Below are 144,179 nucleotides of genomic sequence, written 5' to 3' on the forward strand. Positions count from 1 at the left end.
AAAATAAATGGTGGAGTACTCATTTCACTTAGCTGAAATATCATTTATACAGGGTTAAGTGTTTTAAGGATAAAATACATTGTAGGGTGTTACGGTAATTTAATCCCTTTACAGTGTAAATCATCTATATAGAGGATCATTGATCAAATTAGGATTACAACAATGGATAACTAATGACGTATCTATATCGTGGAACATATAGAGCGTTCTATATGACTGAGAGTGCAATTCCAAGTTCTAAGAGTGGATTCAATAAGGAATTAATAAGTTAGGGAATTTACTTGGTAAATTCGGTTCAACTTATTGGAAGCTCGGTTATATAGACCCGTAGTCCCCATACTAGTTGAGATCATACTGCTTGTAAGACTCAGTTAATTGATTTTGATTAATTAATTATAATTCTAAAGTTAGACTATGTCTACTTTATGAATTTTCACTAAGCAAGGGTGAAATTGTAAAGAAAAGAGATTCTAGGTTTATTTATTAATTAAGATACTTTATATGTCTAAATTAATAAATATATTAAATGACAATATTATTTAATAATTATTTTTAAGTTATTAAATAATTAGAATTGGCATTTAAAAGGTTAAATTGGAAAATTGGCATTTTTAAGAAAATGGGAATGAGAAATAACAAAATGGGAAAGTTGCAAAGTGAGGCCCAATTTCCTTATATGGGCCGCCCACTATGCATAGGCTTTTACCATTTTATTTTTCCATTATTTTAATGCCACACAATTCTAACCTAAACCTAGAGGGCATTCTATAAATAGAAAGTAATGGCTTCAGGAAACTACACACAATTGCATCTCATTCTTTTCAGAGTGAATTCCTAAGCCACCACTTTCCTCTCTCTTTTCTTCTCTTCAATATTTCGAAATCCTTGAGTGAATGAGTAGTGCCCACACACATCAAGTGGTACCTCAATCATAGTATGTAAGACTATGGAAAATCAACATCAAAGAAGGAGAGAAGGAGATCCAGATTCAGATCTTGATTATGCTCTGCTACAGAAAGGAATCAAATGCTAGAGATCTGAATGGAAGGAGTCATTATATTCCGCTGCACCCAATGTAAGATTTTCTTAAACTCTTATGTGTTTTATTTCATTGTTTTAGAATTCATATTAGGATGTTAATCAAACATACTTGGTAGTAAATCTAGATCCTGGTAAAATAATTTCTAACATCATCACCATCTTCGCATGAACCCACTTGTATCAGTCCCAACCCGCCTCGTTCATCATCATTGTAAAGTCTTTTTTTTTTACAATTTAAATGCCAAAATATTTTTTATTTATGGTGAGATTTCCTTGTGTTAATAAACCGATTTCCTCACCTTAATAGTATGTTTTTAATGCTCTTTTCTATCATAAGAAAGAATCTTATTTCAACTGTCCATTTTCTAAGTTTGGAAACTTCTTGAAAGAGAAGAAATTCTTTTATAAAAAATTGGCTTTATATGGAAACTTTGACCGTAGTTATTTCTCTTTAATGTGCTCGATTGTATCTTGATAAAATCAGATCAAGCACACTGTTTTTGGCAGGTATCAAGTCCATATACATGATCGGACACGATTTTGGCAAGTTTCTTTTTCTGGTCTGGTTTGCTACTATAGTGCTTGTCTCTACTGGTGGAAATAGGATTTTCTTTTAGGAAAGTTTGTACAGCTATGGAATCGACTTTGTGGCTGTCTCTAGGGTTCCTATGTTCTATAAATAGATCCTAGAGAGCAGGCAGTCGATTCAACTCTTCTAGCTTTCATTTTTTTGCATATTCTCATTTGTGAAGAGAGAGTTCTTTTTGTGAGAACCTAGTTGTTCATCTAGGTTTTAGTGTTTATATATCTGTTCCTATACTGGTCTTAGGGTTGGTTAGAACATCTTCATTGAACAAGAGAAAGGTTTTCGGGAGAAGAATTGTTCAAGCCTTACTTCGAGAGGAAGTAAGCACTCACACCTCAAAGACGAAGGGAGTTCGTGTTGGGTTTTGTGCCCTAAATAAAATTCATTTCAATATAATCAGATTTACTTATTAATAAAGATCAGAAATAACATTTTATGTTGCATGGTTCACATGATTTATTTCATGATTATATGTATATAATGTATGAATTCTTTTTAAGTCCAGAACATATGAATTTGTTAAAGATTATAGTGTTGTCAGCACAGTGGAATATAATCTTAATTATATGTTCAAAAGTTTATTCCCTGATTTGTCAGAACACTGGATTTAGACTGACATGGTATAATCAGGGATAGGTATTCTTACACCTTGGAAAAGTGTTATGTCCTTTCCAGGACATTGGCAAAGTTTACCAGTATCGGATGTATGGAGTATACATCGGAAGGGACCGATATTGAACTTTGATTAGATATATTAAAACTTACCGTAATATTTATTCAATTCAATATCACCTGTTAATCCTAGATCAAATGACCTTAATCCTGATATGGTTAGGTTCGATCTCAAGAGTACTATACATGTTCTTTGATTTGTTAGTTAAGCCTACTTTTGGGTCAGGGTGATACGTACATTTTGGGAACATGATAGTATAATTGAGTGGGAGCGCTACCATAAATATGGAATCTATAACTTCTATAGGAACTTAGAAGTGAAACGATGATATCCTTCGAGCTTGGCTAAACAGAGATAAATGGTGGAGATCTCATTTCACTTTATTGAAATATCATTTATACGGAGCTAAGTGTTTTAAGGATAAAATACATTGAAGGTGTAACGGTAACTTAGTGCCTTTTCAATGTAGATCATCTATTAGAGGGTCATTGATCACATTAGGGTTATAACAATGGATAACTAATGACGTGTCTATATCATGGAACATATAGAGCGTTTTATATGACTGAGAGTGCAATTCCAAGTTCTAAGTGTGGATTCAACAAGGAATTAATAAGTTAGGGAATTTACTTGGTAAATTCGGTTCAACTTATTGGAAGCTCGGTTATATAGACTCATGGTCCCCATACTAGTTGAGACCATACTGCTTGTAAGACTCAGTTAATTGATTTTAATTAATCAGTTATAATTCTAAAGTTAGACTATGTCTACTTTATGAATTTTCACTAAGCAAGGGCGAAATTGTAAAGAAAAGAGATTCTAGGTTTATTTATTAATTTAGAGATTTTACATGTCTAAATTAATAAATATATTAAATGGCAATATTATTTAATAATTATTTTCAAGTTATTAAATAATTAGAATTGGCATTTAAAAGGTTAAATTGGAAAATTGACATTTTTGAGAAAATGGGAATGGAAAATAACAAAATGGGAAAGTTGCAAAGTGAGGCCCAATTCTCTTTGTATGGCTGGCCACATGCACAAGAAATACCATATCTAGTTTCCATTATTTTAATGCCATACAATTCTAACCTAAACCTAGAGGGTATTCTATAAATAGAAAGTGTTGGCTTCAAAAAACAAACAACTTTGAACATTGGTTTCTCTCAGAAAAGCTACACGCCTCTCTCTCTCTCTCTCTCTCTCTCTCTCTCTCTCTCTCTCTCTCTCTCTCTCTCTCTCTCTCTCTCTCTCTCTCTCTCTCTCTCTCTTTTCTTCTCTCTAAATTTTAAAACACTTGAGTGAATGAGTAGTGCCCACACACATCAAGTGGTACCTCAATCATAGTATGTAAGACTATGGAAAATCTGCATCAAAGAAGGAGAAAAGAAGATCCAGATTCAGATCTTGATTATGCTCTGCTACAGAAAGGAATCAAGGGCTAGAGATCTGAATGGAAGGAGTCATAATATTCCGCTGCACCCACTGTAAGGTTTTCTAAGCTTTATATGTGTTTATTTTCATTGTTTTAGAATTCATATTAGGATGTTAATAAAACATACTTGGTAGTAAATCTAGATCCTGGTAAAATATTTCCAACAGTTCGCTGTTTGAAGGTGGTTTTGAAATTAGATTTATGAAGTGCATTACAAAGGATTGTGGCAAAGATTTAGAGGGGATCTAAACTTGTTTAAGTCATTTGTCTTTGTAATTGTTGATACTTTATTAATTGATTTTTTTTCTCTAGGCGTGACCCCATGGACTAGGAGTGTTCGAAAGAATACTAATACCACGTACAAATCTCTTGTGTCAAGTGATTTTATTTTCTGCAATTATTTTTATTTTCTGCTGGTTCTGGTTTGTTTCTACAAAACTGTTTTCTGCAGTAACAGAATTACATTCTACTGGTGCAGACTATTACAGTTAAATATTTATTACTGTTAAAAGGATACTGTTAACTCTATTGTCATTCTAATATAATTGTATTTTGGTTTGGTGTTGCATTGTTTTTTCAGTTTCGCTAGCTCTGGAGACAATTATTAATAATGGGAATGCATTTTCTCAATGTGATGTGGTGCTGTTCTGAAGACATAGCTTGATTGTCTAAATTTTCGGGGGCAGTTTTGTCCCATGTGGCTCGAGATAAGAATTCTGCAGTACATGGTTTGGCAAAGCATGCCCTTCGGTTAGACGATGAGCTATCCTGGTTCGAGCAGGTGTTTCCGCCGATTGTGGATTGCTGCTTTGTTTAATCATGTGTGATTTTGATCACCGCGTCAAAAAAAAAAAGATACTATTTCAACATTAAATTTTTTTTTTCTAATTCTAACCACAACACTAAAAATTACACTAAAAAAATATATTCTATATTATTATATTATTTTATTAAATTATCTCACACTATAATATGGATATAAATATAAAAATTTAATCATAAACATATTATTTTATTGTTAAAAAAGAAAAATAAAATTTGGTGTAATTTATAGTGTCCCACTAAAAATAATAGAATACTATAGACTTCCACATACATAGGATAACATTTAGTGTTCATTGGAGCAATTTTATGTCCAAACTCTACTATTTTTAGGATTTTAGTGTTCTATTTGAGAAATCTTAAGAGCTCCTATTGTCATTTACACAAATTATGTGTACATGTTGATAGGATTGGAGCAATTTTCACTTTGAAATTAGCATAAACCAAATTCTGTTCTTTAACTCGCATGTGGACTGCCTATTACATTCTCTCTTAGATTATATTCTTAGTTATCTAAGCCACTAAGGCTAGCTTAGTAGTGAGGGAGGGATGAGAAAAAGGGAGAGGTCATGGGTTCGAACCCAGGACCTTTAAACTATTAAGCTAATATATGATTGTAAAATACCATTACGCTACACTCAAAAAAAAAAAAAATATTCTTAGTTATCTAATTTTTTTGAGACATATCAAGTTATGTTTGTTATATGCATGAATTAGAGCACTCACAATAGATAATGAACTAATATAAATGGATGAAATCTCAACTTTTTTATATGATGATATGTATTACACAAATTATTTTGAATGTGTTTATCGTTAAAAAAAGAAAAAGAGACCCCTTTATTTATTTATTTATTTTTATTTTTTTTCCTATGATGATTTCTCTTTTATTTTTATTTTTTTTGGTTTCATAAGAAAGCCCCAAATTGGAACCGATTTTTGCACCACCACCTTCACAAGCTATAGCCCGGCCCCCAACCACTGACCCGAGCCCACAGATCCGACCCAAGAGCCAAACCTCTGAAACTGAAATAAGCACTAAATCCCATCCTGTTCCGGCTGCACCACCACCCCTTACCCGAGCGAGACTTAGCCAGGACTATCGGCGACGTCCACCGAGACCCCTCCGCCGTTAACCACCAAACCAGAGCAACTCAGAATAGAAATCGGAAAGTCAGAATAATGTAAGTAATTTATTCATTGGGTTCTTCTTCTGTGATGCATATTATGTGTTTGTAAAAATGCCTCAATGGACTAATGTTGCTAAATTAGCTTGGGACTTTGTGTTATTCTTCTATGGGCTGCTCTACCGTGTGTCCCTGCTTGTTCTCTGATAACAATATTCTGTCTTGTTTGGGTGCTTTGTGATCAATTCATGGGTGATTTCATTGTTGCTGAATTTAATAAAAAATATCTATTATTTTTCCTACGTTCATTTCTCATTGCATTGTTTGCTCATGAAGTATTTAGGCATTTTAGTTGAAAAGTATACTTTGAGTTTATTCTTTTTCCATTGTTGTAAATTTAATTTAGTTCACATTTCCTTATCTGTTACTAAACATCGTTTTACAACCTTCTTTTACCAAAAAGCTATAAAAGTGTGAACAATGGGCAAATTAGAAAAAGTGTCGACGTTTATATGGAGAAAATACGCAGACTACGTATATACCAAGTGGGAAAGATTTCTCCTATGGAACATGGTTGAGCCCTATACAAGACCCAAGTCATTCACACCTGTGGTTACTGTCTATGTTGCTGCTTTTTACACTGGGGTTGTTGGGGCTGCCATTACTGAGCAACTCTACAAGGTACCTCTTTTCTCTGCCTTCACTTTTGTTTCAGCTAACATTGACGAGTTATTGCATTCTAAACACTGGTTTGTACCTTTGTTTCCCGGGTTATAATTTATGATGTTTGGGAGTGATTGAAACTTAGTGGCTAACAAGAATGTTTAATAAAGTTAGTTGGGTTTTGGCTTCTATGTAAAGACCAACTCAAGTCATTTGAAGATGGGAAAAAATGAGATGAACCAAGCCATGTGAGTTATTCAGTACTTAATTTCTTTCCATGATAATAGTGTTTCTCTATGGGTGTTGAGAGTTGAGTGTTTCTCTTAGGGAGTTGAGAGTTTCTTCCATCGAGTTTAGTGTTTCTCCATAAGAGTTTAAAGTTTCTTCATGAGAGTTGAGAGGTTTTTTATGAGAACTGAGTTTTTAAGTACCCTATATGTGATCTTGTTTCTTCTAACTCCATTTTTTAAGGCAATAAAGAAATAGGCCTAGTGCTTGTTCTTCCATGGATGTAGGCTCAAGCAGTTGAGTTCAAACTATGTAAACTCTAGTTGCATCTTTGCTTCATTTCTTAGTTTATTCCAGATTCTATTAGTTTCATCTTTGTTCATTTCAGCATCAAGTTTAGTTTTGAATCTTGAATTTGGTTCAAAATATTGATTCATTCTCTGTTTAGATTGATGTTCTTGTTTAGTGTAAACTGTCTTAAATCACAACATATGATATGATCACACTTGTAGCATTTAGAATTGATGGCTTCTTAAGGTTTTTTAAGTTTTATAATATCTTTTGACATTCAGCTAATTTACTCAGCAGAGATTCTTGTTAGTGTTGTAACTTATCTAGTTGGTTTGGATTTTCTTGTTGATTACTGCTTTAGGGGATTGGTTGTGAAACATAAGTTTTGACAGTGTAACAGTAAGGAAAAATAGAAAAACCAAAGGTGCCAGAAATGGGTGATATCCTTTGAATTTGGACCCATTTTCTAACAAAATTTTGTAGGTAATATTAATTTCTAACCTTGGTTCTTATTATGAGAGACAATTATGTTTTGCTTATGCTGTGTGCTTTTGATTGATCTACAATTGTTCCCATGGAGTGTTGATTTATGGAAATTATTTTGGTGCATTCCCTTTGTTGCGACAGTTGTAGTTGTTTCTGTGCATGACTTGAAGTAGAATTTTACTTGGTTAGGTTAATATAGTAAATTCAAAACTACTGAGCACTGTAGTTCACCTCAGCTTGTGTATGCTTTCTGGCATTGGTGTCTTTTTAAGAGATGCTGATACAGCCTGATCTTTCAAACTCAGTCCATGATAGTTTGGGAAGAAAAATATTGCTATTTTCCTTCGATTAATTTGGTAATGAATTTATGCTGTCCTTTCTACTTTCAGCTTCTCAAAGTAGAACAGTCTGATATCAAATATTTAGGGGATGCAATTCCCATTATTGAAGTCATGGTAGTTTTCCTGATAATTTATCATATCGACAACGACAACAAATGTGGTACTTTATGTTGTTTTGAGTTGAGTCATGAAGGAGAACGACTCACGTAACGAAATTCAAACCTTCTGTATCTTGCATGTTTTCTTGTTTGTGTGAAATTTTGTTATGTGGTTTATTTATATGTATTTTTGACTCGGTTCTTGTTTATTTAAGTATCTTTGTTTGGTTACAGGAGAAATATTGGGAAGACCATCCTGGAGAGGTTGTGCCTATAATGAAGCCAAAGTTCTATTCTGGACCTTGGAAGGTAGCCATGGGGGAAGTCCCTGCCCATCTGAAAAGAAAGCCTGATCAAAGTGAACATTGAATATGCTATGCTATCATTTGTAAAAATTATAGAGGGAAGAAAAAAAATGTTATCAATAAAGTTTCATAGTTTTCTTGATTGACATATATAATGCATCTGATTTTGCTCTCAGCAAGTTTTGCTTTTATCGTTCTCTACTGAACGAACAATTGGTCATGTATTATCAGTATTATGGAGCTTATCAATGGTTGAATTTATAGTGCATCTTATAAAGGAAAAAATGCTGGTTTTTTTTTCTATTAGTATTTTTTTAAGAGATGTGCATTTCTCTATTAATCATCAGTATTGTTAAAATGTGCAGCGGATTTTCTCAGGAGATTGAGGAAGCTTATAATATTTTTTAAGATTTATCTGTAAACTTGTGTTTGGTTATCATGGTAATATTTAATAAGATTACTAATTAAATAATTAAATTATAGTGTTTGGCACAAAAATCTTATATACTATTTTAAATAGTGAAATAAAATAAAATAATAATAATTATTATATCTCTTTTAAGTTAATTATAAATGAAATAAAATTATTATTAAAATTTTTACACCAAAAATACAAAATACTAACTTTATTACATATATATTACCACACGGTTAGTTCAACATTTGTACACTTTTCTTTAAGTTTATTACATTTTTATCACATGCACACACAATTCAACCTTTTTGACACATCAGATCACTCTATACATCATTTTTCTCCTTTTTCTCTTCTTTTTCCTTTTATTTTCCATTTCTTTTTCAGTTTTTTTTTTTTTAAAATAAAATAGTGATCTCCATAGCTGGACACTTCCCTCTCCACGATCCCAACTCCATTTTCCCTCTTCTTTTTGTTCTTTAAATATTTTTTCAACTCCCATTAACCGAATCCCATAACCATTTTCCCTCTTTTTATTTTTCTCTTAATCCATATATAAATATAGCTATAACTTGTTCTTCATCAACTTCTTTCCATGTTCAATAAAAAAGTTTTAAAATGGGATTGAAATCTTTAGCTAATAGAAACAAGAGTAAACGACCTATTGTTGAGGAGGATGACTCTGATTTTGCTTCTCCATTGTCGAAACGTGGACGAGCTTCTCCAAAGAAAAAATCAAAAGTGGTTGCCCATGAAAAAATACCTCAAGATGATGCTAAAAAAATGATCAAGATAGAGTTGGTCTTCGGTATAAGGTTTGATTTTAGTTTCTTTTTGGTTTCGCCCCTATTTGAAATTTGTTTGTATTTGCCATTTGTGTGTCTTGTGTTTTTCGATTTTACTATTCTAGGTTTTTCATTTTAACATTTCGTTTGGTTTTGTTTGGTTTTTTAAGGATTCTATTTTCTTAGTTTAATTTATTTGTTCTTTTTATGGGTTTTTCATTTTCGTTTGTTTAGTCTTGATTCTGTTTCATTTTGTTGTTGTTGTTTTTTTTTTTATTATTTTTTTCTTTTGTTTTTCCATATGTTTTATTGTTTTTTATTTCAGTTTCTTCATTTGATCTATTCTCAGTTTGTATTAGTTTTTTCATGGTTTTTTAATAGTGTAAACACGTTTTGTATGTATGTTTTTTTTGGAATATATTTTTGTCTAGTTGTTTCCTGTCCATTTTTATATCATCAATGTGTAACAATTTGATTTATCATGGATGTTGATGTTCAAAGAGTTTTTTCTGTATTTTAGTTTGTTTGCAGTTGTTTTGTAGTTTTATTATGGTTTTGCTACTTGCATAATATATAAACTATCATAAAACGATAATGCAACTATAAGGCAACCAAAACAAAAAATAAACAGACTTATACGCAACTTGTTGTCCCTTAATTCGAATTTGCTCTTCTTATTGTGTTTTTAAAAAAAATATATTCCACATTGGAAACCAGTAATCAACCAAAATGCAACTGTATATAACGTAGATCTATTATTCATGAGGTTTTCATAATTTTTTTACATCATACCTGGTTTTGGATTCGGGGGGAGCTCTAGATCTGTTTGTTACAGATCTACATTTCATGAATTTGGATTTTGATATTAGGAAGAGTTGTTTTGATCGAATAAAATCGAAAATAATTGTGTAATTTCAGTTTCTTCCTAGTTTTTTTGGTTTTTTTTCGTAAATTTCTGTTTAGATCATTGGAGGTCTTCTTTTCCAATTGATTTTGCCGAAATTAATGGTTATATTTCCATCGTTTTGGTTTCATTTTGGTTGTTTTGATGATTTGAAACGATCGAGGTATGTTCATCTTTATTGTTCGTTCCGTGCGGCTGAAGGTTTAGAGCATGTGGTATTTTTGTAAATATTTATATGTGGGCTGTATAAATGTTTAATGGGCCAGCCCATAGTATTTTTGTAATTTTTTTTTTATATTTTTTTGTTTTTTTCCCATTATTATTTGTAAGAAAATATATTTATTAATTAATAAATTTAATTTCATTATATATGTGATTAACTAAAATGAATAATGGTTCACATATATTTTTTTTTATACAATATTTTTTATATTTATTTATATAAAATTATTATGGTGTGAATAAGCGTAAATAAATGTTATATGATTTTTTAGGGTAAATACTATTTAGGACCCCGAGTTTTACAAAAATTACCAATTGGACTTTTTTTTTGATAAATGACATAATGGACCCTGTATTTTTTAAAATGGTAAAAAAATGACCTTGAGTTTAATTTTTTTTTTTTATAACTAACTTGAAGACAATTCCTAACACGAACAGATATAAAAAATGTAAATATTTTGTCATAACACCTTTAGATCGGATTATTATTAAATTTTATTTTGACGAAAAATTATTTCAAGGTCCTATTTGTACTATTTTAGAAAATATAGTATTCCTTTTATCATTTAACAAAACAGAAAGAAAATGTATTTACTCATTTTTTTTATAAACGTCATATTTTTCTTTTTAAAATAAATAATCTTAATATTTTGTTTTATTTAAATTTCTTATTTGAAATTTTATTTAATAAAAATTCTCATCAAATGTTTAAATAACTGATGTAATGTTTGAATTTTACATTTTTTTAAGGGGTTAACATTACACCTTTTTAAGGTAGTTGAAATACTAGGGTAAAAAAATTAAATGACTTAAAAAATCTAAAATTTCTCAATAAACACTGTAATCATTGAAATTATCTTTTCTCCCTTCACATTAATCAACTTCAACAGCCGCTAAGAGAATTTGTAAATCAAGCCAAAAAAAAAAACAAAAAAAATAAATAAATAACATCAACATCAACATGTTATAATAGAAGAGAAATTTGAAAAACTATACTTTAAAAACCCTAATATTTTATTCTTAAACCAATACATTTCAAACTAAAATATATATGTCACTTTTATCAAAAACTCAAAAATAACCCTCACAGAACTCAATCCCATTTTTCCCAACATGCATCGGACCCCCCCCCCCCCCATCGGACCCGTCAGACCCCCCATCGGACCCCCCCCCCCCCGCCCCCATCGGACCCGTCGGACCCCTAGCTTGCAAGTATCGGACCCCCCTCCCCCCCCTTTGGGTCCCCATCAGACCCGTCAGACCCCCCATCGGACCCCCCCATCAGACCCATCAGACCCCTGGTTTTTTTTTTTTTTGGTTTTCGATTGAGGCTCAGGGGTTGAGAGAGAGGAAGAGAGAGGGGGGCTGGGTCTGAGAGAGGGGGGCTGGGTCCTTCGTCGGAGGTGGTGGGTGGTCCTCGGTGGTCGTCGGAGGTGGTGGAGGTGAGCCGTGCGTTTGGGTGGTCCTCACGGGTTGAGAGAGAGGAAGAGAGAGGGGGGCTGGATGGTCGTGGTGGTCGTCGGAGGTCGTGGAGGTCGTCGGAGCCGTGCTCTTTGGTTGAGCCGTGGAGGTTGTGGGACGGTTTGGGTGGGGCGGCGAAGAGATGCTGAGATAGAGAGAGAAAGAGAGATGCAGAGAGAGTTTGAGGGAAGGAGAGAGAAAGGGTTTGAGTTTTTGAGAAGGGTATTTTTGGGGTTTTGAAAAAGTAGTCATATATTTTCAATGTAGAAAGTATTAGTTTAGGGAAAAAATTATCCTCTAATGCATGCATAGAAATTCAAATTTCCCTAATAGAAATACAAGAAATTAAAAAAATTATCAAACTTTAAAGGCCACAATGATAATAAAAAGAACACTAAGAGACTCTCTAAACTTTTAAAATAAATCATTAAAATTTCATTTTATCAACTTATTTAGCACAACTATGGTAGTGATTGTTTTTAATCTTTTGGTTCTAATATTAATCTTTTGGTTTTAATATTTACCCTTATGTAACTTTGATTTTTCTTTTTTTTTTTTTTTTTTATTTTTTTTATATATATATATATATATATATGATGATATATAATATAATTATAATTTAAAAAAGATTTTCCCAAAAATCATTAGCATATTCAAAATAATTTAAGATATTGAGATTATTATTTTTTTAGGAAAAATTTTAAGTTTTTCATTTAACAAAGAATGAAAGACAAAGTTCATTACAAAACTCAACAATAAACAAAAGTAAATCAATACCAATAAGGGCGAGTAAATGATAATAAGGCCAATAGACCAATAAATTGAGGCACAAAAGTCCATCGTAATCATAATCATTTTTCGTAGACAGAACGACTATTGAAATTACATTCAAATAGTCTATAAATATCAAAACAAACACTTGTGCGAGTTATTTAAATATGATATTTTTAATATTTTTTTAACTATTTTAAATCATAATTTCTATTTTAAATAAGGACTTCGATATATTTCTAATATTAATGGAAGGTGCATAACCATTGATTAATTTCTACCACTCATTTTATTTGTCCAAAGCCTATATAAACTCACATAGGTTTTTTCTTTTTTTTTTTTTTTTTTTTTTTTTTTTTTTTTTTTAAGTATTTACTCACATAGATTTCATTTATATATATCCCAAAACAAAAAGAAGAATAGCTTAAGCTAGAAGCTTAGAGAGAGAAAAGTTTTTGAGAGAATTTTTGTGAGTTTAAATTCTTGAGTATAATTAGGGTGTGGGTTGTGAAAAGTGTTGTAAAACACTTTATATTTTTGTTTTTCAGTTTCAGTAAAAGATTTGTAGCAGATTTAGAGATATACCAAAATTTGTTATCAAATTTGTGAGTGTGTGTGTTATTTCTGTTGTTATTTTATTTTCACTTATTTATTTTATAAGAAAAAATTGCGCAATTTTCTCAACAGAATGTTCGGTTCTTCGGGACAGCATGAGCTCAGTTGTATTGGTTGTTAGACAATATTTTGAATTAATATATTTTGATCATTTCGTAAAATGAATTGGGATCTCAAAGTTTGTGAACTTTTCTAGAATATAATTGATAAAGTTTGTATTTATTAATAATTTTTTTTATTAAACACGTCTTTTAGTAAACTCTTTGATTAACAAAGGTTAGCACAATAATTTAGAACTCATTGTATTTTGCTTAAACAAGTAGGGCATTACACTTGCAGCCCATCTCTTTGTGTGGTTCCAGTCCGTTACTTCGGTTTGGCCCATGATTGGGCTTCAATTTATTATCTTTGACTTGAATATACCACGTGCTCCCTTTCCGAAAACAGAGATAACAAAAGTAACTAAAGAATTTTTATGAGTATGAATGTTTTTACAGATTTTTTAATTACATTATTTAATAAAATCTCTCGAAAGTACATAAAAATAACGTGCAAATAATATAATTAATATTTTTGTAAAAGGTAAATTGCGGCATAAATACTTAATGTTTTAGATTTTATACACTTAAATACTTAATATTTATTTTTGGAGGCAAAAATACCTAATATTACATTTTTCTTACACCGTTACTACCACTTCCGTTAACTCATAAATATGGACATGTGGAGGGTTCAGGTACATTACATTTATTTTTATTTTATTTTAAAATTTTATATTTTTAATATCAGAAACTAAATGCTACTTGTTTCAGAAAAAAAAAACTTGTTCTCATAACAATTTTTACATGATATTGGCACTTCAATTCGATAATCATGTTCCATATATACTACACTGGTTCACTCAGCTATGGTAATTTAGTATTGCCTTTCTCTTTTTATTTTTTTTTAAAAAAAAACAAGTAGTATTTAGTTTTTGATATTAAGAATATTAAATTTTAAAACAAAATAAATAAATGTAATGCATTTTGGCCCTCCACGTGTCCATATTTATGAGTTGATAACGGAATTGGTAGTAACGGTGTAAGAGAATTGTAACATTCAGTATTTTTGCTTCTAAAAATAAACATTAAGTATTTAAGTGTATAAAATCTGAAACATCAGGTATTTATGCCGCAATTTACCCTTTTGTAAAAAACAACAGTCTATATTCTTTTTGTCCGTAAAAGTATTTAAAAAACTATAAATTCTTAATTTTGTAATGTTGTAATCATTACCTTAAATACTATCTTTAATGGTAATTTTTTAATCACAACATAAATTTTTGTAACTAAATATCACTTTTAGTCACAACAAAAATTACTTATTACTAAATAATATTTAAATACGAGTTATCACTAATTTAATTTTAATCACAAGTGTTACAGTTAAAAACACATTTAGTAACATTAAATTATAATTTTTGTGACTAATACTTTTAGACAAACACAATGATAAAGTACAAATAAAATTTATCGTTAGTCATAATTTTTTTTAATTAAAATTAAGATTTTTCTTTTAAAAAAAATATTTTTTCACAAAATCTTATATTGACTGGTTTGATGGAGCAATAAATAACAGCCACCATGTCACAATAATAGATACAAAACTACACTAGAACAAATTGACAAAATCCTCCATAAATTCACTTACCAAAAAAAAAACCTCCATAAATTCAAAGAGCTAACTAAATGAAATGCTAGTTGTTGTTCATTTTCACTCTTTCTAATATGATTTTCACTCATTCAATTTATCAAACACATGGTGTGCACCAAAAGAATTGTTGTTTTCCATAACCCAAAAATTAATAAAATGTCCTGATAATTAATAAGTGAGGCTAAGAAGGAATCACCCGATGCATCAAATTCTTCAAATGTGAAATTTTCACCCATATTATACTTTGGGAAGTGTTTGAGCAACTATGGAAGCAATTCATCTGGCAGTCAAAATGAAGGAGATCGAGTTCAAGGATATGATGGTTGCTTTTAAATTAGCCTTAAATACTTTCTAAATTAATTAGCCAAGCCAAGCCAAGTGTTTAGAAAAAAAAAAATATTAATATAGGAAATGTTATTTGAACAATGTTTTATGCTGTTTTGTATTGTTATTTTATATCCAAGACATATGTTGTTCAACTTACTCTACAGTATTTTGGATAATAAGTATATATATCTTTTAGAAGTACTCAATTGGAAAAAAAATGTTCTTGTATGTTCCTCAATGGCTACATACTATATCCTAGAGATCTAGATATGTGGACCCCAAGCAATACTTCTCAATAATTTCTCTCAAGTACAATCTTGCTAGAACTAGAAGATTAGGTTCTTAAATTTTCTACCGAAAAGTCCAAATATACTTTTTGTCTTATGTATCTGCTGTTTCATGATGCGGATGACTATCGCCGCGTCCACAATGCATCTCAACACGTACTCCGCTCCACTGAACACTGATCCCACTCGTTGACAACTCGCATACATCTCCCATTTTTTTCACTATTACACAGATTCTACATTCACTCATACAACGACAAAAATTCCAAATACGACAAACACATACACGCACACCCCTATTTTGTCTCTGTATACTACGCCACGTGAAGTGTTTGGTGATGCGGTGACTGGTTTTTGCTTCGGCTAGACACGTTAATCTTGAGCATGCCATGCAAGACACTGGTCAGCTTGCATGTTAAACCATAGCCAAATGTACTTTAGCATTAGCAATATTCTTGAACCTTCGTACTTGTATAAATATACACACTCATCAATCCAATTCCTCATCAGCACCGAAGAGAAAAACAAAAATATAAACATTTCAATCATGGTGGTGAATATGAAAGCTTTGTTACTCTCGTCTCTGTTACTTGCTACTATCACCTCTTTAGCTTTTGCATACGAAAGCGAAGGGAGAGGACAAGATAGGGAGCTGAAACGTGAGCTGGAGCAATGTCAGCAGCATTGTCAAACTGAACACAGAGGACAAAGGCAGCAGCAACAGTGCCAAAGAGGTTGTGAGACTCGTTATGAGGAACGACAACAACAACAACAAGAGGAACAACGACAACAGAGAGAGCGTCGTGGTGAGAGGGACGAGGAAGAGTTTAATCCACAAGAGCCTCAACAACAACTCCAGAGATGTCGACAGACTTGTTCTCAAAGGTACCAAGGTGCTGGCCAGGAGAAACAGCTTTGTGATAGAAGGTGCCAACAGGTCTATGAACAACAACGAAAACAACAAGGAGATGATGAGGAGTTCAATCCACAAGAACCTGAGAAACGCCTTCAGAGGTGTCAACAAACCTGTTCTCAGAGCCATCAAGGTGTTCAAGAGCAGCAGCGTTGCCAAAGAATGTGCCAAGAGAGGTACGAACAAGAGCAAAGAGGGGGTCGTCGTGGAGGGAGGGACGATGAAGAAGAGGATCTTAATCCAGAAGAGCCCAGACAAAGACTCCAGAGGTGTCAACAAACCTGTTCTCAGAGCCAGCAAGGTGGTCAAGAGCAGGAACGTTGCCAGAGAATGTGCCAAGAGAGATACGAACAAGAGCAAAGACAGAGACAAAGAGATGGTCGTCGTGGAGGGAGAGACGAGGACATAGATGAGGTTAATCCAGAAGAGCCCAGAGAAAGACTCCAGAGGTGTCGACAAACCTGTTCCCAAAGCCACCAAGGTGGTGAGGAGCAGCAGCGTTGCCAGAGAATGTGCCAAAAGAGATACGAACAAGAGCAAAGAGAGAGCCGTCGTGATGAGGTGAATGACCATCATCGCGAGGACCCTCAGCGACGATTACAGAGGTGCCGAGAGGATTGTGGTGCCAAGTCAAGAGACCAAAGACAGGTTCAACAATGTCAACTACGTTGCCAGCAACAATACGAAGAGGAGAGGCAGAGACAGCAAGAGAGGGACGGCGTTTATGATGTTGAGATGGATAGAGAGCGTGAGCAGAGAGAGAGTAGAAACAACCCTTATCACTTCCAGTCACAGAGGCTTCAATCTCGTTTTAGAACTGATGAAGGTCAGGTCAAGGTTCTAGAGAAGTTTTCACAGAGGTCTGAGCTTCTTAGAGGACTTGAGAACTATCGGTTGGCTGTTCTAGAGGCTCAACCCAGCACTTTTGTTGCTCCACACCATTGTGATGCTGATTCTGTCTTGGTTGTTACTAAGGGTAAGCCTCTACTCTAATGTTCATTTTTGAAATCATGATTATACAAAATTACAAAGGAAATTTTGTGATTTAATAACTTGGTTTGATCATATATACAGGTAAGGGAACTATCAATGTAGTGAGGCAAAACAACAAAGAGTCCCACAGCATTGAACGAGCTGATGTAATTGTTGTACCTGCTGGCTCTACTGTTTACATGACCAACCAAGACAACAAAGAGAGTTTACAAATAGTAAAGCTCATCACTTCCATCAACATCCCTGGCCAGTTTGAGGTAACTAAAATATTTTTCTACTTATTATCAAATAAACTTTCATCAATAACAATCTATTAAATTAACATAACATATTAAACTTGGCTTACTTTTGTGTTCAGGAATTATTTCCAGGTGGCTCAAGCGAAAATCCTCAATCATATTTCAGCGCATTCAGTAACAACATTCTTAGGCCATCACTGAGTGTATGTTTCTCTTTTATCATATCCTTTAATTTGTCATTTGGTTAAGTGATTTTAATTTTAACTCTTGATTATTAAATTTGGGTTTTGATTTGTCTATCCATACTTTTAGGCCACTGAAGAACAGATAGAGAAGCTCACTGGAGAACAAAGGCAGGGACAGAGACAAGGCCAAAGGGAGGGGTTCATCAAAAGAGCATCACAAGAACAACTCAAGGCCTTGAGCCAACATGCTACTTCACCGAGAAGAAGAGGCCATGAGTCTAGTGGCCCTGTCATCAGTCTACAAAATCAATCTCCTCGATACAGCAATACACATGGAAAATTCTACGAGGTTACTCCTGAGCAGAACAAGCAACTAAAGGATATGGATGTGTTAGTCAGCTGGTGTGAGCTCAATCAAGTAATGAAACCTTTATCCATCAACATGAAATAGTCATCTTTAATGGGACATTTTAAGTCTATGTTAATAATAGTATTGGATGAAATTGTCTTTTTTGTAGGGAACTATAATGGTGCCTCATTACAACTCCAAGACAACAGTTCTTGTCATGGTTGTAGAAGGAACTGGACGCATGGAAATGGCTTGTCCTCACCTCTCAAGGCAAAGTCAAAGGAGAGGAGAACAAGAAGAAGAATCTCAGAGTGGAAAAATCGAGAGGGTCACTGCTCAGCTCTCACCTGGGGATGTTTTCATCATCCCAGCAGGTCATCCTGTTGCCGTGGTGGCCAACAGCAACCAGAAGCTCCGCACGGTCGGATTCGGTGTCAATGCCAGGAACAATGAGAGGAACTTCATTGCTGGTAACTTAACTTGACTAAACCTCTTGGCTAAAGATAATAGAAAAACTCACTTTATGTTAACCTGATTTAATATTTGGGCATGTAGGGAAAGACAACATTATCAAGCAACTTGAGAAAGAAGCACAGGAGCTTGCCTTTAACATGCAAGGAAGTGAAGTTGAGCAGATATTCAACCAACCAAAGCTGTCTTATTTTGTACCTCAGCAACAACAAGAAGAGGGACGTGGCCAAAGCCACCCTCTGTCATCAATTTTGAACTTGGCAGGATTCGCTTAAGGAAACAAAGTTTGTAACATGTGATATAAGCATGTAAAGGAGACTTAGTTTTGACTTTTTTTTTTTTCCTTTTTCTTTTTTGTTGTGTACTTAACGTTTTGGCTAGCTATAGTTCACCTTTAGTGTGAGCCTAGCTTATGTGTTTACCGATAAAAAAACAGAAGAGAGCTGTAGCTTTCTGCTTCATATATAAATAAAATAATGTTTTCTTCTCAAGCTAGTTTTTCAACTCTTCACATGTTAACTTGGATATTAATGATTATAATAAATCTTTCCCATCTAGTCTAACAAACGAATAACCTCATACATACCAAAAAATCACTAGTTCCACATTTTATACAAACCTTATATACTAATATGCGAATTATTATTAAGAACCTTTCACTTGCTTTTACTTATTTCTCTAATATATAAGTGTGTGTGTGTGTGTCAGCAAAATGAGGTGAACGGTAGATTAATATGAACTGTTATTATGCAAGCTAATCTTACTTTCAGAAGGGAAAAAAAACCATAAATTATTTGTTTGCATATATGCAACTTCTATACACAGAGATCACACTTAAAATAAAAATTTAATTAAGGAGTTGTCAGTTTTGTAGCTGGTTATTGCCGAATTAAAATATCTATCAAAGCTATAGAAGTTAAAACCATATACTCGAAAGAATTAATTGACAATTTCATATCAATCTGGACTTTAATTTATTTTTTGCTTTTGTTTTCTTGGCTGGACTAAAACAAGGGAGTAGACTTTATATGGTAATAAATTAAAGCAAATTAATATATAGATGACTGTTAGAAAACAAAAAAAGATGAAATAACATAGACTTTCTTTATAGATATCCAAAATTTATGATATATAGATATCTAGTATTTATGACAGTATCTTTAAAGTAGTCAAATTAGATAAGTATTAAAAGATGATTCCTGAACAAAAAAAAAAAAAGTATTACTGCCTTTGTTCGAAGGAGAAAAAAGGATTACTGTCATTAATATCACATCCAAAGTCACAATTCAATTTTAATCTATCTATTATAAAACCCCCTTAAATAGTCGCAGTCTACCAACCTAAACTAAACCCTCCTATATCCCTTTTTATATGCTAAAATTGTAAGAACTAAAAATGGCCAATTCCTCTGTTTCCTCTTCCTTACTCCTAGCTCTCCTTGTATGCATTGCAGGTTAGTACTAATTCTTATTCAAACAACTTTGTTTCTTCTTCTGGTGAATGGCGATCTTTGTTTAAACAATTTTTTCTCATATTTAACTGAAAAAATTATGTATGTAACTTATTCAAAAACTCATTAATCTTGATCGATTGATTGATTGTTATTGTGTGAAGTGAAAAGTAGCTTATTACCTATCGTGGAAGGATGCTACGTGGCGGTGGTGGGAGGTGGTTGTCCCAATGCGGAAGCATGCCGAATGACTTGTGCTCCTTGCTACCGTGGAATTGGATATATCAGCGCCTTCTGTCGTGCCGCCGGCGGAGGAATGCCCTACGAATCGTGCGTGTGCACGTTTTCACGAGGCGCACCATGTCCACCGCCTGGTCCACCTCGTTGCCCGGGTGGCAGTGCTGCCTTTATTATGATTAATGAAACTCACCATGAGTAGCTTATCACAGCTATAAGAAATTAACATGTATTAGAATAATATTGAAGCTTATGTATACAAAGTTTTAAATTTTACTGATTATATCTTTATATATTAAAAGTGTCTATCTAACGGCATGGTTTAACAGAATATACTTAAAAATAAAAGAATATTATGTTAAACTTAACGATTAGGTTTGATCTCCCGTTAAAAAATAAACTCAATAATTAAACCAAAAAATTAAACAATCTTTTAAATATTAATAATCTCTTTTTAAATTAAAAAAATCATCTTAGTCACATATCTCTCTAACAAACCTATCTTGGGAGAATATTAATAATTTTTTTATTTATTTTTTAAAAAAGAAAAATATAGATAAAATATCTAGAAAATATAATATAAAAGAAGATTGATTGTGTTGGCTTAGAGATTTTTGGGCTTGGGCTTAAAAAAATAATAAAAAAAAAGATGAAATGGGCTGTAATTAGTATTTACCTTATATGATTGTGCTTATTTTTAGTTTTATTTTTAATTTTACCACCAAGAGGAGAAGGTTGAAAAATATTAGAATATGAAAATATTATTGGTGCTTATTAGTAATTTGCAAAGAATGTGAAAGTCTATAAATATATAATTGTGTAGCTATTATTAAATATGAAATGAGATAATAGAACTTTTTTCAATTAGAAGATTAATGTACATTTTACTATTAATAACATACATTATTATAACACAACTATGTTTTACTTACTAAATATACTGACACATATTTTATTTTTATAAAACAAATCGTTCAAATAATTATACTATTTTAATTATTAATTAAAATAAAAAACTAAAATATTAAATAAAACTAACACTACGTGGCTTGGCACGTAACAATCACCTAGTATACTTTATAAGCTTCAACCCATTTTAATTTCATTTAATTCTTATTTAATTTTGTTTTTTACCTTATAGATTTGAATAATTAACATTTTTACCCTTTGAATTTTCAATACTACCTGATCTTGCCCCTTAAAATTTACGTCTTGTTAAAAATTATCCCTAAAATATAACAGTTATATAATTATGTCCCTTTTGTAGCTTTCGTTACTTTAACCGTTAAAATTAACATTTATACCCATGAACTTTGATCAATACTAAATTTTGTCTTCTTATATAAAAAACAATTAATTTAAAAAATTATAATTTTCTATTAATTCTCAAAAATTATAATCATAGACATGACACAAGTACACATCTTCCTCTACCGAGAAGAAGAACCGCAAATGGAAGATATTTTTGAAGAAAATGCTATTTAGAAAATATGTTGAAGAGATGTGATCAAATTGAATGAGAAGTGTGAGATTACATAGGGAAGGAAAATACACTGCAACGGTTTAGATCGTGGTCAAATAATTTTAGCGGGTAAGATTAAACCATGAGATTTAATGTTAGATTCAAAAGATAAAGATATAATGTGATAACACACTGCAACGGTTGAGATCGTGGTCAAATAATTTCAACAACCAAGATTAAACTATGAGATTTCTTATCTTCTAATTTTGGATTCAAAAGATAAGGATGTGATGTGACAACACACTGCAACGGTTAAGATCGTGGTTAAATAATTTCAGCGGCTAAGATTAAATTGCAAGATTTCTTATCTTTTAATTTTGAATTCAGAATATAAGGATGTGATGTGACAACACACTGCAACGGTTGAGATCATGGTTAAATAATTTCAGCGGCCAAGATTAAACTACAAGATTTCTTATCTTTTAATTTTGAATTCAAAATATAAGGATGTGATGTGACAACACACTGCAATCGTTGAGATCCTTATCAAATAATTTCAACGGCCAAGATTCAACCGTGAGATTTCTTATCTTCTAATTTTTTATTCAAAAGATAAGGATGTAATGTGACAACACACTGCAACAATTGAGATCGTGGTCAAATAATATCCGCGGCCAAGATTAAACCGCAAGATTTCTTATCTTCTAATTTTGGATTCAAAAGATAAGGATGTGATGTGACAACATAGTGCAACGGTTGAGATCGTGATTAAATAATTTCAGCGGCCAAGATTAACTGCGAGATTTCTTATCTTCTAATTTTGAGTTCAGAAGATAAGGATGTGATGTGATAACACACTGTAATGGTTGAGATCGTGGTCAAATAATTTCAACGGCCAAGATTAAACCATGAGATTTCTTATCTTCTAATTTTAGATTCAGAAGATAAGGGTGTGATGTAACAACACACTACAACAGTTGAGATTGTGGTAAAATAATTTCAGCGACCAAGATTAAACTGCGAGATTTTGTATCTTCTAATTTTGGATTCAAAAGATAAGGATGTGATGTGACAACACATCATGTTCAAATTATTTCGACAGGCAAGATTAAACTGCGAGATTTCTTATCTTCTAATTTTGGATTCAAAAGATAAGAATGTTTACACTGTAAAACATGAATATGATACATGATATGAGGTACACCAAAAATATATATAGTTTAACTTTGAAAAAATATGAATTCTTATCCTGGTAGTTCATCTTATTTATCATCATCTTTTTCAGATGATGAATAGTATGATGATATAGAATTGCAAGCGGTAGGTCAAATCTTACTGCTAACAATAATTTTTGTATCGCTCAACACCAAAAATACCAAGGCTCACATCGAGGCTCGACTCCTAGTCATATAATCATTAACCGTGATCGAGAAAATGCTGATCATAATCTTTTCAACGACTATTTTACAGAGAATTCTTAATTTACCAATTTGATGTTTCATTGAAGATTTCGAATGGGTCATCCTTTATTCATTTGCATTTTGGATGATATACAAAGACATGATAATTACTTCTTCCAGTGAAGGGATAGAATGAGAAAACTAAGGTTATCAGACTTGCAAAAAGTAATAGTTATATTTTGAATGCTAGTATACGATGTGCCGGTAGATGTTACCGATGAATACATCAAAATATGAGAATCTACAACTTTAGAAAGCTTGAAGCGATTTTTTCGTGCTGTTGTTGAGGTGTTTGGAGCCCATTATCTCTGATCACCCAACACTCATGATGTTGCAAGACTTTTCCACATTGGTGAACGTCGAGGTTTTCCAGGAATGTTGGGAAATTTAGATTGTGTGCATTGGAAATGGAAAAATTGCCCCACTACTTGGAGAGGATAATATGTCGATCATAGTGGGTGCCCGACTATTATTCTTGAAGCAGTAGTTGACTATGATCTCTGGATATGGCATGCATATTTTGGCTTACTAGGATCTAATAATGGCATTAATGTATTAGAGGCATGTCATATTTTCGCTAATCTTGCTCAAGGTGTTGCTCTACCCGCTAATTATGTTATTAAAGGAAAATAGTTCAATATAGGCTATTATTTAGCTGATGGTATATATCTAAAATAGTCTACTCTTGTTCAAACTATCCATGATCCATGTGGTCCAAAAAAAATTATTTGTAATGAAACAAGAAGCATGTAGAAAAAATATTGAACGTCCATTTGGAGTATTGCAGTCTAGATTTGTAATTATTGCTGGACCAACACGTTTTTAGAATAAAATGATTTTACATGATATAATGACTTCATGTATTATTATGCATAATATGAAAATAGAAGACGAACATGATCTAAATGTACCAATTGAAAAGCGAGTTGAAGTGCCAAGTCCAGAAGTTGAGATGGTAGAAGATGATACACTCAGTTTCAAGAATTTCTTGCCAAACATAAAAAAATCAAGGATAAGGAAGCCCACATTGAGTTTTGAAATGCATTAGTCAAATACTTGTGAGACGAATATGTAACTCACAAAATTAATATAATTTAATTAATTTCAAGTGTGTGTTCTAGGTTTGATTTAATTTAATATAATTTCTTTCGTGCATGAATGTAATGTTTGTTCTCTAGTATATAATGTAATATTTATGTTATTGTAATATGATATTTTAATTTATCGAGTTTCATCGATTTTATAGTATTATTATCTTTAATCTAATTAGTAAGTTTATTTAAATTATTAGTTAAATATAACAATTATGGTGATATTTATTAGTTAATATGATATTAATTTTTTATTTATTTTATTAAAAATTAATATAATAATAAGAATTATTTTTTTTGTGTAATTTTTAGTGTTGTGATTGGAGTAGAAATATTTTTTGACGCTAAATTTGGTAATAGTATAACACCAAATTTGGTGTATCCTTAGAGATGCTCTAAAAAGGTTAATCGAATTTTCACTTTTCTCGAGGAAATTTGATAGTTGATCAAGAGGTAATTTTTCTATCTATCTATTTAGGTTTTTGATTCCTTGCGGCTATACAGTGATACAATAATAATCTTAATAAAATAATTTTCTCGCATATGATTTGTTATAAAGACTCAAGTCTTTTGATTCGATTCATTTGTACTCCAAAATTTTATAAAGACATTCCCATTTTATTATTTTTATTTTGTATTAAATATATTTTTAATATTGAACTCACCTTTCTTTTTTTTTTAAAAAAAAAAACTTAATTTTTTACATTCTAAAAAAAATACATATTTATCATAAAAATTAAATTTATTTTAAATATTAAAATTAAAATTAAAATAAGAAAATACATGAAAACTTATTATTATATTAATAAAAAAAATGTACTTGATTTTTTTTTTTTTGAGAAATTTCCACTATTATTATAGATTGAAAGTTGTTTACAAGAATAGAGGAAATAGGATGTAGAATTTCTTCCATCCAAGAGACATGTTCATCCAACTCTAGGTCGTACTTTGCTAAGCCGTGAACAACTTGATTAGCATGCCTACGAACATGAGTGACAATAACTCTAAGAAAAAAAGACAAAAGACAACAAATATTATCAATTAGATCTGAAAAATAAGATAAGCCTGTATGTGAAGAGATCAAAGCAGAATATACTCTTAAAGTATCGGTTTCAACGTATGCTATCAAGATTTGTTGTTAATTAGTCCAATTAAGACTATGAAAAAGTACCTTTGCTTCCATTTCATCACTTCTAAAATAACCTTGGACTGGTTTGGATAATGCAGCAACAACTTCCCCTTTGTAGTTTTGAATCACTGCTCCAATTCTCAATACCTTATCGTTAGGGTTAACAACCGCATCTACATTCATTTTAAGACAATTGATGTCCGATGACTTCCACTCATTGGCCTTATATTGTAACCAGTAGTAGCATGTTGTGGTAAGCCTTGTTCAATTGACACAGGTGGGTGAACTTACTGATCCAACACTTATCCTAATGGGTGATGCTGGTGTAATGTTGCAGGGGCTACCTTAACTTACTAGTGTGGTGAGCCTTGTTCAATTGACACAGCATGTCGTGGGTGATCTTGCCGGTGCATCACATGTCGTGACGATTGCTGCTAGTGCAATGTTGCAAGTGCTGCGTGTGCGTTGCTGGTGTGACAAATGAGGATTGTGGTTCTTCTTGCATCTTTAATTTACTGATCGATATTTATCCAAATAACTTATAGCTTGTGTTGCAAGAGCAGAGGCAACACGTTTTGTTCCACCATGAAACACTTTATTTTTGTCATTCTAAATGCTCTACATAAGGCAAATTAGGAGTTTAACATAAGCCTTATCTATAGTTGTTGCAAGAAGTACAATGGAAATCAATGAAAAAGTGTGTTTGCTTCCAAACTGATTTAAAATAAATTATAGAAATTAACTTAAAATAATGTAAGAAAATAAAAAAAGTACGGAGAGTAAATTTTAAAAATTACTCACAAAAGAATCTTTAATCCAGGTAAGGAAAAACGAAAAAAGAAAGAATAATTAGTAATTTTCTCCCCTGAACTTTTGATAATATTTTTTGGCTCCTAAAATATATGGATTGTTAAGAATCCCCTAAACTATTACATTTACATAAATTTAGTCCTTCTGTTAGGTTCTATCCTATTATTCTGTTTAAATGATGATGTGTCTTTATCAATTAGCAATTTTGCCCCCTAAACTTTGACAACTATCGAATTGTACCCCTTCAAAATAAATATGAGAAAGATATAATATTTTTTTTAGTAAATTTTAAAAAATTAATTTAGATCTTAAGAAAAATCATTTTGAATAATTAAAAAAAATTATAAAATAAATTAAAATTTTAAAACTAATTACGCGATATAAAAAATTATTTATTTTTTTATTAATTAGAAAATTCATTTAAATATTAAAAAATATATTAAAATTTAATTTGTAAAAATATATCAAAAACTAAATTTTACAGAAACAAACTTGAATATATTTCATTTTTATCAAAAAATGTAGATTTGTTTAAGTAAACATAATATTTTCTTAGTTTAATTTATAACTTTTTTTTTTAAAATAATTTTATATTTTTATTGAATTTTTAATTATTTTTCTTTATTTGGTATGAGTTTATAAATATAAATAAGTTTATTTTTTCTTCAAAAAATCTTAGTTCATTTAAATTATTTATTAGATTCATAATAATTTTAGTTTGTTTTTTTAAGATAAGTGTTGATAAATAAAATAAAGTTTTTTTTAATAAACAAATAAAATAAAGTTTGAAAATATTTTTGTAAGTAAAATTAATATTTTTTAATTAATTTTATATTTTTATCCAATTTTTTATTAATTTTTATTATTTTTTTAAATTAATAGAATATTATAATTGCTTCAAAAAAGATAAAATATTATAATTTTTAAAATCAATTTTTTTTAATAAAAGAGGGCAAAATTTTATATTAGTCAAAGTTCAGGGGGTAAAAATACTAATTTTTAACGGTAAAAGAAATGGAACCTAACAGAAGGGGCATAATTATGTTACTGTTATATTTTAGGGAGAATTTTTAACAAGTAGCATATTTTAAAGGCAAAATCAAGTAGTGCCAAAAATTTAGAAGGTAAAAATACTAATTATTATCTTACTCCGAATCCGAATTATCTACAAAAATGATTTAATTTAAAATTCTTATGTTTATACCTACCAAAAAAAACAACTCTAATGTTAATAATCCAAAAGAAATTGATGAAAAGTTTTAGAGTAATTTACGGCATAAATATTTAAGTTTAACTTCCAGTTGTAAATATATACCTAAGTTTAATTTTTGGCGGTAATAATACATAAGTTATATTTTTAGAACTCTGTAGGTATGATTGTTAAATATTAATTAAATTGATACGTGAGAATCCTTAATTGGTCAAAGTCATGAATTTTTAATTTTTTTTAAATAATTTATATGTACCAATAAGAAAATGACACGTAGATAATGATTTGACATTTAGGGGCTGTTTGGAATAGGTTAATGCTAGTAAGGAAATGGTAATGTGAAACATTACCTTGTTTGTTTGGAGGGTTTAGCCTTGGAATGTTATTCCCCTAGTAATATAACTACCCTTGGTAATGTTCATACCTTAACAAAGGGTATGATTGAATTATTACCTTCCATTATATTAATTTGAATAATATTTTTGAATTAATAAATAAATTTAAATACCAATAATATTATCATTTATTATAAATAAAATATTACGTTATATATTATAAATATTAATAATTATGTGGATGTCCAAATCTTTTATTTATTGTCATTAATTGTAATCAACATTCCTCTTTTTCTTAGTTTCCTTTTTTCTTAGTTTCTTAATATTTTACTCTTGTATTTGTATAAATAGGGGTTCACCCGCATTGAAATAAACAATTAAGAAATTCTCATTCACTTTCTCTTTCTCTCTTCATCATCATCATCTTCTTCTTACTTATTTTATATTATTCTATATTATTTTATAACACGTTATCGGCACGAGTCTCTGCCCAAGCTTCAAGCATGAGTCTCTGCCCAAGTCCCAATGTAAGTATCTTGTTAAAGTTCTTGAATTGTTTCAAAGTCAAAATACACTAAATTTATATTTATATATATATTCATCTGATTGAAACAAGTTCAAGAATCATTTGATTTCATTTTTCTTTTTATCTATATATCTATTTATTATATATGTATGTATATATTTTTATATATTTATTATTGATTTCATATATATATTATGTTCATATCATTCATAATATTTACAATATATGTGTGCCTATGATATGATAGAGAAAATCTATATAAATTATACATATATCCAGAAGATTATGTATCCTCGATAAAATATTGCATACATCCTGAAGATTATGCATCCTCGATAAAATATTGCATATATCCTGAAGATTATGCATCTTCAATAAAATCTTGCATATATCCTGAAGATTATGCAAACGTAATATTCATTATATAGTTGATGGATATATAATGAAAGAGATGAATACATATTTATATATATGTTCTTGTATTCTTTGAGGACAATGAAAAGTAATCTAATATCGATATAGATTTTGACAAACATTTCCTGAAGTAAATGTTTTATATTTGTCGAAAAAAAATGATTGTATTTATGTGAATACAACTCAAGAATCATTAAAAATGATTATTATTGATGCAATTTTATAGTGGATTTTGAATACCCAAAAAGAATGTTAAGAAAATTGCATTGAAACATCAAAGTATAAGAATAACAATGAGCATGACTAATGTTATTTTAATACATGAGACATGTATTTATTGTTCATCATTCCCTGCAAAGAATGATACGAATTGAAATCAATTAATTTTAAAGATTGTTCGTATTAGTCATGTTATTATACATTGTTATTACTTGCAATGTTAGAAATTATTGAATCTGACATATATTAAAGATTAAATTTTGCATACATCTTGGAGACTATGCACAAATTGCATTTATATATTATTTTAAATATCGTAAAAGAAATTGCTGAATAATTTCTTAAATGAACAAGTAATAAATTTTTAAGAAATTTATAATAATGTTCTACTTGTTCAACGTCATTCCTCGAAGTGAATGTAATGATTTTAAATAATTGATGACATTATTTACTACTCAAATATTTCCAGAAGAAAGTGGAAACAACCAAAAGATGAGATACCACACACAATCAAAGTGCGTAAAATCTATATATCATGTGTGGAATTGAATAATAGTAGTCGCGTACCTGTAGCACGGACACACTTATAATCAAGATAAAAGTATATTTGATTATTGAATAGAATGTAAATTGTACAAATTTATTGTACATTTAGAATATTTAAATATCATTCCCTGAAGAGAATGAATAGACATGAAATTCTATTTCAAAGAATATAGATTTTACATATATTGATAATGTCAGAAGAAAATTAATATATACATATTTTATTATTTCTTGAAATCAATAGTTTCAAACTATTGTTGGTACAAGATATGTATATATGCAGTTACTATTTAATTCAGTCTGCATATTCCCAGAAGTGAATATATAACTTACTAATATTTGTTAGTGATCTAATATAATCAAAGTGATAAAGAATCACAAAATGATTATTTGTAAAGCTTCCTGAAGAAGTCTTACATACAATTGTTACTTGGAGTAGTAAAATATATTTGTATGTACCTAGATGTATAACTTTTATCTAGTTATGAAAGTAGTAAGAAATAACTTATATATGTACTGGTTGTACATTTAAATATATAATATCTCAAGTCATGATAATTAGACTAATGAATAGTCTATTAATAAATTAGACGACTTGTTAAAAAGATACCAGGAAAAATGAATGATATATTATGGTTATATCTATTTGACCATTACAATAACATGATGAAGTTGTCATGTGTATCTTTTAAATTATACACATCATTAAATTGATGATAGTGATTCCTGAAGAAATATAAAGTTTGATAAACATAATAGTGACTCCTGAAGAGTGTATATGTTTTGGAGAATGATATAATTATATTATTTGTGTATATAAAAATGAAAATTGTAATGATTATGTTGTAGTGATTTTACATTACCTTATGAAAGTTTCATTGAAATACAAATTATAGTGAACCTGAAGTTCATGAATTGAGTTATTTTGACATGATCAATCATATGCCAAAGGATTTGACTAAATTTTGTTGAAGAACTAGAAGATTCTTCTCATTGTTAATTTATAAGGCTCAAAAGAAGAATGTGCATATATTTGCACATAGAAAATATTTAAATTATATTTCTTTAACAATCTTGAGCCATTGTTAGATTTTTATTGCATAGATTCTTATCGATGTGATAAGATTATATGATCATACATTTACAAAATGTGTAAATTTATGTATTTCAAATTATACACGTATGACTCATTCTTACAAATGAATTAAGTTCACAAGGATTGAACTTGAAACTGAAGTTTATTGAACCTGAAGTTCAATGTCATATAGTATATATGAATTTAAATAAATATTGATTCATTGTGATATATTGAAATCCCTACAGGTATATTTGTTGGAAATATATTTTACTAGGAACTTAGATCTACTCACAAGTATGTTGATTTAACAACCTAAATATGAACTTCTATAACGATGAACTAAACACATAAAAGTTAAGAATAACTTACAGTGATGGCAGCGGAATTAAGTGTCTCCTTCCACTCAGATTTCTAACCCTTGATTCCTGTTTGTAGCAGAGTATAATCAAGATCTGAGTCCGATTCTCCTTCAGTTGGATGTGATCCTTCACAGTCTTCCAAACTATGATTGAGGTACTGAGTGATGTGTGTGGGCACTTCTCTTTCACAAGGATTTTCGAAATTCTCTCTTATTTTCTCTCTTATTTTCGTGTATAGTGATTGCACACAAAGACTTGCATCAAGAGAAGAGAGGGGCGGCTATAAATAGGAAAAGGGAAGAGCACAACTTTCCTAATAAGCAGTTTCCTCTTTTACTGTGTAATTGATTAACTGCCTTATTTATTGTGATCCACAACTTTCCTATTTTTGCTAGGCTTTGATTAGCAATTACATGACAATTAAAATTGAAAATAATAATTGGGAAACAAGCAAACATATGGCCGGCCATGGTGTGTATGGGCCTCACATGGATTTTACAGTTTCCTCAATTTTATTTCTATTTATCCAAAAATGTCATTTTTCCAATTCTAATCATTTAAATGCCAAAACTAATCATTTAATAACTAAAATAGATTATTAAACAATATTGTCATTTAAAATAATTATTAATTAGACCTGCAAAGTCTCTCAATTAATAATTAAACCTAGAAACCCTTTTATTTACAATTTCATCCTTAAATTGTGAGAATTCACAAATTAGACATAGTCTAACTTTTAGAATTATAATTGATTAATCATAAATCAATTATAGAGTCTTACAAACAGTATAGTCTCAACTAGAATGGGGACCATGGATCTATATGCTGAGCTTCCAATAAGTTGAATCGATTTACCAAGTAAATCCCTAACTTATTAATTCCTTGTTGAATCCACTCTTAGAACTTGGAATTGCACTCTCAGACTTATATAGAGCATATTCTATGTTTCACGATATCAATATGCTATCTCATTTAACCATTGTTATAATCTTAATGTGATCAAGAGATCCTCTATATAGATGATTTACATCGAAATGGGACCAATTTACCGTTTACGCCCCTCAATGTATTTTGCCCCTTAAAACACTTAGTTACATGTAAATGATGTTTTAGTGATCTAATATGTAGTCACTGAAACAAGAGCTCATCCATTTACTTCTATTTAACTAAGCTTGAAGGGAATCATCACTTAACTTCTATACACCAGTAGAAGCTATAGATTTCCATATTTATGTTCAGCACTCCCACTCAGCTATGCTATCATGTTCCCAAAATATACGTATCACCCTGACACAAAAGTAAGCTTAACTAATAAATCAAAGAACATGAATAACACTCCTGAGATTGAGCCTAAGCATATCAGGATTTAGATTCTCTTAATCTAAGATCAACTTCTGATATTGACTTGGAAAGATACAACGGTAAGTTTACAATATCTTTGACCAAGTTCAATATCGGTCTAGTCCAATGTATACTCCATACATTCGAAACTAGTATACTTTGCCAATGTTCTGGAAAGAACATAACACTTACTCCAAGTGTAAGTATACTTCATCGCTGATTATCACATCAGTGTAAATCCAAAATACTGATGAACAGGGACCAAATCTTTTGAATCATATAATCACAATCACATTCCACTGCATTGACAATACTGTAATTGTGAATAACTATATATTCTGGATTTAACTTATTTTGTGTATATATCAAGTATATATATATATATTAAACCATAAACATGTAACATACATGTAATCATAAATCACTTCAATATTCTAAATTTGATAACTAATCAGATTGTAATGGGTTTTATTTAGTGCACAAAACCCAACAAACTCCCACTTGCACTAACATAAAACAAGTTGTGCATTACAATCAATCTTTTGCCTCGATCCTCTGATCAAGTGTAGTATATTTGAATCCACCCATATTCCTGGAACCAGGTTCATAAAACTTATGAAACATCCTTAACTATATGCTTTACTCATCAAGGGATACTGAAATCCTTACTGCCCATTAAGTACATCTGAACAAACAGAAGACATATCTCTCAAATTTTAAAATTTGGAATTGAGATAATGCAGTGTAGAATTTTCTTCAGTAAAATAACTTTCTAGTAATTTCGAATTTACAAAGTTATATCTTCTCTGATGAAGCTTGAATTATTATAGATTGGTTTTTACACTCTTCTACAATGATTCCTCCACCCCCAGAGTAACCACCATCTCAAAATTCTTTATGAGTCGATGTGGATATTGGGATCACTAATGCATATCTCCTTAATATCTAACATACAGGTCACTTTCATAAATCTTTCTTGATTGTCCCCTAATGTTCCCTATTTGATTACATCTCAGATGGCTCCCACTCAATAGCAGATGTCTGGTTAGAAACTTTTAACCTTTTACTATTGTTTCTGGGAACATCTCATTGTGACTTATTATCTTAGTCTGAAACTGTAAGTTTCTCTAAGACTAGGTCAACAACATAGCAGTCTAGTATTTGAAGTGTAAAATACTTGTCAGAGATTAAGCAATCAAATCAAGATACCATAAAATGTTATGAGGATTAGAAAACTTGACTCAAGTCATTCGAATAGACTATGCAAGAATTATTCTATCTTATTCTCATAATTCTGATAAGTTATTTCTATCCATGTGAATGGTTAGATTTGATTTATCAGAGGTGCTCTTAAGTTCCTATCACAAATGTCAACCAAACGAAGATGGGTAAAGAATTTTAATATTCTCCCTCTCAACTAAGGTAATGTGATACATTATCAAAGAACTTAATGGTATCATTAACTATTACAACAATAAATCTAAACTGGAACATATAATCAAGATCAAGGATTTATTCTGATAATAGCTAATTTATTATATTATTTCCATGCTTAAGTTATGTGTCACAAGGGGTACTGTGGAATAAAGTCCACTCCCAAGTTTATAGAGATTATGATCCACCCCTAGAGGTTGTAAATCCCTAAGTGTGATAGAGAGTCTGTGGTGTTGAATATAATCCAGAGTTCATTAGATATAAAAGATCGATGAACTGCATATTATTCTTAACTTTTCTCCACCCCTATCAGATCTAAAGATCTTTTTATTAAACAAATTCTCAATAATTGTTTTAGAATTAACAATTATTCATAAACATAGAAATAATTTCTAGTGTTTATGTAGTAATAACTCTGTAAGGAGTTTAAATACCTATAGAATTTGTATGAATAATAAAAACACATACACATACAAACATAATAAATATAACAATTGGTAATTGATAAGATAAAGTACTGAAGCTCAACTCATAAATTGCAATTTATTTGTAAAAAAAATTTATTATAAACCAAAATTGTTTGCAATATTATGAGAACCAAACAGGGAATAAAATCCCAAAACTTGAAATCCAAATTGTTTGAAAAACTAAACAATTAATTCAAAAAAAAAATAATAATTAATGAGCTTCTTCTTTATCATAGACGACTTCCATCCACTATCAAGCTTTCAGATCCAACTCGCTAAGACAGCATCCGAGTTTAAGAAGCTTGAGCTATAAGAAGAATAATAAACAAGGTTAGTAGTCCAGAATTAATAATCCAAATGGATAATAATTCACTAAAACACATCAGTTTATATAGAAATACCTTGTTTCTTTGCAAGAAGCTTAGGACATTGGGATTTCCAATGGCCTTTCTCATTGCAGTAGAAACACTTTCCTTTTGGTGTATCACCAGAAGCTCCAGCCTTTTTGTTCTTAGCTGCTTTCGCAGCTTAAGCTCACTTCTTGGCATTTTTTCACTTCTTCTTATTATTGGATTTGGAAGTAGAAGCAACGTGTGCCTCAGGATTACACGTCTTATTACCATTTCCAGAATTCTGAGGTTTATTCCCTCTTTTCTTAGGACCTCCAATCAAATTTTCATATGTCTGAAGGTCATTGACTAAAGTATGAAAGTCTTGTTCCTTCTTATTCATGACATAATTTGATGTATAGGGCAGAAAATCTGGAGTCAGACTATTCAAGATGAGACTCACTTGAGTAGTCTGATCCATTTCAGCACCATGATTCTGGGCTTCCTGGAAATAACTAGCCATCTGGAGAAGGTGATCACGCACATTCTGATGGGGTTCCATTCGTGCGTTGATGAATTTTTTAGTCGCGTCAAAGCGAGACTGGATAGATGCCATACCGAATAGCTCAGTTAACTGCGTCATGATTTACGCGGTGACAGTGTTAGCAAACCTTGTTTTCAAGGTGTCAACCATGCTGGAAAGCATGAAGTAACGAGCTTTATTGTTAGCATTCTGCCAACGCTCGAACTTCTCTTTCACAGTTTTGGTTGCATTGTCACCTGGCTGCTCAGGGGACGGCTCAGTCAACACAAACGAGGCACTTTCACCTATGAGAGCAATGTTAATGTTCTCTCTCCACTTTGGGAAGTTAGATCCATTTAGCTTATTTTCAGTTAACAGTGACAACATGGGATTCGACATTGCAATTCAGGATACTACAAGATAATAAATAGATATCAATTATGGTTTAACACAAAATCTTGTTCAGAAATTATTAGCACATAGCAAGTAGGAATGACTAGAGAAAATACAAAAAAAAAATCAATCCTAAATAATTTCCAAGGTTTTCAACAAACTGATATCAGTGTCCCGTTTAGGCGAGAGTCAAAGCTATCATCCATTGAATAAAGTTGTCAGCTCATCTAAAATGATAAACATTCTAGCAACCTTTTATTCGATCAAAAAGAGAATCCGACGTTGTCCCGTTTAGGCGAGAGTCAAGGTCATTCCTATTTCATGAGCTTCCACCATTGTTTCATACGTTTGTAAGTCTTATACAGTAGCCACCATTAGGGTGATCAATACTAATATAAATAACTTACAAATATACTTATCTTTCGAGATTAAACGGCGCTAACTTGCTAATGAACGTTCCTCCATTAGGGAGGATTACTCACTAAAACAATAGTTATGTAAAACTAACAATGGAGATCGAATATCTTAATAATAAAGCTCATTATTTAAAATGTATTTTCTTCTATTATTTAATTATTTTAAATCTATATATATTTATTAAATTTTAAATTTAGAATAAAATTCTAAGTAAAATTTAATTTAATATTTGTAAAATTAAACTTAGATGGTTAAAAAAAATAAAATGAATTATTTCTATCTTAGTACAGTAGAACCTCTATTCAAGAATACACTTGGGACCAAATAAATTATATTCTAATTGAGAGGTTATAACTAAATAGAGTTACACTAGAAAAAAAAATTAAAAAACCAAAAAATATCAATGTAACAATAATAAAAATAAATAATCATTAATACTATATCATAATAGAAATATTTTAGAGTAAATATAATATTCATACATGTATTATAATTTAAAATAAAATTATTAATTTTACATAAATAAATTTACAAAATACATATATATATTTTATTAAGATGTAATTATTCTTATATAGAGGTATACTTTGGTAATACGGGACTTAAAAAATGTATAACTAATTACAATTTAGAGGTTATTCTTATTTATAACTGGCTTAAATTGGGACTTGATTTTTTTATAACAAATTAGAGGTTATTCTTTAATAGAGTATTCTTAAATAGAGGTTCTACTGTATTAATTTCCCAATAAATATTAAAAAAATTACTTAATTTAAGTTGTATTAATTTAAATTAATTTGCAACTCAAATTATAATTTTCTACCAATATATATATTGTATTTTCAAAAATATACAATTTTCGAAACACATTAAAATAAATCAAACTTTATTAGAAAAAATACTTTAAGCAAGAATACTATCTATCTAGATTTTCTTGACTAATTAATTCAATTTCTAATAATATATTTTAGATCCTCTATTTTAAATTAATCATTAAATGAAAAATCATTGATTTAAGTTGATTCAAAATTAATTAAAATAATTAATTTACAACTTTAATCTATCTTTCAAGATAAATTCAAAATCATCTTGCATAATTAAATGCAATTTTGAAAAATGATTAATAAAATAAATAAAATATATTTTGAAAATTATTCAAATTTAAGTTGTTATGAAAATACCCAACTTAAAATAATTTTCTATTTAATTAAATATCATGAAAATAACAATATCTAAGTATCATTGTGAAAATCAACTTAGATATTTAATTTTCAATTTAATTAAATGTATTAAATTCAGGAAATAAATAACTAAGTGTAGAGAAAGCTTAATTATTAATTTCCAGTTTAATACTAAAAAAATATCCTTAATTGAATTGTACTAGAATTAATTATAAATAATTAATTTCACAATGAATAATATTTTTTTATATTAGAAATAATAATTAGTTTAGAAATAACTATCTAGAAAATATCTCAATTCAACTAAGTATCTTTTCAAGATTTGGAAAATATTTGATTTAAGTTATTATAGAAAGAATCTATAACTTACAACTTAAAATTTTCCAAACAAAATTTAATTAAATATCAAAATTAGGTGGTAACTACCTAATTTAAAGATATTCCCTTTTGAGTTTAAAACCAACTTAAAAAATATCTTTTAAGAATCTTCAATAACTAATTCCTAGAATTCCTCAACTTAATATTAAATTCAAAAGACATTCAAATTTAAGTTAAAAGGGAAAAATAGTAATAACTAATTCATAACTCAAATAGGAATATTTAATGAAATAATAAAAGTAAGTTTCAGAAAGAATCTAGTTAGTTAAAATTCTTTATTTAATTAAATACAAGAAAAATACAAATAGTTTATCTAGAAATAAAATTCATTAAACTATGTTTTTCTTAAATTAATTTTGAAGAAATTAATTATGTTGCTATTCAATTTTATTAGGTTAAACTAGTTTAATTAACCTAGCACAGTTATCCAAATCAGGCAAATGGACCTTCACAATTGGGGTTGTTCATGTGAGGGGGGCTGGGTTCAGTATGTCGTACCTACTTCTATGGCTCCCAACTCTCACACAAGGCCCAAAAGAGAGGAATTTAACCTTAAAATGAACAGCTGTTATTAATTGAATAGGCCCATTAACTAAATCAGCCTAAATAAAATCTATCAAGTTATGATATTTTATTTAGCAACAACAACCTATATGTGTCTATAACTAAATTAAACATATAGGCTCACACAGGCACACAGATTTGGATGAATCCTATCATGTTACTAGGTCATACACAGATGAAAGAAGAATGTAAAATTATACCTGTTACAAATTATTCACTTGATCTATCATCAATTGAACCATGGGTTAAAATCAGATCATTGGATCTGTCAACAAGTTAACTCTGGCAATTTAGATCAAGCAATAATAGGTTTTAGAAAACTTACAAACAATCTAAAACACATACTCCTACAACAAGTCAGATTTGGATAGTTGGAAGTAGGATTTATTTAATTTTGAACGTTAAACTTTATTTCGAAATTTAATTAAAAAATAAACTTCGGTTGATAAAAAAATATTTAAAATTAAACCTACAATTTTGAAAAATTATGTTTTGAGTAACCTAAATATCATTTCAAAATAAATTTGCTAACTTTCCTTTTAAATTTTGTAAAGTCCTTTTTTGGCAAGTTAGGTGACAAAATAATTTTTCCTTTTTATGGTAAGATTGCTATGCATTCATTTTCGAAATCTTACCTCTTTTATTCGGTTATTAGTTGCCATTTTCCTTGTTTGGAAAGTTACACTTTCAGCTGAACTTTCTTTTGTTGAAAACTTCTCAAAAGAGAAGGAATTCTCTTTTGGAAAGTTATCTTTTTTAGGGAAACTTTGTTTATTGCCTTTTCCTTATTGATTTCGATTGTATCTTGATACAATCAGAATATCTAATCTGTTTTTGGCAGGAATCAAGCATTGAAAGAAGATCGGACCCGATTTTAGTAAGTTTCCCGTTTCTCGCGAATCCGCTTCGTCGGCATCCGAATCCGATGTAGCGGATCGTGTTTCTTTTGGAAAGTTTTTATGCAACCGCTATTCGAACTTGTGGTTGCCTCTTTGGTTTCTATGATCTATAAATAGAGCCTAGAGAGCAACCATTCGAATTACCTCTTCCATTATTCATTTTCTACATTTATCTTTTGAGAGAAGAGAGTGTTTCTTTGTTTTGTGAGAGCCTAGTTGTTCACCTAGGTTCTAGTTGTTCTATTTCTGTTCTTACTCTATCCTAGAGGTCAGTGAAGAACTACTTGACTGAACAAGAGATTGGTCTTCGGGAGAAGACTTGATAAAGCCTTACTTCGGGAGGAAGTAAGCACTTGGTCTTCGGGAGAAGACTTGTTAAAGCCTTACTTCGGGAGGAAGTAAGCACTCACACTTCAAAGACGAAGGGAGTTCGGGCTTGAAGGTGTTTCGAAGAAGTCGGATTCATAAAGTGGATTACAAAGGATTGCGGCAATACTTTGGGAGAGTCTAAACTTGTTTAAGTCAATTGTCTTTGTAATTTTGATACTTTATTAATTGATTTCATTCTCTGGGCGTGGCCCCGTGGACTAGGAGTGTTCGGGAGAACACTGATACCACGTACAAATCTCTTGTGTCAAGTTATTTATTTTTCTCGCAAATATTTTATATTCTCGCTCGTTCGCTTTGTCGAGAATTACTTTCTGCTCGCAAACGCTTACGATTTTTATATTTTCGTATATACAAGCTGACATTTGCAAAAACACTCGGTTTTTCAATTGGTATCGAGCAGGACACTAAACTCTTAGTGTGGTCCTATAACGTTATTGTTAGAATGTCATTTTTTGCGGGAAGGAAGTTCTATTTCTAGACCCATACCGTTGCTTAATGACTCTAACTATCCTTATTGGAAAGTAAGAATGAGGCCTTCATCAAATCTCAAGATGAGAAGGCGTGAGAATGGTTCTATCGGGTTGGTCTCCTCCGGTTAGACATGCATTCTTCAGTAATACTATTATAAAATCCGAACTCGAATGGTCTAATGAAGATGATAAACTATCGCCTACAATAGCAAAGCTTTGCATGCTATCTTTAATGGTGTAGGTGAGGGTTACATTAAACTTATATCATCTTGTGTTTCTGCTAAGGAAGCTTGGGAGATTCTTCAAACTCAGTTTGAAGGAACTTCTGATGTGAAAAGATCTAGATTCATCATGCTTCAAACTAAATTTGATGAGCTTAGAATGTTTGATAATGAAACTTTAACTGAATTCTATGAAAAATTATCTGACATTGCTAATGAATATTTTGCTCTTGGAGAAAAGCTTGATGATTCTGTTCTTGTGAGAAAAATTGTTAGAGTTCTTCCGCAGGTTTGATACTAAACTTTTGGCAATGGAGGAAGCTAAAGATTTTAGCACTATGAAAGTGGAAGAATTGATGGGTTCCTTACGTACTTTTGAATTAAATCAACAGATTAAACAAAAGGACAAACCCAAGTCCATTGCTGATAAAGGTAAAAGTATTGCTTTGAAAGTTGCTGATAATGAAAATTCTGATAGTGAATGCGATGATGAGATTGCTTTATTAACTAAGAATTTTCAGAAATATATGAAAAAGATGGGAAATAAAAAGAATATTTCAAAAGGTTCAAAAGGTAATACTTTCATTAAACCATCTCTCTCTAACAAAAAGGGAATTCAGTGCAGGGAATGTGAAGGTTTTGGGCATATTCAAGCTGAGTGTGCAAACACTTTGAAAAAGAATAAGAAAAGTTTCAATGTCACTTGGAGTGATGATGAAACCGAAAGTGATGAAGATATTCTTGAAAATGTTGCCCTAACTCGTTATGACTAATGTGTTGTGTGATTCACGAGATGGAAGATAGATTGGTATGTACGGAATAATACCACCAAACAAGAGGAATCGATTCGGATGAGTCGAAATCCGTGAAGAATCTCTTCCGAATCATACAAAGTCATGTATGAAAAATGGATTCGGGTTGCTTCGAAAATAGAGAGTTGAATAAATTGAATAAAAAATTGTCTCATCGAGATTGAAATGTGTAATTTGAAAATAAAAGAATATGAGACAAGTTTTTGTGATAAAAATGAAAAAAATCTCTATTAAAGAAGGAACTTGAAAACTTTAAGAAAAATGTTCAAATGCTTAATCACGGATCTTCTATTTTTGAAAAAGCTCGAGAATGCAGTCGAGAGAGGTTTCACGGAGTCTTGGTTCTAATGGAATGGAAAGTTACGAGTCACGAAGTTTGTAAAATCTAGTGTTCCAACGAAGCACTTGAGGCTACAAACTCTGTAGTAACGGTTTCTGGCTGTCGTGGCGACGAACGACTTCGATGCCGCAAAATCTCCGGGATTTTCGAAAAGGGTAAGATCTCGAGTAAAAAGATTTGTTCCCATTTGTCATTTTTGTGGTAGAAAAGGACACATCGTACCTTTAAATGTTTCACGTTGAACAATCGTTTAAAACTAATTATTTTGATAATTTGAAAAATCTCGAAAAGAAACATAAAGGTTTGAAACAAATATGGGTGAAAAAGAAGTGTCTAAATGGGTTTTCGATAAAGCCGCATCTCAAATGTGGTATTTTGACTGATGGTTGCTCTAGACATATGACGGGCGACAAGGATTTTTTGACTAACATTCGGCCTATGCTATGTGGAGAAGTCACTTTTGGTAATGGCCTATATGGAAAAGTTGTTGGTATGGGAACTCTAAATTTTGAAGGGTTACCTAGACTGAAGAATGTGATGTTAGTTGAAGGACTGAGGGCTAATTTACTTAGCATCACCAAATACGTGATCAAGGGTTTACCGTTTCTTTTGATAGTGATCATTGTTATGTTGAATGATGACAATGAATGTATCTTGCAAGGATTTCGATCCAATGATAACCGTTACACTCAACCCCTGTGTTTACTTGTCACGCCTATCAACAACACCACGATTCGTGGCATGCCAAGCTTGGGCATATTAATTTTAAGAACTCGAAAAAATTGTCAACTGTAGGTATGGTTCGAGGTCTTCCCAAGCTTGGTAAGGAAAGTGAAGGTAAGTGTGAACCGTGTCAACTTGGGAAGCAATTAAAAATCACTCACAAGCCTGTGTCTGATATCAATACCTCAAAGGTATTGGAATTACTTCACATGGATCTTATGGGTCCTATCCAAGTTGAAAGTCTGAATGGTAAACGATATATCTTTGTGTGTGTTGATGATTTCTCTCGTTTTACTTGGGTAGATTTCTTAAGAGAAAAATCTGACACTTTTGATGCCTTTAAAACTCTTTGTCCGAGATTAAGAGTTGAGAAAGGTTGTAATATTGGGAAAATTGTTCGAATTCGAAGTGATCATGGTAAGGAGTTTGAAAATGTCCGTGTATGATGATTTCGCAAGTCTACAGGTATAACTCATGAATTTTCGGCTCCAAAACTCCTCGACAAAATGGAGTTGTTGAGAGGAAGAATCGAACATTGCGGGAAATGGCAAGAGTAATGTTAAATAGCAAGAAGTTGACAAAGCGCTTATGGGCTGAAGCTATTAACACGACTTGCTACATAATAAACGAGTGTTTATTCGTCCGAATTACCTCAAAAACATCTTATGAAATCTGGAAAGGTAAGCGCCCCAATGTAAGTCATTTTCATGTTTTTGGATGTGTGTGCTATGTCTATAGAGATCGTGAGCATATTGGTAAATTTGATGCTAAAAGTGATGTTGGTGTGTTTATTGGATATTCCTTAAACAGTAGAGCTTATCGTGTTTATAACATGAGAACTCAAACTGTTTTGGAATCAGCTAATGTGGTTGTTGATGATTTTAGAGATTTTTCGAGTTTTCCACGAAGCCAAGATAGATAGTCTCATGGATACTCCTCAGAAGTTGCAACAAGAATCACGATGCGATGCGAACCCATTGTTGATGCCGCAAATGACGAATCCGCCGTCGCAACCGAAACCGAACCGAACCGTCTATCTTGACTCATCCAAACATCATCATTGACTCTATTCAGAAAGAACCAAGCACCAGAGTCAAACTGAATCATCCAAAAGATCTCATCCTTAGAAATCATGATGAAAGCATGGTAACTCGCAGAAGGTATATTAACTTAATCAGCTTTCTTTGCTTTGTTTCTCAATATGAACCGAAAAATGTGAAGGAAGCCATGACCTTTGAGGAATGTCTCAATGCAATGCAAGAGGAACTCAACCAATTTGTTCGCAACAAGGTATGGATTTTGGTCCGAAGACCAAAAGGTATAAATGTTATTGGAACAAAGTGGTTGTTTAAAAATAAAAGTTATGAGTTCGGTACAATTGTGAGAAACAAGGCTCGTTTGGTGGCACAAGGGTACACACAGGTAGAATGTATTGATTTTGATGAAACTTTTGCTCCTGTTGCAAGATTAGAATCAATTCGTTTACTTTTGTGTATTGCTTGTATTCTGAATATTAAATTGTTTCAAATGGATGTGAAATCTGCCTTCCTAAATGGTATTTTGAATGAGGAAGTTTATGTTGAGCAACCAAAAGGATTCGAAGATCCTCAATTTCCAGACCATGTATACAAACTTGAAAAAGCTTTGTATGGTCTGAAACAAGCTCCTCGAGCTTGGTATGAAAGGTTGACTCAATTTTTACTTTCTCGTGGCTATCACAGAGGTAGTGTGGATAAAACTCTTTTCATCAAACATATAAAATCTGATTTTATCATTGCTCAAATTTATGTTGATGATATAGTTTTTGGTTCTACATCTAACCATGAAGTGCAGGTATTTGTTGATCAAATGAAAAGTGAATTTGAAATGAGCATGGTTGGTGAGCTTAATTTCTTTCTGGGTCTTCAAGTGAGACAAATGGAAGGAGGTACATTTGTATCTCAAAGCAAGTATGCTAAGAACCTTGTCAAGAAATTTGGCCTTGAATCGGCTAAGCAGGTAAGTACTCCTATGAGCACCACACTGAAATTAACAAAAGATGAGAATGGAGTAAAGGTAGACACTACACTCTATCGTAGCATGATTGGAAGTCTTTTGTATTTAACTGCTAGTCGTCCTGATATACCGTTACGGTGTGGGAGTGTGTGCTAGATATCAAAGTAATCCTATGGAATCTCATGTATCGACGTAAAAAGGATTATTAGATATGTTAATAGCACTCCCGATTATGGAATTTGGTACTCGAAAGATACCAATTCAAATCTTGCTTGTTTTAGTGATGCGGACGGGAAATGCCGATGATTGAAAGAGCACAAGTGGAGGGTGTTTCTTTCTTGGAAATAATCTAGTATCTTGGCATAGCAAGAAACGAATTCCATCTCCTTATCCACGCCGAAGCCGAGTACATAGTCTATTTGCCGCGCTTGTACTCAACTATTGTGGTTGAAACAAATGTTGATTGATTATGGGTTTGAATTGGGTATTTTGACTATTTTTTGTGACAATACTAGTGCCATAAATATTTCCAAAAATCTTGTTCAACATTCTATAACAAAGCACATTAACATAAGACACCACTTTATCAGGGAACTTGTTGAAAATAAATCATTGCAATTAGAATATGTTGATACTGAAAAACAATTAGCTGATATTTTCACAAAGGCCCTAGATGCAAGTCGCTTTGACTCCCTCAGAAAGTCTTTGGGAGTTTGCATTGTTTAATTTTATCTGATCATAATTCTTGTACAATAGTGTTATGTGATTCATCTCTAGCTCTTAATCGTCTATCATTGTATTTTGACAAATCATGTTTATGCTTTTGGATTATAATTAGTTGGGATCTCAGTCTGATCATACTTTGTGATGTTGTGCTAAAAGGTTCATGTTACTCTTTATGTGTGTCTAGGATTAAATAATGTTCTTATACAGAGTTGAGCAATTTTGTTTCGATCTTGTCGGGCCCCTTCTTTGGAATAGAGCTACCCATACCGAGGTGTGAAAGCCATCGATGAGTAGCCGGAACATTGTAATTAGCAACTATGATGAGGATGCACTACCATAGAAAAGGGCTACCTTCAGTATGGTGTGAAAGCATCCAGTTGCGGGATCAAATTGAAAAAGGCGAAAATGAAAAATCTTGCCAAGGACAATGATCCTATTTTCACTGCACACACTTATGTCTGACAAGTGTGTTCAAATCTGTAAGTCTCCTCTATTAAAATTAAATTGATAATCCTGGTTCACAATTTTCAGTAACATGCATATCTTTTTCCTCAACATCAATTAAGTATGATTATTTTATGAGATACTAATTAGTTATTTTCCTTAAAAGCATAACATGTAATTAATTTTGTCAATTGTCAATGATATTTGATTTCTTTTGCTTGGTTCGAATCACATATATTTATTGTACACATTATATTTTATTTTCGGTTTTAAGAAAATCTTGTGCATAAATGGTAAGTATCAACATTCATTCTTTGATTTATTATGATATTTTTCCAAGTAAAGATTAATCTTTATATGGTAATGTGCCTTTATTCTTGAAAGATTGATTTATTTTTGGAAAAATTTGTTGGCATTTCTAGTTTCCTTTTATTTTTTTTTTTTTAAAAAAAAAAGGAAAGGAGTTGAGAAGTGGGCGGTTTCCTCTTTTGGTTCATGGGCTGGCGGTTACCATTTGAATTTTCAAAATTGGTTTCCTTTTTCTTGTTTTGATTCCAAGGTTATATAAACCAAATTTTGACACTTATTTCACCACCTACCCGAACCTTCTTTCTTGTTCTTTATGTCATCACTATTCATCTTCTCCTTCGGTTCAAAATGGTGAGAACCAAGAATCTAGGGCACACTAAAATTAGAAGAAACCGTTCTAACTCCTTCTAGTGCACCCCCGTTTGCCTCGGTTCCTCCTCCCGCCGTTGCAAAGCACCGGAGATTCATCGCTTCCCGAGCGTGAATCTCAAGCCGTGAAGCCAAAACGTCCACCCAAGCAAGTTGCTCGCAAACCCAGAAGGCCCTATCGCACCTGGACTTCCTCATCTGAATCCTCTAAGGAATCTCCTCCTCCATTGGTTGTTCCTCCTCCTGCTGCATCAATGGCTGGCACCACTCCAACAGGCCCTTCCACTCGAACTCGAGCCCAGCAAGCCTCGGCTGAGAAAGAAATTCAAGCCTCTCAATCTCGAGAGAAGGCATTCCTCCGGCCCAAGAAGAAACTCAAGACTAATCCTCCCTCGGCTTCCTCGAGTTCCGGTTAGGAAGAAGAGGATCCAATGGAAGTCTCTTCGGACAAATCGGTATCTACGCATGCGAGAAGGACGGTGAAGACACGAAGTCGAGCCGAGCCTCCTCGTTCATAAACCGCTTCGCAAGAAGGCCTCCCCGCCGTGCCAAAGGCAAGCAGCCCATGGAAGATCCTACATCTGGTAATATCCCTTCCGTTCTTTCTGGCTGACCTACTTTTTATTATCGAGACAATGAGTGTGACTGGAATCTTTATGCAACCCGTAAGTTTGAAAGTGAGAGGAATTATGATTTGCATGCCCATCGTGTTTATGGTATTGTAAAATACATTCAATTTCATCAATGGGAAAAGACTCTTACTGGTTTCATTGGATTCATTGCAAACATTATTAAGGAGTTTTATGCTAATCTTACTGATGATTTCCTTGATGAGAACTCTAGACTGTATAGGAGAGTTTATGATAGGGGTCACTGGTTCTTGTTTTCTGAAAAGGACATTGCTCAGCTGCCGCAATTGCACGAGAATGTATCCAATCTTTGTGATGTCCATGGATCGTGAGTTGATGCATTACGAACTCACCGGGTGCTCGTTCAGAATTGAAACCAGGGGAGAGTCTTCGAATCACTCACCTAACTTTTGCTCATGCTTCCCTTATGCGGTTTGCACTAAGCAATTGGGTTCCAAATTCTAACAAGACCGTGGTGTCTCAAGAAGTGGCTACACTCCTATACCGCATCACTTCTGGAACTTCCATTGATCTAGCCTCTCATATTCTCAACTAGATTGTCTCCTTCCGAAGAGGTAAAAAGCCTACCTTCAAACTTGTATTTCCAAATCTAATCTATAAGGTTTTATCTTCTCAGAAGAATGTGGCCCAAGCACATGAAACTCTTGAGCCTCCCATCACTGGACCTACATTCCAACCCTCTGAATACTTTTATGGTGTGTTTCAAAAACGGCCAAAGGCCGTCTTCTTCTCGCCGTGGTGCGGGAAGTTCAGCTCTGCTGCGACGAACTCCTGGAAGTCAAGTCTGAACTTCAGAATGTGTACACTCGTCTTGAAGCAATGGCAGATGTCCAGCATAGCATGTCCAGGAAACTGTCCACTTTGGTTAAACTCTACAAAGATTAAAGTGCTTTTCGTTTGTCTCTTTTTAATTAACCTTTGGTCTATTTTTTTGCTCTTTGTTTACTTTGGCCCTCCGATAAACAAAAAGGGGGAGAGATATTTATTTTTTGGTTTGTTGCCCAACTCTGGACCCTTTTTCCAGGGGGAGTTGTGGTTTGTTAGTACTTGTGAACTTAATGTTTAAAGTTAGCATGTTTTTGTTTTTATTGTGATATTCGATTGTGTTACTCAGGGGGAGTAGTATCTTTTGCTCTTGCTAACTTTGCTTTGCAGGTACTTTATGGTAAAAATTATTTTGTTCATCTAAAGTGCCAAAGGGGGAGATTGTAAAGTCCTTTTTTGGCAAGTTAGGTGACAAAATAATTTTTCCTTTTTATGGTAAGATTGCTATGCATTCATTTTCGAAATCTTACCTCTTTTATTCGGTTATTAGTTGCCATTTTCCTTGTTTGGAAAGTTGCACTTTCAGCTGAACTTTCCTTTGTTGAAAACTTCTCAAAAGAGAAGGAATTCTCTTTTGGAAAGTTATCTTTTTTAGGGAAACTTTGTTTATTGCCTTTTCCTTATTGATTTCGATTGTATCTTGATACAATCAGAATATCTAACTGCATTTTTGGCGGGAATCAAGCATTGAAAGAAGATCGGACCGATTTTAGTAAGTTTCCGTTTAAGGCGTATCTGCTTCGTCGGCATCCGAATACCGATGTAGCGGATCGTGTTTCTTTGGAAAGTTTTTGTACGAGTTTGCTAATTCGAACTTGTGGTTGCCTCTTTGGTTTCTATGATCTATAAATAGAGCCTAGAGAGCAACCATTCGAATTACCTCTTCCATTATTCATTTTCTACATTTATCTTTTGAGAGAAGAGAGTGTTTCTTTGTTTTGTGAGAGCCTAGTTGTTCACCTAGGTTCTAGTTGTTCTATTTCTGTTCTTACTCTATCCTAGAGGTTGTGAAGAACTACTTGACTGAACAAGAGATTGGTCTTCGGGAGAAGACTTGATAAAGCCTTACTTCGGGAGGAAGTAAGCACTTGGTCTTCGGGAGAAGACTTGTTAAAGCCTTACTTCGGGAGGAAGTAAGCACTCACACTTCAAAGACGAAGGGAGTTCGGGCTTGAAGGTGTTTCAAGAAGTCAGATTCATAAAGTGGATTACAAAGGATTGCGGCAATACTTTAGAGGGAGTCTAAACTTGTTTAAGTCAATTGTCTTTGTAATTTTGATACTTTATTAATTGATTTCATTCTCTGGGCGTGGCCCCGTGGACTAGGAGTGTTCGGGAGAACACTGATACCACGTACAAATCTCTTGTGTCAAGTTATTTATTTTTCTGCAAATATTTTATATTACGCACGTTCGTTCTTTATGCCGAATTACTTTCTGCTGCTGCAAACGCTTACAGTTTTTATATTTTCGTATATACAACTGACATTTGCAAAAACACGGTTTTTCAAATTTCATGTTATTTAATAAATTAAATATTCAATAAAATAGAAATTAGTAAATACATACCCTTTTCTGATTTTACAATCTAATTTAAGTAAAAATAACAAAATTTAAAAAGTTAACAAAAATATCTTATTTCCCCTTTTAAAATACCATGATTATAGTAATCTTATTCTAAATAAGGTCAAATTACAAAAAGAATATTTTTAATAAAAAATTAATTTCTGACCTTTTATTCAAAAATAAGATAAAATAATCAAAATTTAAAAGAAATAAGAAAAGAGGTAAGCAATACTTGATTTTATCCTATTTTCAAATTCAAATTATACTAATATCTAAAATTAATTTTAAAATAAAATTAATTTATTTCTGATAATTAGATTTGAAAATTAAAAAACAAAAATCAAAATACAAAACTACAGTAAAAATCGGAAGTTAATTCCATGAAAAAGCATGAAAAATCGAAAAAAAACGAAAAAAAAATGGCAGGTGGTACGGACAGCATGCAAAGCATGCTGTCTTTGCATGCTGTCCGCGCACGTATTGAAGGGTGACAGCCGAGAAACCTCGGCGCTGGGATGCTGCCAGCAGCCCTTCCGCGCGCGTGGGAAGGTTGATCACCACCCCGATTTTTCCCGGTTTTCAAAAATTCATAACTAATTCAAATAAAATCGAAATCGAGTTCTGTAAAGAAGTAAATTGCTTAGAATTTTTCAAACTATCCAATAAAAATAATTTCAGATACAGATAATCAATTATTTTTCCCAGAATTCACAAACATCAATCAAACATCAATATGACACACCATGAAACCATCCAAATCACAAACAAATCGTTTTAAGTCCAAATTTCTTGCAAGCAAATCAATTACCATGGCTCTGATATCAGTTGTTGGAAATATATTTTACCAGGAACTTAGATCTACTCACAAGTATGTTGATTTAACAACCTAAATATGAACTTCTAAAACGATGAACTAAACACATAAAAGTTAAGAATAACTTACAGTGATGGCAGCGGAATTAAGTGTCTCCTTCCACTCAGATCTCTAACCCTTGATTCCTGTCTGTAGCAGAGTATAATCAAGATCTGAGTCTGATTCTCCTTCAGTTGGATGTGATCCTTCACAGTCTTCCAAACTATGATTGAGGTACTGAGTGATGTGTGTGGGCACTTCTCTCTCACAAGGATTTTCGAAATTCTCTCTTATTTTCTCTCTTATTTTCGTGTATAGTGATTGCACACAAAGACTTGCATCAAGAGAAGAGAGGGGCGGCTATAAATAGGAAAAGGGAAGAGCATAACTTTCCTAATAAGCAGTTTCCTCTTTTACTGTGTAATTGATTAACTGCCTTATTTAGTGTGATCCACCACTTTCCTATTTTTGCTAGGATTTGATTACAATTACATGACAATTAAAATTGAAAATAATAATTGGGAAACAAGCAAACATATGGCCGACCATGGTGTGTATGGGCCTCACATGGATTTTGCAGTTTCCTCAGTTTTATTTCTATTTATCCAAAAATGTCATTTTTCCAATTCTAATCATTTAAATGCCAAAACTAATCATTTAATAACTAAAATAGATTATTAAACAATATTGTCATTTAAAATAATATTAATTAGACCTGCAAAGTCTCTCAATTAATAATTAAACCTAGAAACCCTTTTATTTACAATTTCATCCTTAAACTGTGAGAATTCACAAATTAGACATAGTCTAACTTTTAGAATTATAATTGATTAATCATAAATCAATTATAGAGTCTTACAAACAGTATAGTCTCAACTAGAATGGGGACCATGGATCTATATGCTGAGCTTCCAATAAGTTGAACCGATTTACCAAGTAAATCCCTAACTTATTAATTCCTTGTTGAATCCACTCTTAGAACTTAGAATTTCACTCTCAGACTTATATAGAGCATATTATATGTTTCACGATATCAATATGCCATCTCATTTAACCATTGTTATAATCTTAATGTGATCAAGAGATCCTCTATATAGATGATTTACATCGAGATGGGACCAATTTACCGTTTACACCTCTCAATGTATTTTGCCCCTTAAAACACTTAGTTACCTGTAAATGATGTTTTAGTGATCTAATATATAGTCACTGAAACAAGAGCTCATCCATTTACTTCTATTTAACTAAGCTTGAAGGGAATCATCACTTAACTTCTATACACCAGTAGAAGCTATAGATTTCTATATTTATGTTCAGCACTCCCACTCAGTTATGCTATCATGTTCCCAAAATATACGTATCACCCTGACCCAAAAGTAGGCTTAACTAATAAATCAAAGAACATGAATAGCACTCCTGAGATTGAGCCTAAGCATATCAGGATTTAGATTCTCTTAATCTAAGATCAACTTCTGATATTGACTTGGAAAGATACAACGGTAAGTTTACAATATCTTTGACCAAGTTCAATATCGGTCTAGTCCAATGTATACTCCATACATTCGAAACTAGTATACTTTGCCAATATTCTGGAAAGAACATAACACTTACTCCAAGTGTAAGTATACTTCATCGCTGATTATCACATCAGTGTAAATCCAAAATACTGATGAACAAGGACCAAATCTTTTGAATCATATAATCACAATCACATTCTACTGCATTGACAATACTGTAATTGTGAATAACTATATGTTCTGGATTTAACTGATTTTGTGCATATATCAAGTATATATATATATTAAACCATAAACATGTAACATACATGTAATCATAAATCACTTCAATATTCGAAATTTGATAACTAATCAGATTGTAATGGATTTTATTTAGGGCACAAAACCCAACAATATTAATATTATTAGATATCACAATTTTTAAAAATTCTCTCGATCGGGGGGAGAGAAACAGTTGGAATCGATGATAATTTTTTAAAAATGATCCTTGCACAAAGTATATAAGAACAATATAGTTCAAAATGATATATACCAACTGCAAATCAATATTATTCAAAGTTGAGTTAGAATGAGTTGAAAATGCCTGAAGCGTAAATGAACAATATAGAAATTATTAATAAATGTTCATTTGATTTATCCTGAAGTTGTTAAATCTAGAGGTACTCATGGAGATACCTTAATGTTATAAAGTATTGATGATTAAAATGATAACCGTGATGAAAACGGTACTTGAAGAGACTCCCAAGAGAAGTTAGACATAACACTATTTGATCATAATTGAATTCCTGAAGTGATTCTATATAGGTACATATAAATGATAAACATATTTGAAAAATATGTAATTTAAAGAGATCTCTATAAGTTATGTCAATATGGGAGGAAATTATCATTTATTGAAATTTTTGTCGACAATAAATATTGAATGTGTGCATATGCAATAAACTAACATGAAATAGCAAGGATCATGGTATTAGATTTGTCGAGAATCATCGACATACATTTTTGTTTTTGGCCAAAATATTATGACGTAGTCCAGGCAAGTTTACTCGCATAAAGTGAAGTAAGACCTGTAGGGTGTGCAAATAAATATTTCTAATGAGAAATTTGCATATATGTATTTGTACATAATGAATTGTTGTACAAAGTTTGCATAGACATGAGATTGATTGAAGTAAGGCTTAAATATTGAGAAAATATAATCATGATTTGATTATAGTCTGGAATATATTTTATGAGGATTTATAAGCGTCACATAAATGTTGCAACAAAAGTTATTTATTTGGAGCTCCTAATATAGTGAGAATTTGAAATAAGCCTTATCTAAAAATTCTAGAAGAATTTAATACATGTCTTAAGTAATATAAATTCAAAGTCGCGCGCACTATATGACAAAGATCTTTGTATGAAATAAAGACATGTAAGTAAATTATACGTTGTGATAGACTCTTGAAGAGTTTTTTATTATATTATAAGTGATTGAAGAACAAACTTTTATTTCTTTCTGTATATTGAGAAATATTAAATGTATAAAGTTTGTTCATTAGTATTGAAGTCCTGAAGTACTTCATATGTATCAAGAATTATAGATATATGATCATTTGATATGGAAATTAAGATCATACAACAAGATGGAACAAATATATGGTCTTAGAGTACCATCATTGTCACAAATGAAAATTTATAGTACCATTAATGTGTTATGTTCATATCTACTTGAAATTTTAAATTTTAGTATGAACAAAGTTGTATACACACATGAATTATACAATTAGTTGGTTAAAGACTAATGTTCCACGAACCCCTCATCTATAATTTAGAAGTTCATACATATTCTGGAAGAGTTATAGAAAATATATGATCAAAGATTGTATATGGTGATATTTTAAAAGTAATAACAATAATCTTACGAGATCTATTATCACCAAAAGAATTATGGATCATATGTGCATGAGGGGGAGACATATTTATGTTGCACTCTTTTTCTCTTAGTTCAGGTTTTGTCCCACTGAGTTTTCCTGGCAAGGTTTTTAACGAGGCAACTTACAAATAATTATGAATATGAAATATACATTGTACTCTTTTTCCCTAGCTCAGATTTTGTCCCACTGAGTTTTTCTGGCAATAGGTTTTTAACGAGGCAACTATAAATCATGTTAACATACTTGCATTTTATGAAGCAAGTAGAGAATGTATGTGAGTGAGATCATTGACATAGCATACTCGGGAAACATATGGATTGCACTTAATAAAGAAGTATCAACCCAAGCAATTCTCTATGGATAATACTGCTTGCATCGCTCAACTAAAAGGATGGTACATTGAAGGAGATAGAGTTAGAACACATTTCACCAAATTCTTCTTTATACGCTTCAAGAAAATGTATATTGGTGTTCAACATATTCAATCAAGTGTCGATCTTGCAAGCTTATTCACAAAGTTATTACCAACATCAACATTTGAGAAGACGACAGACAAGATCAAAATTCATCGATTAGAAGGTCTCCACGAATGCCTAAATGAGGGGGAGTTAGTTTACACTATACTCTTTTTCTTTTTGATCAAGTTTTTTAGCAAGATTTTTAATGAGGCAGTTATTATGGACATTCAAGGGGGAGTGTTATAAATATTAATAATTATGTGGATGTCCAAATCTTTTATTTATTGTCATTAATTGTAATCAACATTCCTTTTTTTCTTAGTTTCTTAATATCTCACTCTTATATTTGTATAAATAGGGGTTCATGTTAGAATTATTATTGTGGACTAATATAATCATGAGCTTAATACCATAAACACAATCATTAACTATGTGCCTAATATTTACTCACTACCATAATGGGATGGTTAATAATTAATAAATGTATTAGAGGCACATGAGAGCACCCTAAAACTATAATTAACCCATTAAATTATAGTCCACCACTAATTATACTCATTAGCCCAATAAGCCTAATAAAGCCCCTTAGGGTTAGGTGTTGGATATATATAAGGGATTAATATGTGTTAGTATGTGAAGAGAGTGTGTGGTGATGAGAATAAGGGTTTTGCTTTCATAGGCTCCTCTTCTACCATCTTGGGATACATTGAAGAATTTGGTGTTATAGCAACAATGATAAATGCAAATATGGGAGGTATGTTTTTCATATTGTTTGTGATGCTCTAAATAAAGTATTGATCTTGGTATATAATCTGTAGTAGATTAACAGTTCACCCCATTGGAATAAATAACTGAGATGATTCTGAGCCAGCCAGTTACTAAGAAGCAGTGAATAGTCCTAAATCTGCATTGTGGGTGGATGCAATGAAAGAAGAATTGAGTTCTATGTCACAAAATGAAGTTTGGGAGTTGGTTGAACTACCTAAAAGTTGTAGACCCATTGGGTGCAAATGGGTGTATAAGATCAAACGTGACTCAAATGGCCAAAAAGAGAGGTGCAAGGCTCGACTTATGGCTAAAGGCTATAGTCAGAGAGAGGGCATTGATTTCAAAGAAACTTTTTCGCCTGTCTCCACCAAAGATTCGTTGCGAATCATTGTGGCTATAGTTGCCCATTTTAATCTAGAACTCAAACAAATGGATGTAATGACTGCCTTCTTGAATGGTGACCTATCTGAGGATGTGTACATGGCTCAACCTGTGACAGTCAGTAGTCCCGTGATCCGTAAGGGGAAATACCGGGTAAGCTGTGCAATCCCACACCGCCTGGGGAAGGTCAAGTGGGATGATGCTGAGACTGTGTAGGTATGGGACTACACAGTTGAAGAGGGCTTAAATGGATTGATTGGTACTACCTATGTCAACAAGGTGCATCTTGTTTTTCGGTAGCCCATCACGAAAGAACTCCACAGTTAAGCGTGCTTGGCCTGGAGCAATTTCAGGATGGGTGACCTCCTGGGAAGTTTTCCCAGGAAGCGTGCGAGTGAGGACAAAGCATGCTGGAAACACTCGTGTTGGTCTGTAGGGTCAGTCATCAGTCCATGAAGCAGCCAGAGTGACGTACTCGTGTATAAGAGCCATTCATGAGTCCGTGGGTGTAAGGGCCTAATGGAGGCTTGAAGCGAGGACGTTACACAACCTGTAGGTTTTGAGAAGTCTGGCGAAGAACACATGGTTTGCAAACTCAAGAAGTAGATATATGGGCTTAAACAAGCATCAAGGCAGTGGTATCTCAAGTTTGATATGATTGTCAGTGGGAGAATATGGTGGATCAATGTATATACATGAAGGTCAGTGGGAGTAGTTTCATTTTCTTAGTACTGTGTGTTGATGACATCCTTCCTGCATCTAATAATTCTGACCTGTTGGCTGAGACAAAACAACTCTTGTTTGACCTTTTTTGACATGAAAGACCTTGGCAATGCTTCTTATGTGCTTGGGATTCAAATCCTTCAAGTTAGGGCCAATGGTATTCTTCGTTTGTCTCAGAAAACTTACATTGATCGGATCTTGAAAAGATTCAACATACATTCATGTTGTTTTGGGAAGGCACCGATAGTGAAGGGTGACAAGTTCTCAAAGGGCCAATGTCCACAAAATGATAAAAGAGAGAGATGAAATGAAAGTTGTTCCTTATGCGTCACTAGTTGGTAGCCTTATGTATGCTCGAGTATGCACACGCCCTGATATTGTTGTTGTTGTTGGCGTGTTGGGTAGGTACTTGAGTGATCCCGGACTTAGCCATTGGAAAGTGGCTAAGAAGGTCATGTAGTATCTTCAGGGTACAAAGGATCATATGTTGACCTATCGGCGAGCTGACACTCTGGATATAGTTGGGTTCAGTGACGCCGATTGTGCGGGATGCGTGGACGATAATAAGGTCCACTTCAGGCTACATTCATATGATGGCTGAAGGAGCTGTATCGTGAAAAAGTGTCAAGCAGACACTCACAGCTTCATCCACGATAGAGGCAGAGTATATGGCGTGTTATGAGGCTACTTTTCAAGCAATATGGCTAGCTGTGGAATTTCATTACAGCACTAGATGTTGTAGCCTTTATCACGAGGCCCCTGAAATTATATTGTGATAATTCTGCAGCAGTAGATTTCTCTAAGAACACTAGAAGTACTTCTCGCTCAAAGCATATTGACATAAAGTACTATTTTGTTAAAGAGAAAGTTACAGAGTCTCTTATTTCCATTGAATGCACGCCTAGCACTGGCATGTTAGCAGACCCACTAACGAAAGGCTTACCCATATGTGTATTTTTGGAGCATGTTGCCCGAATGGGATTGTTGGAAGCCTAGCTTGTTAAGCTCAGTGGGAGTTTGTTATTTATGTATTGAACATGCTAGTATTTTGTACGGATTGCTTATGGCTTGTATTTTGTTAAGAACATGCATTATGATACTGAAGTCACTTCTTTATTTTTGTTACATATGTATGTTTATACATATATGTTGTTGTTCAAGGAAGTGACAGGTACAAAACGAGATGAATGCGCATAATCTTAATTTTGTCGTACCTCATGCATGTTTAGTTTGATTGTTAATGGATAAATGTCTTCAAGGTCAATTCATACATAATACATGTATCCTGTCGATATGATATTATGTACGTTTTAATTGGTTACCTTATGTGTGATAGACAATGTTATGGTGGTTGATTATATTGTCCAAGTGGGAGAATGTTAGAATTATTATTGTGGACTAATATAATCATGAGCTTAATACCATAAACACAATCATTAACTATGTGCCTAATATTTACTCACTACCATAATGGGATGGTTAATAATTAATAAATGTATTAGAGGCACATGAGAGCACCCTAAAACTATAATTGGCCCATTAAATTATAGTCCACCACTAATTATACTCATCAGCCCAATAAGCCTAATAAAGCCCCATAGGGTTAGGTGTTGGATATATATAAGGGGTTAATATGTGTTAGTATGTGAAGAGAGTGTGTGGTGATGAGAATAAGGGTTTTGCTTTCATAGGCTCCTCTTCTACCATCTTGGGATACATTGAAGAATTTAGTGTTATAGCAACAATGGTAAATGCAAATATGGGAGGTATGTTTTTCATATTGTTTGTGATGCTCTAAATAAAGTATTGATCTTGGTTCATAATCTGTAGTAGATTAACAGTTCACCCCATTGGAATAAATAACTGAGAAATTCTCATTCACTTTCTCTTTCTCTCTTCATCATCATCATCTTCTTCTTCTTTTCTTCTTACTTATTTTATATTATTTTATAACAATTTAGTCCGTGAGATCAGTTTTTTTTTTTAACTGAATTATTTTATATTATTAGCAATAACATATATATATTTATTATACATAAATTTTATGCGGATGGTGTACATAAATAACATAGCGAATAAAAATAAATAACGTAGTGATAAAATATATAGAAATGTTCATTTTAATTAATAAAAAATACAATAAAATTTAATGTTTACTAAGTACTAAATATATTTCTTTAATAAATAATTATTTTATTTTTATATGTAGTTAACATTAAATAGATATAATAAAAAAATATTTTTATTTTAATTTTTCAAAATAATATATAAAATTCATGTACTTAACCAAACAGTGTAATTTAATTAACAGGAATATGATTACATATTACTATACACAGCCAAACGCAGTTTACACATTTCCCTATAATCATATTCTTCTTCATAATATTCCGGGTAAATACCATTTTGGACCCTGTGTTTTGCAAAAGTTACAGATTGGACCCTGTGTTTTGTTAAATGACAAAATGGACCCTGTATTTTCTAAAATAGTAAAAATAGGACACTGAGCTTAATTTTTGACAACTTTTTTTTTTAATACAACAACTTGAAGACAATGCTTAATACGAATAGATACAAAAAATGTAAACAGTTTTGTCATAACACTTTTAGATCGGATTATAATTAAACTTTATTTTGACAAAAAATCAATTTAGGGTCCTATTTGTACTATTTTAGAAAATACAGGGTCCATTTTGTCATTTAACAAAACACAGGGTCCAATTGGTAACTTTTGTAAAATAGAGAGTCCAAAATGGTATTTACCCTAATATTCCCTATAATCAAATTATTTTGAACACCTTATACTAAAAGTCCATATTCAATCCAAAAATATAACTTAAATATTATTACTGCAAAAAATTAAATTTAGATATTTATTTACACCCAATTAAACTTAAGTATTTAGGACGCAAATTAATCAAAATTTTAAATTGTTCTATTTTCTTTCACTCTTCCTTTTTGACGGTTTGTTTCTCTAATTTTTCTTTTTCTTTTTTTTTTTTTTTTTTTTGTTGTTGAGAAGCCATTAAAGAGAGACCATCATTTTAACCACTCCCAGTCACAATCCACTCACCATCCCATCCCCATGCAATCTACTCTCACTCACACTCACAATCACACTCACAGGCTGCTGAGCTCTCCTGCTATTGCCTTCTTGGGTATTGCTTTTTTCACTTTGCCCATTCGAATTCTAAAAAAGCTCACTTCTCTATAATCTCTTCTATAAAAAGGAAAATAAAGCGAAAACCCAGTCGGCGGTTTTTGTTATCGTATTTTGATTCTCACTCCATTTGTTAAGCTCTTTTCCCTTTTTGGGTTATTTTCAGTATTGATCAGTATTGTCAGCAATGGTTTAGTTTTTTGAGCAGTGAAAGAAAGGTCCCGTCTTTACGTTTATTTTCTGCTTCTACATTGATCTGCATTGAACCCTTTATTGCTCTCTTCTGTCTCTCCGGATTCCATGCTTTGAGATTTGATCAAAGGTGGGATTTTGTTATTCTCAAGGTAACGTCTTTTTCTTTTTTATTTTAATAATAAATAAAATTTCCTCTAATACTATATTCATTGTATAATTTCACACTTGGTGTGGATTTGATTGAGTTTCAAGACAATAATTGATTCCACTAGATAAATTTCCAGCGAACCAAACGATTGTAATGTGAAACTTTTTTTGCTTTTGTTTTTCTTTTGGACTGAAGGTACTTTGTAACCTTCATTCATTCTAATCTCATCATTTTAGTATCTACAATGGTTTTTCCAAAGGACATTCTGGGTTGTTCCGATCTTTAACCCCATTGTTTGGTCCAAGTTTGATTCAATAATGTAGCCTAGTGATTTAGTGTTCCCTCAGAAAAATTTCATGTACGAAACTTGAGAGGAACAAGCTACACTTCTAGATATCTTTGTAAAACTTTCTTGATGGGATATTCCAAGGGAAGACTTAAGAGCTAATGTCAGTGGATTAGTCGTTTGGTTTTTTATTTTGGTTCTTTTGATTGGAGAACTCTACTTGGTTTGTTTATCCTTTATAATGTATGCTCATGTATCTTCTGTTAAATTATACTATTCTGTTCTGTGACACAAAAACTCCAAATTTGTGTTGAGCCATAAATGTGACTGGGGGAAGAAAAACTCTTTCCCCTCTTAGAGTTTTGGAAAAAATCCATGTTTGAGTTGAGGTTTTACAGTGAAATGTTTTATAATTTTAGTTGTTTCCTCCTTTCACTGCAATGTATGCTATTGTTTATTCTCTTGCTCTTTTTTATTGGTTTTTTTCAAGTGAAGAAACAAGAGATTGAGATGCCTTTATAGTTTTTTGCTGTGAATTGAGTACTTATATATTTTGTCAGGCTCGTGCTTTTCTTGTTAATTGGTTTTGACAACATCATAGATAATCTCTAGTAAGGATGAGCAAAGTTGATGACTGGGGGGACGAATGCTCTGTCATTGGAGATAAAGGAGAAGTTGGTTTCATTGACTATGAAGATGACAGGTCTGTTTGTAGTTACAACCCAGAGGAAGAAGGTCCAATTATTGTTTCTGTTCCTTTCCCATTTGTGAATGGAAAGCCTCGATCAATTTTTGCTGGAGAAACAACTTCAGATTTAATTACAATAAGGAACACAACTCCCGAACCTGTTGATCTCTGGGGTGTAAAGATTTATGCTTCAACCCCAGAAGATACTTTCACAATTTCCCTGATGGAGCCTCCGCGGGCAGATTCTGATGTGAAAGCCATACAAGCATTCCTTGAGTCTCATTCCTTGGAAGACAGGGTGCTTCAGCCTGGTGAGACTTTGACTTTGTGGCTCTCTTGCAAACCCAAGGAAGTGTGTATGCACACAGGAATAGTTCATTTTGATATCGATAATGAAACTATAGAAAGAGTTGTTTTTCTCTTGGCGGATGATAAGATTTCTCATACTCTTGCATCCAGGAATCCTTATTCAAAAAACATAAGAAAGAAAAAACAGTTTACTGTGGATTCATATGTTACAGCTCCACGTCCTTCAAGAGGAACTCGCGACTTTGTCAGAAATAGGCTTCCACGATATGATATTCCAAGTGATATTAAAGAACTTCTACAAGAAAATCAGGTCCCTGATTGTATTTTAGAGGGGCTTACTAGTAGAAGAAACTATTCTACTTTCTTTAAAACATTAATTATTATGGAAGAGCTACAATTGGAGGTAGCTTCTTTATTTCATAAGATATGTAACAAAAAATCTTTCTTTTTCTTTTTGGGTGCTAAAAATTGGCCATTTGTTAAATCAGGAAGACATGAGGAGCTATGACATGGAGAATGTTTATTTCAGGAGGAAGGGAAGCCAATTTTTGTCCCTTGAAGTTCTCGGGCTTGCTGAGAGGAGACCATCACTAGTCCACGGGGATATAATTTTCACTAAGCTTGTCTTCGAAGATGCAGGGAGTCCCTCATATCAGGTTTGATTGTACTATAACTTTATGAGCTCGTTAAGTTGATGTAACATGGACTATTGGCCATTGGGTCCATGGAAGTAATTTCTTTTGATTTGTAGTCATAGCAAGGAAATACATTTGAACTTCACTGCTCTTCATTAGGTGAATGGCTTTTTTCTTTTTTTTCCCCTTAATCTAATAAAAATGATAATAGGAACAAAAGGCTAAATAATAGAATTTAGCTAGGTTGATATTATTCTCAAAAACCAAATGACACACTCTCAATGTATATTAATAATTAAAAAAAGAAACCTTAAAGATAGCCAAAAGAGAAACACAAACTAGAGTGAAGTCCCATTAAAGTCTTCCAAGTTCAAAACTACTAGGAAAAACTCAAGGGAAGGAAAAACAGCACAAATTTTTAACAAATCATCTTAAATGGTGAAGTTATGAACCATAAAATTCCTAGAAATAAAAGATGAGACAATTTGGACAAGAAGACTAAAGTTATCAACTTTTCAAAGCGAGACAACTTCCTGCTGCTTGATTTTTTTCTTGAAAAATGAGGTACTATTAATGTGTCTCTTTGAAAATAATTTCATATTTCTGGAATTCTGCCAATATATATTGTTTATAGCTTGTGATATAATTGAAAAATTCCCACAAATATTTCAGACATCACTGTTTTTTTATTTTTTTTTTCCAAATCCAAACTTAGGGTTGTATCCACCGAGTTGAGGCTGATGAAGTGCATCTGAAGTTTGCCCCAGAATTTCATTTACGGCATAGAGATGATAATCGCTATAATGTACAGTTTACATATAACCGAATTAACATGAGAAGGTTATATCAAGCTGTTGATGCTTCAACAGAAGTTGAGAAGAGCTTTTTGTTCCCATCTGAAGCCTGTGAAAGGAGGCAGATTATAAGGAAGCCACTTGTCCCCATATCTTGTGCTCTTAATGAGGAACAAACCTGTTCCATTGAGATGATACTTGGCTGCGAAGGAGCACCACCTTATGTGATTCATGGTCCTCCAGGCACAGGCAAGACAATGACAGTTGTGGAAGCAATCCTTCAGCTCTACAAAACTCAAAGACATGCTCGGATTCTTGTGTGTGCACCTTCTAATAGTGCAGCAGACCACGTACTGGATAAACTCATTTATGAAAAGGGTGTAAAACTTAAACATAGTGAAATATTCAGGCTCAATGCATCTGCTCGTCCTTATGAAGAGATGAATCCGGATTATATTCAGTTTTGCTACTTTGCTGAAAATGTCTTTAAATGTCCTCCTTTAGATGCCCTTCGATACTATAGGATCATTGTATCCACATACATGAGTGCCTCTCTTTTGTTTAGTGAAGGTATAAAGAGGGGTCACTTCTCTCACATTTTCTTAGATGAAGCTGGGCAAGCTTCAGAACCTGAAACAATGATTTCACTAGCAAATCTCTCCAGCAAGAATACTGTTGTAGTTCTTGCCGGTGACCCCTTGCAATTAGGTCCAGTTATATACTCCAAAGATGCAGAAAGGTATGGTTTAGGAAAGTCTTACTTGGAGAGGATATTTGAATCTGAGCTTTACAACGATATGGATGAAAATTATATAACAAAGCTAGTCAGAAATTACAGATGTCATCCAGAAATTTTACATCTACCCTCATTACTGTTTTACAATGAAGAATTGATTCCATGTAGAGATAGAAGAAGTTCTTTCATGGAAAAGGTGGACTTTCTTCCGGACAGAGAATTCCCTGTTCTTTTCATTGGCATCCAAGGCTTAGATGAGAGGGAAGGAAGTAATCCATCCTGGTTTAATCGGTTTGAGGCAAGCAAAGTGGTTGAAATCATAAGAAAATTGACAGCACATGGGGATTTGGAAGATGAAGACATTGGGGTAATAACACCATATAGACAGCAAGTGCTCAAACTAAAGAAAGCTTTTGAAGGTTTAGAGATGACTAACATAAAAGTGGGAAGTGTTGAGCAATTCCAAGGGCAAGAAAAGGAAGTTATCATAGTATCTACTGTCCGATCAACAATTAAACACAACGAATTTGACAAAAACCACTGCCTGGGATTTTTGAGCAATCCAAGAAGGTTTAATGTGGCTATTACTCGTGCTATATCTTTGCTAATTATAATTGGAAATCCACATATCATCTGTAAGGTAAGGTTTTCCTTTTATTGCCATCTAGTTATTTTGCCTACTTTTTTCTTAATCACCCACAATCAACAAAATTTGGAATATGGAAATCTGTTTTGCACAAAGGATTTTGGTGCAATGCATCCCTTTACATTTAGCCCGATTCAATAACCATCTGTGTTTGTTTTCCAGAAAATTAGTTTTTTTTCCCCTTATAACTTATAATTTAGCATCAAAGTTTTTGGTGATATTTACATCTTCATCTTTCTACTTTCTATAAAAGTATGAAAATGCTTTTTCATTTGTTCATTACTCATACCATTAGTTGGATTTTCCTCTTCACTGATTTGCATCATTCTAATGTCATTTATTTACATCTGGCAGGATACATACTGGAACATGCTTTTATGGCGTTGCATAGACAACAACTCGTATCAAGGCTGTCCTCCACCTGAAAGGCAGGAGGAGGAGTTTTTTGATGAGGAACCCGTGCAAGAATATGGATCGCTCGACGTTGTTCAGGGTGAAGAGCCCTCACAATCAGAGCTTCCTAAACCTGGTACTGATGAAGCTGAATGGTCTGATGGATGGAAGTGATTACTCACAATATTGATGTTAACAATGTCTCTTTTTGGTGTGTAATGATTTGTTAGCTGTAGAACTTTTATACACATAATATTTCTATGTTAGCAAGTGATGAGCAATCTACTCTATAGAGTCTGAAATTTCAAAGCATAACTGCAAGGAAAGCTTTCTTGATTTATAGAAAAGTATAATGACATTTTACCATGTTCATGTTTTTGTACTATGCAACAAGGGAAAGATCATGTAAGAGATCTACATTAGCTCTCAGCGAAATTGTTTTTGCTGAACTTCAACTGACAAGAGTCTTAAAGAATCAGAAAATTATTTCATTTCTCTATTCAAAAGAAATAACAGGCTATTCAAATTTGCTAAAAGGTAAATGTCAGTGATGGAAAACAATGCTTAAAAAATGGTTGTATGCTGATACATGCTGAGCATAACACTATAGGCAAATGAGGATGAGAAGAAGAACCAGCGGCAGCAAGTCCTTTTGAGACGTAGAATTGAAGCTGCCGGACAACTGATCGACAACCACTGAACTGGGCGCCTCTGACGGTGTTTGTTGTCCCTGGTTGAGTTCCGCTGGTGGGTTCGCCTTTGTACTTGAGTTCTCGGTGTCTGATGGAAAACTTGATGGTGTTCTCGTGTTATTAGAATTTGGTGGCAAGCTCTTAAAGGGGGTTGACTGATTATTAGGACCTGCATATTAAATTCATATCAGATTATATAAACTAAGAATGATGATCCTTTTAACTACGAAAACCTTCAATACAAAATTATGTCTAAAGATTTCTTTAATGAAAGGTGTTATAGGTCAAAACAGTTTACCAGAGTGAGAAGTGTTTGAAACCCCTGATACTGTTCCATTCTTGAATGGTGGCCGTGCTTGAGAAGAACCTGTACCATGAAAATACATAAATACGTACATACATACATATCAAACCAATCAATTATAGGTGAAACAAAGAAAGTGAAATGATTTTATTTTCTTTTTCTTTTTCAAGTTTATTCATTTCAAGAAGTGAAAGAAATTCAAGTACCGGAGCAAATCGCCTGCAAATTGCCTCTCCTAGAAGACTTGTCGGGAAAACATACCGAAGACAGAGAAAGAACTCTGCTCCCATTGACCGGAAACCCCAGCAATCGAGGCTGGCGGAGAAGATAACAGAGGCAGGGGCCGTCACCAGAGTTGATCGCAGCAATGAACGCATCACAGCACTTGGATGGGGCCGTCTTGGAGCGGTTGTTAGGCGGAGACGAGACAAAAGATAGGCATGGAGAGAACAGGACCAGCTCACCAACGCAGCCCGGAGCCGGTGGTGATGGAAGAGAAGGCGACGAAGCCTTTGCCGGCGGCGGCTGAGCTGCTGTGAAGTGGATGAGCGCTGATGTAGTGAGTAGCGTGATCAATGCCGAGTACGCCGGAGGAGCCATGACGGTGGTGGTGGGCAGACCACCGTGGATGAGTGCTTTTGTGAGTATTATAGAGAGAGAGAAAGAGAAAGAGAGAGAGAGAGAGAGAAGAGGTAAGGTTCTTTCTTGTCTTTCCGTTCGGTATCCGGTGGCGGTTGGGACGTGCCTGATCTGTTATTATAACGGTTAATGGCGGGAAACTGAAACTGGATTCCCGAAATTGCCCTTTTATTTAATAGAGAAAAATAAGTTACGACAACATTTATTTTGCCGTTTAGGAAATAGTTTTTCTTTTCTTCTCCTTAAACTAAGAAATCGGAAATAGCTGTCGACTCTTCATGGAAATTAATATAAAACAAAAATGTACATTATAACAAGCCTCTTGGATTTTTTATTTTAATTAAATCTTAATACTGAAATAAAGCATGCAGTATATGATGGCATTGGAAATTTGAAATTTTATGCTTTGAAATTTTTCCCACCCTAAATATCTTATATTATTAAGATGGGACAACATTTTGTTAATTCTCACATTACCCCCTCATTCAAACCCCTTTCTCTTTCCCCTCTTTCTCTATTTCTCTCTCTCTGTCTCGTGAACCCCCACTCGTCCACGCATGCACGCACACCGGACTTTGACGGAGACTGCCCACACTATCCACGCCGGCCACCCACACCCAACCGCCCCCATCGTCCATGTAGGACGCCCACACCCGACCGCCCCAACCGTCATTTTTTTTTTCAATTTTTTCCTTCAATTTTTGATGCTTAAATTCATGAAACAGATTAATATGTTGTAATTTTGTGTGAAATCTGTTAGTTAGGGTTAGATTTAGGAAGAGATCTGTTAGTTAATAGGGTTGAAAATGGTATGAATTTTTTGTCGAATGTCGAATTTTTTGGGTTTTTAAGGGGTCAGGTCCGATGAGGCTCGACGCCAATCCGGTGCCCGTCCGATGGCACACAAAACACTTAAATTTTAGATTTTTAGGCCGGGTCCGATGGGCCCAACGAACCCGACCTTAAAAATCCAAAAATTTAAGTAGTTTTTGTGTGCATTCGGCCGGCATCGGACCCGAACTTGAAATCCCAAAAATTTAAGTGTGGGGGTTCGCGAAATAGGGAGAGAAAGAGAGAAAGATGGGAAAGAGAGAGGGGTTTGAATGAGGGGGTAATGTGGGAATTAACAAAATGTTGTCTAATCTTACCAATATAGAGTATTTAGAGTTTAAGAAAAAATTTCTCCCTAATGTAAACATAAAATTTCAAATTTCATATGCATTTAATTTTATTTATTTATTTATTTAGTGGATATTTTTTCTTAGACTGTTGTTTTTAGGTTGTTATTATTTTATATATAATTCTTCATCCATACATGCATTATTGCATTTGCACCGCAAAGAAAGTCAAGGACCACAATAACTCAAAGTGAAAAAATCAATCTATTCATAAATATATATATATATATATATATATATTTCAATATTAAAACTACTTTAAATATTTTTTTGAGACTTAAATCAAAGTTATACTACATGCTAATTTTCTATTTTAGTTTTAAGTTTAGGTAACCCACTTCAGTAGTTTAAGATTAGATTATAGTTTACCATCTAAACCACCTGGTAGGTGGAGTTTCCAACAACTACTACTTTAACATGTTAGTAATAAACGAAGGCTTTCCTTTTTTAGAGAAAAAAAGTAAATGTTAAATTTTACAAAAATTATTAATTATCTATTTTGTTTGAGGTCAATTTAGGTTATGTGTTTTGTAAAATTTAAATTAATAACAATTTTCCAAGAATTTTAAAACAAAATAATGGAGAGATATTCAATGAAAATAATAACAATGTATTTTATACAAAAATCACCCAATATAACTCAACTATCTAAAGTAGCCAAGATAAATAACACACGTACAAAATGAACCTAAACTTTTATTACATTACAACCAATGTAGCTGTATATTCATAAACAATCTGACTCTCAATGGTGTGAGAAATAGGTCAATAAAACAATAATCTGAACCCCAAAAGAATCTCCAAATACAATAGAAGGAAATAATTGATAACATATGATGAAAATTGTAACAATCTAGTACAATTGCATCACTAGACATGCCATGGCAAATAACAAAACAGAAGAAGAACTATATAAAGGAGTGGCAGCTGATGGAGGCAGAACTGAACGGCTTCCAGTAGTTGCTGTTGGAGCTTCACCAGTTGTAGTTGGAGGAGTTAACAATGGTGTGGTGTCGGATTCTGGCGAAAGTGCTGGCGAAACAGGTTGGGGGATTGAAGAGCCTGCTCAAATAGTAAAATATGATTTGAATATTTCATTTCAGTAAGGCATTTAAATATGTGTGAATACACACCCTTTTTCGCTGTACCAGCAGGCACAAGGCCAAATAAGTAAGACAAGTCTCTTATGAAAGTTACCTGTAGGACTAAGGCCAGAAGATGGTGAATCACCAGGAGACAGAGCTGGGCCAAACGAAGCTGGAGCTGCCATTGATGGTAATATATAAATAAATAAATAAATTACAAAATGAAAGTAAAAAAGTTTGAGCTGAAAAAAGGGTACCTGGAGCAGGAATTGGAGCAGCAGTTGCTGTAAATACAAGAAAGACCAATTTCACTCGTTAGTTTTACACATATTGAATTGAACAAATGGAGTAAATAATAAGTTAGAGATACGAATTTCATGTGATTGACCTTTGCATTGGACAGGGACACCAGCCATGTTACAAGCTCGGGGGAGGGATATGGCTAGAGAACGGTTGATGGGGACTTGGAAAGGAACACTTCCAGTAACAATGAGGCACAAGCAGTCCATGCCTGAGCTGGTGAAGGTCTTCAAGGCGTTGCAGCAGTCTGAGGTTGGGGAAGTTCCAGCGGAACTGCTATTAGTCACGAAGTTCATGCAAGGTGTGAAGCTAGAGATCATTGAAGCATTGCAGGGTGTGCTGACTTGGCCGAAAACCGGTGTGATCAAGACCGCAAAGATGGCCAGCGCTGCCACTAGTAACCGTGGTAGATGGACTAGAGACTCCATGTGAATCTGGTTTGGCTTTTTGTTTTTGAGTTTGAGAAGGATGATATAGTAGTAGTACTATAGTAAGTTTTGAGTGTTTTAAGACTGAAGTGATTGTGTATTGTGTTTGGAAGAAGGATAGGATGAAAGGGGTATTTTATAGGAATGATTGGTGGAATGAGATTGGCCTGAGTAGGTTTTGGAGCTGATAAACTACCTTAACAAACTTTTATGGAAAAAGGGTATTTTTTTTTTGAAGTAGGTGGAGATGACATCTATGGACCCCATATTTGACTTGGGTTTTTTCTGACCTGGTGAGTTTTGATACGTTTTAAAGTGATGTTGTGTCACTTTGTGGCTGGTCAAGAGCTCATGTCGGTACCCCTTAATAATTCATCAACCTAAGCCGAGGGCTCAAAGTCTTGGGGGTTGATATAAAGGTACATGTATGTAAGTGATCCAAAAACACAGAACTAGTTTTGTTGTTCTTAATTAATTATAATTTATATTAATTATTACGCACTAGAAGATCCTTATTGCGGCTGTGGTATAGCCATAGTGACGAAGTTAGAAATTTAGTTGAGTGAGGGTTGAATAAATATTAAGTCAAAATTAATAAAAATAATGATAAATGTATCTTTCAAATTTTCATCTTCAACAAAATAAAATAATACTATTGACAAAAATAAAATAAAATATTGTCAATGGTATTAATTTATTTTTTAATAAAGTATTATTTTTTTTATTATTTGTATTGGACTATTTTTAAAATGGGCTTGATTAGAATAAGAGTAAGCTCATGAATCATGATTAAGATATTGAGTGAGGGCTTTTGTGAATTGGACTTTAATAAATTGAGCAAAGTGAATTAATATATGTATATATCTACATATTAAAAATTTGATGTTTATATTTGAGTGAGGGCTTTAGCCCACATATGGGCTAAAGTCTCTCCGTCCCTGTAGCCATGTAATCACTTAAGGCTGCGAACTGAGAATAGATGACATGTGTTTGAAGTTTGGTTATCTGAAAATCGTACTTGGCATTTCTCATTGAGATTCATCCTTAAAACGTATGCAAATCAAGATATTGGCAATATTAATTGACCATGATTATTTTTCCCACCTTCAAAAATTGGCACGTTCCAACTTACAACATCATATGATATCCATATGTTAAGGGCTACTATTCTAGTTTACCAATGTTTGAAACTAAAAATAAATTATATTAGTAAATTTCTCTTATATAAACAAGTTCACTTAACACACTATTGTCACCAGTACTTCTAGCCAAATAGAACTTTAATTGGTATTGAAGTTCTAAGGCAAAATGATTTCCAAAGTGACTAACATGGCTCTTGTAGTGCTGGTCCTAGTGACCATGCTTTGGGCAAGGACAATGGCTCAACAGAGCTGCACCAATGTGCTGATTAGCATGGCTCCTTGCCTGAACTATGTCACTGGTAGCTCGTCGACCCCATCGTCTTCTTGCTGCTCGCAACTCGCTAGCGTTGTCCAGAAACAGCCTCGGTGCCTCTGCATGGCGCTCAATGGCGGTGGGGCCTCATTGGGTGTTAACATCAACCAGACACTTGCTCTTGCACTCCCTGCTGCTTGCAATGTGGAAACTCCCCCCGTTAGTAAATGTAATGGTAAATTTTGAAACATAATCAACTCAAAATTATTAGTACTACTACTACTAATAGAGCTTGTAATAACTTAAACTTTGTGCTATTGGAACAGGTGGAACACTGGCTCCTATTGGTTCCCCTGATGGTTCACCAGGTAACACTTAAAATTTGGACTAGTTAATTATCAATTAGTTAGGTAATTTGCAAAGACTAACAGAATTTAATGTTGTCTATACGAATGAATGGGTGCATGCTATTTAACTCCTTACGTCAACTGTATGTTTCGTCTATAACTGATCTTTATTAGCTCAAGTTGTTATGTAGTTTCAAATCATGTCTTAATTATGTACCTAAAAAACGGTTATTTTAACTTGTACAGTTCAACCAAATTAGTAGCGGAGCCAGAAATTTAAACTAAATGAGAAAAACAAAAAATACAAATACTGAAATGGGACAAATTTATAATATGTTGCCTACACTTGAGCGGATGTGGACTGAAGAATGAATTGTAGTGATTGAATATTATTTGTTTTTTCTACCTTCAGTCTTTCATCTAACAGTAACTTACATGTTTTGATCGATGTTTTTTCGTACATAGATGGAATAGTGTATACAACTCCATAGTCATAGATAATTTAATTTTTTTACTATGGTGAATAAAATTGTACAGAGGTATTGTTGTGTCTTATTAATAATATATAATGGTCCCAAAAGAATTTGTCATGAGTTATTAGCTATACCTATGAACAATAACATATTTTCAATTCACTTTTAGGCAATAGGAGAAAGAGTGAGTCCCCCAAAAATAAAACAAAAGGAGTGACTGTAGTACATAATCACCTCTTAATTCTTATTATCTTGACTTAGTTTATCTTGAAGACATGGTCAAACTGAGTACTAATCCCATAATGCAAAATCATTCAGTCATGTAATTTTCTATTATTACGAAATAATTTTTTTTGGGTGATTTTTGTTACTTTAGGTTTGATCTAAAAGAGATTAATACATGTTTACAATTAGTATTTTATATTTCGAAACTGTATTAACTTGTCCTCATGAATTTTAAAGTAAAATTTAATTATTTAATTATATATTACTAAAAAAAGTTTTATGTACTAAATATGTTTTTCGAGTAAATGCAAATGAGTATATATACATAAATAAATATTGACACACATGCATTACTAATAATTTAGAAGAGACTGGTTAGAATTTGTACTAAATACATAGGTATGAACAATAGTCATGAAAATAGATATGGTTATTTTTATCTCTCTTTTACAATGGTATTTTGAATAGGGTGTCAGAGTATATTAGATATATATATTATGTAAAATGTAAAATCATATCTCCATTTATCAAAGAAAAAAAAGGGTCATTTCGCCAGTAATGTGTATTTTAATGGAATTATTTAACAGGTACATCAGAAATGAGTGGGGGGAGCTCTTCGAGTGAAATGAAGCTTAGTCTTAATTTTACTCTTCTAGTGGTGCTTATAGCAACCTATGCTTCTTCTACTTACAGCAGCAGCAGCAGCTTCTGATGAGAATTAGTTGGATCTTGGAATTGTACTACTGTGTGTGTGGTGTGGCCTATCCTATTACTTTATTTTCTACTTTAAATTATATGTTGTCATCTGGATCTACTTATATCTAAGTATTGGTCTTGTTTAATTTCTGTTTTGTGTGAGATAGGTTTCTTTAATTAATGTACTCAAATATTCTCACTAGAGATATACGTATCAATGTAATCAATAAAATAAAGATTTCCTTACATATATACTTGTGATGGTCAACCATTGGATTTTTTTTCTTTTTTTCTACACTCGTTTGTCATCCTCATATGTTAAATTTGCAGTAATAATTCAACGTATTTGCTTTACCGTTTTAAAATAGAGATTTTCGTGTTTGGAAGCTAAACAAAATAAACGTGATTAGTACTTATTTAAAACAAAATGAAAATTTGTTGTAGGAGGGGAATGATTTAAGGGTTATTTTTTAAATTTTTTTGAATGGTAGGGAAATTTGTTGGAAGTTTTTGACACGATGATAAAGTTGTAAATTTCTCGCATGAAGATTCAAAAAGTTATAAAAATTAAAAACCTTATTGTGTTGAAATCTAATTTCAATCAACACATTTCATAAACTTATAAACAAAAAACCTTATTGGACACAATAAATTATTAAAGTTTCTTAAAAATTTATTAAGAGTACACAATAATTATAATATACATAGACATATAAAAAAAGGGATAATTATAAGGTACTATTTTTTTTTTGTAAAAAAATTATATTTTTATATTTAATTTTTTTTTTTCACATTTTTACAGTTTTTTATAAAAATAATACGAAAAATAATAAAAAAAATTACATAAAAATAATATGAAAATGACATTTAAATAACATTAAAAAAACAACAAAAAATAATATACAGATAATAAAAAATTAATAACAAATTAACAAAAATACAACATAAAAATACTGTATTTTTTTATAAATAAAATAAAAAAAATCGTCAAAATATTTCTAATTCCGTGAAACTACATTTTTTTTTTTTTGTAATTTTTTTATTATTTTTGTGTATTTGTGAAATAATTCCTAAAAAAATTATAATTATAACTTATACAAAATTAAAAAATTGTTCACTCCCAAATTTTTTTGACTCTTTAATTATATAGTTGAAATTAATTATATATGATTGCATAAAAATTGTATATAATTTGAGAGTGTCTCAATATCAATTTTTAATGGATATATAGGTCATTAGATTTTGTTACAATATGATATCCTGAATGAGAACTTGATTTATAAAAGAAGAAACTCAATTCTGCATGTCCCACTTACTCTTTAAGTAACAATGCTTATAAACTCTAGTAAATACTATTTTGGATCTTGTGTTTTGTAAAATTTTTTAATTAGGCCCGTTGTTTTGTTAAATGACAAAATAAATCCTATATTTTTTAAAATAGTAAAAATATGATCCTGAGCTTAATTTTCAATAATTTTATTTTTTAATATAATCGACTTTAAGACAATTTCTAACACGAACAGATACAGAAAATATAATCAGTTTTGTCATAACATCTCTAAATTGCATTATTATTAAGTTTTATTTTGATAAAAAAATCAATTCAAGATCATATTTGTACAATTTTAAAAAATACATGGTCCATTATATCATTTAATAAAATAGATGGTCCAATTAATAACTTTCATAAAAATATATCGTCCAAAATAATTTTTACCCAAAATGTTATTATGAGCTATGCTGGTAAATCTCACACGCCATCGCAACTTTATTTCAATAATTTTCTTCTTTCATTAAAATGATGGATTAATTGCAAATTAAAGGTAGTGATCAATAAAAAAAATAATTTCTCAAATTATGTTTATGTTATTTTATGGAAATTATGTGCCAAATTATGCTACCTTTCTAAAAAAATAAAGTATTCCAACTCCACAAGTAAAATAAAAATAGGAAAATAAGCCAAATATTACATTTTCAAAATCAGAATTACATAGCTTACAGGTACAAAGTCATGACATAAAAAAAAGTTTCCACCATTACGTCACAATTTAGCTTCAGTGAAAGTTTTCGATAAGACAATAACCACTGATGTATTGTTGATCCACTGCAAAAGAGTTTATTCAATCTTCAGTGAAAAGCATTTTCTTTTAGTTGAAATCTCATTCAGCTGATGGTTCTCATTCGTAGACAAATTACCTTATTTATATTTATGGTTCTTGCTTCAACTTTGGTATTTGCTTAAATGAAACAGGTCGGTACCCTCAGATTAAATGTTTTCAGTTTTATTTATATAAAAGATAAGTTCAATAACAGTTAACGATAACTGTTACAGAAGAACACAACACCAAAAACCCATTTTATCCTATTTGATATTGACAAAACTCTCCAATCCTATTTCCACTACAGCCCGGCTAAAACGGGGCGAACCGCCCGTTAAGGTCTCAGTCTAGCCCGATGGATGGAGCCAAGCATAGGTGGAATGATCTTTTACAGGTGTCTATGAAAGCTGAGAAGTCAACTTTTAGATTTGCATCTGAAGCAATCAAGCAGGGACAGATGTCACAGTCACAAGGAGCCATGCAATATTCCAGACGGGGTAAGTGCACCACCCTTCTATCTGCTCTATCCATCTTCTTAAGATTCTTTCTGACTTTTAACTAAACAACCTTTGTGGCTCAAATTACCAAATTTTTCTTAAAAACATTTTCATTCCAAGTAAATCTCCAAACATTGAATTTCATATATAGTTTAGAATGAGTCGTTCACCAGTATAACCGACCATCAAAATAACACAAAATCAATTCCATATCAAGTCAAATTCATCTTGCAAGCACAACATATTTTGAGGTTTCAAACAGGTACTCGTTTACCAGAAGTAGGAAGAGTTGGTCACCAATATACCCCATCCTTTCTTTTGTCTCTTTCCTCTTCCCATTTCCCTACAAAAGCCACTCACGTCTCTTCTAATTCTCAACCTGGACAAACCAATTAAACACCATCAGAACATACAACTCTTATTGGCGCTTTGAGCTTTTTCTATATTCAAGAAAAAACCAATCTTAAAAGAATGGCACAAAGAAGTTTCTTCATCCTTGCTGTTGTACTAGCCACATCGTGTTGGGCAATGGTGGCTGCACAGCAGAGTTGTACTAATGCACTGGTGGGCATGTCACCATGCCTGAACTACATCACCGGAAATTCCTCCAGTCCATCTTCAGGATGCTGCTCTCAGCTCGCCACAGTAGTCCGCTCTGAGCCACAGTGCTTGTGTCAGGTCCTCAATGGCGGTGGCTCTTCACTAGGCATTAATATTAATCAAACTCAGGCTTTGGCACTCCCTGGTGCCTGCAATGTCCAGACTCCTCCACTTAGCCGCTGCAATGGAGGTGAGTGTTAATATAAAACAATAATCTGTATGGTCATACTCTATGAAAGCTTCTGGTACCATAATAATACTAGTAATCTGATACTAACCTGTTCAAATCATGTGTGACAGCTGCTTCTCCATCAGACTCTCCAGCAGGAACACCAGTTTCAGATACTCCAAACACTTCTTCAGGTACATAAATGTTCTTGAAAATTTTAGCTAGAGAATTAAAAAAAAAAAAAAAAAAAAAAAAAAAGAATGAAAACCTTCAAATTTTAGAATGATGGGAGCTCATTTATTGAATCAATATATGTAGGAACTGGATCTAAAACCGTACCAAGTACTGATAATGGCACATCTTCTGGAAGTTCCATCAAGATTTCAACTCCAATGTTCTTCTTTGCTCTTCTTGTGGCTGCATATACTTCAGCCTTTGCAACACACTGATTCTTTCCAGTTTAGTCTGTACTTCAGAGTTCCCAGAACTCTTATACATAGATGTTGTGATTGTATTCTTCATTTGTTCTGATCTAGATTTAGAGAGGTGTGCAGTGTTATTTATTTTGAAACCCTACTTAGGGTTTATCATTGTTTTGTATTTACTGAAGAGACCAGTTGATGCATACTCTCTTCTATATTTAATAAAAGTGTTGTGGTTTGCGACTTACATTGGCTGCTGAAATATTATATAGTACATTAAAAAAATAAATATAATAAGCATTCAGTAATGAACCAACAAATCTAAAAGTTAAATAAGGGTGATAAACCTTAAAGAGGCACTACTTTAGAATTGAAGTATCTCATTCCGATAATATGAGGACACCCCAGAAACTTGGAAAATGCTCTGGGATACAATGAGAGCTACAATTGGGGAAAACTTGGTAATCAGAACAAACAAATGGTTGATTGAAGAGTCCATCGAGTGATCATGTACTCTGCAACTTGACTCACTCGTATGTGGCTTTCTTCAAGTGCCAACTTGCCTGAAGCAGTCAAAGCTTAAAACGGACCAAACAATCTATGAGATCAATTACTTGTTTTTTTTTTTCCAAACAAAGAAAAGCGTTTTTCGTTCTAAGAAAGAAAAAAATATGTCCTGTCACTCAACCCTTGGCTAAGCCACTCTACTATGGCCCTTGTCCCAGTATCATGTACGGTGGATACAATCTCATCAACCATGGCACAACTGATTTCATTGCCCTGGAAAAGTATGAAACATATTACTCACTGTCCCTGATTAGTAAACAAAATGCATGAGTAATGTACAGTCTTCTCGCCTAAACTTGGTGCACATCAAGAATGAGAACGTGATCGCACAAACTCTTCGAGTCTATCCCACACCTCTAATGCTGCAGCTCTATCTTGATGCCGTTTGTTCTTACTAATCTGCACAGTAAAAATCCAAATATAAGTGTAATTTAACAAAAAAAAAAAAAGAATAGAAATCACACAAAGAAAGTGAATTGGAAAGCAGAACTTCAATGTACTAAAGATCAAGGAAATAAGCAGTTCAAAAATGGAAAACAGAATGCTTACTGAGATAATCTTCACATTCCACTGCTTCACAGTCTTGGCCGATTCCAAACTGTCATCTTCAAAGCGCATAAAAAATCCCTTAACTGCATAGAAAATAGCTCAAATTATCTGAAATGTGATATCAAAACAGCAAATAGAAATGCCGATGCAAAATCAAAATCACAAGACAACTTAAAAAATGGAACTCAAACTCACTTTTATTGAAAATTTCAACATGGTCCTTGTAAGGCCAGTCTTTGAATTGCCAATCCTTTCCCAAAACAAAAACTGCCACAACTCGATCCCAATCCTCAGCCTTCAAAGCAGAGGGCTTGTCCCTAACCTCATAGGCAGTCACCACCCTGTCCCTATCCCTACTGAACTTCTTCTGTACTGTTACACAATCTGGTTTCAGTCCCTTCATCTGCTTCGCCTTTACATCAGTTGGTATATAAACCCCATCTTCCAAAAACTCCTTCACATTGTACATCGTAATCAGAGTCTGAAACGCACTCGGCACTAAAATTATTGGAACCCCTTCCCCAATTTTGCCTCCCTTCATATGCATCTTCGGTTTCGGGTTAGGGTCGTAACCCATTTCATCACCGTAGCCACCCATACCTCTGTCGTCGGCGGTCATAAGCCGACTCTTAGCCACCAACCCATCTTTCCTCTGCTGCGACTCGATACGCTGTCGTTCCTCCTCGCGCCGCGTCGAAGCCAACAGAACACTATGAAAATTCCTACCTTTGCTCTCCAACAAAGCTTCACGGTCCTTTAGTGGTCGCTCGCTCGATCTAATCAACGCCATATAGTCGACCCTCTCGGGCTCCCCAAAAACCCTAGGTCTATCATCAACAAGGCCAGGCTCAACGACGTCGTTCGAACCAGCAACAACAGCATCGTCCGGACGGTATTCGTCGATCGAAGGAAGGGGCAAATCGGGAAATCTAGGGTTTTGGGGGACGAGAAATTCGATAGAATCGGAAGTGGAGACTTTACCAGTAAGGTAATCAAGTAGGGGCTTTCGATCGGGGAAGGTGACAGTTTGGACGCCCTGCGTGCGAGCGTGCTGGATGTACTCGGTGTGCTTCACATGATGGTTTTTGATGTAATAAACTAAGGTATCGAGGGTATAGAGATTGCCTTGTTTGGATCGGTAAGCGGTCGGAGTAGAACAAGGGCAGCTATAATCCGAACCAAAACGGAACTCATCGTTGTATCGAATGATCTTATCGAGCTCGCCTCTAATGGTGTATTCTCGCAAAGCTGATAGAGGGTCCATGGCTGTGAGACAGATTCGAAGTAGCACAAACAAAGACACGAGAGTGTTCTTGAAATTTATCGAGTTTTAGTATAAATGGGTCGTTAGTTTCAAATTTCAACCTCTTTATCAATTTAGTCCTTTTTAAATAAATGAAAATAAAAGAACTATTAGATTTTTTTTTTAGAGAAAGCTATTATAATATTAATGAATAAATTCATTTACAATAATAGTATGATTATAGAATCCATCCTACGAGCATATTTAGCAAGATTAAGAGTCGAAAAGTTCGTAGTCTTATGACATACGGTAAAGAAATAACTAGAAAAGAGGATATCTAATAAATTACATCGAGAATCAAGTCATTAAATCAACTATAATATTTGTGATAGACATTAATACTTTGCGAAACAATAAGAGTATTTGTTTCAATGATATAGACTTCAACCATTGTAAGCAAGCTGAAATACTTTTAACTTTAATTTATTTAACATGTAAGCACCCTTTAATGGGCTCGGAAATAGCAACAATCACAATACTATTATAGTCTCGAACAATACCTCTGATACCCATCACACCCCTCATAGTCAATTGAGACATTAACATTAAGTTTTAACATACCAATAGAAAGTGGCTGCCATGTCTGTTAGAGACCGTTTGTTTGTTAGTGTGGTGATGGAATTCCTAAAGGTAGGCAAGAGCTTTTTTTTTAAGAACTTCAGGGGGAATAGTGTGAGATCCGTTGAATCAAGTGATAGAGTATAAAAATTTAATATTTTATTGATATATTATTTTATTTGTAAATTGATATTCTAAGACAATTTATTTTTTGGTGTTTGTTTTGAGATGTTTTTATTAGAAATTTATTAGAGTCACAATTGTATATAAAATGTGTGTTAGGTCATCAAATTTTTAAGTCAAATTTATGTGATTTATTTTGAAATAAAGTTTATGACTTAAGAGTATAATTTTTATGATTTTTATATGTGGATACCAATTAGATAATTTCTGATTTGATAAGGGGCTAAATTAGAAATAGTTAATAAATATTACTAACTGTTTTAACAATTAGTAATATAACAGGTAATGGTCCCCATTTGCATCGTATCGTATTTTTAAGAATCCCGAATCCCTATCATCAAGAAAATAAGGCTTCAAAGGTTTTTGATGCAAATTGAAAGATCATACCCTTTTTACAAATGATTCAATGGACTCTTGTACGCTTCCGCTAATTTATATTCTATTGTTTGATTCTCTTAAATTAATTAGGGCTAATTCACAATGTTCTAACAATTTCATGTAGTTTTTTAGTTTTACAAGATGAAACTTTAGCTTTTTTTGTGTGTTATTTGAGGATGTTATAGTTTTATTATTTAAATTTCTGGATGCAGTTTTGTCTCATATAGCTTGTTTACTTCTGCAGCTCATGGTTTGACAAAACATACCCTTCAATTAAACAATGAATTATTATGGTTTGAAAAAGTTCCTATGCCAATTACAAATATTAATATCGTAAATACTTTTGTAATTTTAATCATTATGTGAATTTATATATATATAAATATATATATATAGGACAAGACTATGGTAGGACCTAGCAAAAGTTTCCTACCGGTAGGGAACTTTTTTAAACCATTGATTTTAGATCATGTAATTATTATGATGTAAGGTGTATACTCTTACGATAGGACTGCTTGTATACGATTAAACTTTATACCTATTATAATAATATTTAATGATATTTATTTTTTAAATAATAAAATTAATAATTAAAAAATTTATTAATTTTTATTTTGAATTATTATTATTTTTTTAAAAGTTACTTTGAATTATTTTTATATTGGTATTTATTTTCAAAAAAAAAAAAATTATTTTTTCTAAACTCATTTTTTGTTTTTGGCTTTTCATAATTTACTACTGATTTTTTTTATGTTTACACCTAGTCTTTTCTTTGTTTTGCTTATAGGCTGTGTGTAGTTCTGATGTTATATATTGACTGTTTTTTTAGTGGTTTTTATCCTGTTGTTGTTTGGCTGCTCTTTTGAGACACCACTTATCAAAAAAAAATTAATTAATTCGGTTAAATATTATTTTTTCTGCCAAAAAAATTGAGCTTAGGAGAAGCAAGTTGGTACGGTTCCAATTAAAAAGCATCTAAAATCATTTAAGCGATCCTACATTAGAAGAATTTTTTAAAATAAATATATATATACAAATAATTTAAATTAATTTTTTAATTATTAATATTATTTTATTTTTTAAAATAAATATATTATTAAATGTTATTATAATATGTATAAAATTTTAATCGTATACAAGCAGTTTTATAGTAAGAGTATATACCTTACATTATAATAACCACAAGATCTAAAATCAACGATAAAAAAAAAAGTTTCCTACCGGTAGAGAACTTTTGCTAGGTCCTACCATAGTATTACCCAATATATATATATATATATATATATAAAAATATTGATATTTGGCATAATCATTACAATATTTGCCAATTTGTTATGAAACTATATTGAACAGTGATATTTACTTTATATTATTTAGAGAGTAACTTTTTCATTATTATTTATGTACTTATTTATGTATTGTAAACTTTAAATTAAAACAACAATACTCCAAATAAAATTTTAAAAATTATGAAATATACATTATGATTTCGAACTAAATGATTATGTTCTTAAATCATCTCCAATAAGTGATGTAAAATTTGAGTTAAATTTGATTAAAATTGAGTCAATATTATATGGAAAAAGTTGAAGAATACCATTTATTTTAATACATTAATCAAATTTATATTTAAATAAAATTCAATTTAAATATACTTTTTTTAATGAGTATTTGTACTTAAATTATCCTCACACCCTCACATAACCAAGACACAATTTCAAACATAATAGATTGTGTTTTTTGGAGATAGATGTGTAGGTTTGTGGAAAAGTTAGAGCAAAATTTTAGTTAGAGAAGAATAGAGATTATCGTGAAATGATAAGAGTAAAATTGATAGAATGATTAAAAAAAGAGATAAACATAATAAATTTTGAAAGTGGATATAAAAATAGAATAATTACATAATGCACCATTTTTTGTAAAATATATACATTTTTACGTTCAAAGAATGTTTTTTTTTTTTTTTACATTTTTATGGTTTTCCAAAAAAATAACACAAAAACAACATAAAATCAAGAAGAAAACAACATAAAAGTAACATGAAAATAACAACAAAAAATAACATACAGATAACAAAAAATTAACAACAAATGAACAAAATTTCAATATAAAAAGACCGTATTTTATGTAAATAAAATCAAAAAAATTGTAAAAATATTTAAAATTCCGTGAAACCGTGTTTTTGTTATTTTTTTGTTATTTTTGTGCATTTGTGAAATTAACCCGATAAAAATTAAGGGCATCTATTTAAAAGAGGTATGTAGTGTAATTTTCTCATATTATATTTGGCCCAAATTTAACAATTGTGCTTTAATACATTATGGATAAATTAACTTTATTTTTAATAGAAAAGTGTAAAAAATTCAAACAAATGTATCAAATTTTGATTGAAAGTGTATAAAAATCTCATTAAATATATGAATAAAATGTAAAAAATTATCAAACATTAATGAGTGGTAAAAAAGTAAATGAATAAGTGATATTAATTGTAGTATAAAGTTTTGCTCATGCTATATTTTGTGCCAAATTTAGCACAATTTTTAACAAGTGTGAAATTTAGAGTATATTTGACACCACTATTGGAGTTGATTTTATGAATATGAGCTAAAAAATATATTTACGGGGTATATTGAAAAATACCTTTTTTATTTATCAATTAGTCAAATCTACCTCTAATTTTATATTTAATTGAAATATACCTCTTTTTATATGTATTGTACCCAAAATACCATGACATAAGAGAGTCACATAGAGACTATATTGAGGTAACAGGGGTAAAATCAGTAAAGTGTGTAAAAATAATAGGTTTTAAAAAAGAGGGTAAAAATAAAAAAAGACAATATAAAAATGGTATAAAATCTAATTTTTATTTACACCCTATTTATAGCATATTACTAGAGATGCTCTTAAGATATTTAAATGGAGTTTTTACATCAAATATTGAAATTTTTCATTTTTTTTTACTGGGGGTATAATTTTTTTCAAAAATACTGTTATTTTTTTTCAAAAATACTGTGCACTGTGTTAAGTTTTCATTGTTATTTCACAATTATTTTATAGTTGTTCCACTGTTACGTTAAATTATTGTTTTTTGTTATTATACGATCGTTTTATAAAAGGACAGTATTTTTGTAAAAATTTCCGTGTGAGAGTAAAATTATAAATTTTTACTCAAAATACAATAATTTTATAAAAACTCCTATTTAACTTGATTTAGTTTGAGCATTTTTGGTCTAGTTTTGTTCTGATTTTTCAAAAAAAAAAAAAATCACAATACTGGATAAATCTGTCAACAACCCTAAATTAGTAATGTATAGAAAATATTTTTTTCGGTCATTATAAAAAAGATTTTTAGTGATGGTTGATAACTAAATAAAACCAAACCTTTAACGAGTAAAAGCATATATAGAAAATGTTTACTTCACTTTTTTCGTTTCTTGGCTTTAATCACAAATTCATGGGATACCTAAATTACATAACCACTTTTCTAATTCAATTATTTCCTGCATTTAATACATTGGTAGACAAGAAAGCAACAAGTGACCCATAAACCCTATCCTAATCCGGTCACGTTTTTCCTCCATAACTGGTTACAATTATTTAATGTTAGACTTGAAATTCAATTAAGTAGAAACAAATGCAAATTCAGATTTTTACGATTTTTTTTTTTTTTTGGTGAGAAGCAAACTTTATTCAAAATCCAAAACTAAGCAAAAGTAGTAACTGCAAAGGGGCCACTTCTCTCAAACAAGCAAGAGACACAAACTTCTCCTCTCGAACCCAACCAACCGGCAAGGAGGTCAGCCACAAGTTTCAAAGACCTAGGAAAAGCCACCACTCTCACATCAAGGAATTCAAACCTTAAATCTCAATATTAATTAAAGTAACATAGTGACAATGGAAAGAGAAATGAGTAGCCAATCCAATCCAGACATTGTAATTAAGTGTTGGAATTAATGTGAACCAGAAAGGATACTAAACATCACCATATCTCTATACCTTCCTTTGAGCAACATATACTTCCTAAGAATCCCTTCTCTTAAAAACCCAACTTTCTCAAGAACCCTTTGAGAGCCTATATTTTCCACATCTACCAAAGCCTCAAGTCTCACCAAATGTGGCCATTCTTTGAATATTATCTCAGAAACCATTTTCACAGCCTCAGTTGCAATTCCTTTACCCCAATATTTGGTCCCAAGAACATAACCAAGCTCTCCTCTGCATTTATCATTGCCCGAATTCGCGGTCACCGAAATGGCACCTATTGGGGTGTCGTTTATGCAGATTGCCCTGAACCAAGGGTGAGGGATTACCTTATCCTTGATGAAATTTATGCCATCCTCTTTGCTGGTGTAAGGTTCCCAAGTGCAAAAACGAGCCACTTCTTTATCTGTGGCCCATACCATGAAAGCATCTATGTCAGAAACATTCAATGGCCTGAGGTTGATGGAGATTTTCGACAATCCATTGTCACCTTCTGTGAAACAAGTTCCATGATCTTGTTGGCTAGGACTTTCCTCCATGTTTATTGGATTTTTATAATAAACTGCAATAAGTAGTGGCAAAGATGAAGGAAGGGTTCCTTTGAATTTATATGCTTAGGCATCCAAATAATGGTTCGAAGAAATTGCTTGGAAATAGAGGTTGAAAATTAGATTGAGACAAAATTGTGCCTTTTGGAGATGTCACTTTTAAGTTAACCAGGAGTAATGGACAAGTATATTATGTATAAATATAATATAGATAAGATATCATGTGTTGTCAATATTGTACAATTGTTGTAAGCCCCCTTGGTTGACCAAATAATTGAAATGAAAATGTTAAAAGTGTTGGTCTTTGGCATGGACCAAAAGCATGATTAGATCCTTTCATAATGCCTCTTTTGTGTGATTATTACTAGTTGGAACTTTGAATCCTACAGTAAGTAAAGCTTTTATAAATTAATATACTTGGCCTTAGGTAAAATACTAATGACTGTGACTTGTACTACTGTTTATAAAATCATTTCGAAAATCTTGGCTAATAGGCTTAAGGTTATTCTCAGCCCTTTGATTTCCCCAAATCAAAGTGCCTTCCTCAAAGGCCATCTCATCTCTGACAACATTCTTATGGCTCAGGAAATCCTGCACTCCATTAACAATAAAAAGCAAGGAAGAGAAAGTTGGATGGCGGTCAAGCTAGACATGGCCAAGGCATTTGATCGAGTGGAATGGAAATTTCTCCATAAAATGATGGAAAAATTTCAGTTTCCTAGCAGGTTCATAAAGCTGGTCATGGCGTGCATTACCACAACCACTTTCAAATTCAACATCAATGGCCAAGCTCAAGGGCTTGTCACCCCATCTCGAGGAATCAGGCAAGGGGATCCTCTCTCCCCATATCTCTTTCTCATATGTGCTGAGGGTCTCTCATCTATTCTTAGACGTGCGGAAAGACATGATGAAGCTTTTGGTATAAAGATAACTCGCTCAGCCCCTAAGATTTCCCATCTCCTTTTTGCGGATGATAGCATTCTATTTTGTAGGTCAAACATCCAAGCTTGTAATGCTATAAAAGAAGCCCTTGACCAATACCAAAACATCTCTGGCCAACAAGTCAATTTTCAAAAATCCTCTCTGGTTTTCTCCCCTAATACAAGCCTCACATATCAAACTCTTATCCAAGACTATATGCAAATCCCCATGACAAACCACCTTGACAAATACCTTGGATTGCCCCAGTGTTTTGGCCGATCCAAAAGCTCTTCCTTCAACTCCCTTAAGGATCGCATCTGGTCTTATCTGTCTAAATGGCATGGCAAATTTTTATCTAAGGGAGGAAAGGAAATTCTCCTAAAGGCGGTGATCCAAGCTATTCCTAGCTATGCAATGTCCGTGTTTAAACTGTCTGATTCTTTCTGCAACTTTGTAGAGAAAGAAATGGCAAACTTTTGGTGGGGAATAGCTGACGGTAAACACAAACTTCACTGGAAGAATTGGAAGTTGTTGTGTAACTCTAAAAGTATAGGGGGCTTAGGCTTTCGATCTCTTAAGCCTTTTAATCAAGCGATGCTTGCCAAGCAGGCTTGGAGAATTCACACCAATCAGTCACCACTTCTTACTCAGCTCTTTCAGGCCAAGTACTTCCCCAGAACCCCTTTCTTAGACTCATCCCTGGGCCATTATCCCTCTTATGTCTGGCGTAGCATTCATTGGGGCAAATCCCTTCTCAAATTGGGCCTTTGCAAAAGAATTGGCAACGGGGCTAACACCAGTATCTTTGATCCTTGGATTCCCAACCATCGAGTATTTCCTTCTCAAATCCCATCTTCTTTGACTCATGTATCCACCCTCCTTCTCCCCAACGGGGATTGGAATATCCCCCTTCTTCGAGCTCACTTCCAGCAGGACACCATTAATGACATTTTGTCCCTCCCTCCCCCTGATCCCACCCAACCAGACACCTACTTCTGGCAGCACTCCACTTCAGGACACTATTCGGTTAGGAAAGGCTACCATGTTGCTAAACAAGCCATTAACTTGGCTCAACCTTCTTCCTCAAACACGGAAACCCTCACCCGTTGGTGGAAATCCCTCTGGAGTCTCCCAATCCCCCCCAAAATTAGACATTTTGTTTATAGGTTAGCTCAAAACTCCATCCCCACTGCTGACCATCTTTATCATAGGCATTGTATTAGTTCCCCTATTTGTCCTAGATGTTCTCTCTGTTTTGAGTCGGTGCAGCATGCTTTGTTTGAGTGCAAGGAAATGAAGAAGGCTTGGTCAGGTTCGATTTTTAAATCTGTCCTTAAAGAAACCAAACACATGAACATTTTCGATATTCTTTTATTAATACAGCTCAATTTTTCCAAAGATGAGTTTAACCTATTTCTTTGTATGCTTTGGAAGTGTTGGAATGCAAGAAATGCAACTGTTTTCAGGAACCAAGATTCAAGACCGGAGGCCATTGAGCAAGAAGCTCATGATTACTTGGAATTTTATCAAGCTGCCCAAGACAAGCGTGGGAAACAGACCCAGCTGACCTCAGACAGAATCCTCCAGGAGTGGGAGCCTCCACCAGTGGGATCTCTGAAGCTCAATACGGATGCTGCAATTTCCTCTCGCCAGAATAGAACAGGAGGGGGAGCATTAGTTCGTGATCACGCAGGAAAAGTTCTAGCAGCAACAGCCTTCAATCGAATTGGACAACTGCATCCTCAAGCAGCGGAAGGATGGGCTTTGTTGGAAGCTCTTAAATGGTGTTATGATAAAGGAATCAACATCCACCAGGTAGAAGTGGATTGCAAAAACCTCCTCACGGATTTGCAATCAACAAATGAAAATCTTACAATTTTTGGCAATTCGACGGCTGTTATCTTCGTTCCCCACTGTAACCCTTCACCATACTAAACGGCAAGGGAATACAGCAGCTCATAATTTGGCACAAATGTCCATAGGGTTAGATAACACTTGGAGTTGGAATAGCCAAGACCCTTTTCCTTTTCTCTTGTAACCTTTGGGTCTTATCTTCAAAAAAAAAAAAAAATGACTGTGACATAATTAAATTGGACACACTACCTTAGGGCCAGGTATAGGTGGATTAAGTGTTAGACTATAATATATAATAGGAAAATACAATATATATGAACAATATGTAATAATACGAATAAATTATAAATATATGGAAATGTATATGCAATGAAAGGATCGAAATACCTCTAGCTATTGATGTTTGAGCTTCAATTCCTGCGATAGCTTTGGTATTAGAGTTTGGGCTTCTTCGCTCTCTCAATTCTATTTAGATGAAATTTTGCTGTTATGAACAGAATGAGTGAGGAGCTCGGGGATCGAGACCCATCAGTATCTGCACCACATTAATTGTCAGAATATTTTGACAGTTAATTCAAGAAATCAAATCGGGTAATGAATATTAAAATCTAACAATATATAGAATATTACGTAATTAATTTTGTTCAGATTTAAAGAATATAAAATATTCATTTATCACAAAATCAATTCTTTATTTTATTCTTGGAATCGGAATAAATGAATAGGAGAAATCAAAAGGAATAAAAAGTTTAACAATCGGAATTATTACCTTATTATGTTGTTTACTAAATTGTCTAGAAAGGGAATCAAAATCATTTAATTTTGTTTAAGAAAAAATAATCGGAATACTTTAACTTAACTAAATTACCCTTCATAGTAAATATTTATTTTTAATTTATTTATTATAAAATTAACTAAATAAATTCATAAATAAATATATACTATAATTAATATTACAATTGCGAACGTTAAATATAATTAAAAAATATTTATTAAAGATTTAATAAATTTCATAAACAAACATAATATTACTCCATAAAAAAAAAACCATAAACATTTTATTGGAATAAAAAAAATAACTAAATATTAAATTAAGCTCCTTACAAAAAAAAAAAAATAATAAAAATAATGATGTTCAAATATGTTCAACAAAAATGCAAATATCTAATGATTATATGATTATGCATCGTTTTGCAACAAATTCATAATGTATTGTATTTTTTATCTCATCTGATATTGCATAAAATACTCGCATCAATGCAGGTTCTTTAACTAATATGTTGGTTGCTCGAATACATTGCATTACAGTAAGACCTTCGATCTTGCTTATTTTTGTGTATAAATTGTCTTGCATCTCAATTACATTCTTATCTGATAATGCATCTATCAATCCTTGAAGTTTCGGGACAATTTCAGATACAGATTCTGCCAATACACCAATATTTGTAGAAATACTATCGATAACCTTAGATTTTTTATTCTTACCATACTTTTGATTATTAGTAGTACTCTCAGTAGATCTACGTCGACACATATTAGTTGGTTGTTGAGTATTTGAGATACCATCAAACTCATCTATTTCTTCATCATCTCCAACATCATTTATGTTATCATCAACTCTAAATTCCACACCAGTTGCATCATCATGACATATTTCTTCTTCATCATCATATGCATTACCAGCATTTGCCCCAGTAGCACGATCTTGTCCATATATTTATGCTAGCTTGTGGTAATAAGGGAATGATTTTCCATATAAACCACTTGCATCTTTTCGTTTCTGTACATTCACAAATTAAAGCATATTAAGACTATGTTCTCATAAATAAGCAACATTTACATATTTACACATATATATTTATAATTATAGTATATCTTTACCTTCACATACTCATCAAATACACTTTTCTCACACACTAACGTACTATGTACTTCATCCCAATTGAAACCACTTAATAATAGTAATTCTGCCAAACAAGAATACTTTTCCTTCAAAGTCTTAATATGTGATTCAATATGAGGTGATGCCTTCAAGTTAGAACCTGATAATTTTGCCTATAACATACTCTCTATTTGTTGCAAATAATCATTTTTAAATCCACAATCAGCTCGCCATGTAGGATTTTGACTCAACTCTAGAAGGCAGTCGATCAATGCATTATCTTATTCTAGGGTCCAATAATATTTATTTTTACCTCTTCCTCTTTGATCAACATTAGAACCTACACATTCATTTAAAATTTCTCATTATAAAAATAAAATCATCATTTTATCTATGCATAAGCACACCAAAGCATAAATTTGAAGACTTAAAATATTCATAAATTAATATTAAGAAATAACAAAAATTTTACTAAAGCAAGCACTTAATCATATGTCTTTCATACATCAAATCATAATTAGAATTGTTAAAATATAAATACTAGTATTCTGATCATCTATTTGCTAGCCACGTATTCAACATTTTTCTGCCAAATTTTGTCTCCAAGTAGTCTATAAATCTAAGGACTCGATATTATTGATATAATTATTATCTGTTGTGGGATGATTTCCTAATACACTGTTCATCTCATTCTCCACTGGATCAATGCTCATTTCTCTTCGAATAAAATTATGCAGCATACAACAAACGATGATTATACGTCGTTGTGTTTTCATGTCATAAAAGGATGGAGTTCTAAGAATAGCCCATCGCATTTTCAATAATATAAAATAACGCTCAATTACATTCCTAGCACTTGAGTGCTTCATATTAAAGAACTCTTCTGTCTAATATATTCTAAAGTGAAACTAAAGGCTTATACTGACTCGAATTGGGCTGCTTGCCGAGACACAAGAAGATCCACTACATGCTTTTGTATATTCCTTGAAAGTTCTCTAATTTCAAGGAAAAGCAAAAAAGAAACATACAATTTCCAAATCCTCAGCTGAAGCTGAGTATAGAGATATGGCCAACATCACATTAGAAATCATTTGGCTTCTGTCCATGCTCAAAGAATTAAGGATCGAACATAAGGAACCAATTATAATGAACTATGACAACAAGGAAATACAACATATTGCTGCAAAACCTATTTCCCAAGAGATAAAAAAGTAAATGAAATAGATTATTATTTGGTAAGAGAGAAAGTACACCAATAATTGATCAAGACAACTCATATCTCAACAAAAGAACAGACTACAGACATATTCACCAAGGCATTGTTCCCTGGAGCTCAAGCTTATTAAAGAGAAGATGGGATTTAGGAATATTTACTCTCCATCTAGAAAGGGAGTATTAACCTTTGTCTTGTAGATTAGCTAAGAGTTAGTTAGTGTGTTGTCTTTGATGAGTGTTAGTTAGTTTTGCTAGTTGTAACAGTTATAGTAGTTGAAACTGTAGACTAGTACATTTCACTCTATATAAGCTCAGAGCTAAATGGTCACTCTAAAAGTTCATTAATTTTCTCCAATTAATGAAATGCATTTCAATCCAATTCTCTCTCTACTCCAAAACTAAAAGATGATATTAATAACTTGGATAAATGATATGTTTTCTATTGATTAAGTCATTATGTATGTGCATACTTATTTCTTAAATATACATTATGCATTTTCTTTCATACAGAAAATACATTCCGACACATTTGACCAAATCAATTATTATCCATTTGATAAAAATTGTCAGTATTATTAAATGGTGAGATCTATAAGAGATCCATATACCTATGCTAGATTTTGATACTAAAACCAAATTGATTGGCTTTTATTTCAGTAATTAAACAATATTAGTATCTTATTTTATATGTATACTGTTTTTATTGAAATTCAATGTTTTGCCCCGATGCCAATCAACAATATCAATTGAATATGGTAACCAATTATTTGGAGATCAATAATCGTCCTTATAGGACCTCAGATGTTGATGACTTCCTCAATATTTATGGTGGTGACGATAGGGTGACAAGGTTCACTATATGGAACAGTTTCACTTCCAATAAAGAAGCACTTTTCTACATCAACACCTGTATTCCCCACCCTTATTGCAAATCCATATGCATCAATGAATGTTCAATCGGATTCATGATCATCATGCCCCGAGATGGCGATGACAAGTTTAGGGCTGAAGTTGGCTATGTCTGGGCTGCTGAGCACTGGTGCCAAGGTATAACAACTACAGCTCTAAAGAGGGCTATTTCTAATGGTTTTAGAGAGTTTCCAGATTTGATCTGAATGCAAGCTTTGGTTGAAAATAGAGAACAGAGCTTCTCAAAGGGTCTTGGAAAAGCTTGGGTTTCAAAATGATGTTGTCCTTAGAAATTATACAAGGTCAAGTAAGAGATACGGTCCTGTACAGTCTTTTGTCTAGTGATCTCATGTCTTAATGAAATGTCTATTTATAGCTGTTTGAAAGTTCCATTATTTTTTTTATGCTTTGTTGTACTTTATATTAGTCACATAATTAGAAAAAAAATCAAAATATCTGCAATATTTTTTTAAGGAAAATATTCACTATATATAGAGCATTGTTATTTGGGAACTGTGTCTTTTAATTATTTATTAAATTAAAATGTGTAGACGAGATATTAATTTTTTTATGAAATGGTTGCTATAGATATTGTTTAAGATTGGTAACCATTTCAAACTACAAATCTTTCAATTCAAACCATGGACTTCTCAAGAATTTCCCTTCGTCCATTAAAGCTTTCAGATGCAAATGACTACTTGATATTGGCCAGTGATGACAGAGTCACCCGCTACCTTAGGTGGAACACCATAACATCTAAAGAAGAAGCCTTGACGTACATTGAGAAGGTTGCTATACCTCATCCATGGCGGCGGGCGATATGTTTGGATGACCGTTGCATCGGCTATGTCTCAGTCAAGCCAGAGTCTGGTGACAACAAATGCCGGGCACACCTTAGCTATGCTGTGGGAGCAGGCTACTGGGGCCAGGGTATTGTCACTACGGCAGTAAAGATGGCTATCACTTTGGTGTTTAATGAGTTTCCTGGTTTGGCGAGGCTTGAGGCTTTAGTTGAGGTTGAGAATAGTGCTTCACAAAGGGTACTAGAAAAGGTTGGGTTCTTAAAAGAAGGGATGTAGAGAAAATATGGCTTCTGTAAGGGTCAAATTAGAGATATGTTTATGTATAGCTTCTTATCAACAGATAAGATTCTGTGACTCTGATTATTGTTTATGTAATGTAATGTTTGTGATCAATAAAGAGACATTTTGTGGCTTCAAAACCCAATCCAAGTCCTTTGATTGGCTTCTTTATTATAAACTAAATTTTAACTTCACTAAAAAAAAAACTACATGATAGAACAAACTATAGTAAAGTGTTAGAATCGGTAGAAAGGAAACTAAACATTATCATGTCTCTACAATTTCCCTTGAGCAAGAAGTACTTCCTAAGAATCCCTTCTCTTTGAAACCCAGCTTTCTCAAGAACCCTATGAGAACCTATATTTTCCACATCTACCAAAGCTTCAATCCTCTCCAAATGTGGCCACTCTTTGAATATGGTCTCAGCAACTATTTTCACAGCCATGGTTGCAATTCCTTTACCCCAATACTTGGACCCCAGACCATAACCGAGTTCTGCTCTACATTGATCATTGCCCGAATTGGGTGTCACCAAAACATAGCCAATTGGGGTATTGTCAATACAGATTGCCCTGAACCAGGGGTGAGGGATCACCTTATCTCTGATGTAGTTTATGCCATCTTCTTTGCTGGTGAAAGGTTCCCAAGTGCAAAAAATAGGCACCTTTTTGTCTGTCGCCCATACCATGAAAGCATCTATGTCAGAAAGATCCAAAGGTCTAAGATTGATGGAAGATATCTTTGAGAAACCATCACCACCTTCTGTACAAGTTCCATGATCTGAGTTGTAAGCACTTTCCTGCATATTTTTTGATTTGAGAAACTAAAAAAGTTGTGGGAAATTATAAGATTTGTTGAGATCTGTAAAATATGATGCAAGGAGGTGAAAGATATTATAGAGTAAAGAAGTTTTATGATTTCTTCGTATTTATATGCACATAGACAAATAATAGTCACATGATGTTGCTTGGAAATAATGGTTATAGGTATAATATAATAGTTTTGGACTTTAGATCATCCTTTCAAGTTACTTGGAGTGGAAGCAAGGAGAATATAATATTCTATCCATTATATATATATATATCCTATACAATATACATATTTTAGCAATACTTTTTCCTTGTTATTAATGTGGTCTTAGTAGGCAAATAGATTAGAAAACAAATAGATTATCAATAGATTAGATTAGTTTGGCTATGTTATGACCATTGGACATTATAGTCTTCTTCAAGTCTCATGGACAAATTTTTTAGCTATTTTAGCTAAAAAATTAAAATAGAGTGATATTTTTATTATTTTGGCTCCATGCTTAAAATATTTAACTATTTTAATAATATTTTATATTTAAATTTGTCAAATATAAATTAATTCAATAAAATAATAAAAAATAATAGTGTTTTAGATTAAAATATTACTAAAAAAATTAGCGAAAAAGGAGAGCTCCCTACATTTAGAGAACTTCATATCTCTTATGTATTATACAGAGCCATTTATGCTTGGGAGCTCATTCTTTTAAGGCTGATTCTCTAAGTTAGTATTGGACATCAACCAAAACAAGTCTGATTTCACTATTAAAAAAAAGCTAAAGCTCAATTTCTTATTTTGCTTGTGCTAAATATTTTTCGATTATTCTCCAAAAATTGGAGAGCATTGCCATCTCCATATGGCACTGGGCGCATAGGCTTTATTCTACGGGGATCTTATGTCATTTTGACTTTATACACAAATTTAAGCATTTTCATGCCCAAATGAGTAAAGTCCTTGTTAGTTTCTTTAGCGGATTGAGGTCTCTAGGGTGAAAATACTCGCGCGAGCCCATGAACCTTAGTTTGGGCATACTTGGGTGTGTGAGTCCCGACACCAAATGGTTCGTTAATGTTTTCGAATTTTCTAGAAGTGCCATAGGGCCCTCAAGAAGGATGCCTTAACTCATTTGACATTTATAAGTCTTGATTACAGTTGAAAGGTTGATATTTTTTTTAAAAACAAAATCTGAGTATAACAAATGATCAAACTAAAAAGAGTTACAACACAAAAAAAATACAAAATATTATTATTGTATATATATATATATAAGAAATTTTTACATGAAAAATCCATTTTACATAATTTATTACAAAATTACTCACACACGCTTATACCTACTTTTTTACTTACAAAGTTTGTTTTATTACACATATACCACTTAGTCATCATTTCATCCATCATCAATCAAATCCTACTCTCTTCCCCCTCTTTTTTCATTTTCTATCAATCAATCCATCATTTCACTCTCTTTTTTTCTTTTTTTCTTTCTATTTTTAATTTTATTTCAGTTTTTAATTTTTTATTTTTAATTTTATTTCAGTTTTTAATTTTTTATTTTTAATTTTATTTTCAGTTTTTAATTTTTAATTTTTTTTTCCATAACAATTCTTCTTTTCTTTTTATTTTTAATTTTTAATTGTAAAGCTAGTTTCTTATATATTGTTGCTTAGGTCTAGGATTGACTTCTATCAATCAATCCATCATTTCACTCTCTTTTTTTCTTCTTTCCTTTTTATTTTTAATTTTATTTCAGTTTTTAATTAAATCTTTTTAACTTATTAGTTTAACTTTACAACTTCTGAAATACTTTCATGACAAAAGAGAAGACTTTGACTAGGCCATTCAACTGATATAAGCATGTACAAATAAATTCGTACAATTTTAATGTCATTTTCATTCTCGCTGGACTAGCTCAAAGCCACGTCGAAATAATTAGATAACAAAATAAAATAATAAGAAACAATTACCGATGATATTCTATACTTGAAAAGAAAACGATCTAATTCATGCTTATAGTAGTATTGACGTGAGTAGAGTTATAAAATTAATATTAGAAAAGTATTAGGACAAACATGATTAAGATTTATGAGTGAAGGTGGCAAAGCTAATAGATTAGATTAACCTGGTCAGTCCCATTTTTATATCATCAATGGGTAACAATGAGATTTATCATGGATGTTGATGTTCAAAGAGTTTTTCCTGTATTTTAGTTTGTATACAGTTGTTTTGTAGTTTTATTATAGTTTTGCTACTTGCATATGTTATTTCACTATAAAATTCATATGCAACTATTTGCACAAAACTTACTATGTATAACTACTATTTCTTAGTCCCCATCAAATTAAATTCTTGCATAATATATAAACTATCATAAAACGATAATGCAACTATAAGGCAACTATTTGCACTTGCATACAGTTGTTTTGTAGTTTTATTATAGTTTTGCTACTTGCATATGTTATTTCACTATAAAATTAATATGCAACTATTTGCACAAAACTTACTATGTATAACTACTATTTCTTAGTCCCCATCAAATTAAATTCTTGCATAATATATAAACTATCATAAAACGATAATGCAACTATAAGGCAACTATTTGCACTTGCATACAGTTATTTTGTAGTTTTGTTATAGTTTTGCTACTTGCATATGTTATTTCACAATAAAATTAATATGCAACTATTTGCACAAAACTTACTATGTATAACTACTATTTCTTAGTCCCCATCAAATTAAATTCTTGCATAATATATAAACTATCATAAAACGATAATGCAACTATAAGGCAACCAAAACAAAAAATAAATCAAAATGCAACTGTATATAACGTAGATGTATTATTCATGAGGTTTTTTTTTAAATTTTTCACATCATACATTGTTTTGGATTTAGTGGGAGCTCCAGATCTGTTTGTTACAGATCTACATTTCATGAATATAGATTTCGATATTAGGGGGAGTTATTTTGATCGAATAAAATAGAAAACAAATGTGTAATTTCAGTTTCTTCACAGTTTTTCTGATTTTTTTTTCGTCATTTTCAGTTTAGATCATTGCAGGTATTCTTTTCCAGTTGATTTTGCCAGAATTAATAGTTGTATTTTTCTCGTTTTGGTTTCATTTTGGTTGTTTTGCGGTTTTGAAACGAGCGCGTATTTTCATCTTCATGGTTCGCTCTGTACAGCTGAAGGCTTAGTGCATGTGGTATTTTTGTAAATATTTGTATGTGGACTGTATAAATGTTTAATGGGCCGACCCAAAGTATTTTTGTAATTTTTTTTCCTTTTTTGTATTTTTTTGTTTTTTTCCCTATATATAAAGTAGAAATTACTCCTAAGTGAATTAATAGCGATGTAGCTTATTTTTAGAATATATAACATAATGATGTGTTGAATTTTAGGCTAATCTTAGATTATAAGTTAGTTTTACAATAATTTTCTAAATTTATTTATTTTTATTATTGCAAATGATAAGGTTTTTTTTTTGGAGAAATAAATGATAAAGTTATATGTGAAATAGTTTAACATTATAAAGTTATATATGTAATAATTGTAATAATTTAAGTGAAAAATAATTAATTGCTAAAATAATTTCATTTGGTAAAAAATTGATTAATAATTATAATTAATTTAATTTTAAAATAAAATTAGTCTTAATTAAAATTTTATAAAAAAATAAATTATCAGGTTATAAATTATTTATTATTTATTTTTATTTAATTTTTAAATCAATCAACATTATTTAATAGTGATCTAATAATTAAAAATAAATATAATCACCATAGTTACATATTTGATATACTTATTGAGACCTCTTTATATATTTATAGATATATATATTTATATTTATATATATATAGACTAGAAAAAAGCTACGTACAAGACACACATACTTAGTTTTATATTAGGTGCTATATAATTTAATTATAAATAATATAAGAAATAATTATATATAATTTAATTTATCATTATGGTCTAATTGAATTTTTTTAATATGAAGTGATTAAGATAATAAAAAATAATATAATTATTTTGTGAAGTTATTTTTATTTATATTCAATACATGTAAATAATTAATTCTTGGATAAAAAGCAATATAAATATTTTATTATTCTTTATAAAAATGTATCTTCTAATGCATATAATATGTTGTTTGCCAAGTAATTAAATATTTACTCTAGTATAGTAATGTCTTAAATGTTCTGTCTAAAAAGAAACACACAGTATTTTATAATTTGCGCATATACATATATATTTGATATAAAAGTTTTTTATTCCTAAACTTTACGAAAATATGGTGTGTGAATCGGTTTACCATAACTAAAATAGAAAGTAATCAATTCCTTAGTACAGCCATTTCAATTTAAAATATAAAATAGAAAATAATAAAGTTAAAAAATATGATTAAAAATATTTTAAATATTTTAAATTTAAATTTCTTTATATAAATATTTACATAATTTTTTTTTATTTTAATTAAAAGTTAAACCAATAAATTTAAAAATATCATTAAAAATATCTATAATATTTTAAGTATTTTAAATTTAAATTTGAATTTCTTTACATAAAATATCTATATAATTTTTATTTTTAAATATACATAATATTATAAAATTAGGGATATGATTTTGTCCCGTGATTGTACTTTCACGGAATGCATTCCGTGATGTACGACAGCCGTTAGATGAGGGACTTATTTGATCTGACGGTTGAGATTGATCTATAGGTAATTAGGGTTAAAATGTAGAAACGTACCCTTACACTAATTTAATGTACCCCGAGACCCATCTAATGTACCACGGAATACATTCCGTGAAAGTACATCACGGGACAAAATCGTATCCCTATAAAATTAATAAAGAATATTCAGTTAATTAATAGGATATCCTGTTAAAGTTAACATAGAAATCCAAAAAGTATCGTTAAACCAAAAATTCTGTTACATAGCCACACTTTCTATAGAATAGATATATTATTTAATAACTTAATTATTGTAGGAAATTATAATTTTCTTTTAAGTAATAAAAGAGAGTTAATTTATTATATTAAGTTTTGTAAACTGCATCTCCAATGGTAAAATTTTAGAGGATGTTTGGTGAAGTGGACATATTATGTGGCAAAATATTGAGATGCTATGCCTAGGGGTGTTCATCAAACTGCTCAAACCGCCCGCAGCGCAAAAAAAATGCGGTTTAAAATTCTTTACGGTGCGGTCGCAGTTTGAATTTTTCCTAAACCGTGCGGTGTGTGCAATTTGCGGTTTTAAATTGTTAATATGCGGTTCAAACTGCACCCCACCGTATATTATAAAAATATCAATTTTTTATATTTAATATGTGAACGTCCAACCCAAAGCCCATTAATTATTGTATTATTATTGAAACTTAATTTTTTTTCATATTTATTTTCAAGTCTTGTGGTATTTTTGACAAGTATTGCTCAAGCTTTGTTGTATCTGTGTTTAATTATTGGTGATAGTTTAAACTGCAGAAACCGCATCGCACCACACCATTTTTGGCAGTGCAGTTTTTTAGTTTCGTGGTGCGGGTGCGGTTTAGGAAATTGGAAAAACTGCATGTGCGGATTGATTTGAAAAAATGGTCAAAGAGCGCACCACCCGCACCGCGAACACCCCTAGCTATACCATTAGAGAGAAAAAGATGTCATTCTAGAAATTTACATGGATGTTATGTTGTAGCATTAATGCTATTCATTTTTTTTAATAAAAAATTAAAGCTAAAAAGTTATTGTAGCTAAAAATTAAGATATATTGGAGTGTTTTTAGAAGTAAGAGTGTCAAAAATAATTTGAAAGAGAGATAAAATAAAATATTATATTTTTAGATGGTGGTGGTCCGATAGGAGTCCGATGGTGGCCTGATACTACCCATTTTCTTTTTAATGTTTTTTATGTTTTTGTACATAAATAAAGTAGCATTAGGCAACCATCGGACCACCATCGGACTACCATCAGACCATATTCTACATTTATAGATGTTAAACTTCATTTATTTAGCTCATTAAGAAGGCATCAGGCCACCATCGGACTACCATCGGACCATATCATCGGGCTACCATCGAACTACCATCGGACCTTCGTCTTCAACCTTTACTCATTTTAACAATTGGAATGCATCGGGCCACCATCGGACCACTATCTAACCACCATCGGGCTTGACAGAAAAATCTATTTTTTTGCTCAAAACTTAGATCTAACGATTTTCGATCCTAAATCTAACATCTACTCTGTAACACCCCGATTTCCCGAGATGTCACATAGGATAGTCCATATAAAATAATTTAATAAGATAAAGACAATCAAATACTGCTTTATTGAAAAATATCCAAGCATGAGATCTCATTGTTTAAAACAAAATACTTTTAGTACTGTAAACTTAAATAAGAACTAGTTAAGTCAAAATAATAGTTCCAAAATGTTTAGCAGTTAAAAACATTAAAAGCAAAATACTGTGCCGCCCCTAACATGCGTCCACGCCTCGAGCTCTTCATTCTCACTGCTTAGCCTTACCCTTACCTGCACACAGAGTACCCGTGAGCTAACGCCCAGTAAGAAGAGCTATGTAGGACATAACCCTCCTAACTAGTTACTTGACATAATTTGCTCTTTTATATTAATCAACAGTAATTCACATTCCATAAATATATCCACAACGCATGTTGTTCTCACATGCACACATCAAGTCTCATACCGCACATTATACTCACATACGATAATCAACTATTCTCTCATGTTGATCAGACATGAGGTAACCTACCCTGCCTTGTGTTATTCTCACACTTGGCATCCAACAGGGCAATTAATTACCATAAGTTGTACTCGCCCATGATAATGTTATAACCTGCAAGTGTTATGCTCACACAAGCAGCAAGACCCTAATATTATTCTCATGCTAACGATGCTCACAAAATATAAGGAAATCATAACACAATCAAATTAAATAGCAAACCAACCCAAGTTGTATGCATAACATACACCCTGTGTACAGATGTCCACTCTTCTTACCTCGATTCTTGCTAAGACCACACTTGCTACCTCGAGCACCTCAACGAATTTCCTTGTTGAGAACAAGATCCTAGACATTCATTAACACAACAATACACTCAAAATACATTCAAGTATGAATCTCTAAACTCATACAGAAACTTACGTAAAAATACGTAACACATAGGTCCATTTCACTTGCATGACACACCATACATAAGCATTTATTATTTTGATTCACACAAACATATTGCATGGACTCAAACAAACATTCTTAACGTAAAACATGAATTCATACAACACATTTTTACGTAAAATTTACTAAAATACTATTTATTCTTATTAAACTCCAAATAAATAGTTAATTAATCACCAATAATTATAATAAATACCTACAGCAACTAATAAATCATAAAACCTATTCCTTTTGATATCATAGGCAGTAAATGGTATTTCAAAAATACATTTTACTATTTTAACAACACTTATCTATTTTTCATAATTAACTTAAGCATTAATTAAGTAAATTCATGAAAAATACCAAAATTGATTAAAAACCGAATCTAACTCTTCTAATACACTTTATAATCTGTAATAGGTCATAAATAATTTTCTTTGAATTTTCTAAGCATCCTAGGTATTTTTCATAATTTAAATAAGAAATAACATCAATAATTCATGAAAAATACATAATCGCCTGAAAATTCAATCTACCAATTTTATAACAGTTTATATATCATAGTCCATCAAATAAAATTAATCTAGATTTTTCTGAGCAACCTAAGTATTTTTCATAATTAATTTAATAAATAACACAAATAATTCATGAAAAATACAAAATTAACCGAAATTCGAATCTACCAATTTTGCAATAGTTTATATCTCATAACTAATCATATAAAATATATTTAGATTTTTCTGAGTAATCTAAGTATTTTTCATAATTAATCTATGAATTATACTAAATAATTCACAATAATTCCAAATAAATTCAGAAAATTATGAAACTTCACCAAGCACCTTAGAATAAAATAAGGAATCAAAATATACAAAAATATCTAAGAAAAACACCTCAGAAACGGTCAGAACGCGGTCGCCGGCGTTCTCGTCGGTTTCGTCGCCGGTAAAGTGTAACTTTGTCTCCGATGGCTCTTGAAGCGTCCTTTCGATTGGGGAAGCTCTCCACAATGCTCAGGACCTCAAAACGATCAAGAAAAATGGTCCGAGAAGGCAGATCGGGGTTGTCTTCTTCGTTGGCGGTGTACCGCCTTTAATGGAGTCAAAATTTTGGATTTTCGTTTTGGACGTTAAAGCTTCGTTTTCTTACGTCAAAAACAATCCTTAGGGTCCCATGCACTCAAATATAACCTCCCTTGACCCAAGAACAAGCTTAAACACGTTCGAATTCGAGTCCGTAACTAAGCCGCACCTTTGAAGCTTCAAAAATGGCGAATCTCAAAACGACGACTTCCGCCCCTTATACCACGTTAAAAAGCTTCCTTAGGTCGTATATAAGTGATCCCAAACCCCCACGTTCACCCAGGTTTCACTCCGCTTGAAGAAACGAAAGTTTTCGGTACCGTATACGCCGTATACGTGCTCTCTCTCTCTCTCTCTCTCTCGTTGGTTCTCTGTTTTGGGTGAACGAAAATAGAGTTTAAAACCTAATTTCTATCGTGTTTAAACCCAAGCAAAATATCGCATTGAACCGAAGTGGAGCGATTCCCATTCCACCAAAATAGGCGTTAGGTTCGGTTCGGTTTTATTCGTATACGTATAGCATATATATATAACTGTTAATAATATTAATAATAATAATAATAATAATAATAATAATGATAATAATAATAATAATAATAATAATAATAATAATAATAATACGATATAATAATAATAATAATAATATTAATAATAATAATAATAATAATAATTATAATAATAATAATATAACAATATCCACACATATGTATCTATTAGGCATTATGCACATGCCAATAAAATCAAATATTATATTATCATAAAAATAATCCCATACATATTTAAATCCATAAATATGTAACAAAAAAAATACTCTCAGCTAAATAAAATTACAAAAATACCCTTTCGGGGTTAGCGGATATTACAATTATCCCCCTCTAAAAGAAAATTTCGTCCCGAAATTTTACTCAAATAATTCTGGATATTGTTCTCACATATCAGATTCAAGCTCCCAAGTAGCTTCCTCAACCACACTGTTTCTCCATAGGACTTTCACCAGGGTAATTGTCTTATTTCTCAAAATCCTATCCTTTTGATCAAGAATCTTCACCGGACGTTCATTGTAGGACAAATCTTCCTGCAAACCCAGTGTTTCATAGCTCAAAACATGCGATGGGTCTGACACATATTTCCGGAGTTGAGATACATGAAATACATTATGCACCCCAGATAATGATGGCGGTAAAGCTATTCTATAAGCTACACTGCCCACTCTATCCAATATCTGAAATGGACCAACATATCTGGGACTTAGTTTCCCTCTCTTGCCAAATCTCTTCACCGAGAGTCCTTTTCGTGGTGTCACTCGAAGAAACACATGATCACCCACTTTGAACTCAATGTCTCTCCGCTTCAGGTCCGCATAAGATTTCTGTCTGCTCTGCGCTGTGATCATTCTAGCCCTGATCTTCTGAATAGCTTCGTTGGTGTGCTGAACTGCATCTGGCCCTAGGAGTTTGTTCTCTCCCAACTCATCCCAATGCAGTGGAGACCTGCACTTTCTTCCATACAACATCTCATAGGGTGCTACCCCGATAGTAGACTGATAGCTGTTGTTGTAAGAAAATTCAATCAAAGGCAGGTATTTGCTCCATGATCCTTGGAAATCTATCACACATGCCCTCAACATATCTTCCAAGATCTGATTTGTTCTCTCGGGCCTCCCGACCATCCGTCTCCGGATGATATGCGTTGCCGAACTTCAATCGAGTTCCCATTGCTCTCCGTAAGCTTTCCCAAAAATACGAAGTGAACCGAGCATCTCGATCACAAACAATAGAATACGGTGCCCCATGTAATCTCACAATCTCATTCACATAAAGTTCAGCAAAATGGTCCATGGAGTAAGTCATGCGTACTGGTAGAAAATGGGCAGATTTTGTATACCTATCGACGACTACCCAAATGGCGTCATGCTGCTTTGTAGTCTTAGGTAACCCAGTCACAAAATCCATGGAAATCTCTTCCCACTTCCATTCAGGGAGCTTCAGTGGTTGTAACAATCCCGCGGATCTTTGATGCTCGCTTTAACTTGTTGACATGTTAAGCATTTGGCCACAAATTCAACTACATCCTTTTTCATACTGTGCCACCAATACAATGCTTTTAGGTCATGGTACATTTTAGTGGTCCGGGATGAACTGAATAAGGTGTAGTATGAGCTTCTACCAATATCCCCTTCTTGAGCTCATCATTATCGGGCACATAAATTCGTCCCTTGAACCGAATTAATCCCGTGTCTGATATTTCATAATCTTTGGCGTTACTATTCAAAATTTCTTGCTTTAGTTCACTGAGCTTTTGATCTGTCGTCTGCCCCTCCTTAATTCTTTCTAACAAAGTGGATTGAAGTGTGACTTTTGCAAGTTGGCCTGTAATAAACTCTATACCAGCTCGTTCCATGTCTTCCACTAATTCCCTTGATACTCCTTGTAAAGTGGAAACTAGTCCGGGACCTCTACGGCTGAGTGCATCCGCTACCACATTGGCTTTACCAGGATGGTACATTATCTCGCAGTCGTAGTCTTTGACTAGCTCCAACCATCTCCTCTCGCCTCATGTTTAACTCCCTCGGGTGAAAAAGTACTTTAAACTCTTATGATCGGTGTAGATTTCACATTTCACTCCATAGAGATAATGACGCCGATTTTTAGTGCAAAAACCACCGCGGCTAACTCTAGGTCATGTGTCGGGTATCTCTCGTTCGTATTCTTTTAATTGCCTTGAAGCGTAAGCAATTACCTTCCCTTCTTGCATTAGAACACAACCCAACCCTTGTTTAGATGCATCACAATATACCGCAAATTGTCCCTCTTCTGTTGGTAAACTGAGGATTGGTGCTGAGATAAGTCTATTCTTCAACTCTTGGAAGCTTTGCTCACACTTGTCTGACTCCTCAGAAAATTTTAGATTCTTCCTAGTTAATTCTGTTAAGGGTGTGGCTATCTTTGAGAACCCCTCAACAAACCTTCTATAATAGCCTGCTAAACCCAAAAAGCTTCGAACCTCTGAGGCGGTCTTTGGTCTAGGCCATTCTTTCACTGCAGCAACCTTGGCAGGATCTACTTTTATTCCCCCGTTAGTGACAATGTGGCCCAAAAATGCAACCTCGGACAACCAGAACTCACATTTTTTGTACTTGGCATACAATTGATGTTCTCTTAGTCGCTGCAAGGTCAAGCGTAAGTGCTCCTCATGTTCCTCCTCTGTCTTAGAATAAATCAATATATCATCTATGAATACAATGACAAACTGATCCAGATATTCCTTGAAGACTCGGTTCATGAGGTCCATAAAAGCTGCTGGGGCATTTGTAAGTCCAAATGACATCACCATGAACTCATAATGCCCGTATCTCGTTCTGAAGGCTGTCTTCGGTATATCTTCATTTTTGATTCTTAGCTGATGATACCCTGAACGAAGATCAATCTTAGAAAACACCTTTTTCCCTTGAAGCTGGTCAAACAAGTCGTCAATCCTCGGCAGTGGGTACCGATTCTTTATAGTCACCTTGTTCAATTCTCGGTAATCTATGCACATTCTCATAGTACCGTCTTTCTTTTTAACAAATAGAACTGGTGCGCCCCACGGAGAGTAGCTAGGTCTGATAAACCCTAACTTAAGCAATTCTTCCAACTGTATTTTGAGTTCTTTCAATTCCGATGGTGCCATCCTATATGGTGCGCGGGAAACTGGTGCTGTTCCGGCACTAATTCTATCACAAATTCGATTTCTCTGTGTGGTGGTAACCCGGGTAACTTCTCCGGAAATACATCAAGAAACTCGCAACTACCCGTGTTTCCTCCGCTTTCTTTCAATTTTCTTGGTGTCATCAACCACATTAACTAGATACCCTAAGCACCCACGCTGCAATAGTTGCCCAGCCTTCATTGCCGAAATAATAGGAGTGCGGGGTTTCTTTCCTACCCCCCTGAACTCAAAAGTCTCTCCATCTTCTGGTGTGAAAACAACTTTCTTTTGCTTGCAGTCAATTGATGCTCCATATTTGGTAAGAAAATCCATGCCCAAGATTACATCAAAATCAAATAAATCTAATACAATCATGTCTACAAATAATTCTCTACCATCTATCCTGACAGGTATACCCCTAAGCCAACTTCTAGAGATTACAACCTCCCCAGATGGTAACATGGTCCCAAACCCCACAGTAAATAATTCACTCGGTGCATTTATATGATTTACAATTGTGCTAGCAATAAAGGAATGAGTTGCACCAGAATCAAACAAAACTTTACAAGTGGTGTTGGCCATAGGAATCTGACCTGATACAACCGAAGGACTGGCCTCGCTTCGCTCGAGTTGATGGCAAAAACTCGGGCCGGAACATACTTGTCATCTTTCTTGGGTTCGCTCGTTCCCGTCTCCGTCCCCACAGTGGGTAATTGCGTTTGATGTGTCCTTCTTTTCCACATTTGTAGCATGCTTTTGCGCGACACTCGCCGAGATGACGTTTGGTACATTTAGGGCATTCTGGAATGTTTCGCCCACTGCTGCCATTAAATCGTTGGTCGTTATCACTTTTGTACCTCTTGTCTTGACTTGGCTGCCCGGACTGGTCCTGTCCCCGTTTCGTGGTCATTAGAATTGGCTCCACCTTTCTTAGATTCTCTCCTGGCGCATTTTCCTTCCAAATTTTGTTTTCACTCCGCTCCGCCGTAAGAGCCATTTCGACAACTCGAGCATAACCGAATTGACCCCTTGACACAATTTCCACATCTCGAGCAACCATTGGTTTCGTGCCCTCCACAAATCGATGTGCTCGCACTCTATCAGTAGGTACCAGATCTGGAGCGAATTTTGCCAATCTATCAAATTTTTGTGCATATTCAGTCACAGTAAGACTCCCTTGGACTAACCCAGTAAATTCATCGACCTTTGCTGCTAGAACTGCTGAGTTATAATACTTCTCATTAAAGACCCTTTTGAAATCGTCCCAGTTCATGGTATCTACATCCTTTGTTTGTTCCACCACCTCCCACCAGATACGAGCATCTTTCCTCAGCATGTAAGATGCACACTTCACTCGGTCATTCCCATCCACCCTTAGCATCTGCAAAATGCTTTCTATGCGACTTATCCACTCCTCAGCCACTACCGGGTCTATGCCTCCCTCAAACTCAGGTGGGTGTTGTTTCCGAAATCTCTCTCGCTAACAACTCATGTCTAGCCTCTCGTAGCAGGATATACCACCGCAGCTCGGTGGGTCTCTATTTTCTCGCATCCCGCCTTATTTGGACCGGCGGCTCCGGCTGACGTCTCGCCCGACGAAGTTCTTCATCCTGCCTATGAATGATTCCTTCCAGTGCGGCAATGCGCTCTTCCCATCCCTGTGGTGCTTGAGGTGGTTCATTGTTCCCTCCATCATCTCGGCCTTGGCCTTGGCCTCGACCTCGACCTCGACCTCGACCCACTCTAACTGACCTTCTAGGAGGCATTTCTAAACTCCTGAACCACACAAACCAATACACATCAAGATCATTTTGATCATCAATTTTACATGAAAATAATGTTACCCTCTCGCATGCAGAAATTCAAGGCAATTAATTATAAGTAATAACCACTTACAGTACAGTGAGTCGAGCTCGTCTCATGGCGGTGAACTTGACATGTTAGGGCTAACCACAATCTTTAGGACCGTATTGCTCTGGTACCATATTGTAACACCCCGATTTCCCGAGATGTCACATAGGATAGTCCATATAAAATAATTTAATAAGATAAAGACAATCAAATACTGCTTTATTGAAAAATATCCAAGCATGAGATCTCATTGTTTAAAACAAAATACTTTTAGTACTGTAAACTTAAATAAGAACTAGTTAAGTCAAAATAATAGTTCCAAAATGTTTAGCAGTTAAAAACATTAAAAGCAAAATACTGTGCCAGCCCCCTAACATGCGGTCCACGCCTCGAGCTCTTCATTCTCACTGCTTAGCCTTACCCTTACCTGCACACAGAGTACCCGTGAGCTAACGCCCAGTAAGAAGAGCTATGTAGGACATAACCCTCCTAACTAGTTACTTGACATAATTTGCTCTTTTATATTAATCAACAGTAATTCACATTCCATAAATATATCCACAACGCATGTTGTTCTCACATGCACACATCAAGTCTCATACCGCACATTATACTCACATACGATAATCAACTATTCTCTCATGTTGATCAGACATGAGGTAACCTACCCTGCCTTGTGTTATTCTCACACTTGGCATCCAACAGGGCAATTAATTACCATAAGTTGTACTCGCCCATGATAATGTTATAACCTGCAAGTGTTATGCTCACACAAGCAGCAAGACCCTAATATTATTCTCATGCTAACGATGCTCACAAAATATAAGGAAATCATAACACAATCAAATTAAATAGCAAACCAACCCAAGTTGTATGCATAACATACACCCTGTGTACAGATGTCCACTCTTCTTACCTCAGTTGCTAAGACCACACTTGCTACCTCGAGCACCTCAACGAATTTCCTTGTTGAGAACAAGATCCTAGACATTCATTAACACAACAATACACTCAAAATACATTCAAGTATGAATCTCTAAACTCATACAGAAACTTACGTAAAAATACGTAACACATAGGTCCATTTCACTTGCATGACACACCATACATAAGCATTTATTATTTTGATTCACACAAACATATTGCATGGACTCAAACAAACATTCTTAACGTAAAACATGAATTCATACAACACATTTTTACGTAAAATTTACTAAAATACTATTTATTCTTATTAAACTCCAAATAAATAGTTAATTAATCACCAATAATTATAATAAATACCTACAGCAACTAATAAATCATAAAACCTATTCCTTTTGATATCATAGGCAGTAAATGGTATTTCAAAAATACATTTTACTATTTTAACAACACTTATCTATTTTTCATAATTAACTTAAGCATTAATTAAGTAAATTCATGAAAAATACCAAAATTGATTAAAAACCGAATCTAACTCTTCTAATACACTTTATAATCTGTAATAGGTCATAAATAATTTTCTTTGAATTTTCTAAGCATCCTAGGTATTTTTCATAATTTAAATAAGAAATAACATCAATAATTCATGAAAAATACATAATCGCCTGAAAATTCAATCTACCAATTTTATAACAGTTTATATATCATAGTCCATCAAATAAAATTAATCTAGATTTTTCTGAGCAACCTAAGTATTTTTCATAATTAATTTAATAAATAACACAAATAATTCATGAAAAATACAAAATTAACCGAAATTCGAATCTACCAATTTTGCAATAGTTTATATCTCATAACTAATCATATAAAATATATTTAGATTTTTCTGAGTAATCTAAGTATTTTTCATAATTAATCTATGAATTATACTAAATAATTCACAATAATTCCAAATAAATTCAGAAAATTATGAAACTTCACCAAGCACCTTAGAATAAAATAAGGAATCAAAATATACAAAAATATCTAAGAAAAACACCTCAGAAACGGTCAGAACGCGGTCGCCGGCGTTCTCGTCGGTTTCGTCGCCGGTAAAGTGTAACTTTGTCTCCGATGGCTCTTGAAGCGTCCTTTCGATTGGGGAAGCTCTCCACAATGCTCAGGACCTCAAAACGATCAAGAAAAATGGTCCGAGAAGGCAGATCGGGGTTGTCTTCTTCGTTGGCGGTGTACCGCCTTTAATGGAGTCAAAATTTTGGATTTTCGTTTTGGACGTTAAAGCTTCGTTTTCTTACGTCAAAAACAATCCTTAGGGTCCCATGCACTCAAATATAACCTCCCTTGACCCAAGAACAAGCTTAAACACGTTCGAATTCGAGTCCGTAACTAAGCCGCACCTTTGAAGCTTCAAAAATGGCGAATCTCAAAACGACGACTTCCGCCCCTTATACCACGTTAAAAAGCTTCCTTAGGTCGTATATAAGTGATCCCAAACCCCCACGTTCACCCAGGTTTCACTCCGCTTGAAGAAACGAAAGTTTTCGGTACCGTATACGCCGTATACGTGCTCTCTCTCTCTCTCGTTGGTTCTCTGTTTTGGGTGAACGAAAATAGAGTTTAAAACCTAATTTCTATCGTGTTTAAACCCAAGCAAAATATCGCATTGAACCGAAGTGGAGCGATTCCCATTCCACCAAAATAGGCGTTAGGTTCGGTTCGGTTTTATTCGTATACGTATAGCATATATATATAACTGTTAATAATATTAATAATAATAATAATAATAATAATAATAATAATAATGATAATAATAATAATAATAATAATAATAATAATAATAATAATAATACGATATAATAATAATAATAATAATATTAATAATAATAATAATAATAATAATTATAATAATAATAATATAACAATATCCACACATATGTATCTATTAGGCATTATGCACATGCCAATAAAATCAAATATTATATTATCATAAAAATAATCCCATACATATTTAAATCCATAAATATGTAACAAAAAAAATACTCTCAGCTAAATAAAATTACAAAAATACCCTTTCGGGGTTAGCGGATATTACATACTCACATATAACAAACATTTATCATAAATTTATTCCTTTGATAACATTGTCGATGGTGAAGCCGTGGTTGATGGAGAAGTCGTTGGGTCTGCGGTGGTCATTGGGCCATGGGATCCTTGGGTCAATATAGTCGTGTTGGTCGTGGAGAAAAGGGACCAATGTTGTAGGTGGTGAGTTGTGGGTTTGAGTCATTGGAGTGAGTTCAGAGAGCAAGAGAGATAAGGGAGGAAGAGAGAGGGTTAGGTATTTAAAATGGGAAGGGTAGAATTGAGCTTTATATAATGTTAGTTTATTTTACCAATATGGTAATAAGAATATGAATGGAATGGAATGGAATAGAATTTCTATTTTTTTATTTGGTAAAGACTATGGAATCAATAACTGAATAAGAATTGTGATGATTGATATAGTATAGAATGAAATGAAATTTTTATTATTTTAACCAAAATGTCCTTTACTTTTTTAAAATAATTTTTATTTCATAAAATTACCATTATGGTACAAATAAAAAAAAATAATATATATTTATGTATCACTCTCAAATTATATTTTTTAGATCTAATTATCAAGTAATAAAATATAAATAAATATCTAATTTAATAGTCTATTTTATATCAAATATTTAAATATCAACATAAATGTTATTCATATAATTTAATCATCAAAAAAATATAATAAACATATTATTGTAATATTAAATGTTGTAGATATATGTTTTAAAATAAAAAATATTATAACTTTAATCATTTATTTATGAGAAGGATAGATAAGGAAAAATAATTTTTTGTTGGTATAGAATGGCTTTTCAAGTCATTTTATTTAGGAAAAATAATTCCTTAGTTTACATGAATTACAATTCCTATGGAATGAGTTTTACAATGACAATAAACAAACCAAACACTTGAATGATCTTTCTTTAGGAATAGTAATTCCATTCCTACACTCATTCATGTAAACCAAACACTACCTTAGGTTTAGGAAAATAATTTAAATCTAATAAATGCATATAAATTTAAATTTTCCAATGTAAATAAGAACACGTTAGGCAAAAAAAAAATAACAATTCTTTTTGAAAATTATAAAAAAAATATTTGATATTTTTTAGTTTTTTGTAACAGTTTTTAGAAAAATCCTTTAAAAAAATTTGACCAACACACTTAATTAGTTTTTAGAAGTTGTTTTTCATTTTAAAAAATGAAAATAATTTTTAAATTACCAAGCGAAACAACGGCAAGGATTAACCGATTTCCTTAATTCAGACAAATAATTCATTCAACTTTACATTAATGGGACCTAGGTTAAATTGTTCACTTATTTAATTTTTCTTTATTGAAACAATGTCCGAATAAATAAATTCCTTGTAAGAAAAATAATAAATTATATTAAATATTGAGGAAATGATTCTATAATGTTTACAAAGAATAACTAACTGGATGTTCAAAAAATGAAAAGAAAATAATGAAGAAAAGTGAATGTTCAAAAAATGTTACAAATATTAATGAAGAAAATAATAAATGAAAAGAATAAAGTTGAAGAAGGCAGTTCAAGGTTTTGTTGTGTGCATGAAAAATTGAAGCTTATTATATGTTATGGCTTTGATGTAGCTGAAAACTGGTCTCTCAGGAACAGGTATGCACTTCACAATCCAACCAATTGGCCAAGACATGGCGGCGAGTCCAACACACGCGCCCCATTGTCCCCAGTTCAACCTCTCTGTGTCAGCAAACTTCTTCAAAAACTCAACCATCAACACTTGAAGAACAATGGTAATGGCGATGATCGCCAAGAACAGTTTGTTCCTGTGAATTCCTTTGAACACGTTCTTCTTCTCTAGCTTCCTAGCATTGAACTCATTGAAAACTTGGCAGAGAACAAAAGTGTTGAAGATCAGAGTGTCTTTCACGTTCTCGTTGACGTTGAATATCAATTTGCCTCTGAATTGTAGTGTAAGAAGAATAGATATTTGATAAAATGCTTGACTCAAGAGATTTCTCCACATGATGTTGGTAATGAGCGGCGCTGTTCGACCCACAGGTGGATTTTCCATGAGTTCATCTGTGGGCTTCTCTGTGGCCAAAGCCAAAGCTCCTAAGGTGTCCATGATCAAGTTCACCCATAATAGCTGAACAGCTGTTAACGGAACCTCTCCTGCTGAGATTGCAGCCACAAAGTTGATCACAAGTGCAGCCACATTCACTGTCAGCTGGAATTGGATGAACTTTTGGATGTTGTTGTAAACGCATCTACCCCACTTCAGAACAGTTGCCACTGAAGCGAAATTGTCATCCAAAATAACAATATCGGAGCTTTCCTTGGCCACTTCGGTGCCTTGGATTCCCATTGAGAGTCCGATATCGGCTTCTTTCAATGCTGGAGCATCATTTGTGCCATCTCCTGTGACCGCTACGACATGACCTTTTTGTTTCAAGCATTGTACCATTAAGAGTTTATCGAAAGGAGACGATCTTGCCATGACGCAGATTTTGTCAACTTTCTCCATTCTCTCCTCCTGTGAGTAGTTTCTAAACTCAACACCTTCTATAACTGCTCCACTCATGTCTTGGCCCAGCTTAAGGATTCCACACTCTGTGGCTATGGCTCTTGCGGTGAATACATTGTCACCTGTGATCATTTTGACGTGAACTCCTGCATTTTGGCAAGCTTCAACAGCTTTCTTCACTCCTGGACGACAAGGATCCTTAATACCAACCATGCCCAATAGAATCAAGCCATCTTCTTCAATCGTTTGATCATTTCCCTCTAAGCTTTCATTCTCTGTAGTTTCAACTTGTTTGTGTGCGAAAGCAATACATCTAAGGCTGCTGGCAGCCATTGCTTGAATGATTTTCTCAAACACAATTTTTTCATTTTCACCAAGATCTTTAACGATTCCAGAAGCATCATAGTAGCTTGAGCACTTGGCCAAAACCATTTCTGCAGCACCTTTCCAGTGTACCCATCTTGTATTATCTGTCTTTCTTTTTATTGATACCCCACTCTGTTTCTTTTGGGAATTGAACGCCTCAACGTGAAGAATGGCACAACTTTTCTTCACTTCCTCCATATCCATATTCAACTCTTCAACAGCCCAAGAAAGTATAGCTTTCTCTGTTGGACTACCTGAAATTTCAAATTCTGCTCCCAAACTTGGCCTATATACACTACCAGTGGTATTAAGAGCTATTCCTTCACGAAATAATTCTACCACATATGGTGCAATCTTTGAGTAAGAATTTTCAACGACAGAATCTTTACCAAGCCAAAAGGTGGTGACCTTCATCTGGTTCATAGTGAGAGTACCTGTTTTATCAGTGCAAATGGTGGTGGCAGATCCCATGGTCTCACAAGCAGAGAGCTTCCTCACCATGGCATTATCAGTCATCATTCTCTTCATTGAATATGCAAGTGTAAGCGTCACAGCAAGTGGAAGACCTTCCGGAATGGCCACAACCACGATTGTGACTGCCGCTGCTATAATCTCTACGGCAGCATTCACTATGTCATCAATCTTTGTCTTGCTGCCGTTGAATTTTTTGTTTCCATATTCATCTTTTGTTGTCCCCGTGAAGTAACGAACAAACAAGACTATGAGAACAAGGAGAGCAACTGTTAAACCAACCTTGCCAATGGCCGAAGTAAGCTTATCGAGGCGAGCTTGTAAAGGTGTTTGTTCGTTTGAATCGCTGTTGATTTGGCTCATCATTTGTCCCCATGTTGTGTTCATTCCAACAGAAGTTACGAGCATTTTCGCATAGCCATCAACCACTTTGGTGCCAGAAAACAAGAATGGATTCTGTTTGTGGTTAACTTCTACGTGGTCGCTCTCCCCTGTCATACTCGATTCATCAACTTGTAAGGAATGCCCTTCTAAGAACAACCCATCAGCCGAAACTTGGTCTCCAATCTTTAAGCAAACGATATCTCCCACAACGATTTCGAATATCGAAATCTGTTGGCGACGTCCATCTCTAATGGCTTCAATTTGGATGTTGTTGCTAACTTTGGATAACTTATCGAACTGTCTATTCTGCCTGTAGTTACTTATTGCAGACACACCAATGACAAGAAAAACAGCAATAAAAATACTTAAACCATCAATCCAACCTTCTTTAGTTCCATGCACTTTCATGCCAAAGCCAAGAGAGAGTGCAGCACAGACAATAAGAATGACAATAGTAAGATCTTGAAAAGCTTGCCACACAAAATGGAAGAAACTCTTGGTAGGCGGTTTTCGGTACGTGTTGGAGCCAAACTCTTCAACTCTTTGGGCTATGTCTCCGTCGTTACTTTGAATTCCATGCTCAGCATCAGTTTTGAGAGCCTTGGCTAGGCCATCGACCCCACCTAATTCTTGAAGCTTAGAAACATCTTTGTCTTTGGTGAGCTGGTTGAGTTTGGTCTGATCGATTTCGAACCCATTGTCTACCTTGACATCGACAACAGTGTGGGAAGACGAGGGTGGTATTTTGGTATAGCTAGCTTTTCTTGAGGGAGAAGATTTGAATAGTGAGGTGAAAGCTCTGGAACAATAGATGGTAACAAAAGCAGAATGCCATTTCTTCTTGTATTGGTTCAGATCAGTTTTGGAATTTAGAACAATGAATGACTCAATGCAGTACTCTGCTGTACGTAAAATAGGACTACTTGAGACCATTTGCGAGTTGAAAGAAACTTAAAACGTGATTGGTTTATGAAAACAGATTATGTATATAAATAAGCAGAAACTATATATGGTTTAGTAGAGAAGAAAACAGTGTTTAATAAGATGGAAAATATTTCTGGGTTAGGAATGGTACGTAATCTTATATGTAGTGAACTAAAATACGATCATTACAGTTAGCTAAGATGTTTTGAGATGTGTTTCGAATTGACTCCTTAGATATTTTATAGTACTAATTAAACTCTACTTTTATTGTCCATTACTTTTCCTCCCGGCATCGAAGAAATATCCGTTTAAATCCTTAAGCGTGTTTTTATTAGAAATCAGACATGAATTAATAATCATATATAAATTCATTTTACACCATTTTACGTTACCATAATTTATGCTCTGTTGTTTTGAAGTAATGGATTTGACCGGGTCAATACGCGGTCTTTTATTTATTTATTTGTTTACAAAAGAAATTATATGTATCTTAACTAGATAGTAAATTATCAATAATTATAGTACTCGTAATTTTAATATACAATAATCAAAATGATATGTTGAATTTGGATTTGGATTCAACATATTCCTTTTTCTATTTTATTTAATTTTTAAATGTCGACAGGGTTGGGGTGCCCAATTTTTGTTTGATGTATATAGATATGTGTTACTGCTGTAGATAATATATTATAAATGTAAATGTATGATAAGAATTAGAATATGATCCGTTGTCTTATACAAAAGTTCTTTCTTCCAATCTCTATTCTTACTTTGTTTTCACATACAAATCTGAATAATCTACACTTTCTTTGATGTGATCAATGAGCCATGTTTGTGATCACGAAATCTATTCATTTAATTTAATCTTATACTTTTGTGATAAAATTTGAAAAATGTTTTGCTGTAAGTTTCAATCATTACAAAATAATTTATTATTAACTTTTACATATTTTTATTAAATTAATAATATGAAAAATTATTAACCATTTATAATCTATGTAGATATGGTGTTGAATTTCTTAAAATAACTCTCATAAAAATTGAGCCTAGTCATTTTAATATTTTTGAGTTTTTGAAAAAAATATTATATTTTAGGTAAAAGTTTATAATTTTACTTTCATACAATGTTTTTTATAAAAGTACTATTTTTTTAAATAATTGTTAAACAACAAAACAGAATAACTAAAAAACAACGGAACAACTAAAAAATAACTATGAAACTACCGTAAAACTTTAACACGGTATACAGTATAAAACTTATACAAATTTTTTAAAAAAATATTCATCCCATAATGAAAAAAAATCGAAATTTCAGTAATGAATTGTACGTGATATGCATGTGGATCCGAACACATAAATTGGAAGATGCCCATGTAATAATAATTATAATAATTAAAAAAAAAACCATCAAATATAAAGAAACAAATATACCAGGTTTCATTTTAAACATGTGGCCATGATTTGGCTAGTCTTTGTGTCTTTCATATAGTCCTTGTTTTTGTGCTAATTAAATATGAAGAGATGTTCTTATGGTAAATTACTAAAAGTTCTTTTTTTTTCAAAAAAAAGGAAAAGAAAAGAGAGTATTAAAGGCTTTTAGGTACTATAGTGGTGCCTAATACATCTATAAATTTGCGTTTTAAAAATAATTAATGATATTTTATAAAAATTATTATATTAATTTTGGTAAAATTTGATATTTAATTAGGTACATTTCTTTAGTAAGACCAGGGCCGGTCCAAGTATTTTGGAGACCTTGTGCAAAATTTTAAAATTAGGCTGTTTTTTTTTTCAAAAAAAAAAAACCGTGTACATTAAAATTACAATTTTATTACTAATTTTTTTTTAAGATTTATTCATAAATTTTTCAATTATAAATTTTTTATTTATGTATATAATAAAACAAAAAAATGGGCTTTAAAAAAATAGGAGCCTTGTACAATGACTGCCGAATACTTGAGCCAGACCTAAGTAAGACGACGATGAGTGGTTGCAATAATGGTTCGATACTAAGTATTTTTTTTTTCTTTCTTTGCTATCTTAGTTTTAGCTTTCGATAACAATACTGCTATTCAAAATGATTTGGAAACTTCACGATTAACTAACTGTGACACATTCAGTTTTCAGAAATTAAGAAGAAAAGTTGTGTTTTGTTTTCGGATTGTTTTGACAAACTATTGAGTTTATAATGTAGTTTTGGTCAAATTCTAAATTCTAAACTTAATTTTGTTTTAAGTTTTTTAGTATTGTTTATTTTGGAGTGTGGTGTAATATAAGGACCTAAATTAATCGTATGGAAAAGGTTGGAGACCCGAGCTGTAGTATTAACTAAAAAAAATGTCAGGTATTAACTCAATCTCAATGTTTTAAATTTTCTTATTAATATTACCTTTTCTTTTTCTCTTTTCAAAGAAAGCAAATAATTCCTCACAAATAATAAAAAAGTCAATAATTAATATTTTCTGTATTATAATTGTATTATAATAGAGTAATTTGCCTCTAACCTTTCCAACTATCATTTCACTTGTACTTAATCTTCTAACTTTAAATTTTGATAGTAAAGCCCTCCAAACTGTTAAACTGTTAGCAAATTAAAAGTGTCATTCATTTATCTCAGTTAACTGCTGACATAGTGTAACGCCCTGACTTGCAGGGACGCTACGTGTGTGCTTTTGCAAACTTATTCCTAGCTATTCTATTAGTTTATAAAAAATAGGGTTTATTGATATTTGACATTAGTGTGTTTTGTGTTTATTGATTTTACTATTTTAGGTTTTTTATTTTAACATTTCTTTTAGTTTTGTTTGGTTTTTTAGGGTTTCTATTTTTTTAGTTTAATTTATTTGTTCTTTTTATGAATTTTTCATTTTCGTTTGTTTAGTCTTAATTTCTATTTTATTTTGTTGTTTTTTTTTTTTCTGTTTTTATTTTTCGAGATGTTTTATTGTTTTTCATTTCAGTTTCTTCATTTGATTATTTCTCATTTTGAAATAGTTTTTTCATAGTTTTTTAATAGTGTAAACACCTTCTGTATGTATTTTTTTTAATATGTTTTTTGTCTAGTTGTTTCCTGTCCATTTTTATATCATCAATGGGTAACAATGAGATTTATCATGGATGTTGATGTTCAAATAGTTTTTTCTGTATTTTAGTTTGTATACAGTTGTTTAGTAGTTTTATTATAGTTTTGCTACTTGCATATGTTATTTCATTATAAAACTAATATGCAACTATTTGCACAAAACTTACTATGTATAACTACTATTTCTTAGTCCCCGTCAAATTAAATTCCTGCATAATTTATAAACTATCATAAAACGATAATGCAACTATAAGGCAACCAAAACAAAAAATAAACAGACTTATACGTAACTGGTTGTACCTTAATTCGAATTTACTCTTCTTATTGTGTTTCTAAAAAAATATATTTATATATTATTGGAAACCAGTAATCAATTAATTAAAATGCAACTGTATATAATGTAGATGTATTATTCATGAGGTTTTTTTTTTTAATTTTTCACATCATACATTGTTTTGGATTTGGTGGGAGCTCCAGATCTGTTTGTTACATATCTACATTTCATGAATATAGATTTCGATATTAGGGGGAGTTATTTTGATCGAATACAACAGAAAACAAATGTGTAATTTCAGTTTCTTCACAGTGTTTCTGATTTTTTTTCGTCATTTCTATTTAGATTATTGCAGGTCTTCTTTTCTAGTTAATTTCGCCAGAATTAATAGTTGTATTTTCCACGTTTTGGTTTCATTTTGGTTGTTTTGCGGTTTTGAAACGATCGAGGTATTTTCATCTTCATGGTTCGCTCTGTACAGTTGAAGGCTTAGTGCATGTGGTATTTTTGTAAATATTTGTATGTGGACTGTATAAATATTTAATGAGCCGGCCCAAAGTATTTTTGTAATTTTTTTTTCTTTTTTTTTTGTATTTTTCTATTTTTTCCCCTAATATAAATGTATGATAAGAATTAGAATATGATCTGTTATCTTATACAAAAGTTCTTTCTTCCAATCTATATTTTTACTTTGTTTTGTTAGACATTTATATGTATAAACTGAAACATATATGATTAAGTATAAAATGCGGAATTAAGTCAAACATATATACACTATGAATAAGGATCGAAATACCTCCAGCCATTGATTCTTGAGCTTCAAACCCACATAAGCTTGATCTGCAAAAGAAACCGATTGATGTGGGTAATCGGGCTTCCTCGCTCTCTCAACTCTCTTTAGATGGAATTTTGCTGTTATGAACAGAATGAGTGAGGAGCTCGGGAACCGAGACCCTATATTTATAGGTGAGATACTCCATTAGTATCTGTGCCACATTAATTGTCAGAATATTTTGACAATTAATTTAGGAAATCAAATCAGGTAATGAATATAGAAATCTGACCATATATAGAATATTACATAATTGATTCTGTCCAGATTCAATGAATATAAAATATTCATTTATCAGAAAATCAATTATTTATTTATTTCCTTAAATAGAAATTTAATTCTTTAAATAGAAATATATTTCCTTAAATAAAAATATTCTTATATTCTCCCACTTGGTCAGCATTTAGACTAAAACATTCAAATCCAAACGTTCCTCATTATATAATAAACATATGAATCATAGCGACATGTCCTCATTATAAGTCGAGTATTATCTTCCATGTATTACGATATATTTATTATATAACAATGTACTTAATGTGGCAATGTAATTAAGTGAATAAACCCTAAACCTTATGTTTATTCAGGTCCTCTTACGATAATTTTCTCAGATGAAATTAAGGTGCACATAAATATAAGAAAATATCAAAATTAGAGTTTCATTGAATAATTTTTGGTTGTACAAATATAAAAAACTGCATATAGGTTAACTGAATCCCATATTTACTTTATGATCCTTGAATTTGTGTTGCGGCATGCCTTTAGTCAAGGATATATGCGATCATTCAATTCAGTTTGCGTGATTAATGACCACTTATCACGCCTTTTTATGGCTAAATACTTAATGTCGATATGCTAGCTTCGACCAGTACTCTTATAGTTATTAGCCATAAATATTGTAGCTGAATTTATCGCAAAATTTTCTTAATGGCCTAATGAAACTGTAATTCTGAACTCTAGGCCTACTATGAAACTCTATAATACATCATACGAGATGTATCCTCAAAACAATAAATGAATCTGACTTCTTAAGTGGAAATAACAATCAAGATTCTCTACAATATAACTTACTGGTAATCTTAAGGTTGTAATAATATATTGATTTACGTGAATCAATACAACCAGTGAAGTACGTTAGAATTTGATTGGTTAACTATATTTCCAGATGGTCAATTCATCTTAACAAAATATGTATGAATATAATTTTTAGTATCTTAAAGACACCTCATCACTTTGTATGAAGAATAAAGTGGTCTTAACTTTAGTTATTCTAATACTACTTAACGATCCTGAAACAAATGTAATACATAGTCTTATTCAGACTCTTAGGCATACATTAGGCTTCTAAAATAGAAGCAAATGAATGTTCTTAATTTATTCTCACTCCAGACCATTTTTCAGATGCTGGTTCGAGTTGAATTTATCACACTTAAAGATAAAAGTTATATATAATTTTATTTAATCCGAGATGCTGTGGCTACTCTCTAATTAATTAAAATAATATATGTTATTTATATTCTTTATCTCAAAATAATAATTTGAGATATGAATTATTTCAACTTATATAGAAAACTTTTATCATCATTTGCAAGTAACATATTGTCTACGTATAAAACAAATATTACTCCCACTAACCTTCTGGTATATAATTATTTCCATAATTCTCTTTTCAAACCTAAAGGAAAAGATGATTTAATACCAATTTGTGAGATGCTTGTTTTAATCTACAGGTAGACACCTTAAGCTTGCATATGTTCACCACTATTAGAGGAAAACCTTTATGGCAGTCTGTATACCTTCTCCTCTAGTTCACTGTTTGGAATTGATTAATAAATTGAAACGAGCAACAAATTCTAAGGTTTATAATAGAATCATTTATAAAAACAAGTGAGAATGTAAATCTCTTTTGTTATTGATTCTTATTTCAAAATGAACTTCTTAGCAATGAATATTCTTTTATATCTTTATATTTCTCAATGTTGCCTAATGAATATTATTGGTGAGAAAACTTATGCTTAATTAATGTTCTCCACCCCATTAGGCAACTTTACTAAAGATAAACTGTATTGCTCTTTAAGATATTCATTTCTTCATTCATGGCATGTTGTACTACAACTTCAATTCTTTATCATCCTATAATTTAATTTGTGTCTCAACTTAATATTGTAGTTGAACTCTTATTGTACAAAATGTAATCACTAGAAAACATTGATCTTATCGTTCTAATAAGTCATCTTAAGGATGGACCAACAAACTCTTAAAAGAGCAAATGGTTCAATATGCATGTTATTTTAGAAATTATAAGCAATTACTAAATAACATAACTTATTAGAATTTTATCAATGACTTGTAGATTATTAATTAATGATTAGTTATGAATTCTCAATAACCATTAACCTTAAGGGTTGTTGTGAATCATAATTAATCTAACACTTGAGGTGGAAGTTTGAGAAAATATGAATGATCTTTCTCAGAACTAGGTTCCTAGATTGATCACTCCCACTGATCAAGTCATTCTTAATTCCACAGTTCTAGTGTTGTGAGATGGATAATAAAATATGTAACCCTTAAACCTTATAGCTTTTCAGATGAAATATGCTCATTTATGGTTTTGGGCCCAGATCTTTTATTTGACAATTGTACTCTAACTATATATGGGTATTTATAAAATGTGTATATGTCATCAAGTCGGTTTTCAACCTTATCACAACTCAAAATATGTTTGAGAAACAACTTTGGTTAGAACACGATTCGATATGTACACCCCCATTGAAGAGTATCAATAGACAAAGATTTAGGAAAGTTTGGAGTTTGCTATGTAGGCTCCACCCCATGTCCAAAAAATACTTAGTTTCTTAAATCTGTCACACACTATGATTTAGGTGTACCAGGCATATGTATTGGGCAATGGACCCATACTTTTAAAGAAACTTTACAAATGGACTGTGAGTTTATCCATACTCATAAATTTTAATGTAGTATTCTCCATTTTATATTTGATCTCACTATCTTAATATGCAAAATGCACTATTTCTCTACTTAAGATTTAAATGTCTTTGAAACATATAAATCTATACTTTTGTAGAAAAATTATTTATGTGAGTAATCGTTAAAAAATGAGATGCAAAATTTGAGTCCATGTCTTCAAAATTAGTTGACTTGTATGATTTCTAATATGATAGAATTCTAATATGCACCGATTTTGACTTGTTGGAATACATATTCTTAATGAATTTCACACAAGTTCTAAATAAAGTTAGTAAAATCCGTGTAATGAATATCCCCACTATTTACTAACATTTATTCTATTTATGGATATATGTTTCATAATTTTTGGTGCTATAATGTAGAAGCATTCTTATTAATAACACATTTCTCATTGTTAGATTGAACTTGCATATCTTTATGAGTGACATCATTTGTAGTAAAGACCTCTAAATGTGTCTAAATCAAGTTTCAATAGAATCTTGGAACATAAAGGTCTTTGCCAATTTTAAAACAAAGCCACTACTATATTGCTTGTTCCTTAAACTTTTAAATGTGAGAACTTATCTTGTCTGTGGATAAGATTTGCTCACAGTTACTGACTTTGTCAGGTTTATTTGTAAACCTTGCAAGAAATTATGAATGTGGAATAACAATCTAAAATAATCCACTGTGTGTTAATGATAATCACATCAACTATATTAGAATGAATTCATACACAATAAATTAAAATTTATTGGTGATAATAGAATGTGATTTGTTTTTCTTAATTATACAGTGAAAACTGTACATTTTAGATAAAGTTATCATAATAAATTTTGGAAATTTCTACTGGTATGGAAGAAATTTATGAATAGCGATGCAAGAAAATTACATATATAGTTTTGAGGTTTAAATGAATCATGTTTTTACCAATGAATAAACATGCTTAAATATGAAATCTTATTAAACAAAAATTGTCTGTGGGCTAAATTTTTAATTTAATAAGATTAAATTTAGATGTAGATTATGATAGATTTACACAATTTATGAAAAAACTTAAATTTTAATATTTCTATCTCAATGAAAGGTATGAAACACTTATAAATGTTTCAAAATTTTATACTTTATGATAAAATTATTAAATTAAATCTACATAATTCCCTGTGGGATAAATTAAGAGAATTTAATTTAATATATTAATTATGTAAATATAATAAAATCCCTGTAGGGTAAGATTATTATGTTCACATAATTTATGTCCATTATGTGATCTTGATCCATTTAATATATATAATTTTATATAATTAAGGATGCTGTGGCTACTCCCTAATTATTTAAAATTATGTGGTTCACTAGACACCAAAGTATAAACTGAAGATTAAAATTTTACTAAATCAAAAATTGCCTGTGGGCTAAATTTTAAATTTAATAAAATTAGATGAACTTTATGATAGATTTAATTAAACAATTAGTTTTGGAAAATGAAGGTTTATTATCCATCTTTAATTAAATTTGTGATAACACTATTAAATTAAATTCCCATAACTCCCTGTGGGGTAAATTAAGAGAATTTAATTTAACATATTATCCTAATTAATTATACAAATATAATAAAATTCTTGTGGGGTAAAATTATTATACCTATATAATTAATTACAAGTTATGTCCATTAAGGTGAATTTTAATTAATATATAATTTTATACAAATAAGGATGCTGTGGCTACTCCCTAATTATATAAAATTATATTTTCACTTTGACATTAGGTATTGGGCTCTACCTAAAAGTAATTTCGTTATTAACATAATAGACAATCACTGAGATTAGTGCTCCTAGTGTGGTCGTCCGAAGATCATTAAAAACCGTTCTAGATATGAGCATTTGTCCCAGGTTCATGTTTTCTTATGTCAAACCACAAAATTACTTACATTTTATTCATATTTTATTCATTTTAGGAAGTTTTATGAATATTTTATGAATAATTTTATGAAGTTTTATAAAACTTAATGTGCTATATAAAATATTCAACCTATCTTAATGTTTGAATATTTCTAAATATATCTAGCACTATAAAAAGAATTTATGCATAGCATTTAAATCATACAAATCAAAATTAATTGTATTAAAAATAAGTTTGCCAAATAAATACAAATTAATACAATTATTGTATGATAATAAATTAAATGCTTAATTCTATAATATATATATAATTAATTATGCATTTATGACCATATAATATCTTAAATATTTGCACTAATAATTAATTTGTATAAATAAGGGAAATATACAAATTAGTACAATTAATTATAAATGCAAAATTAAAGAATGTAGATTTTTCAAATTTTATTAATTTAAACAATAAATTACATAAATTTGGTAATAAATAATTAGATGCACAATTATACAAATTACACAATTATTACATGCCTAAATAAATCATGTAATTTATTACCAAATTAAAACAAATTTCTATTTTCAATTTATACTAGATATATGTATTAAACAAAAATAGAAAATTGACTAAATGCAATTTATGGACTAAATTAACACAAAATAAGAAAATAATTAATATTCCAAATTAATAAAAAATTTATAAAAAATTCGGAATTTTTCCCTCTTTTTTTTTTTTTTTGAAAAATGCACTGTCTATAAACGACATAATAAAATTTCTTTAAACTTCTAAAAATCATGAAATCAATTCCAAAATGATCTAAATGAAAAAATTAATAGATCTATATTGATTCAAGCATCGAAAACACGCAAAATGTATACTAATTTCAAAAAGTGTTTTCGAGTCCGAATGGATTTTTCCAGTAAAGTTTTCAGATTTTAAGGTATTAAAATTATTTTGATGTACAAAATCGATCTATAATATCTTATGAATATAGTAATGCATATAGAATTCAAAATAAATACCAAAAATGAAAACGGAAAAAATACGGACCGAAGCATAAAACTTTCACGTATATATATATACTCGTATACAATATATACTGCATAAAATCATCATTAATGTATGGAAGAGAGTATTACATACAATTTTATGTAATAAAAATATATATACGTATATATATACAACAATACTTACGTATATATATAATATATATAAACAAAATTAAAATATGAAATACATATATATATATACGCAGATTGAATTAAATGTATATATATGATCGGAATTATATGAATATAAATATATATATAAATTAACAACCGATCATATACATATATTTATTATATATATGAAGATGTATATGAATATGAATGTATATATAAAAAATTGAGTATGAATATATATAATCGGGATTATATAATATGAAAGTATATATATAAAATATATATTATATTATAAATGAAGAACCCCGTAAATATATGTATATATATGAAACTCAAAATAAATTAAGACAGAGATATATAATCCGCTCTGATACCAACTATTAGACATTTATATGTATGAACTGAAACATATATGATTAAGTATAAAATGCGGAATTAAGTCAAACATATATACACTATGAATAAGGATCGAAATACCTTCAGCCATTGATTCTTGAGCTTCAAACCCACATAAGCTTGATCTGCAAAAGAAACCGATTGATGTGGGTAATCGGGCTTCCTCGCTCTCTCAACTCTCTTTAAATGGAATTTTGCTGTTATGAACAGAATGAGTGAGGAGCTCGGGGACCGAGACCCTATATTTATAGGTGAGATACTCCATCATTATCTGTGCCACATTAATTGTCAGAATATTTTGACAATTAATTTAGGAAATCAAATCAGGTAATGAATATAAAAATCTGACCATATATAAAATATTACATAATTGATTCTGTCCAGATTCAATGAATATAAAATATTCATTTATCAAAAAATCAATTATTTATTTATTTCTTTAAATAAAAATTTATGCTTTAAATAGAAATATATTTCCTTAAATAAAAATATTCTTATACGTTTCACATACAAATCTGAATAATCTACAGTTCTACACTTTCTTTGATGTGATCAATGAGCCACGTTTGTGATCACGAAATCTATTCATTTAATTTAATCTTTACTTTTGTGATAAAATTTGAAAAATGTTTTGCTGTAAGTTTCAATCATTACAAAATAATTTATTATTGGCTTTCACATATTTTAATTAAATTAATAATATAAAAAATTATTAACCATTTATAACGCCCCAATCATATAGATATGATGTTGAATTTCTTAAAGGGGAATTTTCATAAATATGAGAATTGAGGGTATAGTTTACTTTTTATGGCATAAATAAATAACATTATAGGATTATGGGTTTTTTTTTTATTTTATTTTTTTACATTTATATGGGTCTTTTATGACATATTTTTGTAAAAAAAAAAATAGAAATTTCATATTTGTAAAACAACAATAAGTTTTGCCAAAGTCACTGGCACCGGAAAAGTCGACTGGAAGTTGATTGGTTTGTAGTGACTCATATTTGGACTTTGTATATCTTTGATTAGACAATTAGCTTGTTGACTGGAAGTTTCACTGTATCGAACATCTGGAACCAGATTTTTGAAAATGTTCATAAACGTATATAAATTAATTAAGCTTGTTTCCAGCTCTCTTGTCCAACGTTTTTATCCCATTAAACATCAATTAAAGTGTTGGTAACAGTCATGTGATGAAAGGATTTGATTGTCAAATGTGATCCTCAAAACACTATAAATAGAGGTCTTGGGTTCACCTTGAATGAGAACAAGTTTCTATCAAGAGAGCACATTGCTAGAAATACTATAGGCTTGATAAATCCAGAAAGTTATTTCCATTTTTTTCTTTTCCCTAAGTGCTTGTGGTAGGGGGAAATAAGGTTTTGAATAAAGGTGTAAGACCTTGTTCAAGTTTTGTGATTCCCCTATTATACACTTGTTGTGGTGTACGTGGTGTTGAGATTGCTCTCACATCTCTTTTATATATATATATAATATAATATATATATTGTGATTCATGTGTAGCTTATTGCTTTGAGTTGTAATCCCTCTCTTCATCTCTATATTCTCTATTTTATGTGTATATTTTATTTAGTGTTGTAACATTATTTAATCTATATTTTTGTCCTTTGTATTATTTGTCATTGAGTTGTAATCTTGTTGGTTTGATAATTCTATTGGAGCACAACAATTTTCCAACACTTATTTTTTTTCTTTATTGAAACAATGTCCGAACAAATAAATTCCTTGTTAGAAAAATAATAAATTATATTAAATATTGAGAAAATGATTCTATAATATTTACAAAGAATAACTAAGTGGTTCAAAAAATGAAAAGAATATAATGAAGAAAAGTGAGTGTTGAAAAAATGTTACAAATATTAATGAAGAAAATAATAAATGAAAAGAATAAAGTTGAAGAAGGCAGTTCAAGGTTTTGTTGTGTGCATGAAAAATTGAAGCTTATTATATGTTATGGCTTTGATGTGGCTGAAAACTGGTCTCTCAGGAACAGGTATGCACTTCACAATCCAACCAATTGGCCAAGACATGGCGGCGAGTCCAACACACGCGCCCCATTGTTCCCAGTTCAACCTCTCTGTGTCAGCAAACTTCTTCAAAAACTCAACCATCAACACTTGAAGAACAATGGTAATGGCGATGATGGCCAAGAACAGTTTGTTCCTGTGAATTCCTTTGAACACGTTCTTCTTCTCTAGCTTCCTAGCATTGAACTCATTGAAAACTTGGCAGAGAACAAAAGTGTTGAAGATCAGAGTGTCTTTCACTTTCTCGTTGACGTTGAATATCAATTTGCCTCTGAATTGTAGTGTAAGAAGAATAGATATTTGATAAAATGCTTGACTCAAGAGATTTCTCCACATGATGTTGGTAATGAGCGGCGCTGTTCGACCCACAGGTGGATTTTCCATGAGTTCATCTGTGGGCTTCTCTGTGGCCAAAGCCAAAGCTCCTAAGGTGTCCATGATCAAGTTCACCCATAATAGTTGAACAGCTGTTAATGGAACCTCTCCTGCTGAGATTGCAGCCACAAAGTTGATCACAAGTGCAGCCACATTCACCGTCAGCTGGAATTGGATGAACTTTTGGATGTTGTTGTAAACGCATCTACCCCATTTCAGAACAGTTGCCACTGAAGCGAAATTGTCATCCAAAATAACGATATCGGAGCTTTCTTTGGCCACTTCGGTGCCTTGGATTCCCATTGAGAGTCCGATATCGGCTTCTTTCAATGCTGGAGCATCATTTGTGCCATCTCCTGTGACTGCTACAACATGACCTTTTTGTTTCAAGCATTGTACCATTAAGAGTTTATCGAAAGGGGACGATCTCGCCATGACGCAGATTTTGTCAACTTTTTCCATTCTCTCCTCCTGTGAGTAGTTTCTAAACTCAACACCTTCTATAACTGCTCCACTCATGTCTTGGCCCAGCTTAAGGATTCCACACTCTGTGGCTATGGCTCTTGCGGTGAATACATTGTCACCTGTGATCATTTTGACGTGAACTCCTGCATTTTGGCAAGCTTCAACAGCTTTCTTCACTCCTGGACGACAAGGATCCTTAATACCAACCATGCCCAATAGAATCAAGCCATCTTCTTCAATCGTTTGATCATTTCCCTCTAAGCTTTCATTCTCTGTAGTTTCAACTTGTTTGTGTGCGAAAGCAATACATCTAAGGCTGCTGGCAGCCATTGCTTGAATGATTTTCTCAAACACAATTTTTTCATTTTCACCAAGATCTTTAACGATTCCAGAAGCATCATAGTAGCTTGAGCACTTGGCCAAAACCATTTCTGCAGCACCTTTCCAGTGTACCCATCTTGTATTATCTGTCTTTCTTTTTATTGATACCCCACTCTGTTTCTTTTGGGAATTGAACGCCTCAACGTGAAGAATGGCACAACTTTTCTTCACTTCCTCCATATCCATATTCAACTCTTCAACAGCCCAAGAAAGTATAGCTTTCTCTGTTGGACTACCTGAAATTTCAAATTCTGCTCCCAAACTTGGCCTATATACACTACCAGTGGTATTAAGAGCTATTCCTTCACGAAATAATTCTACCACATATGGTGCAATCTTTGAGTAAGAATTTTCAACGACAGAATCTTTACCAAGCCAAAAGGTGGTGACCTTCATCTGGTTCATAGTGAGAGTACCTGTTTTATCAGTGCAAATGGTGGTGGCAGATCCCATGGTCTCACAAGCAGAGAGCTTCCTCACCATGGCATTATCAGTCATCATTCTCTTCATTGAATATGCAAGTGTAAGCGTCACAGCAAGTGGAAGACCTTCCGGAATGGCCACAACCACGATTGTGACTGCCGCTGCTATAATCTCTACGGCAGCATTCACTATGTCATCAATCTTTGTCTTGCTGCCGTTGAATTTTTTGTTTCCATATTCATCTTTTGTTGTCCCCGTGAAGTAACGAACAAACAAGACTATGAGAACAAGGAGAGCAACTGTTAAACCAACCTTGCCAATGGCCGAAGTAAGCTTATCGAGGCGAGCTTGTAAAGGTGTTTGTTCGTTTGAATCGCTGTTGATTTGGCTCATCATTTGTCCCCATGTTGTGTTCATTCCAACAGAAGTTACGAGCATTTTCGCATAGCCATCAACCACTTTGGTGCCAGAAAACAAGAATGGATTCTGTTTGTGGTTAACTTCTACGTGGTCGCTCTCCCCTGTCATACTCGATTCATCAACTTGTAAGGAATGCCCTTCTAAGAACAACCCATCAGCCGAAACTTGGTCTCCAATCTTTAAGCAAACGATATCTCCCACAACGATTTCGAATATCGAAATCTGTTGGCGACGTCCATCTCTAATGGCTTCAATTTGGATGTTGTTGCTAACTTTGGATAACTTATCGAACTGTCTATTCTGCCTGTAGTTACTTATTGCAGACACACCAATGACAAGAAAAACAGCAATAAAAATACTTAAACCATCAATCCAACCTTCTTTAGTTCCATGCACTTTCATGCCAAAGCCAAGAGAGAGTGCAGCACAGACAATAAGAATGACAATAGTAAGATCTTGAAAAGCTTGCCACACAAAATGGAAGAAACTCTTGGTAGGCGGTTTTCGGTACGTGTTGGAGCCAAACTCTTCAACTCTTTGGGCTATGTCTCCGTCGTTACTTTGAATTCCATGCTCAGCATCAGTTTTGAGAGCCTTGGCTAGGCCATCGACCCCACCTAATTCTTGAAGCTTAGAAACATCTTTGTCTTTGGTGAGCTGGTTGAGTTTGGTCTGATCGATTTCGAACCCATTGTCTACCTTGACATCGACAACAGTGTGGGAAGACGAGGGTGGTATTTTGGTATAGCTAGCTTTTCTTGAGGGAGAAGATTTGAATAGTGAGGTGAAAGCTCTGGAACAATAGATGGTAACAAAAGCAGAATGCCATTTCTTCTTGTATTGGTTCAGATCAGTTTTGGAATTTAGAACAATGAATGACTCAATGCAGTACTCTGCTGTACGTAAAATAGGACTACTTGAGACCATTTGCGAGTTGAAAGAAACTTAAAACGTGATTGGTTTATGAAAACAGATTATGTATATAAATAAGCAGAAACTATATATGGTTTAGTAGAGAAGAAAACAGTGTTTAATAAGATGGAAAATATTTCTGGGTTAGGAATGGTACGTAATCTTATATGTAGTGAACTAAAATACGATCATTACAGTTAGCTAAGATGTTTTGAGATGTGTTTCGAATTGACTCCTTAGATATTTTATAGTACTAATTAAACTCTACTTTTATTGTCCATTACTTTTCCTCCCGGCATCGAAGAAATATCCGTTTAAATCCTTAAGCGTGTTTTTATTAGAAATCAGACATGAATTAATAATCATATATAAATTCATTTTACACCATTTTACGTTACCATAATTTATGCTCTGTTGTTTTGAAGTAATGGATTTGACCGGGTCAATACGCGGTCTTTTATTTATTTATTTGTTTACAAAAGAAATTATATGTATCTTAACTAGATAGTAAATTATCAATAATTATAGTACTCGTAATTTTAATATACAATAATCAAAATGATATGTTGAATTTGGATTTGGATTCAACATATTCCTTTTTCTATTTTATTTAATTTTTAAATGTCGACAGGGTTGGGGTGCCCAATTTTTGTTTGATGTATATAGATATGTGTTACTGCTGTAGATAATATATTATAAATGTAAATGTATGATAAGAATTAGAATATGATCCGTTGTCTTATACAAAAGTTCTTTCTTCCAATCTCTATTCTTACTTTGTTTTCACATACAAATCTGAATAATCTACACTTTCTTTGATGTGATCAATGAGCCATGTTTGTGATCACGAAATCTATTCATTTAATTTAATCTTATACTTTTGTGATAAAATTTGAAAAATGTTTTGCTGTAAGTTTCAATCATTACAAAATAATTTATTATTAACTTTTACATATTTTTATTAAATTAATAATATGAAAAATTATTAACCATTTATAATCTATGTAGATATGGTGTTGAATTTCTTAAAATAACTCTCATAAAAATTGAGCCTAGTCATTTTAATATTTTTGAGTTTTTTAAAAAAATATTATATTTTAGGTAAAAGTTTATAATTTTACTGTCATTGTTTTTTATAAAAGTACTATTTTTTTAAATAATTGTTAAACAACAAAACAGAACAACTAAAAAACAACGGAACAACTAAAAAATAACTATGAAACTACCATCAAAACTTTAACACAGTATACAGTATAAAACTTATACAAATTTTTTAAAAAAATATTCATCCCATAATGAAAAAAAATCGAAATTTCAGTAATGAATTGTACGTGATATGCATGTGGATCCGAACACATAAATTGGAAGATGCCCATGTAATAATAATTATAATAATTAAAAAAAAAACCATCAAATATAAAGAAACAAATATACCAGGTTTCATTTTAAACATGTGGCCATGATTTGGCTAGTCTTTGTGTCTTTCATATAGTCCTTGTTTTTGTGCTAATTAAATATGAAGAGATGTTCTTATGGTAAATTACTAAAAGTTCTTTTTTTTCAAAAAAAAGGAAAAGAAAAGAGAGTATTAAAGGCTTTTAGGTACTATAGTGGTGCCTAATACATCTATAAATTTGCGTTTTAAAAATAATTAATGATATTTTATAAAAATTATTATATTAATTTTGGTAAAATTTGATATTTAATTAGGTACATTTCTTTAGTAAGACCAGGGCCGATCCAAGTATTTTGGAGACCTTGTGCAAAATTTTAAAATTAGGCTGTTTTTTTTTTCAAAAAAAAAACCGTGTACATTAAAATTACAATTTTATTACTAATTTTTTTTTTTTAAGATTTATTCATACATTTTTCAATTATAAATTTTTTATTTATGTATATAATAAAACAAAAAAATGGGCTTTAAAAAAATAGGAGCCTTGTACAATGACTGCCGAATACTTGAGCCAGACCTAAGTAAGACGACGATGAGTGGTTGCAATAATGGTTCGATACTAAGTATTTTTTCTTTCTTCTTTGCTATCTTAGTTTTAGCTTTCGATAACAATACTGCGATTCAAAATGATTTGGAAACTTCACGATTAACTAACTGTGACACATTCAGTTTTCAGAAATTAAGAAGAAAAGTTGTGTTTTGTTTTCGGATTGTTTTGACAAACTATTGAGTTTATAATGTAGTTTTGGTCAAATTCTAAATTCTAAACTTAATTTTGTTTTAAGTTTTTTAGTATTGTTTATTTTGGAGTGTGGTGTAATATAAGGACCTAAATTAATCGTATGGAAAAGGTTGGAGACCCGAGCTGTAGTATTAACTAAAAAAAATGTCAGGTATTAACTCAATCTCAATGTTTTAAATTTTCTTATTAATATCACCTTTTCTTTTTCTCTTTTCAAAGAAAGCAAATAATTCCTCACAAATAATAAAAAAGTCAATAATTAATATTTTCTGTATTATAATTGTATTATAATAGAGTAATTTGCCTCTAACCCTTCCAACTATCATTTCACTTGTACTTAATCTTCTAACTTCAAATTTTGATAGTAAAGCCCTCCGAACTGTTAAACTGTTAGCAAATTAAAAGTGTCATTCATTTATCTCAGTTAACTGCTGACATAGTGTAACGCCCTGACTTGCAGGGACGCCACGTGTGTGTGCTTTTGCAAACTTATTCCTAGCTATTCTATTAGTTTATAAAAAGTAGGGTTTAGTTAAAAACTTTTTGATTAAATCAGAATAAAATTTCTTTATGAAATATAACTAAAATATAGGGATCCCTTGTTTATAAAATTTCTTTATAACAAGTTGCAAAACCGTTAATACAAAAATAAAATTACACTTTCACACATAAAAGAAAAGAGGTTGATCCTGCTTCTCAGAAGCCAAAACACCACGGCTGATATGTACACTGCTGGGAGACTTCTAATTCATGGCCGAACATAGCTTTATTCCTCTTACCTGCACCATGAAGCACCCGTGAGTCACAATGATTCAGCAAGAAAAGTTATTAGATCAAAAGCATTGTAAACGCAGATATTCACACCTCAATATAATAAGTATATATATATTTGTGACTCTCACATATCCATTAAGCACAACCATATAGTATTAGCATTTATACATTCCCACATACTATGCATTATGATAAAATCACAACACCTTACAGTCAACAACTTTATCGTTACACTAAATGAATATCTAATCAATACATAACCACACATTTTCAGGGCTTCATAAAGCATTCAAATCTTACATCCCTATAAACACATATTCTTACATCCCGTGAGTCATTGAAGCTCTGCAAGGAAAGTGACTAATTTCATAAGTAATATAACATTCATCCTGTCACACTATAATAAAAATATATTCAATTACAGCTCATCACATAATATCACGCTTAATCAATTTCACAACGTCGTAACCACACAATTTTGGTACTTCATAAAGTACCCTTACCACTCGTTAACCACAAGCTACATATGTCACTATCGTTGTCCGATACAGCAAACGATAAGTAAGAAACCTATGTGTAGTTTCAGGAGTAATTACTCATAACGGTAATGATTGTTTTCAATCCTCACCACTCGTTATCTACGAGCTACGTATGTCACTATTGTTGCTCGATAAAGCAAACAATAAGTAGAAAACCTATCAGCGGTTTCAGGAGTAATTACTTATAACGGTAATGATCGTATCTTAATTCATTCACAACAACGGTGATAACCGTGTTCTTCCCTCAATCATAAACAATTCACAAACAAAAATAATCATATCTCATCATTACCTCAATTACCATCTAGTCACAAAAAATACATATTATTAATCTTAATCAAGATCGAGTCACAACAAACACATATCGGAATCTCAACTATAATCGAGACCATAACAATCATATCGTTAACCATAAACAGTGCTTAATACTTTTCTTATCTCAGGTCTAAAGTCAGGTATGTGGGCCGACGTGAGTAAAATGATGCTCGACGATCTCGGGTCCTTTATCATGACAAAGGTAAATCAATAAGGGTATATTCCAAAATACTGTTTAAAATTTGCATAAAATAACCTAGGGTTTTCTACCAAATCTTATGGTGAACACACCCTAAAATAAAATACATCTTTTGGCTCTAATTTATGTCTCATACTGTAAAGCTCTTCATAAGCTTCAAAACGGTATATAGAATGTCTAAAACGGACACCCGAGTTCAAAGTTATGGCTAAAATACGAAAAATCGGCGATTCTTGAAAATTGACCATCCGGAATTCCAGTTGGTGCAGTCCTGTACCATCCGGAATTTCAATTCACTACAATAGAAACTTGAAAATTTCAGATCTTCAATGTTTCAAAACTTGCTCCAAACCTAACCAATTGTTCCCAAACTTCATAAAATAACATAAAAACAAGGTATTCAAATCATTAATTCACCATAATTCATCGTAGTGCTTAATTCACCAATCAACAATTCTAACTTCAAAATCAAGCAGCCATGAAATTAAACTAATTGAAACCTAAACACTCACAAAATTAAAACCAAAACAAACTCTAAGCCAAGACTAAACATAAAGCCACGAAATCCTAGTAGAACCCTATCTAAACTAACCTAATACTCAAGAAATTCAAGGGGAAAAGTATTGAAAACTTACCTTAATGTTTAACCAACTTCTATCCCTTGTCTACTCAGTCCAAAATTGCATAATTAAATGAAGAAAGCCCATAGTTGCTGCTCCTCAAAAGGGTCGGCTAGGAAGGAAGAAAAGAAATGAATGGTAGCTTCAAATTTCTATCTCATCTTATCCATTATTTCTATTTTATCATTATTGTTTTTTTTTTTAATTCAATATTAACCTAAACTCAGCCACTATCATACATAAAACAAAATCACTATTCAATTCCCAAAATGACTATTTTACCCCCATACAACACTTGACCTATAATCAATTCCTAGGGGCATTTGGTCACTAGCTAACTATCTCGCCAAATCGATAACTTAAAATTCTATACTAGTCCGGTATAATTTCAATTCCGATTTATCTTATACCTTCGTGACATCTTTGACCACTTCGTCGAGTTTTCACAGCCATCAGGCCCGAAAATATTTTATTTCAAAAATGGTATCCACGATACCCCCGTAGTCCGATAAAATCTCCGTAATTAATAAATTACGCTTTATTAACCACTTATTAAATTTTCTCTAATAGTCACCTATTTAGCTTAAGTGAGATCATAATCTTACTCCAACATTAATACAATCACATATTTAATAAAATATGCCCACTTAATTATCATAATAATTTTCTGGAATATTACAACTATCCCTTTCTTATAGAAATTTCGTCCTCGAAATTTGTCTAATCACCTCGGGACACCACTCCCGCAGCCGTGACTCTAATTTCCATGTTGCCTTTAATCTTGTTGTTCATCTACAACGCTTTAGCTCACGATATAGTCTTTATTTTGCAATACTTTCTCTTTTCTTATTCAAAAACCTTAATCGACTATTTCTCACATGACAAATTTATTCAAAATTCCATATTTTCGTAACTCGGTATACGAATCATATCTGCCTCATACTTATGAACATTGAGTATGGCTAGCCGATAAGCTATCTAACCTCCCCTTTCCAGAAACTTAAACAGATCGATACTCTTGGGACTTAACTTTCGTTTCTTTCCCAATCTTTGAATTCTTTTCATTGGAAGCACTTAAAGAAAGATAAAATTCCAAACTTGGAACTTAATATCTCTACATTTTGAATCAGCATAGCTCTTCCATCCACTCTATAAAGCTAACATACGATCTGGAATCTTTTTTTATGGCCTCACTCGGTCCTTAGACCGCATCAGGTCTAGGATTCCTCCATTCACTGTCTTCATTCCAATGAATGGATGAACGAAATTTCCTTCCATAAAGCATTTTATATAGTACCACATCAACAGTACTCTGATAACTATTATTGTATGAAAACTCAATCAGAGAGGAGGTGCTTATCTCAGGAACCCTTAAAATCTATTACACATGCTTGTCACAGACTCCTTGAGCATTTAGTGGTAACCTTTAAATCTCAACCTGAGGTAATTACTTTTGAAGAATTATAGGGTTAAACTATTCCCTTGATAAATAGATTAGCACACTAATCCACCACAAACATATTCCACTCTGATAAAGAAACTATACTGAATCTTATATATCTTAGTTACTCCAAAGTATAAAGAATATGGTATAGTATGAAACTCATTTAGAACCTTCTATTCAATATCCTTATTTGACTGATACACCAATCTTGTTTGTATCATAAGGTCCCTTCAAACAAAATCAAAAAGTCCATTGCCAAACCGGTTTCCAAGTCTTTTCTTATACCCCCTGTAATTCGAAGTCACCCTACTGAGCTATTCTAACTCTTCCGAATAAATAAAACTACAATGTGATATTAATAAGTTCTCCAACCACGAACTCAATCCCTTTCTAGTTATACCTCTAGCAACCTTTGGTAAGATATTTTCTTTCTACAAACTTATCCTAGACCTCTTCAATTTAAAGCATCCACCACTAATCTACTTTCCAAAGTGGTAAAGAATCACACCATTCAAATTTCATTTAACTCTAACTGTCGTCACTGCCTCATACTCCTTCAATGATCTAAGTACACAGGAAATAACTCTCTCCTATATTGTATTAGAACACAATCTAATCTTTGTTTAGAAGTGTCACATTAAATTATAATTTCTTCTTATTGACTGGCAATGTTAACATTGGTGCAAAAGGTTAACTTATGTTTTAATTCTTTCGATTTAATTTCTGCTAAAAGCATAAGAATTCTTCGACAAATATTCCATAACATCCTGATAATTCTAGAAACCTCTAATTTCAGCTGCTGACCTGGGTTGAAATCAACCCTAAACTGCTTATTCATTACTAAATCTATCAAAATACTCTCTATGGCCACCTCATGCTCTATCTAAAGGCCTCTCGTATGCCTCCTTTGAATTGAAGAAACCAAAATACCATTAATGATAACATTTGCAAAGTCATCAGGTGAAAAGTTGCTTTGTAAAAACCCTACTCTTGAATCTTCAACTGGTAATAACCAGATCAAAGAACGATCTCAGAAAAGACAGTCCTTCCCTAAAATTAATCATCATATCTTCTATCCTTGACAAGTGAATAGTTATTCTTCACAAATAAAACTGGTGTACTCCAGAATGAAATACTCAAACTAGCAATTTCAAGCCCAACCTTTCCTACAATGAATTTTCACCCCTTTCAGTTCTATAATTACCATCTAATTTGGAACTTTAATTCAAGTTTTACTCCTATTATCACTTCAATTCAGATTCAATTTCTCGCTTTACCAATAACCCTGGTGGCTCTTTTGAAAAGGCATCTAGAAACCCTTGGACCACAAGATTGTGTCTCAATTTCACTGATGTTCCCTTTGTAATATTCAACACACTAGCTAAATATTGATACATCCATCCCATAATAAACCTTATGCCTTAAATGCCACGATTAATGGATTTTAGGACCCTTGAACCTTGCCCAAGAACACGAATGGGTCCTCACCTTCTGATTCAAGAGTTACCATCTTCCTTTCTCAATCGATGTTTGCATTATACTTTACAAGTCAATCCAATTCCCAACATTACCTCAAAATCCTCTAAGTTAGTTCAACTAAAACAACCAACCATTCCCTTTTTTCCCATAACTCGGGAAGGGATTAAACCACCTACTAGAAAAATAACCAGTTTTTGAATAAACAGTAAAGTACCGGAGCCACTTGATAACACATCATTAATTTATACAAACTTTCAATCATCATTCTATTCTGGTTGCTGTAACTATGGACAGTTTCTTTCTAAATGGCCCATTACACCACCTTAAAAGCAGGCTCAAGTTTAGCATTTATCCTAATGGCATCTCTTGCATCTCAATCCGATGGATGGGTTTACAAATCTTCGTTCCCATCACATTAGAAAAGCTTTAACTACCTTAAATTCTCCTACTAGAACCCATAACTAGTGGGTTAGTAATAATTTTTTTCCTTGAGATCATTAGGGTTAACACCCTTTACTTGATCCAACATTGGACATTTACTTTCATGAATCTGTCTTCATACTATCTCCTTTGTGATCTAGTCCTTGCACCCTCAGCAGTAAGGGTTATCTCAACCACCCGATCATAAAACTAGACAACTCCTAGTTGTTTAGCCATTATATCTATATACAAAGCAATTTACTCATTCCACCTTAAAGTCTTCCTAGCGGCTTTAGCAACCACTTCATTAAAACAAAACTTATACCGTCGTGACATCTTTGACCACTCCATCGAGTTTCTACAGCCACCGGGCCCGAAAATATTTTATTTCAAAAATGGTATCCACGATACCCCCGTAGTCCGTTAAAATCTCCGTAATTAATAAATTACGCTTTATTAACCACTTATTAAATTTTCTCTAATAGTCACCTATTTATCTTAAGTAAGATCATAATCTTACCTCAACATTAATACAATCACATATTTAATAAAATATGCCCACTTAATTATCATAATAATTTTCCAGGATATTACACATAGACTGTCTATGTGTACCATCCACATGTCACATGTATATTGGTCCACCTAATATAATTATTTAAAAATTATAAAAAAATATTTTCTAAATATATTTTAAAATTAAAAAGAATAATTTAAATTTATAAAATTATTAATAAATAAATAATATTTTTTTAATTCTTTATTTTCTCCTCTCTCTCTCTCACTCTCTCTCCCCGAGTCCTCTTCTTCCTTCCCAGAATATTTCCGGGTAAATAAATAGCGATAACGGTAAGGATAAGATATATCAGAATAGAAAAATTTTCTATTTGATTTTTTCAATTGGTATCGAGCATTTATGGAGAAGAACAGGACTCAATCGTATGAATATGTAAAATGCAGGATTTCACATCCTAGCAAGAAAAGAAGGGAAACGTATACTCAATGTGAGTAAACAGAATTTATGTCTTCCATCTTGCAAATAAGGCATATCTTGTGTGGGTAAAATTTTTGAAACGATACTTTTGTTTCCATGTCTTCCAACTACTTTATCACCCACTTTGATTAGAGATGTTTTTTATTTGCATTCACGCCTTTTGGAAAGAGCTGCTAAATCAAGTTCTAGTTTAGGGAAGCCAGTATGCAAACAACAAATGCATGGGTATTTGAACCCGAGTATCCGGGTAAAAGTAGAATATTTGATGGAAGAATGGGGGATCCTTTTGAGCAACCTCTTATAATAGGAAAACCATATATCTTGAAATTAATTCATCAAGTAAATGATAAAATACGTGGACGTTGCAGTGGGCATTATGCACTTGTTACACAACAACCCCTTAGAGGAAGGGCCAAGCAACGGGGACAACGGGTAGGAGAAATGGAAGTTTGGGCTCTATAAGGATTTGGTGTTGCTCATATATTACAAGAGATGCTTACTTATAAATCAGATCATATTAGAGCTCGCCAAGAAGTACTTGTTACCACGATCATTGGAGGACCAATACCTAAACCCGAGGATGCTCCAAAATCTTTTCGATTACTTGTTCGAGAACTACGATCCTTGGCTCTGGAATTGAATCATTTCCTTGTATCTGAGAAGAACTTCTAGATTAATAGGAAGGATGCTTAATCGGAAGGAATCATAATTTTTCTTCTATGATCGATCGATATAAACATCAACAACTTTGAATTAGACCAAAATACAAGTTCTATTGGATATGCCTTCGAAACTTTTGTAGACTCCGACGTGAAATTTTTGTAACTGCCTTTCTGGGTATTCCTTTATCATTTCGTCGAAGAAGGAGAGTTCTTTTAATTCTATAAATTTTTTGAGAATATTCTTTTCTTGAATATCATTCAAAAAAAATATAGAATAGATATTTTTCATTTCGTACTCACACGAGCCCATATCATTACTTTTCTATCAATCTCTAATTCTAATCTTCCTCCCCAATTTAATATTATAGTTCCGGCATAGACCGAAATTCCGTTATGGTCCATTTCTGACAACACATTTTCACAGTAGTGGTCGAGTAGATACTATTACTTTCTCTTGACCCATAGTGATATTATTTGATCAAATCATTGAATTATTTATTTCTTTTTGAAATATCTGGAATAGGAAAGGGCCATCTAGAACTGTTTGAAATTTAAAATGTATCAGTCAACCTGGTCTATGAATCTATTCTAACTATAAAGAAATCCCTAGAATGGCATCCTCTGGATAATTCAAATTGAAGCAATTGGATCACGTTCACTAAAAAAAAATCCTTTTGTAGTCAATTATTTATTAAGAAAAATGAATATGCTTAACACAAAAGCAGAAAAAGAAATAATAGTAACTTAGTCCCGAGCGTCTACCATACAATGATTAGGCATACTATTACTGTTCATAATGGAAAAGTGTCGTTCAAAATCAAGATATTGGTATTGGACTTGACAATCGATTCATAACTTTTTAAACACAACCCATCTCTATCCGAACTCCATTTACGTGTAAAAGTACATCTTGGATCTATCGATTATGTTATGGTTAGAGTCCTACTCATGGAGACCTCGTCGAATTGGGAGAAGATGTAGGTATTATTGCGGGTCAATCTATTGGGGAATCGAGCACTCAACTAATATTAAGAACTTTAGACCAAGAAGTGAGTTATTTATCAGCCAAGCATTCTTCTTACGGCTAGATCTAATCTCCTGGTCCCTGCGGAAAGGAAAACTAATTTCATGTTCTTCCTTTCGAAAAGGGAGATTTTTTTCCTATTGATTGCACCTTTTCGAAAGGAAGAACGTGAAATTTTTTTTCCTTTTCGCAGGGACCAAGAGATTGGATCTAGCCGTAAGAAGATTGCTTGGCTGTCTTCGACCCCCTCAGTCACTACGAGCGCCCCCAATCAGTGTAATGTGATGTATCTCTATTTATCTATCTCTTGACTCGAAATGGGAGCAAGTTTGAATTTGGGTATCGCGAACAAAAACAAGTACATATATAGTTGAATGGTAAAATTTCTCTTTGCCAAGGAGAAGACGGGGGTTCGATTCCCGCTATCTGCCAAGGATAATGGGATTAATGTATTTAATTTAATAGGATAAAAGATTAAATATAGTTGATTACGATAGTATGTTGATTCTTTCGTCCCACCCAAAAGGGAAAACATTAATTAATTAATTAATAGAATCAAATTCTTTTTTTTTTTGTCAAATTTTTTTTACGGAGACGACCTCATTGGTAAGTTCTACAAGATCTCGTACATTGGAACCCATGGTTATGGACCCGAATCCATTAGTATGGAACATTTTCTTTTTCAAGCTAAAATATAATATTTGGCTTTTATTATCATTTAAAAAAAGAACAAGGGAATAATTCTATTCGTAATATTTGTTATTAAAGTTATTGTAAGTGCACAATATCTTTTCAATATGAACGTGAGACGACATTTATGTAATTAGAAAAGTAGGGATTGAAGAAAAGGATTAGCATTGTAGTTTTGAAAGAAATTTGACTTGTAATTGTGAGGGTAAAGACAAAAAAGAAAATAGACTTGTAATAAAATTAAACTTGTAAAGGTAAAATAGTCTATAAATATCGCACCAATAAGCCAATTTTATAATAGTAATATATAATTTGTTATATATATAATAAAAATTAAAAAATTTAAAATATTTTCAAATTTCATGTTAAATTAATTTTTTTTAATAAACGTTAAATCACTAAATATATATTTTTATTAATAATTTTTTTATTTTATTATATTTAAAAAAATAGTGTGAAACATACGTATCAAATTCGTGTTAAGTGAGTCGTGTCGTGTTTGATCTGTTTTTATTTTGTGTCAAGTCGTGTCGATCCGTTTTCGACCCATGTCTAATTTTTACGATCCTAACTCGTAAAATTTGTGTTGTGTTCGTGTGCAGTGTCGAAACCCATTTTGCTACCCCTAGTGAAGACAAGATAAGGAATGTTCGTTATCATTTTTTTTATTGTGTAATTGAGATAATTTACACACTTTGATGTGATAAATATAGTGTATAAAATTTGTGTGGCTTAACCATTATTTTTAGAATAATAATTTATATTGTAATGTGTATTTTTTTGATGGATATTGGTGGCTAAAATACTTGAACTTTAAATTTTTTGACACTTAACCACAAAAATTAATTTTTGGGGGGCAAAACTACCTAAACTCCCATTCTATTTTGCTCTGTACCTCTCCGTCCAAAAATCACAGTTAAGTACCACGGTGGACTGTTCACGTGTACACATTTGTACACGACGTAATATTAATTTTAAAAATAATTATAAAAAATAATTTAAAAAATTAAAAAATAAAAAAAAATTATTTTCTTTTTTTCTTTCTTTTTCTCCTTTTCGTTTTTCTTTCTTCTTTCTTTCTTTCTTCTTCTTCTTCTTCTACTGAACCGAAACACCACCGGAGCCGAGCCGAAGCACCCAGACCCTCTCTCTCTCTCTCTCTCTCTCTCTCTCTCTCTCTCTCTCTCTCTCTCTCTCTCTCTCTCTCTCTCTCTCTCTCTCTCTCTCTCTTCGTGGTGGTCGCCGGAGGTCTCTCTTTTCGTGGTGGTCGCCGGGGTTGGTCGAGAGATTGGGGAGAGGAGGAGACCAGGGTTTTGGGCTTCAAGGCTTGGGGATTTCGATTTTGTGGTCTCCTAGTCTGTTGGTGGCTCCGACGACGCACAAGAAAAGAAAAAGGGTGGGGGAGTCAGGGTTGTCGCCGGCATTAGGGTTTGCTAGGGTTTTTTAGTGAAGTAGAAGAAGAAAAGAAAAAGGAAAGGAAAATTAGGGAATGAAAGAAAATAAAAAAAATATATAATTTATTTATTTTTATAATTTTTTAATTATTTTTTTAAAATTAATATTACGTGGACCACTAAAAATTTGCCACGTGTACAAATGTGTACACGTGGATAGTCCACCGTGACACTTAACTGTGATTTTTGGACGGAGGAGTACAGAGTAAAACGGAATGAGAGTTTAGGTAGTTTTGCTCCAAAAAATTAATTTTTGTGGTTAAATGTTAAATAATTTAAAGTTCAAATAATTTAGCCGTCAATATCTTTTTGTTATTTAAGATAATTAAATAAAATATAAACTGAATATATAATTACTGCCAAATAAACAAACTAATATGATTTCTATGTTAGACTACTCTTAAGTAATGTTATAATGTTTAATATGATCTTATTAGACTCTTATCTCGTATGCTCATCCTATTTGGTTCATTTTAATATTTTATGTTAAAGAAAATAAAAATTCTATAAAAAAAAAGCTAATATTGCATAAATTATACTATTAGTTTCATTAAAATATAAAGAAAGTGCAAAATAGAGTGTAAAATAGAGTGTGATTAACAATTTAACACTCTTCATAGATCAATAGATTATTAATGAACTATATATATACTTGATGTTACCTGTAATAGTTAATTTTTTTAATTAGATTTAATTAGATAATGTTAAGTAAAATTTTATTTCTTTTAGTTAGATAATATATATGTTTTTTTTTTAATTTTTGAAATAGGATTTAAGATTTTAATCTTTAACAATATTTTTAGTTATTGTGCCTATATTAGTGTGCCCTGCGATTATATATATACTTATTTTATACTAGCAAAAAGTTACGTGCGAGGCACGTATAACAAATTTTATGCTAGTTTTTTTCTACGTTATTAAAATGTGATACAATTAAAAATTAAAAAAAAAATATATATATATTATTAGTTATTAGGTTCAACATCATTACATTGTGTTCATTTTTAAGGAAAAAATATATTTATAAAATAATAATTTGTTGCAACGCGTGTACAGGCAAAAATCGAAAAATATAACATTTACTAGTAGAGTATTGACAATTTCAATAGTAAATTAACTGATTGTATACTTTTTTGTCTGCTAACATTAAGTATTTGATATTTGAATGGTAAATTAACTCTTATTTACCCGCTTTTCAAATTTTTCTAACACTCATTTTATTCTTCCTACTTTTTGTGGTTGGAGTGATGTCCTTAATTGTTGTATATAGTGTAGTCATTTATTCACCTGTTTTTAGATAAAACAATACAAAATAAAAAATATAATTAAGCTCATATTAAAATCAATCTCACCTTTCAATATAGTGAAAGATTTTTAAATTGATTCATTCTCACTTAATAATTGTGACAGACCTAACGAATAATAATATTATGTTATCTAATAACAAAATAAGAATCCACCAAACAACATTATCAAAATTTATTCCAAATATAATTATATAAATTATTACTCATTAAAGTCTATTAGAAACTCTAAAAAACTCACAATACAAAATTTCACATCAAAAATCTAAAAATGATCAACTATGTAGCAACAATGATAATACAATAACCGAAATTGCCTAGTCATATACAGTCTTAAAACTTAAAAGAGTGGCATTATTCATTCAAGTTTCGACTAAGTGTTTCTGAGTTTGAGTTATAATATTGTGTCCTGTGTTTATGTCAAAATATTGTGTGTGTCTGGCTAATCTAGTGAAGAAGATTAAAGTTTTGATTCTCAATAAATAAAATAAATATAAGTGTATACTTTGTAGTAGGTCATTATTGTGTCATTTTTAAGTTAATGTGTCAACTTGAAAATAATTCATTTAATAAAGAGTGGCATTATTCATTCTCAATAATTCATTCTCAATACAGTCTTAAAACTTAAAAGAGTGGCATTATTCATTCAAGTTTCGACTAAGTGTTTCTGAGTTTGAGTTATAATATTGTGTCCTGTGTTTATGTCCAAATATTGTGTGTGTCTGGCTAATCTAGTAAAGAAGATTAAAGTTTTGATTCTCAATAAATAAAATAAATATAAGTGTATACTTTGTAGTAGGTCATTATTGTGTCATTTTTAAGTTAATGTGTCAACTTGAAAATAATTCATTTAATAAACGGAATAGAGGAGTCAATCTAAAAATATTTTTCTACCTTAATAAGTAGAGCTATAGAAAACAAACTCTGTAACTTTTTGAGTGTTAAAAAATTGTAAATGGTTATAAATTTAGAGTAAGTAACTTGTGTGTGGCAGCTGGTTAAAGAAGCCAAAATTGAGGTTTATGTATATACTGACAACTCAGGTTCACATTTCAAGTTTTGTAAGACTATACTCTCTTTCTTGTCCTATTAACAAAAAGTTAACGTACACATAACACATGAATATGACTTTCTGCCCGAAACCAAGAGATGATTAGAAAGTAGAAGCACCGCTAGAACTTTCCTTTGTTTGAAGTAATAATATAATAACTAATATATTTTATTACATATTAATAATTAATTCAAGATG

The 144,179-nt window shown here is 32.2% G+C and overlaps 16 protein-coding genes and 1 long non-coding RNA gene across 24 annotated transcripts; 8 read left to right on the plus strand and 9 right to left on the minus strand.

The window, feature by feature from the left end:
* The first annotated feature begins 4,989 nt into the window (after positions 1 to 4,989).
* On the plus strand, positions 4,990 to 8,438 carry LOC115724219 (uncharacterized protein At4g29660). Of its 2 annotated transcripts, XM_061103639.1 has the most exons (4): positions 4,990 to 5,094; positions 5,223 to 5,743; positions 6,150 to 6,367; positions 8,028 to 8,438. In XM_061103639.1, exons 3-4 carry the CDS (start codon positions 6,167 to 6,169, stop codon positions 8,160 to 8,162), a joined length of 336 nt encoding a protein of 111 aa, XP_060959622.1. In that variant the 5' UTR covers positions 4,990 to 5,094; positions 5,223 to 5,743; positions 6,150 to 6,166; the 3' UTR covers positions 8,163 to 8,438. The 2 variants fall into 2 exon arrangements, with proteins under 2 accessions (XP_060959622.1, XP_030509559.1); XM_030653699.2 differs by lacking the exon at positions 4,990 to 5,094 and having other exon boundaries at positions 5,213 to 5,743.
* Positions 8,439 to 16,004: 7,566 nt separating this feature from the next.
* LOC115723022 (vicilin Jug r 2.0101) lies at positions 16,005 to 19,218 on the plus strand. The gene is made up of 6 exons (XM_061103648.1): positions 16,005 to 17,466; positions 17,565 to 17,740; positions 17,842 to 17,925; positions 18,035 to 18,325; positions 18,426 to 18,726; positions 18,812 to 19,218. The coding sequence occupies exons 1-6, from the start codon at positions 16,008 to 16,010 to the stop codon at positions 19,000 to 19,002; spliced, it is 2,502 nt and encodes an 833-aa protein (XP_060959631.1). The 5' UTR covers positions 16,005 to 16,007; the 3' UTR covers positions 19,003 to 19,218.
* Positions 19,219 to 20,040: 822 nt separating this feature from the next.
* On the plus strand, positions 20,041 to 20,697 carry LOC133030773 (uncharacterized). The gene is made up of 2 exons (XM_061103649.1): positions 20,041 to 20,180; positions 20,342 to 20,697. The coding sequence occupies exons 1-2, from the start codon at positions 20,123 to 20,125 to the stop codon at positions 20,614 to 20,616; spliced, it is 333 nt and encodes a 110-aa protein (XP_060959632.1). The 5' UTR covers positions 20,041 to 20,122; the 3' UTR covers positions 20,617 to 20,697.
* A 37,703-nt stretch (positions 20,698 to 58,400) lies between these two features.
* Positions 58,401 to 63,793, plus strand: LOC115722995 (probable RNA helicase SDE3). 2 transcript variants are annotated; one of them, XM_061104537.1, is made up of 5 exons: positions 58,401 to 58,941; positions 59,787 to 60,626; positions 60,712 to 60,879; positions 61,574 to 63,028; positions 63,389 to 63,793. In XM_061104537.1, exons 2-5 carry the CDS (start codon positions 59,844 to 59,846, stop codon positions 63,599 to 63,601), a joined length of 2,619 nt encoding a protein of 872 aa, XP_060960520.1. In that variant the 5' UTR covers positions 58,401 to 58,941; positions 59,787 to 59,843; the 3' UTR covers positions 63,602 to 63,793. The 2 variants fall into 2 exon arrangements, with proteins under 2 accessions (XP_060960520.1, XP_030508249.2); XM_030652389.2 differs by having other exon boundaries at positions 59,828 to 60,626.
* On the minus strand, positions 63,744 to 65,295 carry LOC115722996 (non-specific lipid transfer protein GPI-anchored 25). Its single transcript, XM_030652393.2, has 3 exons — positions 64,630 to 65,295; positions 64,418 to 64,486; positions 63,744 to 64,288 (listed from the first exon to the last, which is right to left on the minus strand). The coding sequence occupies exons 1-3, from the start codon at positions 65,021 to 65,023 to the stop codon at positions 64,032 to 64,034; spliced, it is 720 nt and encodes a 239-aa protein (XP_030508253.1). The 5' UTR covers positions 65,024 to 65,295; the 3' UTR covers positions 63,744 to 64,031.
* A 1,621-nt stretch (positions 65,296 to 66,916) lies between these two features.
* Positions 66,917 to 68,213, minus strand: LOC115721893 (non-specific lipid transfer protein GPI-anchored 20). The gene is made up of 4 exons (XM_030650994.2): positions 67,714 to 68,213; positions 67,583 to 67,609; positions 67,438 to 67,503; positions 66,917 to 67,302 (listed from the first exon to the last, which is right to left on the minus strand). The coding sequence occupies exons 1-4, from the start codon at positions 68,051 to 68,053 to the stop codon at positions 67,094 to 67,096; spliced, it is 642 nt and encodes a 213-aa protein (XP_030506854.2). The 5' UTR covers positions 68,054 to 68,213; the 3' UTR covers positions 66,917 to 67,093.
* A 1,042-nt stretch (positions 68,214 to 69,255) lies between these two features.
* LOC115721894 (non-specific lipid transfer protein GPI-anchored 5-like) lies at positions 69,256 to 71,435 on the plus strand. 4 transcript variants are annotated; one of them, XM_061104065.1, is made up of 3 exons: positions 69,256 to 69,677; positions 69,775 to 69,816; positions 71,090 to 71,435. In XM_061104065.1, exons 1-3 carry the CDS (start codon positions 69,362 to 69,364, stop codon positions 71,203 to 71,205), a joined length of 474 nt encoding a protein of 157 aa, XP_060960048.1. In that variant the 5' UTR covers positions 69,256 to 69,361; the 3' UTR covers positions 71,206 to 71,435. The 4 variants fall into 4 exon arrangements, with proteins under 4 accessions (XP_060960048.1, XP_030506856.2, XP_060960047.1 ...); XM_030650996.2 differs by having other exon boundaries at positions 69,269 to 69,677; positions 71,081 to 71,435; XM_061104064.1 differs by having other exon boundaries at positions 69,279 to 69,683.
* Positions 71,436 to 73,455: 2,020 nt separating this feature from the next.
* On the minus strand, positions 73,456 to 77,454 carry LOC115723135 (protein CDC73 homolog). Of its 3 annotated transcripts, none has more exons than XM_061104068.1 (7): positions 76,288 to 77,453; positions 76,093 to 76,175; positions 75,834 to 75,942; positions 75,340 to 75,756; positions 74,894 to 75,229; positions 74,664 to 74,775; positions 73,456 to 74,564 (listed from the first exon to the last, which is right to left on the minus strand). In XM_061104068.1, exons 1-3 carry the CDS (start codon positions 77,354 to 77,356, stop codon positions 75,850 to 75,852), a joined length of 1,245 nt encoding a protein of 414 aa, XP_060960051.1. In that variant the 5' UTR covers positions 77,357 to 77,453; the 3' UTR covers positions 73,456 to 74,564; positions 74,664 to 74,775; positions 74,894 to 75,229; positions 75,340 to 75,756; positions 75,834 to 75,849. The 3 variants fall into 3 exon arrangements, with proteins under 3 accessions (XP_060960051.1, XP_060960050.1, XP_060960049.1); XM_061104067.1 differs by having other exon boundaries at positions 74,894 to 75,232; XM_061104066.1 differs by lacking the exons at positions 73,456 to 74,564; positions 74,664 to 74,775; positions 74,894 to 75,229 and having other exon boundaries at positions 75,340 to 76,175; positions 76,288 to 77,454.
* Positions 73,915 to 75,223, plus strand: LOC115723136 (non-specific lipid transfer protein GPI-anchored 5). Its single transcript, XM_030652568.2, has 3 exons — positions 73,915 to 74,575; positions 74,686 to 74,748; positions 74,873 to 75,223. The coding sequence occupies exons 1-3, from the start codon at positions 74,257 to 74,259 to the stop codon at positions 75,001 to 75,003; spliced, it is 513 nt and encodes a 170-aa protein (XP_030508428.2). The 5' UTR covers positions 73,915 to 74,256; the 3' UTR covers positions 75,004 to 75,223.
* Positions 77,455 to 81,988: 4,534 nt separating the features above from the next.
* Positions 81,989 to 83,206, minus strand: LOC115721954 (uncharacterized). The gene has a single exon (XM_030651065.2). It carries the CDS (start codon positions 83,035 to 83,037, stop codon positions 82,468 to 82,470), a length of 570 nt encoding a protein of 189 aa, XP_030506925.1. The 5' UTR covers positions 83,038 to 83,206; the 3' UTR covers positions 81,989 to 82,467.
* A 6,196-nt stretch (positions 83,207 to 89,402) lies between these two features.
* Positions 89,403 to 91,811, plus strand: LOC115722120 (uncharacterized). The gene has a single exon (XM_061103836.1). It carries the CDS (start codon positions 90,469 to 90,471, stop codon positions 90,904 to 90,906), a length of 438 nt encoding a protein of 145 aa, XP_060959819.1. The 5' UTR covers positions 89,403 to 90,468; the 3' UTR covers positions 90,907 to 91,811.
* Positions 89,671 to 90,033, plus strand: LOC115723780 (uncharacterized). Its single transcript, XM_030653253.1, has one exon. The coding sequence runs from the start codon at positions 89,671 to 89,673 to the stop codon at positions 90,031 to 90,033; it is 363 nt and encodes a 120-aa protein (XP_030509113.1).
* Positions 91,046 to 91,714, minus strand: LOC115722118 (uncharacterized). Its single transcript, XM_030651243.2, has one exon. It carries the CDS (start codon positions 91,712 to 91,714, stop codon positions 91,133 to 91,135), a length of 582 nt encoding a protein of 193 aa, XP_030507103.2. The 3' UTR covers positions 91,046 to 91,132.
* Positions 91,812 to 100,907: 9,096 nt separating the features above from the next.
* Positions 100,908 to 101,492, minus strand: LOC133031237 (uncharacterized). The gene has a single exon (XM_061104693.1). The coding sequence runs from the start codon at positions 101,490 to 101,492 to the stop codon at positions 100,908 to 100,910; it is 585 nt and encodes a 194-aa protein (XP_060960676.1).
* Positions 101,493 to 105,697: 4,205 nt separating this feature from the next.
* LOC133030937 (uncharacterized) lies at positions 105,698 to 108,155 on the minus strand. Its single transcript, XR_009684475.1, has 2 exons — positions 106,434 to 108,155; positions 105,698 to 105,944 (listed from the first exon to the last, which is right to left on the minus strand). It is a non-coding gene; the product is annotated as an uncharacterized LOC133030937 (long non-coding RNA).
* Positions 108,156 to 109,925: 1,770 nt separating this feature from the next.
* Positions 109,926 to 113,408, minus strand: LOC115722849 (putative calcium-transporting ATPase 13, plasma membrane-type). The gene has a single exon (XM_030652184.2). It carries the CDS (start codon positions 113,188 to 113,190, stop codon positions 110,080 to 110,082), a length of 3,111 nt encoding a protein of 1,036 aa, XP_030508044.2. The 5' UTR covers positions 113,191 to 113,408; the 3' UTR covers positions 109,926 to 110,079.
* A 12,131-nt stretch (positions 113,409 to 125,539) lies between these two features.
* LOC115724057 (putative calcium-transporting ATPase 13, plasma membrane-type) lies at positions 125,540 to 129,367 on the minus strand. Its single transcript, XM_030653514.2, has one exon. It carries the CDS (start codon positions 128,830 to 128,832, stop codon positions 125,722 to 125,724), a length of 3,111 nt encoding a protein of 1,036 aa, XP_030509374.2. The 5' UTR covers positions 128,833 to 129,367; the 3' UTR covers positions 125,540 to 125,721.
* Positions 129,368 to 144,179: the final 14,812 nt, after the last annotated feature.

Source organism: Cannabis sativa, chromosome 9 (assembly GCF_029168945.1).
Source record: "Cannabis sativa cultivar Pink pepper isolate KNU-18-1 chromosome 9, ASM2916894v1, whole genome shotgun sequence".
In the NCBI taxonomy this organism is placed as follows: Eukaryota; Viridiplantae; Streptophyta; class Magnoliopsida; order Rosales; family Cannabaceae; genus Cannabis; species Cannabis sativa.

Excerpts from the sequence above, each read along its gene's own strand:
- LOC115724219 (XM_061103639.1), top strand. The coding sequence starts at position 6,167 with ATGGGCAAATTAGAAAAAGTGTCGACGTTTATATGGAGAAAATACGCA. Across the intron at positions 6,368-8,027 it reads TTACTGAGCAACTCTACAAG|GAGAAATATTGGGAAGACCA; the intron begins GTACCTCTTTTC and ends GTTTGGTTACAG.
- LOC115723022 (XM_061103648.1), top strand. The coding sequence starts at position 16,008 with ATGTACTTTAGCATTAGCAATATTCTTGAACCTTCGTACTTGTATAAA. Across the intron at positions 18,326-18,425 it reads GCTGGTGTGAGCTCAATCAA|GGAACTATAATGGTGCCTCA; the intron begins GTAATGAAACCT and ends TCTTTTTTGTAG. Across the intron at positions 18,727-18,811 it reads TGAGAGGAACTTCATTGCTG|GGAAAGACAACATTATCAAG; the intron begins GTAACTTAACTT and ends TTGGGCATGTAG.
- LOC133030773 (XM_061103649.1), top strand. The coding sequence starts at position 20,123 with ATGGCCAATTCCTCTGTTTCCTCTTCCTTACTCCTAGCTCTCCTTGTA. Across the intron at positions 20,181-20,341 it reads TCTCCTTGTATGCATTGCAG|TGAAAAGTAGCTTATTACCT; the intron begins GTTAGTACTAAT and ends TATTGTGTGAAG.
- LOC115722995 (XM_061104537.1), top strand. The coding sequence starts at position 59,844 with ATGAGCAAAGTTGATGACTGGGGGGACGAATGCTCTGTCATTGGAGAT. Across the intron at positions 60,627-60,711 it reads TGGAAGAGCTACAATTGGAG|GAAGACATGAGGAGCTATGA; the intron begins GTAGCTTCTTTA and ends TTGTTAAATCAG. Across the intron at positions 60,880-61,573 it reads CAGGGAGTCCCTCATATCAG|GGTTGTATCCACCGAGTTGA; the intron begins GTTTGATTGTAC and ends ATCCAAACTTAG.
- LOC115722996 (XM_030652393.2), bottom strand. The coding sequence starts at position 65,023 with ATGGCTCCTCCGGCGTACTCGGCATTGATCACGCTACTCACTACATCA. Across the intron at positions 64,487-64,629 it reads TTTGCAGGCGATTTGCTCCG|GTTCTTCTCAAGCACGGCCA; the intron begins GTACTTGAATTT and ends TTCATGGTACAG. Across the intron at positions 64,289-64,417 it reads TTCAAACACTTCTCACTCTG|GTCCTAATAATCAGTCAACC; the intron begins GTAAACTGTTTT and ends TTTAATATGCAG.
- LOC115721893 (XM_030650994.2), bottom strand. The coding sequence starts at position 68,053 with ATGGAGTCTCTAGTCCATCTACCACGGTTACTAGTGGCAGCGCTGGCC. Across the intron at positions 67,610-67,713 it reads TGTCCCTGTCCAATGCAAAG|CAACTGCTGCTCCAATTCCT; the intron begins GTCAATCACATG and ends TTGTATTTACAG. Across the intron at positions 67,303-67,437 it reads TTCTGGCCTTAGTCCTACAG|GCTCTTCAATCCCCCAACCT; the intron begins GTAACTTTCATA and ends CTATTTGAGCAG.
- LOC115721894 (XM_030650995.2), top strand. The coding sequence starts at position 69,362 with ATGATTTCCAAAGTGACTAACATGGCTCTTGTAGTGCTGGTCCTAGTG. Across the intron at positions 69,684-69,774 it reads CCCCGTTAGTAAATGTAATG|GTGGAACACTGGCTCCTATT; the intron begins GTAAATTTTGAA and ends CTATTGGAACAG. Across the intron at positions 69,817-71,080 it reads TTCCCCTGATGGTTCACCAG|GTACATCAGAAATGAGTGGG; the intron begins GTAACACTTAAA and ends ATTATTTAACAG.
- LOC115723136 (XM_030652568.2), top strand. The coding sequence starts at position 74,257 with ATGGCACAAAGAAGTTTCTTCATCCTTGCTGTTGTACTAGCCACATCG. Across the intron at positions 74,576-74,685 it reads ACTTAGCCGCTGCAATGGAG|CTGCTTCTCCATCAGACTCT; the intron begins GTGAGTGTTAAT and ends CATGTGTGACAG. Across the intron at positions 74,749-74,872 it reads TACTCCAAACACTTCTTCAG|GAACTGGATCTAAAACCGTA; the intron begins GTACATAAATGT and ends CAATATATGTAG.
- LOC115723135 (XM_061104066.1), bottom strand. The coding sequence starts at position 77,356 with ATGGACCCTCTATCAGCTTTGCGAGAATACACCATTAGAGGCGAGCTC. Across the intron at positions 76,176-76,287 it reads TGTTGAAATTTTCAATAAAA|TTAAGGGATTTTTTATGCGC; the intron begins GTGAGTTTGAGT and ends TTTTCTATGCAG.
- LOC115721954 (XM_030651065.2), bottom strand. The coding sequence starts at position 83,037 with ATGGAGGAAAGTCCTAGCCAACAAGATCATGGAACTTGTTTCACAGAA.
- LOC115723780 (XM_030653253.1), top strand. The coding sequence starts at position 89,671 with ATGGTAACCAATTATTTGGAGATCAATAATCGTCCTTATAGGACCTCA.
- LOC115722120 (XM_061103836.1), top strand. The coding sequence starts at position 90,469 with ATGGACTTCTCAAGAATTTCCCTTCGTCCATTAAAGCTTTCAGATGCA.
- LOC115722118 (XM_030651243.2), bottom strand. The coding sequence starts at position 91,714 with ATGCAGGAAAGTGCTTACAACTCAGATCATGGAACTTGTACAGAAGGT.
- LOC133031237 (XM_061104693.1), bottom strand. The coding sequence starts at position 101,492 with ATGTTGTATGGAAGAAAGTGCAGGTCTCCACTGCATTGGGATGAGTTG.
- LOC115722849 (XM_030652184.2), bottom strand. The coding sequence starts at position 113,190 with ATGGTCTCAAGTAGTCCTATTTTACGTACAGCAGAGTACTGCATTGAG.
- LOC115724057 (XM_030653514.2), bottom strand. The coding sequence starts at position 128,832 with ATGGTCTCAAGTAGTCCTATTTTACGTACAGCAGAGTACTGCATTGAG.